We start from the raw sequence: 102,422 nt of genomic DNA on the forward strand, positions 1-102,422 counted from the left end.
CATTGGTTGTTTTGTGTTTCCCTGTACGGGCAAGGACCCTCGGGCCCCGTGATTGCCTCAGTTCCTTGGAAGAGCTCTGGCCATGTGGCTGGAAAATAAACATCTCTCTGAAACATCTATCAAGAATCGGTCCATATATATTTCTTTCCACAGGCCTCGTTGTCTGATATGCGTGTTGCAGTATCCGCACTGTAACACTCCAGCATTCCTGATAATGGTTAAATGCTTATAGCAGAACACACTCCTCAGCAGACAGCAAGGTTTGTTACTAGGATAGCTGTGCAAATCAATACATTTTTTAGCTGTGGCTCATCTTTAACTACACAGGCAACTGGAACAAGAAGAGGGGAAAAAAGCATTGCCTGTTTTATATTAAATCATTATGTCTCAGTAGGTATGAAAATATATTCAGGTGACAAAAGGATCTTCAATATCTCTGATGGAATTCAGCTCTTCAAAGTTCAGACCAAGCCCTAAAAACTCACAGCAGGAAAGCATCCAAGAAAGCATCAAGAAGACCTTTGTCAGTGACAGGTTAGAAAAATGCGTATTGGGAATAGCAATCTCCAATGGCCAATTCTCCAAAACCTATCCAGATAACTTGTTAGTGTTTAGTATGTTTACTGACACAAATTTCTTCCCCCTGCCCCCAGTATTAGACTCATTTTTTTTCTCTGCAGTTTAAGCCTGTGTTGGGGTTTCAGGAGTTCTCCTGTTTGTTTTTTTTTTTTTCTGTTAAAGGAATTTTCCCCATATGTGTTGCTAGGGGGACAATTTGCTGGGTATTTAAGAAAAACAAAAGACCTCCCCACTGAAGGTGGGGTGCATCTGGCTACTATTTTGTTGCACCTGGGTGTGGGGACAGTCGGTCCCCGGAGTTTGGACAAGAGAGAGAGGCTGCTTTCTTCAGCTGCTTTTCCTTCTGCCGGACAAGCCCCGGGATCCCAAGCCCACGTTTCCCTGCCCTGCTGGGAGCTGGGCTGTGGCCTCCCAATGTAGCTTCAAGCCTTCACTACATGGTAGCCGTGCTCGCCCTGCCTGCCCAGGCCTCCAGAGGGTTCCCCATTTGGATACATCGCGTCTGCCACCCAGGATTTGTGCTCGTCCCTGCCATTCCAGCCTGCCGTTCCAGCCTGCCGTTCCCGAGGGTCCGGCCGGACACCGGGATCGGCTGCCCAGGGGTTTGTGAAGCCTTTGTCCCATCCCTCCCCGGGATCCCAGGCTGCCAGTGCTGCGTGCTCCCCAAGCTCGCTCTGGAGCGCCCCCTGCAGCCGCAGGGGAACCTTCGCACCTTCCCGGCTCACCGGGAGCCGCCAGCGCCCCTGCCGGCTGCGAGCGGAACTGCACCCGAGGGGAAAGGGCCCGACAGCCGAGAGGGCTGGGACTGGGTTTGTGATTGTTTGCTGTTACTGCCATAGTTATTGTTGTTTGTTTGCCTTGTTATACACATATAGATACATAATAGTAAATAACTTTTATTCCTATTTCCCACATCTTTGCCTAAAAGCCCCTTGATTTCAAAATTATATTAACTTGGAGGGAAGGGGGGTCGCATCTGCCAGTCCAAGGGTCGCATCTGCCTTCCTTAGCAGACACCTGTCTTTCAAACCAAGACAGATCTTGGTGCCCAACATGGGGCCTGAGGGCATTAAGGAAAGGGGTGGAAAAGGAATAACAGTTCCTGGGTAACTTAATTTTGTGTGTTGGATATAGGAACCTTGTTAGGCAGCACTGTGTGGTCTAGTTTACCCTGGTTCGGGTGGCAGGTGGCCGTGGCTATATTCTTCCCCTTTGCAGCTCCTTACCTAAACATGGGTCCTCTGACTAAGGCTACCATTGCTGTTATCCAGTTTGCACTATGGGTCAAGAAGGTGTGGAATTCATGGGCTTTTAACTTCTTCCGGAATGTGGGTACATGGATAAAGGGCTATCACACACTAAGTGCATGTTTTTGGGGTTATGTTAAAAATGGTACCTTCTGTGAGGAAATGACGCCAGGGGAAGTTTTCTCCCAACCCCTCAACCAGTTCTTTGGGCCCACCCCACCAATTTTCAAAGGGTTTAGATTCCCTCTGAGTACTAACCAACTGGTGCTGGTAGGCCTACTCTATTTAGCACTCAGGGATAAGTTGAGAATGGCTTGGATAACTACCCAGACACCAGCCCCAGACACTAGAGATCCTACCCCAGAGCCTGATCCTGCCCCAGAGCCTGACACAGCCTCTGACACTAGAGACCCTGCCCCACAGCCTGATACCGCCCAACAGCCCGCCTCAGAAATGGACTACCCACACTGGGTGGGGGTACTGATGAAGGGGATCCAGGATATGTGCCAGGAGATATGCCAAGTGCTAAGGGAATACACCTCCTCAGCTAGTGAAAAACCCTGTCCCTGCCCCAAAAATGGTGAGTCTGATGCTGCAGCAGTGGAAGCCACAGATGTTACAACCGTCCAGGTTTCAGCTGAACCACAAGGACAATCACAGCCAGCAGCAGTCACCCCTGTGCAAAGGAGGAAGTATAAGACCAGTATGACCAGTTAATGATGATGGGGAACCAGGGCCCTCACAACCAGCAGGAGAGCCAAAGCCAGAAATCATCACTGAGTCCCTGTTGTACAACTGTCTCCGTAGTATGCGAAAAGACATTGTGTGGCGGGGGCGTGAGCCTTATACAACCTGGCTGCTTCGGGTTTGGGACCTTATGGGCACAGGTGTGCAACTGGATAGTGGTGAGGCAAGGTATTTGGGTTCCTTGACGCAGGACCCAGGTGTGGACCAGATATTTGTGAGGGAGCCAGGGCCTCTTTCTCTCTGGGAGCGGCTCTTAATGAGTGTGAGAGAAAAGTTCATTCACAAAGAAAGAATGCAGGAGTACCGTCATAGAATGCAGTGGAAGACACTCGAGGAAGGGATCCAGCAGCTAAGAGAGGTGGCAATATTAGAGGTACTCTTTGGGAGGGATGGACAGCATGATAATGACCCCGATAAGGTCAGGTGCACAGGACAGATGATGTGGAACCTGGCAAAGCTAGGGACACAGCAATACACCACCTTCATTGCGATGATTGATACTGACAATAACCAAGAAACAGTGGGCTCTGTCGCCAACAAGCTCAGGAATTATGACAGTATGGTCAATGGTGCTTCTGCATCCTCTTGGAGCAGATCCCACTCAGCCCGGTCAGCTCAGGACGCAGTCAGCTGCGGGGGCCAGCCTCCGGACTCCGGGAGACCAGAGGTCTGGCTCGTGGGTCCTTCCACAGGACCGCGGTGATGGAGGCAGGTGGTGGAAGGAGAAGGCAGGCTCAGATCTGGGTGAAATCTGGGAAGTTTATTGTGCCCTCGAGCACGAGGTCCCACCTCCCACAGGTGCCCAGCTCAGAGCGAGCTTCGAATGCTCTTACAGGAGGTTTTATGGGAGGGCGGTAACAAGGGAGGGATCATAGGAACAACCAATCGGAAGAGGGGAGGGTGTGGTGAACAGGATAAAGGGCGCATAAGGGAACCAGTCATGGGAGAAGAAAGGAGGGACCCTTTTCCCCTGGCCAATCACCCGACGCTCCGGCCAGAACTTTCAAGAAGCCTGGGAGGGGTGCCGGAATGATTGGCAGGGGCCAGGGAGGAGACAAAGGGGGAAGGTAAGACAATTAACATAGAAACTGGGAGGGTACAAAACTGGACAGTCACAACAGCTCAAAACCCAAAGGGGAGACCTGGACCGAACCAAACAAACACACTCCCACACATCCCCGTTTTTTGTTTTTTAAGATAACCTGAACTCAGGTTGGGGATAATATTCAGAGTCCGGGTATAAGTCCCCAAACCATGGCAGCTCTGGGGCCATAAGTTCATGCTCCGGTTCGAGGAAAGCCTCAGCTTGGCCGATGTCCGTGGGGGAGGGGAAGCTTGTAATTAACTTAAGCACCATCCTTTTAAGGAGTCCAAACGCGATTAAGATAACCAAGAGAACGAAAAATAAAAGCAGTCCGGTCCGGAGAATAGATCCTGCCCATCCTGATAGTCCCCATCCGTTGAGGATGTTGCCGAGCCAGTCGCCAGTTTCTCTCCGAATCTGCGTCACCATGGCCTGTATCTTATCGATGGTCTTGTGGACGTTCTCCGCTCTTGATGTTAGGTTTAGGCAGCACAGCCCCTCAAACTCCTCACACCAGTGGTCATGGAGGAGGAGCAAGAAGTCAATTGCAGCCCTATTCTGCAGTGTGGCTTGTCTGGTTAATTCCTCGTCCTTTAGGAGGTCACTTAGGGTGCTTGAAGTAAGGTTTGCTTGTTTGACGACCCAACATTCTAAATGACCTAATTCCCCTAATGCTTTGGCTGCAGCCACCCACGGTAAAAGCACGGTGATTGCAACCCCTTTTGGTCTTGCCCAATGAACGACTTCCAAGTCACAATTTTGGTCCAAACCTGAAAGTTCGCGTTTCTGAACTGCCAATTCGGAAGTCCTATTTCTTTTTCTTTCCCAATCGTCAACTAAAGTTTGGTTGGGCATCAACAGCGTCAAGCGGCCTATGGTGCAAGGGCCTCCTAACAGGCGAGAGGGGATGCCTGCCCACACCCTGTTGCCGCAGATGAGAAATATTCCCCTGGGTAACCCTCTCGGATGTGACCTATGGGGGTTCTCAGTGGTCACTTTGCTGATGGCCAGGCACCATTTGACTGCCTTATACTCTCAGTGACTTGGAGCGATGTTTCTAAAAGCCTCCCGATCCAGGGACAACCCGAATTGAAATTGGACACGGTAGTGAGCTGGATAGGATCCCAAGAGATCCAGCTCTTGGGGCTCACTACTGGTCTTCAGGAGCTGGGGCAGCCACTTCTCAAGGGGGTTATCGGTGTCTCTTATCCCCAGCTGAATGGGGGCCATCTCCGATAGGGTACCCGGGGACGGTGCAGGTTGACAGGCGGTTTGACAACAGAGGCCTTACCCGTTTCTGGTGATTTTGTGGTTCGGGCAGGTGTCGTCAAAGTCTGCGTGGGCTTGAGCTTTTCAAAGAGAGAAGTAAACTCCTCTTGCTCAAGAGGGATCCCCACCAGACATGTGGCCATAGGATTTCAGGCTGCGGCTGTGGACAAACATATGTGGTCCTGGCCCATTGTTTGCGCCAGGACCGACCATACGTTTGCTGCCGGCTGGGGAACTATCCACGGCAACACAGGCCATGGGAGCAGCTGCAGGATGATGAGGAGCTGCAGATTTCTGGCAACGGCTCGGACGGGCGAAGCAGGACCCATCTCCGTAGTCTCAACTAAAACGAAACTCATAAACAACAACATTAACATTGGGAAAACACCTGGGGGAGGGACTTGGGGTCCAAGGGACATAAGGTTAACCCACCCCGGTTTTAGGGGGTGCTTGACTCCTTCTTCCGGCGGGCTGGGAAATACACGGTTTCACCCATTTTGATGGGATCCACCTAGGGCCCTCGGGGGTGGATATGCACGCATATCCCTTCCCCCAGGTAACCAGCTCGTGAGGGCCTTGTATTTCCCGAGTCTCCGGGTCTTTGATTAACACCGGGGGCCTTTCTTTCATCTGCAACCGCTGAGACCGCCCGAAGTGCCGCACAATCGGTGGGTTCAGGTTCTCAAAGGCACAATTGAGAAAGTTAAGCATGAATAATGCCTTTGAGAGTCTGACAACCGGGGATTCTAATTTTTCCGGGGACCTCTGGCGTTGCAACGTTCTTTTGATGTTCTGGTGAGCCCTCTCTACAATGGCTTGGCCTGTGGGGGAATAGGGGATGCCCGTCTTATGTTCTATTCCCCATTGCTGCAGGAAGCCCCTGAACTCCTTGGATGAATACACAGGGCCATTATCTGTTTTGATAACTTTGGGGATGCCCAGGGTAGTGAATGCCTGCACTAGGTGCCTTTTAACATCCCCAGCCCTTTCTCCTGTGTGGGCAGAGGCAAAGACGGCTCCAGAGAAGGTGTCCACTGACACATGTACATACTTCATTCTGCCGAATGAAGCGACATGTGTCACGTCCATCTGCCACACCTCGCAACTACTGAGTCCACGGGGGTTTGCGCCGGTGCCAATGGTGGGAAGAGCCAATTGATGACATTCAGGACATGTGGCCACGATTGCTCTGGCCTGGTCATGTTTCAGATTGAACTGCCGGACCAGGGCAGGCGCGTTTTGATGGAACAGCCGATGGCTAATTTTGGCCTGCTCAAATACATACAGGATCAGGGCCATCACGGCTGGCGCAGCGAGGGCATCTGCCCTCCTGTTGCCCTCCGCGATGAACCCGGGCAGATCCGTGTGTGACCTGACGTGCATCACATAAAATGGTTGCTCTCGGTGGGAGACTAGGTTAACCAATTTCGAGAGCAACTCATATAAGGCCGTGTTGGAGACCTCTTGCAATATGGCATGTTCAGCTCTGGAGACTACCCCTGCAACATACACAGAGTCGGTTACTAAATTTGGGGTTCGGGAAACCTTTCAAAAGCCCTGACGACTGCGTCTAGCTCAGCAACTTGAGGTGATCCTTCTACCTCCTTAATGTCCGCCTCCCACTGCTGAGTTTGGGGGTCTTTCCAAGTCATAACTGACTTACAGGGCGCCCCAGACGCGTCAGTAAAAACGGTCAAGGCCTTTAAAGGTTCCTTGCTCCGAACACTTTTTGTATTTAATTCAAATTGAACTTCCGAATTGAAAATTTTGTGGGCCGGCCTATGTAAAGAAATTTGGCCTGTGTAACCCTCCAGAGCGAAGTGCAGAGCTTCACAATCTTGAAGCAAGCTCTCCAACATCGCCTTAGTAATTTGGCCCGTTTGCATCCTAACTGGCACGTGAATGCAGTCAAAGTCACGTCCCGATAGTTCCCTGATCCGGACTCTAGCTTTCCGGATCAGTTCAGCCATCAGCTCCTGTGGCCGCGTCATTCTTTTGGACCTGTTATGACTGAGAAAGACCCACTCTATTATCAAGAGAGGGTCCCTCCAGTCCTGGTCCTCTTTGCTCTTCTTTTTGTCTTCCCATTGGAAGACAACCCCGTGTAGGTGTGGCAGATTACCCAGGATGATGAACCTGAATGGCAAGTCAGGCCTGTACCTGCTTGCCTGCCTGATGGACATCAGGTGTTGCACCTTCTCCAAGGCTGTCCGTGCCTCCGGGGTAAGCGTCCGGGGAGAGCTAAGCTCCTCTCCCCCTTTCAATAAATCAAAAAGGGGGGCTAGGTCTTCGTTGGATAAACCCAGCCACGGCCTTACCCAATTTAGCGACCCACACAGTTGGTGGACATCTGCCAATGTCTTGATGTTCATTTGGATCGCCAATTTTTGCAGCACAACAGTCCGCTTGGTAATCTCTAGGCCAAGGTATTTCCAAGGTGGCATCCTTTGAATTTTTTCGTCCCGGAGCTCAAACCCTGCTGCAACCAATGCATTGATTGTCAGGTCAAGCACAGTTGCAAGCATGTCATCGTCGGGGGCACACACGAGGACATCATCCATATAGTGAAGGATGATGGCCTCTTTTGCGGCTGCGCGTAATGGGGCAAGCAAGGAAGAGACATACCACTGGCAGATGGTCGGGCTGTTCTTCATGCCTTGTGGAAACACCTTCCAATGATATCTCTTCCTCAGGGCTTCTCGGTTGATGACTGGAACCGAGAAGGCGAAATGTGGGGCATCGTCAGGATGCAGGGGAATTTGGAAGAAACAATCTTTGATATCAATCACGGCCAAATTCCAATTTTGGGGAAGCATCGTTGGGGACGGCATCCCTGGTTGGAGAGAGCCCATGTCTTCTATAACATCGTTAATTCAGCGAAGGTCTTGGAGGAGCCGCCATTTGTCTTTGTTGGGTTTTTTAATAACAAAGACAGGGGAATTCCAGGGGCTGTTGGTCTCCACGATATTCCCCTTTCTGAGCTACTCCTCCACGAGCGCCTCTAATTTTTCACCGTAGAGCGGCCACTGTTCTACCCACACCGGTGAGTCCGTTTTCCAATTCAGTTTCTGGGTAGGGCGCTCCTCAGTGACCACCGTGCAAAAATTCTGCGGGGGGTCAGGAATGTCAATGGTGACTCCCCACTGCTGCATGAGGTCTCTCCCCCAGAGGGGTTCCTTGTAATCTAATATGAACGGACGTATATTGGCCAATTGTCCTGTCGGTCCCTTAATTTGCACGATGCTTTTTGACTGTTTTGCCAATTGGATACCCCCAACACCCTGCACGTGCCCTGCCACGTTTTGCAGTTCCCAACGTGCTGGCCATTCCTGTGTGGGAATGATCATCACATCTGCCCCTGTGTCCAGAAGTCCCTTGAGGTGAACGACTTCTTCCCCTCTGTTGATTTTACAGTCCACCCTCGGCTTCCTGGTTCCTATCACGTGTGTGGCACACACTGTCGGGTGTGGCCCTTCTACCGGGATAGCCTGGGCGACTTCCTGCCCTCTGGGCAGAAACAGAGGTGGTCGGACACAGCGCAGCCAGAGAGCGGGTCCCTCGGGAGTAGGTGTCGTAAGTCCCGGAGCGACTTCGATCTCAGGCGGTGTGCAGTTAACATCTCTGACAATGACATACCTGCTGGGGCTCTGGTCCCACGTCCCCAGCTCACCACCGACACTCACCGGTGCGGCGTGCCACTTGTTGGTCCTCAGGAAGAGCGGTGTCAACAGCTGCAACCTGAAAGAACCGTCGGAAGAAGGATGAGTCAAGTCAGGTTGTAAAGTCCTGTCCGGTAGTTCTGTAAAGTTTAAGTTGGCCCCTTTCATTTTTCCCTCCCCCTCGTGTCCCGACCCCTTTTTGTCATCACACGGGGCAGGCGCACGCTCCCCATTCAGTTTTTTTGTGACTCGCTTACAAGTCCCCCTGGCCCCTGCTCTTTCTTAAATTGATGGAATTGCCGCTTGAGCGGGCAGTCTTTTGTCCAGTGTCCAGGTTGATTACAGAGGAAGCAGGTACTCTGGGCCTGCTGTTGGGGCTGCCTCCGGGCGTTCTTCGGTGGAAGTCGGACGCCTTGGCCCGCGGTTCTCTTCTGGTTCGCAGCAGGGCGTGGTGTAGCTGTTCCCACAGAGACCGTTCCCCGGAATCTTTGCTTGTCCAAGCTGGTCGGTTGCAGGTGCGGCGCTTTCGCAGTGCAGACTTCCAGCATAGCTTGTATCGTTGGCGGGGGGTCCAGAGGGAGGCTCAGAATGGCTGCCTTACACTGAGGGTTGGCATTTGCCATTGCCATCTCCACTATGACCTCCTCTCTAGCCGCCGGCTGCCTGACCTGCAACTCTACAGCTCGGGTTAGTCTCTCAACAAACTTGAGGAACGATTCCATGGGCTGCTGTCGGACCCACGAGTAGCTTTCCACGGGCGCGTCCGGCCTCAGGCCAAGGAATGCCTTACAAGCCAGTTCCTTGACGTGCTGCAGCACCTCTAGGGGCAGACCCTGGGCCTGCTTCGGGGCCGGAGCCCATTCCCCCTCGCCGTTCAGATGGTCCATTGTTAATGCCTGATTATCGGCATCAACGGCTGTATCGGATCCCTGCAAAAGCACTGGAAGGAGTCGGTGGAGCTCCCTTTCCCATGCCGATTTCCAGAGCAGAAACTCTGCTGAGGAAAGCAAGCATGAGAAAAGTTGACGCAGATCAAAAGGCGTCATTACTGCTCCGGAGAGGTTTGCCTTTAAAAGGCCGCGAAAATATTCGCTCTCCCTCCCAAACTCCTTCTGCGCCTTGCAGAGTTCCTTAATTGTTTGATGGGAGAGGGGTTCCCAGTTGGTGTGGGTCATTCCCCCTCTCCGGGACCTCTGATAAAAAACGGGAGCGGCTGAAGGAATGGGGTCCAGTTACGGGTTCCGGTCCTCAGGTCCCCCCCCTTCCGGCCACTCACCGTGGGAACCGGAAGGCCAGCCGTGGGAACCGGAGGTAGAGGCGTGAGAACCAGAAGCGGGAAGTGGGTGGCAACCGGACACGGACCTACGACTACTTCCAGGGGCGGAGCATGGGGGCGTACACTGATGTGAGGTGGGAGGGGTAACAGGGGCGGACCCAACTTGGGAGTAGGAGGAGTCAGGGTACAGGGAAGGGTTGGGACGGAAGGGGTTAGAACTTGGGAGGAAAGGGTTTCGGGATGGAGAAGGAGAGGGAGGGCAAGAGGGGGTCTCTGCCATACGGCGCCCGCCATCTTGTCCTCCTTGGATGGGGAAGCCATTTTCTAAACTTTCCGAAGAACTGAAACGAACTCGGGGTTTAACAACTGGGGAATTTGGGGAACGGGAGGAGCCCCGGGCAGTCTGGCCAGGACTGTCCGGGCGGGGGTGCCGAGAATCCTGAGGAGAGCCAGGGAGTCAGTGGCAACCCTGCGCAGCGTCGCGGTTTGCTCTCTTCAGGATGCTCGGTTTAGGGGACACGGGTTTAGGAGAAGGCTTAGGGGTAACTGGGGAGCCCGGGGTTGGCTGTCCTTCCCTCTCCCTTTTTTGATTTAATGCAGACCGAATTTGTAAATATAACAAAGAAAATTTATCTAAATCCTTTTCCTTAGCCAATTGAGATTGCGCCAATTTTGCTCCCACGGCGTTCCAAAAGGGAACGCTGAAAACCAAATTTTGGGAGCACTGAGGGAAGTGCAGAAACAGCCAACGAACAAACCTTTTCAAACAACCCTTAGAAAAACGTTTCCCCCCACCCTCAAGGAGTCCCACAACTTGGAGATATACCCCCTTTTGTGCTGTGGACAATTTTGCGCCCATTTCTACACCCACAGCACCCCATCTGGAGCTTCAAAGTAAACCCTTGGACACCGATCCCCCAAAGCGAACCGGAGGCAAGTGACCCACACCCGCCCCGGGGCTGCGCAGCCTATCCTCAGCTCCTCAAGAGCCAGGGACTGTACAGGTCCCGAAAAGCCTTTACCGGCTTTTTTAAGGTAAGGTAAGTTCCCCTCCCACAGGGAAGATACTTACCCAGCAGCATCCAGGCGAGCTCCAGGCGACCAGCCTCCCACCGAGGACGACCCTGCTGGCGCAGGCGGGGCTACTGTCCTCACCCCCAGGAGCGCAGCTCACTAGAACAGAGCGTGCTACTACTGGGGTAGCTTGACGTCCCAAGAACACGCTTGGAAATCCAATCAGTCCCTTCCGTGGAGTCCAGTGGAAGTGGGGGGCCCCACATTGGGCGCCAAGCTGCCTCTGCGTCCTCTTGGAGCAGATCCCACTCAGCCCGGTCAGCTCAGGACGCAGTCGGCTGCGGGGGCCAGCCTCCAGACTCCAGGAGACCAGAGGTCTGGCTCGTGGGTCCTTCCACAGGACCGCGGCGATGGAGGCAGGTGGTGGAAGGAGGAGGCAGGCTCAGATCTGGGTGAAAGCTGGGAAGTTTATTGTACCCTCGAGCACAAGGCCCCACCTCCCAGGCTCACAGCGAGCTTGGCAAGCTCTTACAGGAGGTTTTATGGGAGGGCGGTAACAAGGGAGGGATCATAGGAACAACCAATCGGAAGAGGGGAGGGTGTGGTGGACAGGATAAAGGGCACATAAGGGAACCAATCATGGGAGAAGAAGGGAGGGACCCTTTTCCCCTGGCCAATCACCCGACGCTCCAGCCAGAACTTTCTAGAAGCCTGGGAGGGGTGCCGGAGTGATTGGCAGGGGCCAGGGAGGAGACAAAGAGGGAAGGTAAGACAATTAACATAGAACTGGGAGGGTACAAAACTGGACAGTCACAACAACTCAAAACCCAAAGGGGAGACCTGGACCGAACCAAACAAACACACTCCCACACAATGGTCCACTGAAAGCTCATGTCTCTGCTGTGGTTAAGGACCTCAAAGAGGAGATGGAGGAGATGAGGGAGGAGATGAGGAAGTGTGGCACCAGTGTGAGTCACAGGCCCCCAAGTCAGAGCCCGTCATCCCCCTGCTAGAGAGAGAGGGTACACCCCACGAGCTGAGCTGTGGTTTTTCCTGTGTGAGCATGGGGAAGACATGAGAAGGTGGGATGGGAAACCCACCTCTGCCCTGGCAGCGCGGGTGCGTGAACTCAAGGAGGGAGGCACTAACCGAGGGGCTTCCGCTAAGGTGAAGGTAGCCTCAGCCTCCCGTGACCGAGCTGCCAAGTATTACAGAAGGGAGGACGATATGTCAGATCCCCTAGAAGGTACCTCGAGCATGTACGCCCAGGGAAAGAATGATAACCAGGGCTAGAGGGGCCCTGCCTCTAGCCAGGAAGAGGCACGGGAGAACCGGGTTTTCTGGACGGTGTGGATTCGATGGCCTGGCACATCAGAGCCACAAAAATATGATGCATTGGTTGATACTGGGGCACAGTGTACTTTAATGCCATCGAGACATGTGGGGGCAGAACCTGTATCCATCGCTGGGGTGACCGGGGGATCACAGCAGTTGACCCTGTTGGAAGTTGACGTGAGCCTGACTGGAAAGGAGTGGCAAAAGCATCCGATTGTGACTGGCCCAGAGGCCCCAAGTATTCTGGGCATAGACTTCCTCCAGAATGGCTATTACAAAGACCCAAAAGGACTCAGGTGGGCATTTGGGATTGCTGCTGTGGAGGCAGAGGGCATTAGGCAATTGAACACCCTGCCTGGACTATCAGAAAATCCTTCTGCAGTTGGACTCCTCAAAGTGGAAGAGCAACAAGTGCCAATTGCCACCTTGACAGTGCACCGCCGGCAGTATCGGACAAATCGAGATGCTGTGATCCCCATCCACAAGATGATCCGCGAGCTGGAGAGTCAAGGGGTGGTCAGCAAGACCCACTCACCCTTCAACAGCCCCATCTGGCCTGTGCGCAAGTCTGACGGGGAATGGAGATTGACTGTGGACTATCGTGCCCTGAATGAAGTGACTCCACCATTGAGTGCTGCCGTGCCGGACATGTTGGAGCTCCAGTATGAGCTGGAGTCCAAAGCAGTGAAGTGGTACGCTACTATTGACATTGCCAATGCATTTTTCTCCATTCCTCTGGCAGCAGAGTGCAGGCCTCAGTTTGCCTTCACCTGGAGGGGGCGTGCAGTACACCTGGAACCGACTGCCCCAGGGGTGGAAGTGCAGTCCCACCATCTGCCATGGACTGATCCAGGCTGCACTGGAAGAGGGTGAGGCCCCAGAACATCTGCAGTACATTGATGACATCATTGTGTGGGGGAACACGACATTAGAGGTATCTGAGAAAGGAGAGAAAATCATCCAGATTCTCCTGCAAGCTGGTTTCGCCATCAAGAAGAGCAAAGTCAAGGGACCTGCCCGAGAGATCCAGTTCCTGGGAGTAAAGGGGCAAAATGGATGATGTCAGATTCCCACCGAGGTCATCAATAAGATCACAGCAATGTCTCCACCGACCAACAAGAAGGAAACACAAGCTTTCCTAGGCGCCATAGATTTCTGGAGAATGCACATTCCCGAGTACAGCCAGATCGTGAGCCCTCTCTACCTGGTTACCCGCAAGAAGAACGATTTCCACTGGGGCCCTGAACAGCAGCAAGCCTTCGCCCAGATCAAACAGGAAATTGCTCACGCTGTAGCCCTTGGCCCAGTCAGGACAGGACCAGAGGTGAAGAACGTGCTCTACTCTGCAGCCGGGAACCATGGTCTGTCCTGGAGCTTCTGGCAGAAGGTGCCTGGTGAGACTCAGGGCCGACCACTGGGATTCTGGAGCCGAAGCTACAGAGGATCTGAAGCCAACTACACTCCCACAGAGAAAGAAATCTTGGCAGCTTATGAAGGAGTCCAAGCTGCCTCAGAAGTAATCGGCACAGAGGCACAACTCCTTCTGGCACCCCAACTACCGGTGCTGGGGTGGATGTTCAAAGGAAAGGTTCCTTCCATGCATCACACCACTGACGCTACTTGGAGCAAATGGATCGCCCTCATCACGCAGCGCGCCCGTATTGGAAACCCAAATCGCCCTGGGATCTTGGAAATAATTACGAACTGGCCGGAAGGTGAGACTTTTGGTTATCTTCTGAAGAAAAAGAGGAGCAGGTGACACGTGCCGAAGAATCCCTACCATATAATGAGCTACCAGAGAGTGAAAGACAATACTCCCTCTTCACTGATGGTTCCTGCCGAATTGTAGGTGCTAGCGGGAGATGGAAAGCTGCTGTATGGAGCCCCACATGACAAGCTGCACAGGCTACTGAAGGAGAAGGTGGATCGAGCCAATTTGCTGAACTCAAAGCCGTTCAATTAGCTCTGGATGTATCTGAAAGAGAGAAGTGGCCAAAGCTCTACCTCTGCACTGATTCATGGATGGTAGCCAATGCTCTGTAGGGTTGGCTGGAAAGGTGGAAGAAGGCAAACTGGCAGCGCAGAGGAAAACCAATCTGGGCTGCTGAGGAGTGGAAAGGCATTGCCACTTGGGTAGAGAAGCTATCCGTGAAGGTCCGTCATGTAGATGCTCACATCCCCAAGAGCCGGGCTAATGAAGAACATCGTAACAACAAACAGGTAGATCAGGCTGCGAAAATAGAGGTGTCCCAGATAGACTTGGATTGGCAACATAAAGGAGAACTGTTCCTAGCTCGATGGGCCCATGATGCCTCAGGTCATCAGGGCAGAGATGCCACCTATAGGTGGGCACGAGACCGAGGGGTGGATCTAACCATGGACAGTATCTCCCAGGTTATCCATGATTGTGAGACACGTGCTGCGATCAAGCAGGCCAAGCGGGTGAAGCCCCTGTGGTATGGTGGGCGATGGTCCAAATACAAGTATGGGGAGGCCTGGCAGATTGATTACATCACACTGCCTCAAACCCGCCAAGGCAAGCGCTATGTGCTCACAATGGTAGAAGCCACCACAGGATGGCTGGAGACCTATCCTGTGCCTCACGCTACTGCCCGGAACACCATCCTGGGCCTTGAAAAGCAAGTCCTTTGGAGGCATGGTACCCCTGAGAGAATTGAGTCTGATAATGGGACTCATTTCGAGAACGGCCTTATCAACACCTGGGCTAGAGAACATGGCATTGAGTGGGTGTACCACATCCCTTACCAGGCACCAGCAGCTGGGAAGGTTGAGTGGAGTAATGGATTGCTTAAAACCACCTTGAAGGCACTGGGTGGGGGGACTTTCAAAAACTGGGAGATGCATTTAGCAAGAGCCACCTGGTTAGTTAACACCCGAGGCTCCACCAGCCGAGCAGGCCCTGCCCAATCCGAACCCCTACAAACAACAGACGGAGATAAGGTTCCAGTGGTGCACATGAGAGGTATGCTTGGAAAAACTGTCTGGGTTAAGTCTGCCTTGAGCAAAGACAAACCCATCCGTGGGGTTGTTTTTGCTCAGGGACCAGGTTGCACCTGGTGGGTGATGCAAAAGGATGGAGAGACCAAATGCATACCTCAAGGGGACCTTGTTTTAGGGTGAACTACCCATTGCTCTGTATTTGTATCAGTATCAGCATGTATATATGTATGTAATTCGGGTGATGCATGTATTTATATGGTTCAAAGGGTTAAGTTTCATGTAACATGTTAGTATGGGAAAAATTCCTGGTGGATAATGCTGGGGTTTCAGGAGTTCTCCTGTTTGGTTTTTTTTTTTTCTGTTAAAGGAATTTTCCCCGTATGTGTTGCTAGGGGGACAATTTGCTGGGTATTTAAGAAAAACAAAAGACCTCCCCACTGAAGGTGGGGTGCATCTGGCTACTATTTTGTTGCACCTGGGTGTGGGGACAGTCGGTCCCCGGAGTTTGGACAAGAGAGAGAGGCTGCTTTCTTCAGCTGCTTTTCCTTCTGCCGGACAAGCCCCGGGATCCCAAGCCTGCCTTTCCCTGCCCTGCTGGGAGCTGGGCCATGGCCACCCTGCCCCCACCGTTGCTTCAAGCCTTCGCTACGTTGTAGCTGTGCTTGCCCTGCCTGCCCAGACCTCCAGGGGGTTCCCCGTTTGGATACATGGCTGGGATTTGTGCTCATCCCTGCCATTCCAGCCTGCCGTTCCCGAGGGTCTGGCTGGACACGGGGATCGGCTGCCCAGGGGTTTGTGAAGCCTTTGTTCCATCCCTCCCCGGGATCCCAGGCCGCCATTGCCACGTGCTCCCCGAGCTCGCTCCGGAGCGCCCCCTGCAGCCGCGGGGGAACCATCGCACCTGCCCTGCTCACCGGGAGCCGCCAGCGCCCCTGCCGGCTGCGAGCGGAACTGCACCCGAGGGGAAAGGGCCGGATAGCTGAGAAGGCTGGGACGGGGTTTGTGATTGTTTGCTGTTACTGCCATAGTTACTGCTATTTGTTTGCCTTGTGGTACACATATAGATATATAATAGTAAAGAACTGTTATTCCTATTTTCCACATCTTTGTCTAAAAGCCCCTTGATTTCAAAATTATATTAACTCGGAGGGAAGGGGATTGCATCTGCGATTCCAAGGGAGGCTCCTGCCTTCCTTAGCAGACACCTGTCTTTCAAACCAAGACAGCCTGCTATTTCTTGTCCTATTCCCCACAAAGCAGAGTAAAGGGATTGAACTCTTCTTCCTCAGAGTAGCTATCTATGCATGTTTCAAAACCTCCAGGTCTGACCTTTTCAGTTAACTTTAAATCACATTTATTTACCATTATGTTTTAGAGCAAAACTTAGTGAGCAGGTAGTTTCCTCACTTGATTCTGCCACCGTGCACACAAACACCCCTGCATTAGTTACTGACGACTGCAGTGTCTCAGAGGCTCAGACAACAGGGCAGCATGAAATTCAGCAAAGGTTACTCCTGAAAACCCTTTGGTCAGCTTTTCTGGAAGAACACTACAAACACAGACCTAATGCTGTTATCTAACCACATACTTTCGTAGTTAATGCATCTAAATAACAAAGACCGCATTTTAAAATCTGACCTCTAAAAGAAAACTCCTTTTGTTCCTTGTGATCTAAGAAAAAGATGACAGCATGTGCATTTTTTTCCTTTGAAATAAGACAAAATGAAAAAAAAAAAAACCACCCAACTTTTGCCTCCTAACTTTAATGCAGTTGTTTTAAACAGTAACTCTCAGATGCTTCTTGGATAAATATTTTAACTCTTATTTTAAAAAGAATAGTAAATATTTAAACAAGCAAACAGCACTTTTAGGAGTTTTAGTGTTAAAAGTTATCAGAGAAACAGTCAAAAAAAGAAAAGGCAAGAACAAAAAATTAGTTTAATGCAAGGGGATAATCTTTGTCAATTATTGAAACTTTTCTGAGGACTAATCTGGACATTCCACGTGATCAGTTTCCAGGAGATATAACATTTAAAAATTTTAGCTCAATTATGTAAGACTCCTGAGATTAAGCCAACTTTCTCATTCTCACCAGAGCCTTATGAAAGCATCATGAAATGATGAATGCCTCAGGATTCCCAGGAAAGCATGATGGAAACCCGCTGTATTTCTAGTGGAGTGACAATCACTAAAGGCAAGTGCAAAAGGCAATATAAAATATATAGACCTACAGAGCTATAAAGCAAACCCATTTGGTAGTAAGGCAAATTTTAACCAAATAGTAGAAGAAACATTCTAACTACAAAAGTGACTAATAAGTGGAACAGGGTTCATAGGGAAACTGCAAAATACCTTCTAAATTTTACTTTAATCGCTACACAAAGCTCTTCTGACCATCCCATACACCACTGAAAGGGTGTATGATGCAGCCAGCCCATCACCTGACTGGCATTTACTGCACTTCTGCATATGCATAACATGTACAAGGCTCAAATATGCTTCCAATGCAGCATTCTTAAAAGAATTTCTCTCAAATCTTTATGCACCCAAAATGTTGTTTTAGTTTTTCAAAGTTATTTCCCTCCATTCATAGCCCTCCAGCTTTTAGACTGATCTTTTCAGAGGCTGAAATTCATAATTCATCTGAAGAACACAGCATCTGTTCCATTGTGAGATCTCCCCCAGTGGCTGGGTCAGCTTTAGCCAGAGGGAAACCACATGGAACAAGTCCCTCCAGATTTTTCCCTTTCCTCCCATAAAACCACAGAAGAATAATTCATTTGGGGGAGGTGGCAAGGAAGAAAGCGAAGCAGATCTCTGTACTCCCCCTCCCCAGGTATGAGGAATTAAATTTCTCACTTGTCTTCATCTACCTTTCCAGGAAAAACAAAACACAAAAACCCAACTGAAAGTATCCCTTAAAAGTAGGGATATTATCTGATAGAATTTGACTTCTCTAAAGAACTGGAATTTAGAATTATTTCCAATCCTACTGTAGAGATAGTAATTGTTACTATCCTTAGTAATCAAACCAGCAATACCAGGTTAACGATGTTAGACTTACAGTCTGGAAGCTACACTTCCAGCAACCCACAAAAAATAAACAGGATACTTCAAAAATGCCCAACAACAAAAACCAGAAATTAAAAATATCCCCCACACAACTGTTTGTTTTTCCAGGTATCGTCTAATGGTATCACATTAACTCATACTCTGCTTTTTTCAGTAACCAGCCCTTTTACTGTGCTCTCCAAACTTCTGTAAGCACTGAGGAAGAAGAAAGGTTGTGGAAAGGTTGTGGAAAGAGGGAGCAGTCTACAAGTACTGAGAGGTAGGAACTTCACAAGGAGCCTTCTGGTTCTGCATTTGAAAAACGAAAACCAGACAGAGGATATAATCCATAGCCCATACATTTGAAAATATGGATATTAAGAGTGCCTAATTATTACATATGCCTAAAGAGGATATCATCAGTTTATTGTTACATTCCATGGGGCTCTTTTTGAGGAAATGAGGCCAGCTTTTACAGACGTACTAGCCAGCACTTAGAAGTACACTGCATTCTACCTCTGACAACTACATACTCAATTTGCTACCTCTCTGGTTTTTACTGCTTGTTGTCATCAGAAACTTCAGATGACCAGAGAAACCTCAACCCTGCTTGCAGTGGTGCAGGTCCAGCCCTGTTCCTGTGCAAACACCAAAACCTTCACATGTGCAGGCTTTCACCCACAACTGCTGTACGTAGAACATTTGTGTCTCGGATGGAATTTAAAGAAAAAGAGTTCAGTGTGTAAGGCAACATCTGGTATCTGCCACTCATCCTGCATGTGGAAGCCAGTCACAAGCACGTTTTCCAAACTTGTGTGGCACTGAAAGGTTCCCATATGGAGATGACTAACAGTGTTATTTGGGTTAGGCTGTCAGCTACGCTTACAAGGGCTGTTTCCTGTTTATGTGACAGGCCATGTCACATTTTTCAGGCATTCCAGATACAATTGTAGAGAGAATGCATTTTGACTGGGCTTCTTGTATACCCCACCTGTGTAAGGCCATGGTAATTCCCAGCACAAGGAGACACAGTAATGTTTCACAAAACACAGAGGGTGACCAGAACATGGAGAAAAACAGAGGAAAGGCCACATATTCTGCATATCCTTTCATCTAGCTATCAAAGGAACAACAGTGCAAGAGCACCCACACAACTCTGAAACAACAGTGAAAATAAACACCAAATACAAGATCACTCATAGCGTGGCCAGGTGATCCTTTCCCTCCATTTTATCCAACACAATGCTCACACGCAACACAGCCTCCATGCACATTCAGCTGTGAAGTTCCAGGTCTGAGCATGCGTGGGATTGTTCCATGTAATGGCACAGCCATTATACCCTGCCGCCCCACCCTGCCGGCACAAAAAGGGGCATTCCCTGTACTTTCTCAGGTGATGGTAAGAAAACCTGGCTGTGAACCTTCCCTTGCCACTGAACACACATGGATCTTTTTGCTTTGCTTCTGTTGATTACTCACAATATGGATTAATCTGGGGCTTGCATGGTGCCAACAGATCCCATGAGGGAGTGGATGCCCCCTTACTCAAAGTAAGTGCTGCTGAATCAAGGTCCTAAAACTCAAGGTTCCCACCTCAAGGTGACAGCTCAAACTGCTGTATGTGCCCTTGCCAACATTAAGACATCCCAGTGCTTTTCAAGGAATCTTTTTGAAGATGGTCAGTTTCTAGAGAGTTTAGTGGTTTAATATTTTGATTGTAAACTGCTTTCTATCAATGTAAGCTCATCAAATTCAACTGAGGATCTACTGCTTTATCTGTTGAAACTTGCTCCTGTGACTTGGGGAAATAACAGGGACACTTGAGGCAATGACATGATTCTTGAAAGACCAAAAGCAACACACTGGGTCAGAAAACTGACTGGCCACAGTGCCCTGAATGTATTCTGAATTAGAGCCATATCAATCATTAGCAGTATGGCTACAGAAAAAGCCCACACTCCAATTAAAAGCTACCCCATGAAAGAGTATTTACAGAACTGCTCTCTTGGCACAAGATAAAAACCCAACTCCTGGACTCTAACTTAGTCTCCAGAGCATGCAGATCAAGGTAGCTTCTTTCTGTGCTGCTTGAGAAAACAGCATGGCCCAAATCCAGCAGACAGAGGGATCAAGCTCTGTTTGAGAGGTTTGAAAAGTGTTTGTAGTCAAACCATTGGCCGAATCACGTTTAAAATGAAGCCATGCTTGGATCCAGTTTCTAAATAGTGCTGTTGCCAGCACTATGGCACATGGTGATTTTGACTTGAGGAGACTGGTCCACAAACTTGGAGAAATATCTGATGGGACACCAGCCATCTTTCAGTCTCAACATGTATATCTGACAACACTCAGGATTACCAATCCCTAAAGTATCAACAGAAGGCAGACGTGAAGGGCTCAGAGATGAGACAGACCCTGCTCTCCTGCCAAGAACCAAGCACTCCAGAAAAATAGTAGAGTGTTACTGCAGCACTACACACATCAAGCCTCATTCTCCTGCTTGTTCTAAGCTTGGCTCAGTAATCTAAAGGAACAGCAGATCAAGAAGTTCAAAGTTATGACAGGAGAAAGGGGAAGGGAAAGTTAGGCATACCATTTTTCTTTATGGAAAAGAATGTTTTTACACATTACAGGGACACTGGGGAAAGCTGCAACAGGAAAATCAGAATGTGCTTTACAAAGGCAAACTGTGCTCTTCCCAGCATGTCTAAGCAAGCGACTGCTCCACATAAACCAAACTCTTTGAGCAAAGAATGCCTGTAATATATAGAGCTCATTTTCTATTTACTATGGTACACAACTCTAAGTGGCAGGTTTTTATCACTGCTATGAGATATCTTAGCTCCTGTCTACAGTCTGGAGCAAGTGACAGTGCTTACTTCTTCAAAATTAGACTACAGCAGCCTCCTCTGAGCTTCACAGATTTAGATCTCAGTAAGCTGGCAGGATCATGAAGAGAAGATACAGATTTTTCAATTCATGCCTTAGCAGCAGGATGAAAAGGGGAAATCACAAACCAATTCCTAAGAAAAAATGATCAATCTGCACCCAATAGAATTTAAAAAATCTTAACATTCCTTAAAGATGATTAAATCAAATTCCAGACTTCTGGACTGATTGTAAAATTTGTGAGTTTGTTTGACATTACTTTTGATTACTTCGGCTGCACAAGATCAATTAACAACATACACTGAGGATCATTTTTAACTGCAAGGCATTTATCAGACCTGCATGAAAACTATACCTGTCTTGTCCACTCACTCCTATAGACCTGCTCACCTCTAACCACATCAAGCCCAGAGGACACTTACATTGTAAATCTTACTCGAGTCACTTTTGCGTTTGCAGCAGGCTTTGATCAGGAGGCTGCCTCTCCATCACACCTGCCTCATGAAAAACAGTTCACCATACACCCCCCATGGGACACAGCCCTCCCAGCTGAAGGGACCAGCAGCTCCTACAGGTGGGGTGAATGAAACAGGAGCCACCTGTCAGCCACCTCAGTTAAACTGAACAAAAGTGGGGAACCAGAGCCCTCTGCCTCAGCAGCTCCCAGCACATGAAGGCACACAGACATGTGACCCACAGCGGCACAGGGACAGCACCCCTGAGGATGACAAAAAGTGATTTGCAGAGTTCAAAAAAGACAAGGGAAGTCATCAAGAATATAGAAGTCAGTGAGGGGAGCTTCAGGAACAGAGAACATATCCTAATGGACAACAGGGCAAGGGCGTCTCTCTTCACTAAGGTAAGTCAAGAACAGAAAGGGCCAGAGGAAAATAAGAGCCATTTTCCCTTCCCTCCTGCACAGAATCACAAACATATTTAAGAAAATGAACTGTGAGATGATGCATGTAAAAAAACTGCTCCACCATGGCTGGTGATGGTAGAGTTATGTTGTATATTTAGGCAGGCATCCAGAAAAAGGTGACTGCCAGTTCATGGCTATGAATCTGAAGAGCACAGTAAGAGGCTACAGTGTGCTTCACAGAACAAACCAGCAACAATAACTACAGAGAGCACCAGAACACAGCTAACTTCCAAGGTGCTGATCAAAGGTTTAGACTAGGACAAGAGAAAGGAAAAACCAAGGAGATACAGATCCTTCTTGATGTGCCTATCAATTTCAGACATCTCTACACTGATTTGTTGTCTTCAAACAATACTCACACATCTGTATTGTTTAGAGGCTAGAAAAGACAACTATATGAGGAGGTTGACAGCTGGTCTGAAAGCCTCACAGAGTCAGACCTAAAGACAGTCAGAATTTACCTGTGAGGTTTTGGAGCCACAGTGAAAGCCAAGAAGACAATCAATGAAAGAAGATGTTCTGGACACAAGGAGAAGATGTTCTTGTTATTATGGAACATTAAGTGTGTACAAGAAGGAACTTGCATATAATATGTAACCAACTATACTTTTGCTTGTATACTAATTGTATTACTGCTTGAATGGTCATGGTTTGTTAGACAGCCTTGTCGTTGTTTGCAAGCAGCCAATCCTAAGCCACAGTAATTGTGAGCAGCAGCAGAGAATAATAAAATAACTTCTACTTCTTATGGCTTTAGATTACAACAAGTGTGCGTGTCGTTTATGTCCGTCTCAACAAAGCAACAACTATAGCTGTCTTAAGACAATAAAAGACAATAGCTAGAGTGGCAAGAGGAGCGATTTAGCAAGCGAATGGCTTTAACAAAGTAGATAGCAATACCAGGTTAAAAAGCATTAGAAGATCAAGCCCATGGTTCTGATACAGGGTGTGATGAAACATGCATTATTTTTATCCATTCCTTCCTAAACCCATATAGGTAAGCAGGACTACCTCTCTTAGCTTTCAACAAATCTTTTAATCATTCACCAGAGACTTTTAAATGGTTAAAGTCATCTCCACTCAGGGAAAGTTACTTGATTTCCAGCATTTAAAAGCCAAAGCAGACATTTCAAAATACATTCAGCTGCATGGAATTATGTCTCCACATGCATTGTTCACTGCTTTTTCTCAATACAGGTATCCATGTCTCTTCAGTTTCTCCTAACAAGGACTTACTTGCCTTGGCTGTTAACTAGTGTCTTCTGTTTTTAACTCTTTTGTTCAGCAGACTAAATGGAGGAAACTATGGGGAAATAAAACCAAATAAGCAGCAGGAACTTACCTGGTTCCAGAGCTGACACTGTAGGCTCTGTCCATGTTTCTAGTTCTCATCATTCTCTGTTTTGTGAGAGGTCAGCAAGAAACACTTTTCCTCTCTTTCTTGTCCTTTGCCTTGTCCAGCTTTCTGACTCCAACTATCCAAAATGGCAAATCAGTAAGAAAACTTCTTCAAAATGCTCCAAAAATTTTCACAACAACCTCAAGCCAGCAGTTGCTTCCTCCCAGGTAACTTCTGTCCTACCTCCTGTGATTCTGGCTGTTAGTCTGTTGTGGTTTAACCCCAGCTGGTAACTAAGCACCACTCAGAGGCTGCTCACCCCAGGTGGGATGGAGGAGAGAATTGGAAGGGTAGAAGTAAGAACACTTGTGGGTTGAGATAAAGACAATTTAATAAGTAAAGCAAAAGTTGCACAGACAAGCAAAGCAAAACTCGTTCACCACTTCCCATGGGCAGACAGGTGTTCAGCCATCTCCACGAAATCCAGGCTCTATCACACCTAACTGTAACTTGGGAAGACAAACTCCATCACTCCAAACACCCCTCCCTTCTTCCCCAGTCTCACATGCTGAGCATGACTCCGTCTGTTATAGGATATGTGTTGGGTCAGCTGGGGTTGGCTGTCCCAGCTGTGTCCCCTCCCAACTCCTTGTGCACCTCTAGTCTCTTCACTGGTGGGGTGGGGTTGATGCCTTAGGTTTTAACTTTTATATTTTTCAAATCCTGTACTGCTTAGTGTGTAACTCTGAAGTTCCTTGTAGCCTGTTAACTTCTGCTCTCTCATGCTAGGCAGACATAACAAAGCCTCTCCAGACCTGCTCTCCAAGGACACTCAGACTGTCCTAGGCCCAAAAAGTAAACCAAAGCCTCTAAAAGGAAGGGCAAGCTTGGGGAAACGACATCATTAACTGAAGCTTTAATTGGAGAATTAAATATGCAAATGAACCAAACTTATAAAAGTGTGAAGAACTTGTGACCTGTTGTCCATCTTAGGGTCCATCTGGCTCCCCAGGGTGTACCTCTGAAGGCCCTTCAAATAAATACCTACCTTTGTTCCCTTATTCTTGTCTAGTCTCTGTTTTTAGGTGGCCTCTTCAGGCATCAGAGTGAGAGGCAGAAAAGGCCTTGGCTCTGTGTAAGCTCTGCTCAGCAGTAACAAAAATATCCCTGTGTTATCAACACTGTTTCCAGCACAAATCCAAAACAGCCCCGTACCAGTAACTGTAAAAGAAAATTAACCCAGACAAAAACCACTGGAGAGTCACAGGTGCTACTCCAATTCACTCATCTTGTTTAATGAAGTACAGCTGAGATACTCTGTGCCATCATATGATGCTCCACTTTTTCCTTGCACCTGACCATTTTCCTTTCCACACCACAAGCAAACAGGTATCTGGATAACAGATAAAGAAAATACTATGTACCCAGCACTTCAACAGTATTCCAGAATAACAGAAGGAATTTAGAAAAACTGGGATCCTGCAGGTCCCACTTAATTCAGATTACCACTGAAAGTTTCTGAGGCACTGCAGAGCTACTATTTTATAATTTTAATCCCTGTTTAGGAAAAACAGAGAGGCTTTACAGCCCAAAACATACAAGACAGCAACATTCAAAGCAGTTACAACATAAAACTGTCTTTTCTTACTCCAACGCTTTTTCAAAGTTTATCAAAACTTGCACAGGATCATCCAAATATTAAAACATCCAAGCAGAAACACTCCTTAAGACTTGCATGATGGATGGTTACAGCACTAATTAAAAAAGAAGTCACTACCTCACAGCTGCATTCCATAAAAGGAATGAAACTGTTGGGAACAGCTGGGAGTTTATGTAGCAGGGGCTGAAGATATCAAAACCAAAGACAGTGCCTGAGCAGCAAGCATTGTTTTTCTTTTTGGTCATCTTTAAATTTTATTTATTTTAAAGACTTACATTTGTGCTATGACTGCTTCTTTATGAAAAAGATATGTCAAACTGAATCTGAACAAAACCAAAAAACCCGTTCTTGGAATTTAGAAGTACCAGGTTCTTCTCTCTTCTCTATAGGGAACTTGAACATTATGGGGTTTTTTTTCCCTGTGCAGGGGGAGAATTGTTAATTTTAAAAATATATACTGAGCCAAGCAGTGGAATTAACTTTAACAAAGAAAAAAAAAAAAGAGAAAAAGGTGGGATTGATTTCAAACCAAGACACTCATACTCCAAAAAGGGCTATTACTCTTTACAGTGACAGACAGATGCATTCTGTGTCTGGCTGAACATACACGGAGCTCTGCTGCTCAGCGTCCCCTCACTCCTGAGTTTAATTCAGCTACTAACCTGTACTAATCATTATGTCTAAGCTCAGCACATCTTCATTTCTAGTTGTTCCTCCTCCAAGACCACACCTTTATCTGGTTTGTTAAGAGTCTGCTAAGAAGTGGACAAGACAAGGTTTTAATCAAATGTATGCAGTAACAACAGGTTTTATTCAAAATTTCCAGTAAAGAGGACTCACTCGTTTTGGAATAAAAGTACTTAAAAGTACTACAGCTTACATGAATATAAAAGAGCAAAGAGAAGAAAATAAACAAAGCAGTAAAAAAAAAAAAATTAAAAATATATATATTTTTTTGAAGTTTGAAATAGACCCCCACAGGGATACTGAAGTCCTTCAAACAATTAACAGTTACTAGGTTTGGCAAAACAAAATTCTCTCACAAAATTAAAAGCCTACTTTTGTTACATAAACTGTATAAAACTGCTCAATAGTTAAAGAGCACTCTGTACAAATTTGTCTTGAAATACATAGAGCTGCAGCCTTCAAACTGCAGTAATTAATCATTTTGTCCTCTTCATGGGTAAAAGAAGCTGCACAACTGCTTTGGGGGAAAAGGAAGAGGCAAAAATAGTCCGAACTAACAAGATGAAGCCACTATGAAAACAAAATGCACAACAAAATTCAGACCTCAGTTTAAACTAACACACTATGTTTACAATATATTCTACATTTCAGTTGTCATTTTCCCCTCCCACTCCCACCTCCCCCCATTCAAATATTCCTAATTCCTTTATGGTCTAAATCTAATTTATTTCTAAACTTTCAAATACACCATACATACATTTAGCAAAAGAACATACCTAACATTCTTACAGTAGTATGGTCAGGACACAATTTCAGAGATAGCACACAGTTACTGAGATTAAACCTTATGATTTCTTTTACTTTCAAAGAGAACAGCAACCATCAATGTCATGTTTTTAAGAAGTACTGAAGAGAGGCTGCAAAAAGCAGACTTGGCCAACTTCCACTCTTAGCTCCAGAGGACAAGGGGGAAACCAGCGAGTGCTGAATGAGGAAGGAGAACCTTAAGAGTGCTGGCTACAGAAAAATCCTTTGGGAACTGGGTCCAGCACACTGAGTTTGGCTTTGGCTCTGTCGTCCCTCTTGTACTAAGCCCCACAAATCAACTCCACAATAGTACATTACAATGTAAACTAGAATTCTTTATACCGACAGTATGTCAAAGGGGTTTATTTATCTTTGTTTTCTGAATCCAACAGTTGGTCACAGAAGTCAAGTGTTTTCATGGCTCTTTTTCAGCTGTTGCCAGTTGAGGGGGAAAAAAAAATAAAAATGTGTGTCTGACTCATACATCTTTCAAGTACATGCAAGGCTCAACTGTTTCCAAAATGCAGGAGCTTGGGACTTTTTAAGACACTGAAGAAATGGGATTATGAGGAGAGCCCATCTGAGTAAGTACTTTATCCAGCCACTGAAGGGGACCATGGAGATGTATCTCTATCCAGCAAGGAGTGCTCGTTACATCCTGGCGATGATACTCAGCTCCCCAGCCCTGGAAACAGAATCATAAGTGGGGAAAGAAAAAACAAATCACTTTATATTATAGTATTAAATACATGAAAAGTATACTTCTTACCAAAATAGCTTTCAACAGTCATTATCAGCAGGGTGGCATAGTACCCATAGCACCCACCAACTATTATCACATTTCAACAAACAAATCAAAAGCTAAAAAATCATAAATGTGGAAAAAGTATTGTGTCCAAACTCTTGGAATGGAAGTCTTTAAAGGCATAACCTGTGGCAGTGCAAAATTTCCCCATACATCACTGCCAGCTGCCTGAGGTCCCTATAAAGCCTCTGAAGAGGGGGATATTCAAATCTTCTCTGCCAAGACTGAAAACAGAACAAATTGGGGGGAGATGCTGCCAAACAGATAAAAAAATTAAAAGATGAGGTGATAGACTGATGTGGAAATGGGGGTGAGGCATCTGTCTGACAAGAACCAAAGTATTGTTCTCAGGATGGAGATGATAAACTGAGCAGTAAGTCAGAAGCATTCATCCTTGGAGAAAGAGGGAATGGCCATTCCCCATCAGGCTACTTCTCAAGTTAAGGCAGGTTTTGTTTCAGCTCACACCTGATTCTGTTACAGTAATTACCAAAGATACAAAGAGATATTTAAAAGCATTCAAAATTGTTTTGTAAGTGAACCATTTCTGGGGCAGGTCTGAAGAGAAGACCATGACATCTGGAGGTACAGTTTGCTCTGCTCTGTATTAACCCCTAATGAAGGGATTTCCCAGCTCCCAGCACAGGTGGCAGCAGCTCTGAACACTGTGCAGTGCAACTTCCTGTTGCAAGGCATGGATCATTGATAGAATTATGGGATCAATAAAAGAACTGTACAAGCAAGAGCCTGCAAGCAAAAGGCCTGTGTGAGAAAAACTCTCCATGAGAAAATCCCTGTGTGAAAAAACAGGCCTGGGAACAAGAAGGGAGTTTGAGAAGGTACAGCTGTACAGATAAGACCCCGAGAAGGGGAGGTGAACTCTGAATTCTTTTAATCATAACATAACTGTAGAAGCTTGCCAATGTAAGTCCAATTATGTAGAAGTAGAAATGCCCTTTGGTAAGTTTTAAGCCACTTAAGAGTTAACAAGCTGGTATACTATATAAGTGCCTCTGGATTCCTAATAAACGGAGCTTGCTTTTATCAACCATATTGGTTTGGACTGCAATTTCTCCCCCCGCCGGAGTCCACAGACCCCTCAATTCTAACAACTTCCAATACACAGGAGGTCCTGTTTGTTTAGGCAACACTGCCATACAACTCTGTAGGCTGCAGAGATACAGCCTATTCAATTTTAGGAACCCCTGTCTTAACACATCTGAAAGTTCCCCTCTTCCCATCATGAAGAGCACTGCAGCATATCACCATCTTCATTTGATTACTTTCATGTAAGGACCAGCCCTTTTATATCAGTACCTATGTTGACACTCACACAACAGCCACATCACAAATCCTGACCTTGCATGCCCTCCTAGAATAGAAAAGTATGCATATTATTCTAAATAATGACTGCAGTTCCTAATTTGTGAGTTGCTGGTCAAGATTTAGAGGACTTACGTGAAGAAACATCTTCTGCAAGTCACCTCAAGCTTTCTAAGTATGTGGGTCAGATGGGCTTCTGTCCCCAAATACTTCATTTCACTGAGATCTGTTTTAGACCCAATGAGCATTCCATCCTTAAAATTCAGCAGCCATTAATAAGCTGATGAAGAGAGTTACTGGACCATTCAAAATCATGACATTAAGAAAAAAGATTTTACTTTGCTTATAAAATAATCATGTACCTTTACAAAACTCATCCGGAGAGTGCACATCTTCGTGAGCTCATACACTGTCTCAAAGCCATGGTTCACGGACTGAGCCAGAAGCTGAGCAAACTCTTGATTATTGAAAATCTTCAGACTGCAGCCACTGGGGATTTTGCAGACCGTGGTGGGATGGAAGCCGTGGTGGTAGTTGCAGTTCCGACTTTGCACAAAGATGCTGCTGTCGCTCAGACATTCAGCGTACACCTCCCCACCAACGTAGTAGAGATGGACCCCTGTGAGGAGAAGGTTGGCATAAGGAGGGTTGACAAATTCACATCTGTGTCTGTTTTCATGCTCTTTCTCCACAGAGATAGGCTTCTGCTTAAAGAGATAAACCTTAACTGCATATCAGAACATCATCTGTCTTCAGCCTTCATTTTTACTTTTCTCTTTCATCAGCAGGCGATCTGAAAGAAGGCTATGCATGTATGTATGCATGTATGTATGTATGTATGTATGTAAGGGGAATCAGCATGTTACATATTCAGCAACACTAAACCCGCAAGCACAGTAGTTTTGATGCCTTCCCATTGGACAACCTGACCACTTGAACTTTTTCTTGTTATATTTAAGTGAAGCAGTTATTGGGAATCCAAGCAGAGAGAGCAGAAACCTGCTGCATCATTTGTAGATACTAAACCAGCCCCAAGCTTGATGCTCTGGAGAAGTCTTGAATTCTAGTTTGGGTAGCATGAGTTTTGTCAGCTAGCTTTGATTTCAGAAAGCTAGGTGGGGAAAAAAAAAGGCCTTCAAATTCTTCAGCCATATCTGCCAAATGAGAGTACACACAAATTTTACAGTGCTTTCCCCTGCTCCCTCACCTGTCTTCCACAGCAGCAAAGCCCCAGAAGAGTAGCATATAGAGAACCTTTGTGTCAGTAGGAGTCAATTCCAAAGGTTTTGAGAAAGCCCGAAAATTTACGTTCTGTGTTTAAAAATGGTTTATTTGCTACTTAAACCTTTCACCTCCCACAATGTCACAAATCCCAGAGGTGAACACACAGAATTAAAAAACTCGACTGCAGTCCAGTAAGAAAGCCTTGACTGTGCTCTGTCATGTAAGATTTTGCCACTGACTGTGTGGGTACATACATACTCCCACCTGATCTGCAAAAACATTTATGGCTATGTCTTCAGGTTTGGGATTTACTCCTCCTTTCTCAAAGACTAACAGTTCTACATCACCATCACTTGTACGCATTTACTATTCAACTGCATCCTTGTCTCTCCCACGCTCTGCTTTGGTATACACACAGTTAAGTGCTTCAGCAGAATTCTGCCTGCAGCTGGGTTACTCTTAACAGGAAAAATGAATGAGGTGTTAAATAAATATCCTGATACTTGGGAAGATGGATGGGGAGGAAAAGAAGGAAGAAGTATTAGCACTTGAGTGGCACAACACAGGTGTGGTGCACTGCTGAGAGCTGCACAAGTTCTTATGAAGAGAAAAGCTCTCCAGACTGGGGACTCAAACTCGAGGACCTGACAGTTCTCTTCAGCTTCAATTCTTTCCTCCTCTCATGAACTGGCACGTAAAACATCCACCCCACTGCTTGGGCATGCTGAACCCTCAACTGTCTCAGAAAATTTACAGTTTACAAATAATGTAAATACCTAAAATATTTGCCTTGCAGGAATGGCCCCATAGCAGGGGGCAATGTCAGTTTTGCCTGCCATTTGCATTACAGGTGAGTTCAGAAAAGAGGACTGTATTAGTCAGGCATAAAGATGAAGATTTTCTCTTTTGCAAGACTGTCACAGACATGGAAGGGAAGCAAAAAATTCCCACGGAAAGAATCACCAGCCTGTGAAACATGCATTTGGAATAAACTGATTTAGCAGGTTATCTCCCAAAATACATCTTAGAATAGCTAATTTATGTTAGAACTAAGGCTACCTAAAAAATTTGGTGCCAAGAACCACAGTGAGGATTTCCATATACAGCAATAATCAAGATAAATCAAAACCATTTCATTACACAAACTGCCTTAACCTCTCATTCTAGTTTACATTTCGATAGCCTTCAGGCAATTAAAAATTGATTAAGGGTAAAAGCTTCCTGTAATTACACACCAGGTAGGAACAATACTTTGTTTATAAGACTAGGCCAGAAAATTATATGTTTACCAACACAGGCACTTCTCCCACATCCTAGGGAAGAGCAGCTTACTCTTGAGGGAAGTGGCCCAGGTTGTATGTCTCAGGAAATGCCACCCACCTCCAAAATGGATGGCCAGATCCCAAACCCACCTTTGCCGATGTGCCGCCTCGTGTTCTCAATGGTGGAGTTGCGGTTGACGTTGGAGAGCAGCCCCAGGCAGAACCTGTTCTTGTTGTTTGAGGGGTCAGTGAAGCCATCCACCAGAATGCTGGTGGAGGACGCGTGGAACGCCTCCCCAACACGGTTGTTCAGCTCATAGTAGACGATGGAGCACCAGTGCTTTGGCTCTTCGTAAGCAACTGCCTGGACATCTGGAAAGTAACAACGGAAACCTTACAGCCTAACAGTGCTGGAACACAGGCTCGACGTGTAAAGAGTCATAACCCTGCAGATTTAGGCTACATGGAGTAGAATAATTTCTACCCAAGACTCAGAAGAGACAAAGGCTGGCACTAGGTATGAGCAGAAAAGTGCAGGAAGCTCCTGGGCACATCCCAAGCAGTGCCCCAATATCCTTGCCCTGTTTTCTTACATGCCACAGTGCAGGCCCAGACAGCAGAGAAATGGTGCAACTGCACAACTCAGCTTTCTTTCCTATTCAGTAGATGGGATTTCTACTTCATTTTACTAACAAACTACAAGTCACCTGTTTGCTTACTGCAAAGCTGTATAGCAACAGGAAGAAACAGCATCACACAACTGCATCAAAAACCATTCCTCACTCTACAAAGAAGTACAGCAAGGAAGCTTAAATATACAGTCAGCCGATCAATCTTTCAGCATCCAGAGCATGACCAAATCCTTCTCCTGGGTTTTTTGGGAGAATGGTAGGAGACTTCAAAAAACCTAAGAGAGACTGATATTTGTCTGCAGAACATGCATGAAGCACATCCACAATATGAAGAGATACTGCTTGGGATTGGAGGATGAATAGGGCATTCACACACAGGATCCCAACAGTTACACTGGGCTGGAGAGCAGAGGAACTGGAGGAAGAGAGTATTTAATGAGGACCTTTTATTCATCAACTGCTACCAAATGCAAGATCTCCAACTCTTCACCACCAAAAGAACAACTTGCTCAGCAATAGCAAGGATTTCTCAGAACGTAGTTATCCAGATGCTCATAACAAGAAGTTCCTCCTTGGCAGCTCCTAACTGAAGCTGGGAATTGTACAGAAAGCTGACAGGCAATTCCTGGTTCACTTCTAATCATTCAAGCACTAGAAACACGTGGAAGTCTTGAAGTCACACTTGTGACTGTGCATGGGAAACAATTTCTCCAGATGATACCAAAGGCCTTAGCCAAGAAGTTTCCCAGTGGGTATCCAACAACTCCAGGCTTCTTCGTATACCTATCTCCACCCAGAGCACATTCTTTAAGGTGCCAAATACAGCTAAAAATTGCTAAACTGCCTCCAAATAAAAGGAGGCTACCAGGGGTTGTGGTTGCTTTATGTGGTTTCTTTCAAATGAAGGACACTATTTCACTACTAAGACTAGGAAAGTGGGACTTGCTGCTAAAACACCAAATTCACAGATACCAAAGCCAAGTGCTACAATGAAAATCAGACTGGTATTATGGGAAAACTTGTTTTTCTGGCCATAAGTTTCCTTCTCCCAGCTCCAAGTTTTTACTGGTATCAGCCAACTAAGATTTGTGCTCATATTTTCCTCTGTTCACAGATTACACTGCTATGAGTTTTTGTTACAAAAAGCAAAAATCCCCCTCGAGCCAGCAGTACACAGTAGATGCAAAAGGTGGCAAATAATCAAGAGCAGGATAACACATCCTACATCACTATGCAAAACTTCTGAGCATAGTGCTTATTGCTAATTACTTGCTTAAAAACACTGGTAAAAAGCTCATCTTTCCTGATACTCTGGCAATTTCTATCCCTTCACATCACTGTTTAAAAAAAAAAAAAAAGAAAAAGACGAAGACGAAGAAAAACCAGTCTTTAATTATTAGTAAGAGGTTACTACATTTTTAATTCCCATAAAGATGCCAGCAATTATCAAAGCTGCAGCTTTGCCCCAGTTCTCAAAGTCAGGAAGAAATCTTGCCAGCTGGCCATTCTTACAGAATTAATCATATCTCTCTCACACAGATTTCATACTGACTTCCTTGCATTTGCTTTAAGTCATGCAGAGCAGGTGCGTTTAGTCTCTCTATTCCCAGCATGGGCCAACAATGGAAATTACCCAACTTCATTGACAGGATGCAGCTTGTTAAATCAAATCTCTTAAGGCTAACAAATCACCATGAAGAACATGCTTCTAAAAAGTTTGCAACAAAAATGGTGCAGTAAGTTCACAGTAAGAACTCTTCTTCTACAACCTGTGGCAGATTTTTTTTTAAAGTACTGCAATCACAGCATACATATGTGAATAATAAACATGTGAAGGCACCCAAAAGTCTTTCTTTTTAATGAAGGGACAGAGATGAAAATCCATTGTACTAAACTACTAGAATGGAAAAATATCAATAGACACAATTTTTATTTTGAAATGGCTGAATGATAAAGAGAGCAAGAAGAAAAATGTAAAGCCTTTTCTCTTTATCAACTCTCATGTGTTAGAGGAATTCTACAGTATTCACGTGTTTTGGGAGAGGGACACACATGCAGAGGTCTGCAGTTAGGCATAAAGTTTGATAAATGTATTTTGGGGCAGTAAATTTCTGGCCCAAAATTCCTGCAAACTATTCACACACGCAAAGTGTAGTCTGCGTGATTAGCAAAAAATGGGGAGTGCTACAGATGGGGTTTATCACATTCAAAACTCATTCCAAGCAGAGTAAAACAGGCTAACACAAAAGCCATCCAAATTGTTCTAAAAGGGCAGATATACTTCCTGAAACCAGACATTGAGCTTAGCAGCAAAGCAAGTACCAAAAAAACCCCCAAAAACCCAAAAAAACCCACCAACACCAAAAAATCCAAAACACAACAGTTAAATTGTTCATGTGCTTGTGATCTTGATAATTGTTCTGGCACAGCATCCAGCTTGCTGCTCTTTCTTGGCATGGGCCACAACTGTGTAAGCTGAAGTGTTCTCTGAAGGGGCCATTTCTCACAATGTGATGACGAATGCACCGAATCCTTTGCTCAGCAGTGGCGGCTGCTGCTGTGGCTTTAGCAAGCAATGTGTAAAAACATGTCTGTGTCACAGTACATAAAGCAACAGGTCTTTATTTAAATACAGATTTTTAAAGTCTGTAGCAATGCCACGCCTCAGGAAGGTAACTCTGTATTCTGAACCAAGTGTTATCACTGCCTGATTCAAAGATGAAACAAAAATGGGACAAGAGGGTGGAACTACACAAAATACAAGAAACCATAAATGCCCTTATAACCAGAAGGGGAACTTTATTAAAAGCAGAACATACTCTTTAAAGACTAAAGTTTAAAACTCAGGACAAAAACATAACAAAAAAGCACAATTTTATAAGATGTACTGTCTCAGAGGAAAAAAAGCAGATATTCCAGCTGCCCATGTAAAATGTCTCTGGGCATTTACATAACTGACAGTTTAGCATTCCTCCTCTGGTCAAGTCTTTGCTTGGAAAGCTATATTTGACCACATCTACTGTAACCCACAATTCAGCAGGTATTCTATAGCATTAACTGCATTGCTCCAATAAATCAATGTAATCATAAGAGAGAAAGAGATTCCTTTGCTTGCACACATGTAATTTCAGTATCACATGCAGAAATGTGCAGCCTCATAGAAGTTCTTTCTGTTCAGAGATTAGTGGAAGTTCCCAATAGAAAACATAAAATTACTTTGGTCTTTGAGTTCGTTGGGAGTAAGAAAGTAATAAACCCCATATATTTTACGTTTTTAAAGAGTCATGGGATAGATTCCTGTCTTAAATAAATATTTACATTTATAAATAATCTCCAGCTTTACTATTTCATCCCTCACAACAACAGAAGAAAAATTAAATGGCCGTTTTTTTCCCTTTTCTGCAGACAACAATTTTCATGAATAATATCCATCCAAAATTAAAACTCAGTTATTACTAGTAATAGTAATAGAACTGGAGGTTCTTTACTCTTAAGAAGTGAAGCAGAAAACATGAAGGAAGTGTTCTTACCTCCCCTGTGTACGTCAGGGGGAATTGCAGGTGCCATCATGTTGGTATCCATGGGCTGGGAGGTATCGTGTGTCATCGGATCTTCCGGAGGCAGGTAAGCAGGTGGGGGAGTATCAGCTAAATATAGAAAAGGCAGAGATACACAACTCCTTTCCTCTCTTTAAAGCACATCTACATATCCACATAAACAGTTTGAGCCTGGAAATGCTTCCAGCCTGACTCAGCTATAAACTTCCACCCACCAGAAATCTGAAAAAGCAATCATGGACCTCAAATAAGGAAAGCAAAGAATTACTGTGCATATTAAGCACAACTGCAATAAAAACAAGTCACTTCACCCCCACATAAAGCCACAAAAGAGAGCTCAGCTGTGTTTCCAGCCCACAGTTCTGCAGGCTGAAAGTGCCATACAAACATCAGGGCACAAAAGAGATCTCACGGCCCAGCCAGGAGTAGATATTGAGTATGTTAAGAGTGAACAGAAATTGGAGCAGAAAACTTTCAGTTCGAGCTTTTCCGTTTCCAACACAATCCTACCAGCAAAGTATTTAAACATCCCAGTTATATCCAGGGCCTTATCACTGTCAGTATGAAGTATTAGCTCTGTTTCTGTAGACTGGGAACAGTAGAGTATTCAGGAACCCTAATTCTACAGAAGTGGCCATCTGGGTTTGGAATTTCTCTGTCAGTGTCTCTGTCCTGTCCCATTCAGGGCTGCATCACCAGCACAGAACAAACCCGTGCACAGTGACCACACTCATTAACATACAGCTTTCAGCCCTGTTTGACGTGTCCCAGCCAGCACTGCCCTTCAGCTGCCTATTCCACTTCTGGGAAAGCTTCCCAAAAGATTTCTTAGAAGCTGCTGGAAGTTGCCAATGTCACCATTTCCCAATACACCAGAGGACACTCTCCTCCAGATCAATTGCACAGAGGTACATCCAAGAGCGAGAGAAACCCTTGCCTGATCCCTGCAAGCTTTCGCTGCAAAAACTGGGATTAGATTACCACTGTGCTGTCTCTGCTGCTGCTCATCCCACATTTATTTCCATTACTGAGAGTATGGATTGCAAACTGCCACAGCAAATAATCACAGGGGATTCCAAAACTCTGAAAACCAAATTAGCATCAACAAAAGGCAGGAGAATGCTTTGTAAGTTTTGGGGGTTTTTGTGGAGTGGTGGTTTTGTTTAGATTTTAATGTATTTTTAAAGAAAACGTGTTCATGACATTTATTAACTACTGATTGTTTAGCTGGTATTTTGTTGAGAGCTTTACATCTAATGCTGGCACGTGCCTGTCTAATTCCCTTACTTGAACACCCTCAGTTGGATGAGAAAGCAGCAGAGAAAGACAGAGATGGCAACAGGGTTGCATTAAAAGCTTAACAAACTGCACTGGATTTTGAGTCTCCTGTTTTACTATGCCCTAAGTGTTTGTGCAAACACGATGTTGGTCATGCACAAGATTCCAAGGCCACAGGCAACAAATTAACCAGTATCCAGAAAGTTTTCAAGGATAACTGCTTTGCCCCTTTATTTTTGTATTTTTCAAAAGTCAGCCTTTCCCCATTAGTGCAAGATGGACAACAGTCCAGGGCTAAGCATCAAGGACATCAGTATCCTGACCTGCCCTCTAATTCAATTTCTTCACTGCAGCTGCTGACATTAAGGGCGTGTGGACAGAACAGACCTTCAAAGATCAAGTGAACTTCCGCAAGCCAGCATTCAGGAAGACCTTCCTGGGTCTTTATCTCTGTTGGAAGAGCCCCCAACCACAGCAATCACGTTAAAAAAAAGGAAAAAAAAAACCCAGCTGGTTTCACAGGAACTCCTCACATTTTTTAGAGAAGCCAATACAAACTCTCCTTCCTTCCAGCAAATTCAGTAGTCTTCACTCACAAGAGAAAAATTTGAAACAATTATCAAGAGCAAAAATCTATGGATATTAATTTCATGTGATAGGAAACAGATTTTTCACAAATCTGCTGCTTTGTTTACACACACTCTCCCTCAGCCCCTGAAGAAAACAGGCAAAAAACATCAGTAAGCATTTGTACTGTGTCCTTCTCCCAGCATATAGATCAAGAAATCCACTACAGACTGCTTCTGCAGTATTTTTTATCCAGCCACATGTAAATAAGGCAGCTTCACAGAATTTTCTACAGACACCAGTCAACAAAGGAAGGCTCTTACTTCTCTGACTTTAGGTAGTAAAACTGCCTGAAGAGTTGTTTTTAGGACCCGTGTTTCAGTTGAAGTATATTTGCTGCTTGAAATTACACCACTATGCGAAGAAATTGTTTATCAAGTAGCAGTACCATGGTCACCTTGAGAAATATCCTTTTTCTGCAGAGCTAAAGCCTTGTGATGAACCTATGATGATCTCTTTCTTAAGCAAGGATGATCTCTAGCACCACACTTTTACTGCATTGAACACTATGCTTTGTGGGCTAAACTGCTGAACTGGTCCCCAGAGTATTTTGGATCCCTCCCCACACCCCACAGGAGTTCTACTGTAATGTTTTAACTGTGTTTGAAACAGGCACAATATTAAAGCCTTCAATATTACCAGACAAAGAGATTCTATACTCTGTATTACCTTACATCTCTCAACTTGCTATTGAACACAAGTGTTGGCCGATCATTTGGCGTTAATAAGCAAAAAACCCATGACAGCAGTGATGTCCAACCACCTTCTCCCTTCTGAAGGGAAGCTGACTGTACCTGGCATCTGGAAAGGACTTCCTGGGTCCGAGCTGGCTGGAGAATGCGGATAGGTGCTACTGCTGCTTCCAGGTGAGTTTGGATAGCTGCTGCTGGGCGAGTGGGGGAACGGGTGACTGTTGGGCTGCTGGAAAGAGTCCGGGAAAGTCGCGTTGTGTGGCATGTGGGGCTCGTTTTGTCCCAGGTTGCGGAACTGCGCCAAAAGGCTGTGCTGGGGGTTGTACTCGCTGTGCCTTGGAACCAGCACTGGAGGAAGGACTGGAAAGGGAGAAAGAGAGAAAAGCCACAGCGTTAGAGACTCAGTTCTGAAGGTATACAGGGGAAAAAACCCCACATTCTTCCTCCCCCCTGGCATATCCGCATCTGCCTCAAAAACAAGGTAGTCAAGCCTAGGAGCACATGTCCAAGCAAGAACTCTTTCCCTTACATCCGGTTACTGCACAGCTTGAATCCGCAGCTCCCCGGTTTGCCAGATGGGAGCTTGTTTCCACAGAGGGCCAGTGAAGAAGAGCCAAGAACAAACCACAGTTCTGCTTTTCAGTCTTACTCGCACAAAGAGATGCTGGGAAGAGCTTGACAATGCTGACATGCAGTTCCTCCTGCTGCACTTGTCATCCTACTAATCACCTAATGGCCTGTAACCCAAACCCTTGTTAGTAAGAACAGATTTTTTTTTTTTCCTGAAGACAATACTAATAAGCCTTGAACTCAGTCTGGCCCCAACAGCTGTAATTTTATTTTTAACCTGGACTATGTTCTTACAAGTTACTATTAAAACACTTACTAACTCTTCAAGTCAGTTTACAAAATGTGCAATTTAAACAAAATTATGTAGTTCAAAAAAACCAACTGAGCAGCAATTGAGCTGCAACTATGTGCTACTGTGGGATCAGAGAAACATCAGAAACTATGAGTCTCACCACACTTCTGAAGCCTTCTCAGCAGAGAAACAAAGGTCTCTTCCAAACTGGGAATATGAACATGATACCAGATACACTAAGATAAAAGAATCAAGTCTTTTTCCAGTTCCTCAGCTTCTATCTTTGCCTCACAGCAAAGTCCAAGCTCACTGAAGGATTAAAAGCTCTTCTATTCACAGAAATTTTTGGGTGATGGATAGAGGAGGAGAGGCAAGGTCTGGGAGAGGAAGGTCCATGCACAAAGTAGTGGAAGAGAAATAAAAAGGCTAGTCCTCTTCATGTCTTCCCCCTTTGGAACCTCCATTTCTCAACTCCATGGCTGAGCAGGACTGGAAGAAACCCCCCCACACAGTCTGCCTTCAAGATAGGATGCCAAAAACCCAGCAAAAACCAGGAAAAACAAGCCAAGGCTACCACCCCCTCCCCTTGAGACTCCTGCTCTGGCCTCAACACCTGGGCACACAAAAGAGGAACAGGAGCATGTGTGCACAACAAGCCTATACAGACGTAACTATCATTCAGATTAAGAAAGGTGTTTTGGAGACAGCTGCTTTATTAAAAGGCTGAATTACAAACTAATTGCAAAAAAAAAAAGAACAACAAAACAAAAGAAAATAAAACCCAGCATTTTCTTGACATGACAAACAGGTTCTTCCAGGACACTGGGGCATCTTTACTCTTTCAGCACTTTGCTATTACAGAAGCAGCACTCAGGTACTTACTCTGGTGCCCTGAAGTCCAAGAGTACCAGGATACCACTCAACACATAGACCAGGTCTGAGGTCTAGGTTCATGTTTAAAGGGGATATAAATGAATGCCACACTAAAAACTCACTCTCTATTCCTAAAGTCACAGATTAACTAAAAAGAAGTAGGTTTCCCTTTTTTTTTTTTTTTTTTTTTTTGCATATGCCTAAAAGAGAAATTAAGCCCCCATTTTTGCCTGCTAGTGGCATTAATGCATGAGCAGTCTGATCCCAGAAATCTTCATTGAACATACACTGAAAAAACCCTAAACCCTCACTCCTGAAACTAAGGCTGCCCAGGTCAGAAGCAGGTTTTAAGGATTTAATCTGATCTCTCAATTTCTTAGAGCAACTTCACTGAGATTCCAACAGATCTCAAATATTTGAGGTAGATGTCACCCCTGAGTAAAAAGTTGCTCAGCATTCAGGTGGACATCACAAATCCCCTCATCCTCAACATGTCAGAGCCAAGTTCTCTGAATATCAGGGTCTCTCAGAATTAAGCTTGTTCTGTTAAACCAAGAAGTCCTTTTGCAGCTAGGTCAAGTACTATTTAATTGTCATAGTCAACATTTGCTGGGCTAATAAATTAGCAGTGAAAAAATTAACAATGAGATCATGTGTGAAAATGTATTTTCCCCTTCCTGTCTTTATGATTCTTTCTTACTTTTCCAAGCATTAAAAACACAGCTCTCGTATCTCTTCCTTTCCTACAGATGAAGGTCAAACCATTAACTTTCCTGGAGTTAATTTGTGCAAAAAGTACATCACCTACCTTTCCCATCCCCTACCTCACATTAAACAATGACACACATGACATCAGAGGAAGCCACATGATTTACAGCATTTTAAAATAGCAGGAGAACAGGATATTTTCTGTATGTTTTCTGTAATTAAATTAATGCAGTGCCAGATTTTCCCAAGGTATATATACATGTTTTCTCCTGTTGGGCACAACCACTGGCAAAGTTTAGAAGCACTTGAGATAAAAACAAGTCTCCTTTTCCCATGTGTCCTTCATGCAAACCCACGCTTTTTGTCCAACTCCATCAACCTCAAGTGATTAAATGCCAACTTCTTTTCAAAATATACACGGAAAAGGGGGAAAAACAATACAGCTGGTATTGATACAACACAAATAGTCTCAAAAGTATCATTGCAGAATTTACTTTGAGTGCTGCCCCTAATTCACATCCTCTCTGCACACACACAACCTTCAATGAGGAGGAAAAGCCCTGAAAGGCCACATCAGGTGGGACAGAGGCTGCAGTGCTCCAGTTAGTCTAACTCCAAGTCACTCACTGCCATAACCTGATCTCTCTGCAGCTCCCAGCTTTTTTGCAGGGAAGCTGCTCCTAGTGGAGCCACAGAGGAGTTCATTTGAGTGCTGTTCACTCAGGAATAAAGACGTGAGCAGGGACCGGGCCCTTTGGAGCATGGAAGGCTGCCAGGAGTTCAAACCATAAAGGGGGATGCACACCCTCCTTGCTCCCCTCACCCCTGCGTAAGGCGCTGAGCTTCTGGTCAGGTTGCAGACCTCAGCCACATGGAATAACAAATTACTGAGGCTCAGTCCAGCAGGGGAGGAGGCTGATCTCTGCTGCAGCTGCCAGCTCCAGGAAGAGGTATAATTGAAGGGGAGAGCATGAGGGAGTTATTCGGTGCAAAGCCAGCACACCTGTTGCTATGAAATAATGAAGCAGTGCACATCTTTGCTGGGCAGATCTCTGCAGGATGTGGCTCTAACCATTTGCAAACACAATTCCTCCCTTCCTCTTCAGCGGAAGGGAACACAGATACAATAAAAAATCATTTTTTAAAAAAAAATTATCATCAGTATCATCAGCATATATTTAAAGGAAACATACTATTGAATACACTGTCATCTTAAAAACCTACTGCAACAGATTTGCAAACTCAGCCTCATTAAAGTTAATGGAGTAGAACCACAAGTCATCCAACAGCTTGATTTCTGTAATTCTTCAAACACCGGATTAAAATGTTTTTATGTGCTATACTTGTGGCTAAATTTTACTCCCAAGTTTTTCTGTCAATGTGAACCTGGAGTTGAGAGTTAATACCTGACTACTACCAGTAAGGTTACTAGTAAGAAAGAGGGAGATAAACCCCCAGGAAGCAGGCTGGGTATGTTTGTGGAACTGTAGCTGAGGCCCCGTGTCTGTCAAGACAGCCTGGGAATTGGGGAGCTTGTTTTTACAATGCAAATAAGACCAAGTATGCCTGCACCAAACAAGAGGAGCTGTATTAAAGAAATTAGAGCTACAGGGCAATTTCACCCACAGGGCTATTTCATCTAGGAGCCAAGAATGCCAAAAATACAGAAGATAGACCAAAGGCAACCTGGCTGTTCAGATAAATGTTCTGACTAACCACACCAAGGAAGAAATGCTTTTATGAAAATGTAATAGTGCCCTTTGAAGAAACTTACTGATCTCTACTCTTTTTATCTCCAGCATGTCACCCTGTTCTTCAGAAAACTAACAGCTGTGCTATCCTAAATAAAGATCTTCTTGCATTTCTTTTTTGTTCTATTTTCACATTCCAGAGATAATGATTTCAGCAAACACAGAAACTCTCCAATTTATGAACATAACTACGTTTTTTTTAAGTTTCTCCATGAAAAACCCCAAACTAATCCAATCCAAAGGACCTGCTGTACTTTCAAAGAAGCATATTTTCTATCCAGATGGGTTTTGATTATCTTACACAAGCCCAGATGACAGCTAGCTTCCCTCAAGGGCTCATTTTTTCCACACTCTTTGCATGTTATGTCAAAATTTGGGTAGGTATCTCTCTTTCCACGTATGGAAATTGAAAGACCATGTAATGAAATACAAGGGGCCACATATAAAAAGACAGACTTTGATCCACTTTCCTTGCCAAAGTAGATTCTACTTCTTCTGTAAAAAATTTATTTATAGAATAAATGGAAAAAGAAAAATATAAGCAATTGGTGCTGCACTTTTTGCTCTTCAAAACCATGACTTGGCTAACATATGTATTGTAAAAGGGTTTGTACCACAACAGGGCCCTCAGTGCTAATGAAGATCTGACAACACTACCATCAGACAAAGCACTTTCATTTCCAAGCATTATATAGCTGCATTTTCATATGAATTGATGCAAAGCCATGTATGTTTTGCCAGAAAAACAGAACTGCAGGTTGGGAAGAAGGGAAATCCTAAAACAAAAGTTCACGCTATCTGGAAATAGGAAAATCCTGCAAGACTAAGCTATAACAAAAAGGAAGAGTTAGGAGAAGGGGGGAAAAAACTCCAAAACCAACAAAAGACAGCAGCTGTGTTAAACTAACAAATTTGAACCCTTCTGAAGACTCCCAGCTTCATTTCCTGCCTTTGAGGTCACAGCAGCTGAAGCTGGCTGTGGCATCCTGATGAGCACTCCAGTCCCACGGTGGGAACAGAGCAGGTACCAACACATGCTCAGCTGAACGTGCTGTTTGGTCTGCTCTCTGCAGCACTAGAGTCACTGAAGCATTCAGACTGCAAGGCCTTGCCAAGATCTTGCTTGTAAACACTAAAACACTGTGTAGAGAGAAAACTGTTTATGTCATTAGGTTTTCTCATGTTGCCTGAGATATTCTTGGTTAAAAATATAAAATTAATAAGCATTGTGTCAAAAGCAATCTCTGAGGATTGAACTACTTAAAGCTCTTCCAGTAACCCTTGGCTGTGGTATCACAGCTTTGCTTTGCTGGTTTCTCAAAAGGAGAAATTCCAGTCTTTGAGACTTCCACTCCAAACCTCTATTCTAGTAATTGTAGCTATTCAGCAACCTGTTTTGGGTGACAGAAAGACAAGCTTTCTATTCCAGGACAAAGCTGAGAGCTGTCTTGTTTTCTCAACTCTTAATTTTATTTGCAGTTTTGGGAGACCCCACAGCTTGGCTTGTCATTTTGCATAGTCACAAATGAAGATGTATTAAAAAAACCCAAAACAAACGGCAGAACAGTTGTTACTTTACTGACTTTGCTTTTACATCAGACATCTGGTCTAAATGCATTTGACAAGTAATATTAGGACATTTCCTGCATTACAATATTCAGCTAACATTAGATTTTATTTGTGGATGCTCTGATAAGCTGACATTCTGATTAAACTGACATTTGTCAAGGTCAATTTCAGAATTTAGTACTAATTGTATGCACATTAGAGAGGGAGTCCTTGTAAGCAGATTTGGTGGAGGAGCAGTCCTGATGCAGGAGGAAGTCACAGTGATAGTGTGTATTAACTCAGACATTTACACAGACCAGAGTTCAAATTAACTGTACAAAAGCCACAGTCACCATCCTACTGAGTAGGCTAAAACTTGGAAGTCTGGTCTTTCAAATCAGAAGAAACATCTGTATCTGGTTAATTTTAAAGAAAGTAAACACACACCAAATAGGACAGAAACATATCTTTCTTAGCAACTTTTATCCCTTTATTGCACTTTCTTTTTCTGACATGTAGTAAGGCTAGACAAGGAAAGCCCTGCTATAAGACCATTCCCTCCTTCCACCTCCTTGTTTCAATTCCTCTCACCCAGGTCAGCTCTGGTGGGGAATTTCAGAACTGAATTCTGCAAAGCCAAAATGAGGGAAGTTTTATTCTGCTTGCCAAGCAAACTGATGGTTGCTTTTGCTATTTTGGGGAACTATCCTATAGTTGTGCCCACCTGTTGTAGCAACGCTATTTTTAAAGTCACACCCAAGCGCACACATGGCTGTACAGCAAAACCTCTCAGGGACGACACTCTGCTCCCTCACCCCCAGCCTGCAGAGGTGAAGAAATCCTGCTATGGAAATCATGCAGGAACAAGGATTTTTCTAACTTGGTTCTACATATTAACTCTGAAGGGATGCAGCAATTTTGCCCTCCCTTACACCCCAGGAGCAGCTTCCCTTTTGCCTTTTCCTCTCTCCCTCTTCTCCTCTCCCCTTCCTCCAGATGCCTAGCACTGCTGGCATTATCCTCCACCAGGCCTGGTTCTGTGGGAGCCTGCAGTAGGTGTGTTGCCTTACAGAGCCTCACTGAGAGCAAAAAGCAGAGGAGATCAAAGACAAATACGAAAATAATCAGGTTAAAGTCATAGGCAGAGAGTCCACACCAAGAGCAAAACCAGCATGACACACCTACTGCTCTCCTCAGAGCCTGGGGACCTGGCCTGCTCTTGTGGCAAAAAGCAGCTGTAAAGCAGGTAAAATGTTTCTGGCCAGCAACAAGCTTGCTGAAGCAGACACACACTTTGAATTCATGGTTATAATTGAAAGGAACATCACCATTTTTAGGCAGAATTGAAAATTCAACTGTTAGGACAGGATACTTGTCTGCATCACCAAAAAGTGACCACTGCTTGCCCCCAGTTTGGCTGGAACATTGGCACCGTCAGCTTCATAAAGCCCCTCAATGTAGAGCAGCCAGCTCCCTGAAGAAGAGAACCTTAACAGAAGACAACCATTCAGCCTTTTTTATCTACTCTTTATTGCTACTTGCAAAAAAACGAGGGATAGCCATTTACAGAAACACTGTACCTTCAACCACCTCCACAAGTTAAACATGAAAAAGAAGGTTAATTTCTCTTTTGCCTCCTTTGTAACATAGTATAAAGTCAGAACCTAGCAGGATGATGGGCAAAGACACTTAGTAGAGGCAAACACAATTCTGCATCAGAATGGAGGAGAGCTAGTGTTCACCAGCACTTTAAGAAAATTAAATATTCAGTTTCTTCATCTTCCTTCCTTCCCCTTTAGCTAAGGCGAAAGAACTGAACCTCCTCCCCTAAAGCCACATTAGAGGTGTGACTTATTATTATTATTTTTAATAGCTGTGTCAATTTAAGCACCTCTTCATCCTCCCTGTTCCATATTCCATTTCTTTTGTTTTGTTGTTAGAGCAAACAGGATACAGGCCTTTTTTTTCCCCTAAATTCTGGATGATATCTTTCATCTGGTCTCATTGACATAACTGAGGACAAGCAAGCAGCAGAGGCTGTATCTCCACAGAAACCTAAGGAATAAAAGATGGGAAGGAAGTGTCTCAGGAGGGACTTTACATATTCTCCAGCAAAACTTGAGAGGTCATTTGTGGCATTTTTAGAGGGCTGAGAAACATTGTGTTGGGTTTTTCCTCATAGCCTCTGTGTATGCTGTACAACTAATTATTTCTCAAGTCTTGATCATACTTAAGGATAATCTCGACAGATATCTCTAAACCAAAAAATAAAACTGAGGAGAAAAAGCAGATTCAGCCAAGCAAGCACACCAGTTCAGCTAAGCATGCCAATTTTTAAGAGCCATCAAATTCAGACCTTGCCCTCCTTAATTAAAAGCTTTGCTTTGCCTTGCCAAGGGAGAAATCCGACAGCCATTAACTGCCCTGCTCCAGAAATAATTCTGCACACAACAGACGTAGGGAACAGCAGCAGTGAGCTACTGTAACCCATCTCGAGGAGATATTTCCTCCTGGCACTCAAGTGCAAGGTTGCATTCCGACTCCCAGCAACAAGTCTCTACTTTCTCCCCTCACGTCCCTCCACCTCCACACTCCTTCCCAGACGTCCTCCGCAGGGCTGTGTTGGTACAGATGTTCCCGCAGCCAGGATGAAAGCCCCTGTGCTGCCCTGATCAGCCTGAAAGATAACACAGCAGAGGAGAGGAAAAGTAACCGGTTCAGCACAAGGCCATGGGAACAGCTGTGCTGGCACAACACAGCGAGCAGGAGCAGCCCATGCACCCCACCATGGAGCGGGGCTCCATCGCTCCATCAGCTCGCTGGTTCCAGGCTGGACAAGTGTCACTGTGACAGGAAGGCCACCCTTCCTCACCTCCACCCTGTGCCCCCACACTGCTGTGCTTCCATCTGGTTCCACGTGAATGAGCTGAGGGCACTGAGCTTGCCAAGTTAACTGTGCCAAAAAGTAGTTTTCTGTGAGTTTAGTTTTCTTGATTGACATGCCACAGGATCAGACAGGCCCCCGTGCCTGTGCAGAGCCTCCCAGTCAGGTTAGGCACGAGCATGGTCCTATCATGTCACACCCGCGTGCCTGCCAGATGCCACATTCCCTTCCATGTGCAGGGACACTGGGAGATTCCCTGTTTGAGACTGCTGATAGTTTTCTGCCTCCTCTCACTGTTTACAACCTGCTCCTATCTAGCCTGACTAACACAAAAATCTTACTTGGATTCAGGTGTAGCTTTGTAGCTGGCAGACACACCACAGAGCGCCAGTTCTCATGCCTTCCAAGCTTATCTTCACAAGCTAAACAGTGAAGATGGACTAAGGTATCAAGGTAGAAAATCCATTCATGCCTCTGGCACTGTGGAAACTGAGATGCATCCACAGCATTGATTTCCCAACAAAGAGCATTACCTGACTTTACATATTTGAGGATTTACCACTAATCCGTTCCTCAAACCTTACACAACACTGAAACAAATCACACAACAATCAGCAGAAGAATGAAAGGACAGATGCCATCCCATGCACGGATCATAGCCTTCAGCTCTCCAGTAACTGGTTCTGCACAAAACAGTTAAACAGAGACCACACTGTCAAGCAGAGCCAGAAATTCATGATGTACCTTGCATACAAACACGTCTCATACACAATCTGAGTTTCCAATTTTGCTTTGTCAAGAGAAAGCACATTTCTAAGCCTTCTGGGAAGCACAAACCTTGATATCTGCTCGAGTCCATAGACTGTTGGAAATGGTGACTCATGCATGAATTCCCACTACCCATTAATCTCAAAGTGTAAGCACTTATGCAGCAATAATGGTGTTTTAATGTCCTGGCAAAAATGGGAAAAAATGGTTAGCAGAATTTGGGAGTGACTGTCAAGGAAATGAAGATAAAGGCCATGCTTGGAGGACAGCAAGAACAAGGAAGGGACAGGAAAAAAGAAGTCAGAAGTTACAGAGTACAGCTCTCCAAACCAAATGGGAGTTCAGCTACCACCTGTTTCCAAAAGTTGTTTTCCCACTCAGCTCTGTGCAATATCCCTCAAAACAATCTGTGGCTGACTAAACACAAACCCCTCCTACATTACAAACCCAGCCTAAAATGTACATTTTAGTTAGGCATCTTTTGAAATTTATTCTATCTTGCATAACTCACAGAAGTGAACACAGAATATGGACAGAGTCCCAGGCAGTGCCAGGGGAGGTTTAGGTTGGACATTAGGAAGAATTCCTTCACAGAAAGGGTGATTAGGCATTGGAATGGGCTGCTAAGGGAGGTGGTGGAGTCACCATCCCTGAAGGTGTTTAAGGAAAGACTGGATGTGGCATTCAGTGCCACGGTCTGGTTGACATGGAAGTGTCTGGTCAAAGGTCGGACTCAACAATCTCAGAGGTCTTTTCCAACCTCAGTGATTCTGCGATTCTGTGAAGTGACAGGATATTTACAAATACCTGGCTTTATATATGGCATAAATGGTCCATATGAGAATGTTCTCAGACTCAGTAACTGTTTTCAATACTAAAGCAAAATTAGTTAGAATATGTAATCTGGCATTACAGTAAGAGCCCAACTGTTGCTCAGTCTGACAGAAATAGAGGTGTTTCAGGAATCTTAATTTTCAGAATTTTGGAATACTAAATGCAAGCAACCAACCCAGACATATGCAGACATCCAGCAGTACAAGTACATGACTATTTTATTATCCCTCTTGTACTTAACATGAAATTGTTGAGAATTTTTTTTAAATTTTTTTCAGAACTGTTTTTCAGTGCTGAGTTCCTTTGTTCAAGCTGCTGCTGCATAAATACATACATTATGGGAATTGCATCTGCCATTCACATGATTTCCAAGTTAATACTAACACAGTATATCTTTAACATCAAGATATGCACTGTGCATTGCAGATCCAAGACAAATGCAATTTCCATCCACTGTGAAACAATCCTGCAACCACCTCATTTCCATCATGGATCTGTGTATCCTTGCCACTCTACAGACAGCTGCCGTTTATGCAGTTTATGGCTAACACTGCTGGACTTCCCACATTGAAACCAGGGAAGTCCACCCATGCCTGCGATGCATTTCTGCAGCTGTCCCTGTACACCCTCACAAACAGCTGGAGACTGGTGATGATACATCCAAGCACAGTTCAATTTAGTCCCTGGAAGTATTCCCTGATAATAAGCTTGCAGGAATGAAATTAAGCATGGAGTTATCAAAAAGAGGTTTGGCCTTTGAAAAGGAGGCTGAAGAGAGGATGGTTGGCACCTTAAAAAAAGAAGTGAGGCAGTGGGTAACAGGTAAGCAAACTGTGTTCGCAGAACAGCAGACAGTAAAATTTCATGTACAATCAAACAGTGCTATCAAAGTTCCAACTGAGGGGATTATAATCTGCTGTCTAAACTCAAAGTCTTTTTAAAAGGCAACAATTGTGAAACATCCTAAAAACAGTACTATTTTCTGTAGGATGAAGAAAATAAAGTGATAAAGTGAAATAATAATTTGGAAATACTACTACTAGTATTACTACTGCTGTGTGTCAGAATGGTTTTCACACACAGATAATGCACATAATCCTTTACGTTAGCCTGCAGTGTTTCGTACAAAATCACAGATCTGCACAGTTGAGTAAACAACAAATTAACTGAGGGATAGTGGGTACCAACATTCCCAGATGACACCAGGCCCAGCAGCCTGAGGCACATGCTAAGACTACCTCTGTGTAGTGACAAAACATTTACACAAGTGAAGCATTCGCCACGTGAAAGGGAGAACTGCTAATCAATGCCTACATCCAGATAAACTGCACAGGAAGAATCTGACGTGTGCAAACAGCCACTTTTGCTTATTTAAGCCGATGAGTCACGTGATTAATTGCCACACTTTGCATTGTTCAGATAAGGTGTAAAGGTACAAACAAGAAAGAACCTACCAGGACTTTCCACCCGCTTGTAGTGGTAGGGATTGATGCAAACCTCCTTCTGTTTTGAACCAAAGGGGAACTCGCAGCATTCCAGAGGTTTCAGTTCGTGATGGCTCTGCAGGTCCGGCCAGCGCCACACTCTGCAGTAAATGACGTGTGGGAGCCCTTTCCGGTGAGACACCTGGAGCCGGCCGTCCAAAGAACGAGGAATTGTGACGCAGTTGCTGGGCTGACCAGGACAGCTTAGTGCTTTTTCCAGCTCCTCCATAGCACCCTTTTTCTTCTTCAGTTTTTTCACTAATGCGTCAACAGCTTTCTCTGCCCATTTCTCTTCTTCATCCCCTTGCTTCCACCCCAACAGCCTCTTCACTGCTGGGCTGGTGAAGGAGAATAAACTTGTTACATTCATGGTGACCCTGCTGTTGTGATACCACAGAACCAAGCAGGAACGACTGCCCTGTTCTTCCACCACCACCAGGGTACAGCAGATTGTGTCAGCAGTCAAAAGCAGCCTGGATCAAACAGTTCTGGTCCCTTCTCCTTTTCAATCCTCCTGTCCCAGGAAGGCAGCGCTGACATTCCCCCTTGATGGTCACAACCTTTTCATTATTCTAAATCCTTCTGGTTGACAACCTAAAGCAGAGTATCAGAGAAAGAGAAACAGAAAGAGAAAGAGAGAAAAAAAAAAAGGATTTTACCTTTCAAGTTAACATACAGCAGTTAAAATATCCCCCACCTCAACCCAGAAGAGCGGTGCGATCAAAAAACAACCAACAACAAAACAAGAACAAAGTGCTGACAGGACTCAAGGCACATCTGATGAAAACTTTAGCAGAAGGACCTGCTACTGAACCCAGTATATCCCTATATTAGAAATGTAGTTCACATTAATCTAGCCTAAAACAGTCCCCCAATTTAAATTTTTCACTATTAAGTGTGAGGGGTGCTACACTCTGCCTGTCAGCTGTTGCAACCTTAACCAGCAAAACATCCCAAGGAAGCAGTGCAGGATCACTAATGCTTTTTTTTATTATTTAGTTTAGAGAGCAGCTAGAAGCAATATTCCTCAACAGCAATGTGCTGCCCAACTCTCTCCAAATTGCCACGCATGAAGTTCAAAAATCACTGCACTAGACCTGAATGTAACTCAAACTGAAAAAAAGAACCAGTTCAGTTTCACCTCTGACTTACTTTGAGGAACAAAGCAAAAAAAAAAAAAAGAAGAAAGTGAAACTAGAAAGATCTTAGCTCTCACTCACTCACAAGAGAAAGAAAACCACGTGTGCCCACCCCACCCAAGAGCCCTCAGAGCTCCTAAGCAGACTGTGAGGGAAGACTATCATGAACTTCACCGATTACACACACTGACCCTTCCTGCTGCCATGTCTGCCTGATATACTCAAGGACACATGAAGGAGTGGGAAGGATGAGGAAGTCCAGATAAGAGGATTTTAAACAGCACAGTGGTCCCCAAGCTGGGAGACAAGGAATGGGACTGAAGCGATGGGTCAAGAGGGGAAGGAACACCACACTTGAAGGAGTCCCAGCTGTGAGTAGCAGGTTTTGTCCTTGTCCAGGCTGGAAGCAAGCAAAAGGCTCTGGCAAGGGAAACAGAAGAGACCCGGGACTGGCAGGGAGGGGAAAATGAGACAAAGAGTACCACACCACTGATTTTCAAATAGACAGACAAGACAGGAAACATATCCTGGACTGGATACCAACAGGTTGCAGAGGAAGGGGGAAGGGGAAAAGGATATTAATGTTTTTGTTGCCATCAGAACAACACAAAAAACACCCAACCAACCAGCAATCTATACACACAGAGAATAGAAGGTGTCAGCACATCCACATCAGACAGGATTTCACAGCTATACTAAGAGAGGATTGCAGACCTTAAAATTGCAAATGCTATGGCACACTTACCCTCTTGACTGTCATGCACTGCAATGGTTTTATAGTATACCATTATACTTGAAGAAATTTAAGCTGAAAACCATCCACTTTATTCAAATTAGCCTGTCATTAAAACAGTTATCTAATTGCAGAGGTTCAGTTTTATTAGGCTGAATGCATAAACTACATTTATGTGAACAATGGTTACGGACTAAGACACAGGCCATGTCTACCTACACTTCAAACTGGTACATCCCATTTCTTTTATGCTGTATTTGAAATAATAATGTTAATGCAAGGGAAGACTTGCATGAGCCTGCGGCAAATTTAAGAATCTGTTTTGTTACGTGGGCATGTGCTATACTGTTAAATGAACTGAAACTCCATTACTGTCACTGACTGTAGTCCAGGTATACTTTATCCTTACATGCACTATAAAGTGCTCTATTAAAATGCTGTGCTAATTTAATAACTGAATTACCAGAACCAGCACACAGGAATGTGCTTTAAATATGTTTGTAACGGAGTTATTCTCAATTCATATATAGTCTGTATCTTAATCAATATTCTAAATATCTTTTTTCTGCACTTTTCAAGCAAAAGATACAAGTTCCACATACAAAAGTTACAAGTTCCAGTAGTTAAAGCTTTCTCCTTCACATCCATCTGAGTTAAACAAAAAAGATTTAAAGGGCTTGAGTTGAAGCTCTAATAAAGGAGAAAGCACAAAGCCTACGTTTTGACCCAAGCTTCATTCAACATCAATAATGTTTGCAAATGTGGTTCTACCTAGGCCTGACCCATTTTTCACCAAGCTACTTGCTGTGAAAAAGGAGAAGTCCTCTCTATTAAGACTGTATGTTTATATCAGTGCCTGAAAATACAACCCTACCATGGGCCAGTACATGAGTTCTGCACAGACTAAGATGACAGATGCAGCCCCAAGCAGTCAGACCAAAGGAACAGATTCTCTGAAGTTTTTGGATCAAATCCTGCAGCACACACGCATCCCACTCCCACAGTCATGCACTCCAAAACAAGTTTCACCCTCACCATCAAAGCTACGGTGGCATCTCTGTGACAACAGCTGCTGGGAGCAGGAGGAACAGCATTAGGCACAGCGCTTGGAGGTGAGCTTGAGAGTAATGCAGCTCAGCAGGACCCAGCTGGCCACCAGCCTCCAGCCAGGGATTCCTGCTGAAGTCCTGCCTCCAAAACAAAGCCTAAGCACACCCCAAGCCCTGAACAAGCAGCAAGATAAGGGAAGAGGGACAAAACTCACAGGCTGCTGTACACTAGTTTCTCTAAGCTCCAAAACCAATATTAAGCTAAAAAAACCCAAAAAACAAACAGACAAAGAAAAAAACAACAACAAAACCAAACAAATAAAACCCAAACCACAATGTATGTGGAGGTTTTCGTTTCCAAGAAGCAGAGAGCTCGTCCGCAGGGCTGAGCCCTTGCCAGTACATTCCATTTCCCTTTCTGCCACTCTTGGTTTCTGCACTGCATCATTTCCTGTATTGCTTCTGCACAAAGTGGTCTTATCAGCTGGAAGTGCAAAATAAAGATTAAACCACGAGTCAGCAGATGACACAGTCTGCGTCTTTCTTCCCCAAATCCACGTGCCCTTCTGGGAAAGTGGGAATTAGTATTTCCAACAGCTGAGTGACCACCAGCCCTTGAAGGGTCTCTTTATTCATGAGGTAGGGACAGAATAGAAACCTAGGCAAAACAACAGGGCACTCTCCAAAAAGCAGTCTGGCAACAGTTTAAAGGAAGTTGAGTATTACCCACTTATCAGACACTCTCTACACATCCAAACCCATGCACTTTTTATTATGCATTCTGTCTGCTGATGGATGAGTTGGAATCAACAAACTTCTTTCAAATCCCAATGTTGTTTTATTTGTCTTCCTTCACTGCTGTTGTCTTTTTTTGTTATCTTTGGATTAACACACAAACCTGTACGCAGCCTATGAAAAAATAAGTGAGCATTATATTTTTATATATCTGTTTGGCCAGCCTTGTGTTTAAACAAACATATTCAGGCAAAATACCTAAGACTGAAGTTCTATTTTTCTAGCCCTCAAAGAAGAGATAGCTACTCCGTCAGCAACATGAAGCAGACAGTAAAATATTCAACGAGACTGCTTTCAAATTCCCACAGGAGATCCCATAGGAAACTGTCCCACTTTGCATAAATGACTGTTTTTGATGGGTGGAGAAAGGGTTTAGACAATTAGATGATCCTCTCCCAGAGGGGTGGATGGGGGAGCAAAACAACTTCTAGCCCAAGTTTCAGGCAAACAAGAAGTGACTCTAACTCTCCTACTAATTTCGTTATTTGTATTACAGGCTCAGTGATGCAGGCAAAAAGGATCCTATTAAATATTTTTAATATATGCTTAGCACAGTTAGACATAAAAATGGGCAGGAACCACAGTGAACCACAGAGAAAACTGTCTAGTCTATGACTACATTTTAAAAATTCAATTTATCTTAGTCAACATACCTCTTCCCAGCATCCATTACTTAGTAACACTATAAAGAAATAACAAGCAGAGAGATTTTAATTTACTTCTTTAAAAATATTTAGTCGTTTACCTGCTCTGAGAGACATATATTTTTAGCAATTCATGTATTCAGTACAATATTTAGACTTTTTTTCTTAAAAAAAAAACCAATCAAAAAACAGATTTTGGCATAGAAGCCAGGGAGCTGTCTCTTTATTCTGGCAGGAACTATCTCCATGTACAGTTTTTATGTATTACTAAAAGGCACAAAGTCTAAGCAGCTGCAATGGTAGAATGTGTAACAACATATTGTGCACTAACTTCATCTAGCTCCCTATCCTTGGAGCAAGCAGCAGAAAGTTTTGATTTCTTTCTTCAAGTAATGTGCTTTGTGAAACAGAAAGTCCAGAGTCTTCTGCTGAATTACCCTCCTTTTAGTCAACAAATTCTTTCTTTGCACCTTCTTATGGCAGAAGATCAGATCTTGCTCAGCTTGGAAAAATGCACTAAACCTGGCAGAAACCTCACTGAATTACAATACACATGTAAAAAGAAAGCACATTTCACATCACAGTGCTGTAGAACTCATTAGAGAGCCTGTACAGAACCTGACTTGGCTTTCCTTGTAGGTTTGGAAAATGACAAAGAGAAAAAAGAAAAAAATTAACTATTTTATGTTCTCTTGGAAAGGTAGAAAGAACTCAAAAAACCATTGAAATAAGCAATCCTGTGTTCTGATATACAACATATCATTCAAGGAAAGAGGAACACACTGGTGTTGAAAATACCTCATCATACCTAACAGAGTAGGCAGGGTTTTTCCTGACACTGCATTAGACTCCTTTCCTTACTTAGATCCAGCAAGGGCCAGGAGGATGGGTATCTCCAGCCTGTCCTGTGAAGTAACCTCTGTAACAGCCCAAAACACCCAGTCTGCATCAAAACTCCTCTTGGGCCATCCATCCCTCGTGCTATTTGGCTGAGGGATTGCCCTTCCAAGAAAACCTCCCATGTACCACTGTACAGCCCACAGGGAAAATCCTGTCAGATACCTACAAGCACCCTTTAGTTCAGCAGGCGGGGGGAGAGCAAAATGAAACCGCAGGGCAATGCAGGATTTACCAGTGGAGGGAAGGAGGGCAACAGTGACCCAAAACCCACAAACCCCACTGCTCTGTTAGTCCAGAGCATGAAGGGATAACCTTACACTTTCAGTATCTGCCAGCTCCTTCCCAGTGCTCCCCACAGTTCAAACCAAGAACACGGTGTTCGGCCAGTTTCTACAGCGAACCACAGCTTTCCTCCTGCCCGCCTCCCCACTCAGCTTCTGGCACACAAGGCATTGCTCCTTGCCCTTGAAGTCTCAACTATCACGACTGCAAGAGTAAAACAATAGCAAATTCTTACAGGTTTTCTGGATTTGAAGGTACCAGATTTGAAAGATTTATGGTAACTTCACTGTTGCTTCTCCAGAAAAAATACCTGCTTTCCATATGCATTAGAAACCGAATCCTGTGTTACAATACAACTAAAATGGCACAAAAGTCTTTCTAAGCTAGTATATCATTGTGAGAAGAACATGGCAAAGGTTCTTTCCCAGTTTTAACAGACATGCATAACAATTAGATTTGTCCTTGTCCTGGTTAAGAACATTTCTTCCCAATACCTTTGCTGTTTTTGACCTACTGAAAACCATACTCCTGAAAACAAATTTAAACACCACATCCTTCATGAGTTTTATCTCCACCTTCATTAAAGCACAGCTCCACCATGGTTACAACACTAACACTCTACAGCCTCTTAAGTGATCACCAGATCCTCAAATCCTGCCTTTGTCACCAGAGATGAAAAACACACTGCTGAATTTTACTCTCTCCTGCCTTCAGATGCATGTGAGATTCCACAAAGTCACAACACACCAGCTCTTCCTCTACCACCTGCAGGTCTCCTTGCCGTGCTTATTTTATATAAATTTTATATTGCCAAGACTACAGGAAAAAACTAAAACCAAGTTTGCCAAGATACTTGGTCAGGAAGCTGGGTAAGCCTGGTGCACAGCAGAGCTAGTACAAGTAGGATGATCAAAACGTCCACCCAGGTGTGGACAAATCCCTTCTGGTGCTGGCGAGCAGTCGGACTGAATCGGATGTGCTTTCAAAGACTATCTCTAAAACCACAGCCTAGTGCTTTAACCAAGGTCAGGAAGGAACTGTAACTTGATGATTCAGTCAAAACTCTGCCACAGATGGAACTGCAAAATATGAACTTCACTAAAATAACCTATAAGATGAATACAAGGAATCACAAAACTTGCCAGAATAGTGTTCATAAGGTGTTTTTTTCCCTAAATGCTATGAAGGAAGACACTCTTCATTCTTCCCTCTCTCCAAGCTAAAGGCCTCTCAGAGAAATCCTCAAACTATGACAAGACATTCAAAAGAAAAACATATCCAAAGAAACAATTGTCAAGGAACAGAATTAATTACCAGCCATCACAGTGGGTATTGTGCATCTTTGGGGCAGGTTTATCCATTTCACTTGTGCTGTGGAGTACTTAAACTCCATGCATTGTCCTACTAGGAACTAAGAGCACTCAGGAGTACAGAAGCAGCCAAGGATCTCTCAGTCAGCATTGTTAGATGACACAGACCAAGTCCTGAAAAATGCAGAAGAACCTCTAAGACCAGTCTGGAGCACTGGCTATGGCTTTGTGAACATCCACAAAGATGCCAGGACTAGCCTAGCTATTAAAGTAAGTCAGAAGTCCTCTTCTAAAAGGTGAAAAAGCTGGGGAAAACAGATTTTTTTTTTCCCCTTTCATCATAAAACTCCCGTATAACTCCCTTTTTCCACAGAGACCATTCCCTTTCCTGACTTTTTGAACTGTCTTTAGAAAACAGGTGTTGTTTACAACAATAACAAACACACATCTGTGTGGGTGTGTTAATACACACAAAGGCAGGATAACTGAAACCTCTTCCTATATTTAGATCTGTCTGGTCAGCTCTAATTGCATAATTTAATCAAAACCCTCTCCAACGGAAACACATCCATATTCATCACAGGCATCAAAGGAAACATCTTTACAAACTATATCCTTTTACAAACCAACACATGGTCCCACATCACTTGTCCAATTGTTGAATTCCTCCTTTGGGAAGGGCATGGAATTTTATTTCTTTTTATCAGCCGAAAAAAGCATTTCCCTCCAATTCATCAGCAGAGGGTGGGAGGAACTTCCTTCACAGGTGAGATGGGGAAAATTTACTGACATGTCACTTTCAGGGATTTTTTTAGGCAGTTAAAACATACATCTGCAGCATAAAGGAAAATCTTTAAAACAGAAAAGGAAGAAAAAATGTCCATCACCACTCAGGCATCAAAATTTTTGAGTGAAGCTCATAAAATGCAAGATGTGTTTTGTCTTCAGAGAACAGCACAGTCTAGCACAGACTGCATGAATTTAAAAAGGGGTTTGTCAGCCCCAGCCAGAGCAGCGCTCCAATGGGGTATTTTTTAAGGAGGGGAACCCCACCAAACACACTCCAGTTATGCTCAGCTGAGGCAAGTCACTGCTCCTCCAAATGATTCATTTCACCAAGAGCATGCACCAATACAGTTACATCAGCTGCATTAAACCACTTCTAAAGACTGTGACCCAGACTTCATTTATCAGAGATTAAGTAAAGATGTTAAATTACAGCTCAAGAGCCTCAGCTTTAAACAGAATCCTTCACCAAAGCAAGAGATGACAAAAACTGAGAAGAAAAATTACTTACTAATAAAAGAGTTATTGGGTCAAGCCTCAGCAAAGCAGAACAAACTGATGAAAATTAAACCAAAAAAGTAATGCTGTTAAATGAAATGAATCTTTCCACAAATTAGTCCCCCACCCACCATTTATACACCTGAAATAAGAATAATCAGTTTGCCAGCACTGAAGACATTTCAGTGCATTTCATGAGATGCACGCTTTACTCTTTTTAAAGGATTCCTCCAGCTTTCCTGGTTTCTGCCTTATCTGTAAAAACTAAAGAGCTATTTTTTCGCCTTCGAACAAATTTTAAAACACTGTACCTTCTCCACGGCTTTAAAATGTCTATGTTGAATTTCGTCAAGTGTCCTGCAATTCACAACTACCATTCGGGACAGAGAAAGTGTTTGAAGATGACACAGCTTTCCAAGCCAAGTTTATACAACTCAGACACAAACACCAATATTTGCCAGACTTCTACAGTCCAATGAAACATTATTTAATTACAGTGTGCCATGAGTGGCCTTCTGAAAACCGGGACTGGACTTCAGATGACATGAAGCCCAATGTGCTCCAGGTCCTCAGGACAGGGAGCAGCAGCTGCACGACCCCATCACAGCATATACTCCCTGGCAGTTCCTTGGTATTTATCAAACCACCCTAAGTCACAGACCCTTTATAAATGGAAGACCACAGTGTTTACAGATGGCCCTTCAGCTTCCATACAGGACAATTAAACTCTTCAAAGATTACAACCTACAGGCAAGTACAAATTTTTAGGGATCCTCCTGAGACCAAATCAAGGGCACTCTGGGTTACCATTTAAAATACACCTGCAAACACATATGTAAGGTTGATCGTGGCCTTTACCAGCAGGTGAGGTGCAATTCTGAGTGTGCCTACACTAAAAACAGACCCAGAAGTCACAGACACACCTTTCCCCTTCCAAAAGGGCAAAACAAGGGTGCAGCCATACACGAGGAGTCAGAGAGATACAAAAAACTGTGGGATGAGGCAAAAGCAGCTGTCACAGCCCTGTGCCAGAACATCTGCAGAATCTCACATCAAACTGTTTTCTCATATTCCTGAGATCAAGGCTTTGGAGCATTCTGTACAAAGGCTTCAACCCACAGATAGGAACTGATAGTTAATACAGCAGTTGGGAACAGCATAGCTTGAAAGGAAGTGGGAGATATCCTCCTACACCGCTTACTGGGAATACAGAGGTTTTACAACAGGAGAAAAGGGCTGTAATCTGTCTGTCTGATCCCCTCGTTATCTGTAAGCTTTTCATGATTTTTGGAAGAGGAACCAAGTCACAAAAAGAATTACTCAGTACCCTTTCCTTATCTGCAAGCTTTTCTTATTAACAGAGCCTGTATGACTGCATATGGCAATAAGGCAGCCTATTAATCACTCCACCATAATTTTTCGAGACCAGTTTGAAGTTTCAAAATTCAAATTTGGCAAAGTTGCAAGTCTCTTACAGCCAAGACACCAAAACACGGCATTTTCCAAACAGCCCATACTCTGCAAGGTCAGCAGCAGGCTAGCTTAAAACAGCCAGAAGGCTTCCAAATTTTCCACTGCTGCTGCTGCCTGCTACTGAACAAACAGTCATAGCTGGCCTGGTACTGAGGATAAACAGAAGAACTCCAAGCTCCAAAGTCACAAAGTGAGGCTGCAAGGGTGAACTTCCAGCACTTGTAGCTTTCCAAGACTACTTACTTCTAGGCCACAAGCTAGTGCACAGAAAGAACACACAAAGATTTCGGATTCTTTGTCTTTAGCTGTTAACACAAGATGCTTTTAATTCTGGGGTTGACACCAGCACTCCCCAGCTCCAAAGATAAGAAGCCTTTAGCCTCAAACAACCCTGGCCTGCTGGCTGGCTGGAAGATTGAGAGCCCTCATGTACCAAGTCAGTGAAAGCAAGAAGGTAGGCAAAGGTGTGATGGAAAAAATCAGGAATATGAGACTTGAGCCAAAGCAGCCTGCCATCAGCACTCCTAGTTCACAAACCACAGCAGATGTGTCGGGTCTGACCATGAGCAAGAATCATTCCTGATAAACTGGTGGGGAGAAGGGCAAAGGGAACAGTTATCCAGTCAACTGCAGTAAATAGCCCTGGAGCATTTATGCCAGTTACGGTGACGATTTCTGCAAAGAAGCCTCTAGCCAAGCCAGAGATAAAAATTAAAAAGATGTTACAGTCAGATTCCCATGATCTGGAGAGTTCCTCAGCACAGCAGAAGGCTACAAGGGAATTCAGTGAGTACCTTGCTCCAGCACTAGGAAAAGCAGTAGCTCCCACTACTAGGGAAATACCTACAGTTTGCATTTTAGATCTGTAGATAGTCTAATTCCTAAAACTTAAGAAACATACTACAGCGATGCAAGTAACAAGAAAGAGTAAGGGCTTTCAAACACATTTACTATATAACACCAAAACAAATGCTTTCTACATTTCCTTTGAGGAAAGTGGATTGAAACCCAAAATGTGAAAGTGATTTATGCAGTGGTGCAGTACCCAGGAAAGCTACAAACAGTGCATTGGCTCACACCACAGATCAGCTTCAGGTGTCCTAACTATCTTCACTGGCAGCAATTTCTGGTAACACCAATCTACTTTTACAGAAGGGGTTTTAGGGGATTAAGTATTTACCTTTTCTCTGATTTCTTGATAATGCTGCTAACTGTACCCAGTCTGCCAATTGTTTCAAGTTCTTTCATCCTCTGAAGAGGAAAATAAAGTTTCTACTACCAAGAAGTTAAACTCGGACACTCTTTTCCTCCTGAGGAAAACCACTTGTCCTGTCTCACACAGGACGAGCACTAGATGTGTTCCGCTCATCTGCTTGCACTAAACTAGAAAACATCTCTAAGACAGCTTGCAGTTTATACCAGCAAAACAACACTTGACCAGAAAAGCTTGTTTAAGTGTTGCTCTCCATCCGTCCTCCCTCACCCCCAATAAAAGACACTGCACCATTAATCACTGTCGTTTTGCTGCCAATAGAGCTACACTGGGGCTTTGTGGCTGACGTAACTTTTGGCAGTCGAGTCCCTGCTAATCACCAACATAAGTATCTGGGAAAAAAACCCTGTAAATTAGACCTTTCCTTGGCAAGCGTATTAAGGAAGTCTTCATCTGGGAGTGCTACAGCACTGTCCTGTGACTGGCTACCTCCAGCAGCTGCCTTGGGCCAGCAAGGTCACAGGTCCACAAGCCAGTGAGCAGCCCCAAGGGCTCACTCCCACCCAGAGAGAAAAGGTTTCTCTTTACTCCCTTATCCCAGCCTCGGTACTGCAACATAACTTTCCTCTACCTGTCAGTCAGTTCACCTTCCTAACCTGGCAAAACCAACATAAACCAAAAAACACGTTCTGCGGGGTCAGCTCAGAGCACCAAAGTCACCCAGCCAGCCTATGCGAAGAAATCCCTGGCTGGGGCTGAGAGAAGCCCAACTCTTAAGAGTTCTTTGCATCTTGGGGAGCTGCCACCCCCAAATTTTAAGTGATATCCAGGTCAAAGATTAGCTCACACTCAGACATGAGTACTTCAGCTTATTTGCAAAACCTGCTCTCATCCCTAGGGCAAGGCGCCCTGCCTTGGCTGGTTCTGAATAACCAAACACTCCAGCAAGAAATTCAACCCCCCTCTAATGCCACTGCCTTCTGCTCTAGTAACTAGACTGAAAACTTGGGGGAAAAAAGAGTGATTTCATATCCATCTATCCAAAAATACCACACAATGCAGAGTTTAAAGCCGAGAGCATCTATAAAGTATTTTCCACATGAAATATAATACGACACATTACAGAAACTGTAATTACTTTATCCTAAGTTTTTAAACTAATAAAGACAAAGACTTTTCCTTTGGCTACTATATCCAAGAGAAAGCACTTAACACTGACACTAGCCAGCATGGATAATAAAGGGCCTGTTATTAAATATGCCAGACTGTAAAGCCAGCAGCAGGCAAAAATGCAAAACAAGAAACTGCAATAGTCAGGATGGCAACCTATATGTAAGCCAAGTTTTCCAAGACATTCAGCAAGGTCAAAATCCACATTTTTCAAATCAGTATAGTTCATCACTGCATTCACCAGGTAATTAGCAGAACTAAGATGATGACATAACTAAGGTCTGCTCTTTCTATCCATCTACCTATCTATCTATCTATCTCTCTCTCTCTCTCTCTCTCTCTCCTTAGCGATGAAAAGACATATCTGACAAGAGCAAAGACCAAGAGAGAGTTGCAATTCTGGTCCTGAATGTTAGACTCATGGTAAGACCTCAGTAAAGCCACTCGAGTTGGGTCTCTGTCCCTCTCATCTCCCTCTTCCCTCCCTGTACAGGGAAGCACACGCTTTACATGCGTTTGGGATTCCTGAACTACACACTTGAAATTAAACCAGCATCATGGCATTATGTGTGTAACAATCTCAGAAGCCATCATGTACATGTTGACAGGTCCTTCAGATTCAAATAAATTTCAAATCTACTTTATTCACTGTTGGGAAAAACAAGAGCAGTTGTCACACAACTGGAAAAACAGAAGTCATCTGAACATGGTCCTGGGCAACCTGTGTGGCCGTGACTGAGGAGGAGGCTGGACCAGATGACCTCCAGGGGTCCCTTCCAATATCAACCGTACTGTGATTCTGTGAAGTTCTCAAAACAACCACCTGCCAATTAATTTGATCACATCAGAAAAGCAACTGGTTCAAGAAAACTGGGTAGAACTCCGCTTGCCTCGGCACAAGAACAAAATCATATCAAGTGCTACTACACTGAGGCAGGGACTGAGCTCTGTTTGCTGAGCATAGGCAGAGGCACAAGAAAGCTGCTTTCTCCCTGATTTTGACCACTTCAGAGAATCCAGAAGCCTTCTGAGTTGCCTCACTCTTCCTCCCTTCATGCTTCTACCCCTGAAGTGTGGCTTCATGTATGGCTCTGTTCCATTAAAACACAAGTCCTCATCACTGTCACCTTGCTTTGCATACAACCCTGGTTAAGAAACCACTTTTCCACCCCATTTTTCACTGCTTGTGAGCTACTGGAAGATTCTGATCTACAGAGGTTCCCATCCCATGCTCATCACTATAGCTCCAGATACCTTAAGCAATCATGACTAAGCCCTGTCATGTTCACATCCCATTTGTCTCCCAGCCTATCTGCAAAAGCACGATGGACTATTTTATTACACAGGGAATTAAGTCAACAGAAAAAAAAATCATCTTGTAGTTTGCAGTTTTACTAACCTGAATAAAGCCCCTCCTAGGTTAAAATAAATCCAAACTCGCCTTCCCCAAAGTATATTTCAGCCTGGAAACCGTAACAGTGATAAAAAAATGTCAAATTTCACACCAGAGCATTTAGATATCAAGAGAAAGACCCTTCATCAAACAGGACTGTGTTTTATTGACAAGCCAGTTTCACTAACTTTTCAGGACCTGGGAGCAGAATCTATACTCCTAAGCAGGTGCTAGTGTGTGGCCTAACTTGAAAGTAAATTTCTTGCTTCATGTAAGACAGCTTGGAAACCCTTGAAAAAAAGACAACTGGCCAACAGTGAGCAACGGTGTTCTGCCAACTATTCTGTCCTACCAAAACACTAGCAGAGTTTGTTTTACAACATTTTGGGAGGGCTAGAAAGGAAAGGACGAGGAGTTAAAAAACAACGGAGAACAAAAAAACCCAACCCATATATTTTTTGCTATTCTTCAGCTGTCTAAATTACAGGGACACTCCAGAGAATTAAACCATCAACTGAAAGAGCAGGAGATGTCAGTTTCACACCACGTTCCACCCTCTCTCTTACACACACTACCATGTTTATCTTGACAGAATTTTGGGACCCTTCTTTCCCCCGTCACAGAAAATATGTCCAGTTACAAGCTACATATATTTTCCCTCAACAGATCAGTTCAATCAAAGTCCTTACTAGTAAGATGCAGGTAAGACAACCAGGGCGTTTGATTAATTCCTCCCACGTCAATATTCAAATGAAACCCAGCAGATACAAAGGTGAAATACACTGGCAGAATGAAGTCAAATATGCAGCTCATTAACAGCATCTGACCAAACAGCAGATGTTTCCTCCTTCTATCACTCTTAGAAACACATTTAAGTGGAAACCACAATTTGTTGCAACATGATTCTCCAGTTATTTACTTCATCTTTAACCAAAACTGATTTTAAGCTTTTAAGCATTTAAACAGCATTTAAGCATTTATATATAAATAGTTATTACATACACAGACCTTGATAAATGTACAGACTCTTCTCAACTATATATAGGTGCAGCCTACCTTCCTCTGATTCAAATAATTTAACTTTCAACAGCAGTGACTATTATTTTAGGTATTAATATGTCCACACACACATATAGCATACCTATCCACTCTGAAGGGTCCTATATACACACCACTGTAAGAATAAAATATCTTTAAGAGTCTCATGTCCTGGTTTCAACATGCTACACCAGACAGAATGCTGATTATATTTCCAATTCCTGAAAGTGCTTGAAATCAGAAGTCTGAAATTATTTACAAGAAAAATATCTCAGTAATTCAATCTTTCATGTAAACACAGAAGTATGAGATACCAGTTGGCAGCTGAGCAAAGTGAGAAATAAAAGCAAGTAATCAACTACGGTCACTGCATGCACCAATCAATATGAACATACGAGGTTCTCTGAACTCACAGAAAACTTTTCAACCTGCTACAGGAGTGTCAAGTGTGTGCACATATGCTTTTTTTGCTTTCATCTACTCAGACACATCCTTAAACATGTACATCAGTCTTGCCACCTCTGCAGAAGAACCTCTGTAATGCTGTAAACCCTGAAATCCAAGTTCTATTCACGGATGAAATCTGTAATGAGAGGACATATTTTCAGCTGCCCCTCAAACAATAGTTCCAAGTACTGAAAGAAGGTCCATCAGTCAAAACTGGAGGGCAGATGTGATTCTTACACCCATGCTGGGGAAAGACACAAGGACACAGACAAAACTCTCATGATTCTGTCTATAACCACTTCAGCACTGTAAAAACTTTTAATGGGTATCTTATTTTCAAGTTACCCAATATTGGATTGATAGTCCATAGATCACTTTGATGTGGATTGGCATTTTAGTAGTTTTAATGACAAAAACATGCAAGTGATATACTTCTGAATACCATTAAGTGCTATAATTCAGACTGTCTACACTGACTTAGACAGTCTCATCTGCTGCCATGTTGGGAAGAGTGTTCCCTTTACGAGTACAGAAATATGAAATAATGCTTCAGAAATCACTGGTGAACCACATTAATGATTTGCTTACATGCCAAGTCAACATAATAGTTGGGTTTGGATGATACTGCTTTGAACAGTGCCTAAATATAATGACTTATATAAAGGCATGTTTAAAAATAATTTGTTTTCCTCCTTGTACTCTAGACTTCGCCTGTGCATGCTGGAGAAAGGGTGGGGGAAGAACCAAACGGGAGAGACTGGTGACATCTGTTCTAATATCCTTCTCCTGAGTGGATAACACATATTGGAATAAAAGTGACATAGTCCAGAACAATCACAGATCTATATTAGAACGACCAAATTGTGCAAGTGTCCAGAATAGCTCTACTGGTCAGACACTGGCAAGTCTAGAAAGGGGAAGAAAAAAGCTTCAGCTCCTGATGTAAACTCAGCTTCTACACAGTCTCCCAAGACAGCAGTCCACCAGAAGAGTACAACTGAGCAAAGCAATCCGTAGAAACCCTTGTAGAAAACCCTTTGGAATCTAATGACTCCACTCAGCTGCTGTGTGGCACTATGGTCACAGCCCTACAACCCTTCCACCAGAGCAATCCCACGACCGCAGCTCCTGACACATCCTTCCTCCTTTCCCAAAATAAAAAAGTAATAAAAATGGACCCATCTCCACAGCTCGGCAGAGTTCAGCGTTCTGTGCATGGAATACTTGACCTCACACACACTAATTAGGAGTAGTGTGCTCGCCCTTTGTTCCTATTAAACTAGGACGAACTTCCAGTGCCAACACATGCAGGCGTCAAATGGATGCAGGGAGAGATCCCGTATGATCTGGGATCATTCTAGAAAATGTTTTCATTCCTTGAAATCAGCCCATTTTACTAAATGCTTGCCTTCTCTATCCCGTTAAAAAACAAAGGCGTCCCCCCCCTCAAATACACAGCAACCCGAAAAGCTTCTGTAATGCAAATTACCATTTGTCTGAGGATGAGGATAGAGATCTTTGTGGCAGCCATTAGCCAGCCAAGGGTGTTCTCACTCCTGAATCCACTTTCTGTAAAGCCCTCTACAAAAGGCCCAATCAAACATTCTCTCTGGTTATTTCAAATCTTGAAGAATAGCAACATTCTAATGGAAACACTTATACCTCAGACTGCAGGGAGACAACACTAAAACTTTTAAAATATCAATTCAAAATTACTTCCTTCCCATCCCAAGCAAAACCCTCCATTCGATAAAAAAAATCTCTATGCTGTTCTACAGCTTGAGCAGAAGAGCTTGAGAATTGCAAGATGCCTGTGTAGATGAGCCTGTAAGTCACCAGCATTTCAAACCTCGCTTGCCAACTTGGGGTCTGTATTTTAAACTCGAATTTTCCACTCAGTACATTTCAAAGGAAAGCTTCTAGGAACTGCATATCATCTTTTAACTATTAAGACTGGTATGCATGCAGTTTTTTGCTATACACATAAGAAAGGCCAGTGGAAAAACATTAGTCTGCTGTTACTACAGGGAAAAACAGTGAAGTTTTTATGGGCAGAATAGACTTTTCCCTACTCTGAAAGCAAAACTGGGTGAGTTTGTCATGAAAACCTAAACCAGAAATTAAAAAAATAACCAGAAACAAAACCAACAAACCTCCCACACATCGGTAGGATCGCTTCGTTAACCATAAAGCAATTTGTGCAATCTGACTTTCATTTTCACAGATTTTAAGGTTCTCTCTCCAATACAGTGGTTTCTTCATCTGCACTGACACAGCAAAAGACAGATCCACATCCACATTTTAAAAGCCACTGCACTCCAAAGTGAGTTTTAATTCTTTTATCTGCCTCTCAAAAAGCACCTTAGCTAAAGCACATGCTGTTGGGGTGCAAATTAACCTGGAGACTAATAAATCTCTTACCAGTAGTGACCATTTATTTTCTCTGCTTCACTTGCATGCCTCAAAATTTTTTTTTACTTACATTTATGACTAAAAATAATGTATGTTTCTTTCTTGGCTGGGAGAACCTCAGGAGATTAAAAATTCACACCAATTCAGGTATGAGGAGTTGGTTTAAACACTAACAAATGCAAAACCCTCAAATCCCCAAGCAGCACACTGCCTAGCAGAAAGAAGAAAAAAAAGTCATTTTTGCAGGATTTTTCCCAAAACACATCATAGTAATTTTACCAGCAGAAACAGCAAGACCTAAGATGCTGAGTATTTAGCAAACATTTTACTACCTGTGGCACGCTATTTTCTAGGGCTGTTAGAGGAAAACACGAATCTGAAGCCACAGTTGTCTTCACTAAGAAAAGCACAGTGACCTATGCCAACTCATATTCACAATTAGAGTCTCTGTTCTAGAATAAGTTTGGCCATATAGTTCAAGCAATGACTAAAATGCTCTGTCCTATACAAGAACTCAGATCTGCAGGAACATTTCAACAGGCAGTTACAAACTTCAGTAGGCTAGAAATACTAGGGGGAAAAAAGCCAAACAATTGGATTGTTTTCCTGTTTGTTCCTTTGATATCTGATAGCACAGTCTGCAGGTAAAGTCTAGTTGATCCTTGAGAAAGGATGTATAAATTTCAGAGATTCACTCACAGCCACTTCCCCACACACACATCCCAAAGCTGCACATTCCTTCATCTATTTCAGCTCCTAATGACTGCAAGGAAGAGATTGAGAGTCAGCCTAAATTGGTTCAGCTTTTACTCTTCACAGGGCCACAAGTGTTAATTTCAACTTATCTTTGCGTAACTTAAATAATAAACACGGTGCTCTCTTTATTTGATTCTTAAACCAGCCGTATCTGAAGCACAATGGGACATGTCACAGACACTTGCTTTGCTGCCCTCATAATATGGTTTAATTATGATGACTGAACTAACAGGCTCACATCATAGACTTTTACAGGTTGACCCTGTGTCATCCTGATGTATCATTTTGCACCAGTTCAGTGCTGTAAATCAATTTAAGATCTCCAGCAGGTTGAAAAGGCTGGTAATGATGCTTTCTCTGCAGTCTCTGGGGACTCCACATTATACACAACTTACATTATTTATAAAGCTGAGATGATGCCTCCATTAGGCCTGTAAGACTACTCAAATGAGCTTTTATTTTACACACATGGCTTGGGCTCCACAGAGCAGAACACTGGCAATATGTAATATCCAGTGCATTCATGCTCTAATTTTAAAAAAACCCCAAACAGTCATAACCCATTCGTTTTTAAAATTTAAATCTTTATAGCAAGCAAAGAAACTCATAGTTCAATCTGAATAATTTCCCAGTACTCAGAAACACAAGTAGCACTTTTATTAACCTTTGTATTACTTTTCTTTACATTCAGCTCTTTACTTTTGTGTTCAAACTACAGAGGAAAAGCAAACACCAGACTCATCAGCTTTCAAATATTTGATTTGATAGTTAATATTTATACCAAAACAGAAAGATCTCCATCTGTTTACTCAGTCACTTCTCTCAAATGTATTGGATCATCACATCTTTAAGGGTACACAAAAAAGCAAGTTGAACAGAACAGAGTAGGAAAAAAATGTATTTGATTACATACCCAATGCTAATGGGGTCAAAACAGATGCAAGGACAAATCCCTACCCTTAGGGTAACTTGATCATGCGTTGAACTGATCCTTTCTGGTAGCTGTGGAAGGCTTCTGGATCGCCCAAATCAAGCGCCTATGTACAGTCTGAAGTAAATTGCAAGACTTCATCCCTAAGACCACAGCAAGAACTTCAGAAAGGGCCAGATCTCTCTCATTTTCTTACTGATGTTCTTCCAGTTACAGTAGAGAAGTGAGCACTCAAAACCTGCACTAAAATCCAATGAGAATCTTGAAAAAGCTTCATAGCACGGCTCTCTGGTTCAAGGTGGAAATTAAGTATTAATCAGCTGCGACTAAAAAACTCATGTCCCATAATTCAACCAAGTCATTACTCACAAGTAAAAGAAAAAAATAAGCCAAACTTAGGTTCCCTCACATGATTTGCTCCTATTGTTTGACAGGACAAGGTGCATGCAGTCAACCACATGAAGAATTACAGACACACACCTGCAAAGAAACGTGTTCTCTGTGGGCTGGGCAAGCTACAGTTTTTATTCTTACTCCTGAGTGCTGCTTAAAAACACATATAACTATTGGAAGAAAAAGTATTAAACAAGTTTTCTTTTTTTGACTTCCTCTCTGCGTGCAAAAGAAATACAAACTATCAGCTATGACAGCTCTTTCCTAAGACACGTTATTTTTAAGGTGTAGTATCTTTGAACACTGACATCCATTAAACACTGACATGTTTCAGGCAATGATCTTTTCCATTTGCCTGTATCTGAAATACACATCTACTTTTATTCCTCCCCATCTGGCTCTAACAGTACTGTTTTTATTAACTTCTGTTTATAATACTTCCCCAAATAAAACTGTTACCTTTTAGACAGGCAGTAAGCATCATTTTATCCTAAAATACATCAAAATAACGATTAATTCTCAGAATAAGCTGTTCTTATCCAGATCTTGTAAAAGCAAACTGTAAGGTCGGACCACGTACCTTCTTCAGATTGATCTACTAACAAAAGAGCAATCACAGCAGCCCTGCCTCGGTCAGAACTCCCTCTGACTTCAGTTTATATTTAAAAAAAAAAAAAAAAGTCAGTATTTGGCCCAGATCCTTTTGAACGCATGACTGAATATCTCCACGCCAGTAAATTTTAATAAGCTTTAAAGATCTATATTCAGGATAAGATTATTTGGCTGTACGAGTATATGAAGCAATTATACTGAGGAGGGGGAAAATCTCAAGCATCCAAACCCTCTAACAGGGAAAAGGAAAAAAAAAGTGAACTTTCCTTGACCTCTAAGCACAGATTTGTCATTAAAGAAGAAAGGGGAGGGGGGCAGGGGGGGGAACCAGGAAGGGAAGGGGCTGTTGAAAGAAAGAAAAGAAAGGAAAGGGGGGAAAAGAAGAAAGAAGATAAATTAGACAGAGAGGGACGCGGCTGGGCCGAGGCGGGAGGCGAAAGGCTGTTCCCGCACACACAAAGGCAGCCCCTGCCCCGGCCGGCCGGGGCTCCGCCGCGTCCCCGCGGGCCACGATGGGGCTGGGGCTGGGGAGGAGGCGCAGGACGGCGGCTTCCCGGCAGGGAAGGGCTTTGCCACCCGCCGGGCCCGGCGCGGCACCTACCCACCAACTTGGAGCCGGGAGCGGTCCCCGCCGGGCCGCCGCAGGGACGCCATCATGCCGGGAAGGAGAGCGGGAGCGCAGCGCTGCCCAGAGCCGCTCCCGCCGCGCCGCCCGGCCCCGCGGCCGGGAACCACCGCGGCAGCTCCGGGCAAGGAGCGAGCAGGAGGAGGAGGAGGATGCGCGGGTACAGCCGCCCGGCCCCGGGGGCAGCGAGCGGGGAGAGGCGCGGGGAGACGCGAAGTTGTTACCGGCTGGCGGGCAGTGACGGGCGGCCGGCGGGCAGCTTCTCCGCGCCGGGATCGGGATCGGGATGGATGTGGCTCGGCTGGCGTCAGGCGGCCGGAGCCGCCCCGCGCCGCTCACCGGCACACACACACACTCACACACACACACACACACGCACCGGCCCGGCCAGGGATCCTCCCCAAATTCCCGCCCCCGCCGCCGCGCCGCCGGGTCCCGCTGGGAGCGCTGCGCCCGCCGCCGGAGAGCGGCCCCGGCCCGGCCCGGCCCGGCACGGCCGCTGTGTGCCCTGGCCGACAGCCCGACCCCCGCCCCGGCTGTGAGCCCCCTCCGACACCCTCACTGGGGCTTAAAAGGCGTTACTGCACCGCCGGAACGGCCGGGGAGCTCCGGCAGCGAGGCTGCGGGGACAGCGGCAGATGCTGTCGGAGTTAATTCCTGATCGAACAGGATTATGTCCTGCCGCTTGGCACGGGTGATTCAGCCTTGACTTGGTCTAGTCTTAATACTGAAGTAATTGCTGTAATACCTGCCAATGATAGAGCACTCTCTATCCGCAGGTGTTTTACACGTGGACGTCCTCCTGCCCGTAGGTATTGCTGCACTTACTCCTCATTCATGCGAGTAAACCCATTACAGTGCGTGAGGCTTCTTGTGCAAGTCAGACGCACAGTAATGAACCCTCACGCCGCTGTCCGTCTGAAGCGAACTTGAACTCCATTTGGAGCTGCAAGTGTCAGCTCCGAAGTAGAACTGGCTGGAAGTTTGGAGTCCACATGTGGAACGGTGGAACAGTGAGCTTCTCCTGCCTGCTGTGTTTACGGGGATCTTTACAGTAGTCAGTTAAGTGTTGCACAAACAAGATTGAACTGAAACTGATTCTTTAACTAATACTTTGGCTTTTATCCAGTCATCATTCCTGGAAGGAGCTATGAAGCAACAAGTGCAAGATGTTTCTACGTGGCAAAATACTCTGATACGCCTATACTGGCACAATTACATCCCTATACTTAGGCCAGTAAAGTTTCACATGTATAGGCAGTTCTGGGTATGGCTTTAACCTAATTTTAAAATCCAGCAACACTGAGGCCCAGAGGACTTAAGGCCCTGAGAGTTTTACTGGGTGAACAGTGGTCCTGCCCACCTGCGTGCATTGTGAGTCTGAAGACACAGAACTGGAATGGCTTGCCCAAGGTCGCAGAAGGAGCATGATGGCAGCAGTAAAAAATACCCAGGTTTATGCCTGTAAGGGTATCAGCATTTCTTTTTAACTTCATAATCCAAAATTCATCCATTTCTTTGCCACATAAATACCACATAAATGGCAAACAGGTGAACTGTACTATGTTGTTAGGTATTATGCTACAATAATAGTAGAGGAACTCCCACACAGGATGAGGCCATAATATTGAAGGGGGAAGCCTGGAATAAAATTGCTATTTTACTGCTTAAGTTTTGAACCTTAAATGATTTAAGATGAGTGAACTTCAATAATCATCTTTAATGTGTATTTTGTGCTTGTACTGTACACAACTACAGTTAGCAAGTAAATTTTTTGTGTGCAATCACGGATGCAGTGCAGCACTGGGCTGCAGATACAACCAGTAAAGTTTATCTCAAGAAAAACTGAAAGGTCTTTAAATTTTGTCAATGTAATGAAGACATTTGCAAGCAAGGTACAGGAGAAACATGAAACTGATAGTGGTTTTTGTACTGAGGTAGTGCTTAATCCGGAGCCAAGTGTCCTGGATCAAGAGTGGTGGATGCAGCAGAAGTATCTGCCCCAAAAACTTGGCAGTCTCGGTGATCCAGTCTCACACAGAGAAATACACAGAAAAGGCCTTATGTGTGCCTGAGCTCTGCTCTGCTCTGCATGCTGACTTGGCGGGCACAAGCTCCATCCACTGGATCCTGGTTGCTCGAGTATCAATTCATGATTCACGCTAAACAGATATGACAAGGAGATAATTAGGGAAGCACTGCAGTTTGTCAGGTGTCTTGTTAAAACCACAGTTTTACTGCTTTTGTTGTTGTTAGAGTTGACTGGTTGGTTGGCTTTGGCATGAGAGAATTAAATTACTTTCTACTTACATTGAGGCTTGGGGAGGATCACATTAATATGCTCCTTTTCCTAAAAAGGGCTATAAAACAGCCTAGGAGAGTCTTCTGCTGATGTTTAATAACCAGAGTGGTTATCCTGGAGAGGGCCGGTTAGACCTGGCTTCAGACAGACCAGTGGTGTGAGAAGGCATGGGGACAAGCAGAAACAGTGTGCCCTGGTCAGATCTGCCTCGAGGCTTTCCTGGCTGTGCTGTTCTGGCACACAGCTGAGTCAAACTTCAAGTCTGCTCCCTGCTTTAGGATGTCCAGTCGGAGTTGACTGTCCAAACCCATTACTCTGTGGGTGAGCAGTATCAGCAGTGTCCTATTGCACACTCACCACTTCTAACTCCATTGGCTACTTTAATACCCTGAATCATTAACTTCTTCCTGGCTTTTCTGAATAACATTACAAAACTGAAAAAAGGCAATCAGAGGGGTATGTACATCTGGGTATCAATCTTGATGTTCCTCTGCACTGGGCTGAATAACTGTGCTATCTCAAGAGGCAGCAGAGAATGGGTTTTTTCTCTTTTTGCTCTACAACTATATGATCATTGAAACTGACGTAAGGAAAACAGGCCATGAGGCTGGGGCAATGAAGAAGGAGAAGAATCATTCCTTCTGTAAACAGCCTCGCTTTTCATCAGAGTAGGTGCACAATCTGATGACACCATCAGTCATAAGGCATGTGAACCTGAATTTTAATGGAGTTGGGGCACTTATGCAGATCAACTTCTAATATGATTCTCAAAGGAAACTTTAATCTCAGAGACACTTTCTAACATCTCACCAAGCACCTTTAAAATCTGTGTCTCGGAAACAGATTATCAGAAGGCTGAGTGCTAAAAGACATTCATTATGCTGCATATTTTATACTATTATGTAATGAGTATTTAAGAAATACTACTATTACCAATACTGTGGCTACAACAACTATTAGCTTTCGATCTTCCTCTAAAATCCAAGTGTGTATGTAGATTATGATTTGGTATTTCTTGTTAACTTCAGCCAGGCTTCATCTGGCTTAATCAAGAGGTTCCAGCGATGCAGTGTCTTCTGGAGACAGTTTAGCTCCAAAGTCAGTAACTTTGCTTCACCTTCATGTACACCAGGTTTCTGCCAGAAATTAAGAGTTTCATGGATAATTAAATAATTAAATTATATCAAACACCCAGGTTATTATTTACATTAAAATCACTGGAATAATTTTCTTTTCAGCCATTACACTGTTGCCCTAGCATGGGAAAATACCAACAATATTTTCAGAGAGAAGAGGCAGTTCTCTCAACAAGAATAATAGCTTTTTAAGGATACTGGATTTCATTATTTCCTTCTTTCTTGGTCTGGCTGGTAAAATTTATCACCCTCTGTCCTTCATGGCTTGTCTGCTTCATCTTTGAGTAGGTGAGGTATTAAACAAGCCTCCCACCTCAGCATTATTAACATAGGATATCCAGACTGCTTAGCAACTACACAAATCTGTTTGGGAAAGGTGCCTCAGGCAGAAGACAGCATAGGGAAGAAGGTAGGGAGCGTTTATAGGAGGTCATCATAACTGTGCAGTGCTACATATGGTTTTCAAAGCCCATCTGGATACAAGGTCCTGTCTAGCCACAGTACAAGCACAGGAAAAAAGGAACTAAATTGGGAAAGGCCTTGAAGACTACAATTGTGACATGAGGGCTCTCTATAGTCCTGCTTTGAGGTGTCTGGCCATTTTCTGGAATGAAGTGTACTCCTGCATGAGTTTGTAGAGTCAGATATCTACTTGGGACCTGCCTCAGTGTTCTGACTCACTGTCATAGGCAAAAGAACAAAGAATCCATTTCACTCTTAGAAGTTCTTCCTAAACTGGCCCACCATGATTAAGTGGGATTCATATAGAATAAATGTAGAACTTGATAATTTTACAAGGTTATTACATGTGTTTCCCTCTGTTATATTAAATAAGGCTTCTGCCATAAATCTCTCTGCAGATACCAGAAAGGTCTTTGATCAGATTGAGTAGTCATTCGTCTTTTCCACTGCTGAGATTATGGGAATCAGACCAAAATTCATTACTTTCTTAAAATTAATGTACCCAGCTAAAGCTGCCAAGATCTTTATTAAAAGTTACTATTCCAAAAGGTTTGGGCTGAAAGAAAGTATTAAGCAGGGCACTCCCTTATCTCCTTTACTGGTTGTTTTCTCAATAGACTCTGATGTAAGGACTTTGCTCCAGCAGTGTTACATTTCTGGTAAAGAAGGGAGATTGCCCTCTGTTCTGACAGCTCATCACATGCTTCCAGGAAGCACAGTATTCCTGCCCACTGTACTGCACCAGTATTGTACTTTCTAGAGAATTAAATTCTCCCTTTGGATCTTGTCTGCATCCATGTAGAAGCTTTTGAAGGTAGTTTCACTTTCTCCTGCCTGTCACCTCAGCAAGAGATAATGGACTCGGTGTAATCAAACATTATCGGTTCTTTGAAAATTAAATTTCTCTTCAGTCATTCAGCTTAAAAAGATTTACATAACTGGAATAACCTAGCTCTATTGCTGGTTTCTTGGAAGACACCGCTAAGATTAATCTTATCTCCCACTTTAATGACTGTTTTCAAGTTCTTACAGTCCTTGTCCCAGTTACATCTTGTTGCGAAAACCACCGGAGAATGATATATTAAAATTTATTCAGACAGGTGGCAGAGGCAAAATTAAAGCTAATAACTCTATGAGAAAAGAAATCAAAGGTGGTTTGGCAATACTGAGGTGTTACTTCTTGGTCCCTTGGTTGCCGTGGCTGCACAAGCAGTGCCCAAATGCCTAGGCTGTGCGAGTGGCTGTGTGCCACAGCTTGCTGGCAGGACTAGGGACTGCCATGGTCACACAGCTGCACTAGCACCCATGGGATAAGGAGCCTTGGAGCAGGACTGCTTGTGGCAATGTGCAAAGGCTGGAAACACCATGGTAATTGTCTCAACAGAGGGGTCTATCTCATTTATACCCAAAGAGGAGATGACTATATTACACCATTGGAAGACTAACAAAATGACATATACTGCATCTAAATGCATCCCTTTACTACTACATTTGGTTGATATTTTGTATACTCGGCCCATTTTATATAATGATAAAAAACATAAAAGGAAAAGGTTCTGAATTCTAAGTCAGGTTGCCTGAGCTCAGTGTCACTCTTGGCTGAATAAGTCGGTGTGAAACAGTCCCACCCTCCCTCCTACGCAAGGGCTGCTCAGCCCTAACCCCGTGTCACCCAGCCGCTCTGTGCTGGCACAGTTGTTGTGCAGCTGCGAGCTGAACAGGCCTAGAGAACTCAGATGGCTGGGGAGAGCAAATGTTTCAGGGGCCAAGCTCGTTTTTAATTTGGATCAGTTTCCTGATCTGGCTCACTGTGTGGTTGTCCAAATCCTTGTGCTGCTCTTGCTCAGGGGCAGGACTGAGGTAGGAGGAAGGGTGAAACTTATCTTTTTTATTGTGTTGTTGACTTTAGCCAGTTTAAGGTGGTTATGAAATGGTGATAGACTAAGCAAGCTTTGTTTTAACCAAGGAAAAATGCTTTAATTTTGAGCATAACCGCAAAGGTGGTTTTAGAACTGCACTAACCATACAAACAGGACTCACTGGTGAGTAACAGAACACATGGAGAATGTGTGACTGGACTGAGAAATTCAGTGAGCTGATGTGATCACTGCATATTAGAAAAGGCAGCTGTTGGACATTGCACTGCATGGTAAAAAGAAAAAAGCCTGTTGCTCTTCTGCTGTTCATGAACCAACCAGAGACCAAAGAATTGCAAGGATCCCACCAAAAATTCTTAATTGACTCTTCAAAAGACAGAGTGATTCTCATCTGACTTAAAAGAAGCTGATAGCTCAGCACTGGGTATGCCTGCATTCCCACAGGTTTTTTTCTTTCCCGTATTCTCCAGAGTTTTCCTTTGCTCTTTGCTTAAGGCGTGGAAGAAACTGAACTTTGGAGAGTAAGTAAATCAGTGTTTAATTAGTCATCACAAGGCAATGGGCTCTTAGTGAGTCCTCAATAGCAGACAGCCCGGACAATGAATGTATGTGTGTTACATTAGTTTCCGTTTGCACGTTGAGGAGGAAATTACCTTGTAGGTTTCAGGGAACCGGGCAGTCCCACAAAGTGCTGGAAAAGGTTGCCCACATGACAAAAGCTTTTAGACCAATTTTAAATGCCACTCTTTTCTTGCTTGACCCAGAATAGTCAAATTTTTAACAAAGAGGCTCGAGCAGCATTTAAATAAAAACCCTCCACATTTCATACAATGTTGCACAAATCACATCGGTAAATCCTCTCTATAAGTAAAAATTTTTTTTTAATTAAACATTTGAAAGTTGCAACCAATCAAAATTAGTGTTGCTAGTATAATCTTAGTTAAGCACTCAGTTTGAGTGCATCCTTCTACCTGTCTTTAATTGAGTGCTCATACATGTTCCTTCCTAAAGACCCTGCCTTATTCAGTGAACAGAACAAATAGTGCTCAAATAATGGGGAGTTATTTTGTTTTCTCCCTAGGTTCATGCTGGAGCTAGCCATTATGAACACTGGTTTTGCAATATTTAGTTGTAAAACTAAGACTGGCTTGCAACTCACAGCTCATTTCTCCACACAAAATTCATCTTTCCTTTCCCTGCCAAATTGAAACTCTCTTCTTGAGTGAACAGGACCACTAGAGCATCTCAAAAAAAATCTCTAGTATTTTCAGCCCTGACAAATAAATGCATTAATTTTTATCCTGTTTTCAGATATACTTAAGCTGTTTCACTGACATTTTCTACATATACTCTGCCCAAAGCACACACAAAGGACAATTAACATCTGATGGTGTTCTAAACACATAAAATCAATATAGTCTCAGTGGGGAAAGTACTGGGCAACCTGAATTACAAGTGATGATCTCAGTCCACTAATAATATAGTTTAAAGGACCCAAGCACCCTATGCACAGACAGAGATCCTGTTATTGTCGGAGGTGTCAGAGAGAAGGGAAAGGACTACATGGCTTTAAATACCACAGTCAGTGGCTCTTTAGAAAGGGAGTGAAAATGAAAAAAAAGATAAATACAAACACATTTGCCTCTTCAGTCAACAAGTAGCTTTCAGTGTAAAGCATTTTATCTGGATGTCTAAAGGTATCATATTTACAGACAAGGATCAAACGTTCAGTATGGACATCTCTACAGAAGGCCCCAGAAGAAAACTGCACGTAGCAATGCTGCCTTATTCTCTCTGAAAACCTGCAGTCGAAGAGGCCTCACAGTCAGTGCACAGCTGGTCCAGCTGCTACAGTGTCTAGTTGCGCAGAACATGAACCCTACATCTTGGGGGACCCTATAGCTACTCCACCCTGCTCCTGTGCCCAAGCTGGCAGCACCTGGGAGACAGCGCTGATGGACCACATTCACTTGTCAAAGAGCAACCAGATGGAGGATTGCAATTTATGGCCTGCAGTTAGGCAGGCTTGCACTGTGATCTAATCAAATCTTGCACAAAATAGGTCAAGGTTGGTCAGTGTTCAGATGAGATACACTCTAGGGAAAACACGGATACTGCAAGAAACAGTTTAGGATTTGGACTGAGGATTCATCTGACAGAGCTCCTAAGGCATGGTCCCGATTTTAGGCTAGATTCCCAGACGTCTGAGGTACCCAAACAGGTCCCTGGTCTGTTATGCAGAAGGGGCACTGTACTGCTGGAACCACATTTCTCATTTTTCAGACAGGAAATAAAATTACAGTCATGCCTTATGATTAATTAAATAAATCATTCTTGTCTTTGCTTGTGGACATGACATTTTCAGAGGCAACATAAATGGAGAAAAGGAGCTTGTTTGGTTTCTATGAGCCTAGTACAACCTGCTAGCCTTTTCTCTGCAAGATCCCATTTTAAAGCTTTTCAATACTAGGGCACCAAACCCAAGAAATTTAAATTCCTCTAAGACTGCAAACACCATGAGAACTTTTGAGCAAGACACATGCAAAATAAAGCAAATTATGTAATCTGTCCCTTTAGAGATACATTCCTTTTCCTTTACATTCACATTTCCCATCCATTCACACTCCCACCTAAAAATCTTTACCTCAACTCATTTGCCCAGACGCTGGTCTAATGTGGTTTCATTTTTATGATGATTTTAAGCTCCTTGGTTACAATTCTGTATATTTTTCTTTGTCTGAAAAATACAGTATAATAGTAGAACTTTATGGGTAACTATTATACTCAAAAAACCATGCACATTTTTATCTCCAAATAATGAAAGATGATGACAAGTATGTTGCTTGAGAAATTAAGTAGTCAGAATGTAATTAATCAAACTGAAATTTAGCCAGGACATTGAAATTAAATGATGGCCTAAACAGAAATATGATCCTCATGGATTTTGGTAATTTCAAGTGGTCAGGACTCGCTCTGCTGTCCAGTTGCCCTCTCAGCAGAACACCTCCTGCATGCTGTGTGGTGCAGGATGCTGCAGAGTGAATGCTAAGGCCAAAATGAATTTATAAAGCTTGCATTCTCTCTATGATTGCATTGCTCAGATGTATCAGTTTATCAGTCTACAAAGGAATTAATTTCTAGATTTCTTTAGGCTGAGAAGCATCCATATATTATGTGCATTGTTTTGATTTTTGTTTTTCTTTGCCTTATGGTCATTCATCTTTGCTGAAAGTGAATCAGAGGAGCAATGCCTGCCTTATTGTTGGTTTGTGGTGTATAATCATGTTAAGGACAGATCACTGGTCTCTTCCTTACTCCAGTGCCATTTATAACAGACAATTACCCCTGCATGGTGCAGTTGTCAGGATCTCGGGATTGTAAATGCTCATTATCAGTACGGAGACAGCTGAATGCAGTGTGTTTCTCTTTAAAGCTGCTTGGATTTTCCAGAGCTGTCTGTCATCCTGGAAGCTTTTCCTAGCACAGCTCAGTTTTCCGACAGCCAAGTAAGGTCCTTTAGATGTGAACCATGTGGGGCAGAATCTGGGTACTGCTCCCACCTACTCCAGGGAATGACTATGGTCCGGAGGACAGAACATCCCTGTCTCTACACTGGGAGATCTCCAGCCAGTGTTCTGTGTTTAGAGAAGCCCTGTGAATGGCAGTGACCATGTGCAAATGCCAAAATAAAGGGTGACAGGGGGTTGAATGCAGTGGCATTACCTACAAAAAGGAAACATACCAAAGCACTCTAGTTGGTGTTAAAATTAGGTGGAGAAGATGCAAGGAGTTCTAAGTCTTAATGACCTCAGTTCTGCAATTTGCCACTAATTAGATCTACAATGAGTAACTGGGAACAAAACAAGGAGTGACAGACTAGGTCAGCCAGTGGTTTGCCAACCCCTTGTCTTGTGTTTCCTACTGAGGCTTTTATGTGATAATTCTTGATTGTGTATACACTGTCTTTTACTAGTAATCAGGAGTGAAATTGCATGTGTTATACACTGTACAAACATGCACTGAAACAGTGCACTTGCTCTTTGGTTCTGGGCAGCATGGCTGATATTTGTGCAGCTCTTTCTAGTGGGCATGCACATGGCTTAATTTTTACCCTGCCAACCATCTCCCTGGCTCCTGTTGTCCTAACCCAGTAAGCCAAATATTTGTTTCTTCTGTGTCTCTTTCTGCAGCTTACATTGTGTTTATGCTCTGGAGCTATTTTTCTCTGTGTATTTACCTCCCTGATCTTATCCCTAAAATTTTGTTCTTTCTCTCCCTCCTTCCCACACAATGAAGACCTCATTAATTCCGTCAAAAAAGTATCTTATTTACTCCATTTACATTTGTTCTGCAAGTTAGCTTTTCTTCTCAGAGCAATCCATGTATACACAGTGTGCTGAAGAAGGATTTCTGGAAGCCTTGAATATTCTATCACTCCCAAATGCCTCATCTCTCCTTAAAATCCATCAGGCTTCCTCAGACCACATAGGATCTGTGCTTTGAGCATTCCTGGACATGTTATGCATTTCTGTATCCAGAGCAATTGCACATACCCCAGTTCAGCTTAACATATGTCATAAGCAGTCAGTCAACACTGAGAAACTGCAACACTATTGGTTTGCTGAGAAAACTGTGGTGCACAGCTCCCACATCATCTGGAATTGTTTTGTGTTCTGCTTGCTAGGATTTGCCATTTAAGTTTATCTTGGAGGGAGGTGCCTTTGTGTGCCTTTTTTTTCCTTTTAAAACTCCTCAGCTCGGTGGCTACCAATAACATAAATGCTCTAAAAAGGATATTAGGAGCACTGTATGTTATTACATCACTGGGGATCTGGGAGATGCTACCTCAGCGTCCTTCCATTAATAGACTGGATAGAGAAACATCCCAAACCTAGACCACTCCACCACCACATATTATTATTAAGGTGTACAACCTATCAAGAAGACAGTACCCTGCAGGTATGCAGGTGTTGCTTATGCAGGGGTGGGGCACAGCTCAGCAACAGCGTTTAGAAAAGGAGGCCAAGGCTTTTAAAGGGACCATGCTCCTCTCACCAGTGAAACAGCAAAACCCATTAGTTAGTTAGTCTTTTTTTTTTGTCCATTAAAGGGATTTCCGTAGGTAGGAATGCTGTAGTTCTCTTCACACCATTAGTCTTTATTTTATTTGTGATAAGTGCTTTGATCAGCAGGCACCTGTTTACCAAGCAGTGGGTAGCTGGGAGGACTTCAGCCCCTTCATCTGGCTGGGCCAGCAGTGGGCATTCCATAGCTCTCCTTCCATCCCTGTGGGGATTAGTCCCATGCTCCCCCCCACCACACACACATTTTAGTAAGGTTAGAAAAAAGGCCAGCTTAATTCTCACCTACTGGCCATGCCTACAGAGGCACACATGCAGTACACACCCTGCTGACAGAACTTTTTTCCCCTTTTGTGAGGAAAGCAGCGGTAACCTTCTAGCATCAACCTGTAGGAAAGTAGACTCGGTTACACACTCTAACCAGCAGATCTTGTGAACCCAGAGCCTTGCTTTCAGCAAGACAGGCATGATAAAATCTTCCCTCTTTCTTCAATAACATGACTAATAAATGTAGAAATTCCTTTCTCCTCTCTCCCTTTGCCAATATCTGTCTTATCTCCGGTTCTTCCTTAGACATAATTTCAAACATGAAAGACATGTCTATACTACGGACAGGCAACCTTGATTCTGGCATGAGATCCATGGCACACTGCAGCTTAGTGCTGGAGAGCTGCAGCTTAGGATCTGGCATCTGCAAAACCTGGTAACTGGAATTTCTGCTGCCTGGTGCAATCCTGCGCCTGGGGTTAGCCTGCTCTGCCTTGTGAAAGCAGCACCAGGCTCCACTGAAAATTTCTTTCCAAAGCAGGTGCACAGCTGAACAAACATGGCAAGCATGTATGAAATGAGCTCGCCATTAAACACTCTATCCAGCAAGTAAAGGGAACCATCATGAAGCCTTCCTGGAATTTTGGCAGCATTTCCAAGAGATCATCTGCAAATTGCTCGAGATGTGTGCTGTAGGCAATAAATAAGAGTGATTTTAAGGGGCAGTGTATATTGACAAAGTAACACCTCTCAGAATAGAACACACTGCTGGCATAAGCAGCAAAGACACACTAACAAAACCAGGATCTAGGGAGTGTCTTAAATGTGTATCTGATAGCACAAATACCAGATAAACAGCAAAGTCCAAAGAATGCAGAAGGTTACAACCACACTAAACCCACTCAGTTAACATGGTAGTTTATTGTTACTAAAGATCACAGTAAATATACCTTAACTTAAGCATCCAGAATGCTCCCAAACTCCTGGATGTGCAACCCAGCTACATTACAGCCTTATCTCGGAGTGAGACAGATGCATTCATCAGGTTCCCACTTTGCCTTTCACCACAGGGGGATAAACACAGGCACACTAGCTGAGGGGGAACCATGCTTTGGCCAGATCCCTGGTCATTGAATTACAAACAATAGCAGTCTACTCATATTTTGCCCCCAGATCTGAATTTTGCAAAAACAAGACTGTTTTGTTTTGTTTTGTTTTTCTCTACACATTTGTTCCTCTGACTTTGTCTTTTTGCTTCCAGTGCAAGTGGCTACAAGGAAGAAAAATAATCCTCTGGCACTGCCTTAAATGCAAACACTGAACCTTTGTTGCACGTGGAGGAAAACCTGCAGGCAAAATTCGTAAGTAGCAGAAACAAAATAGCTGTTTCCAAAACCAGGCATGAACACCACAATAGTGTGTGTTGTGACACAAGTCATAGAGTCACAGAATGGATTGGGTTGGAAGGAGTCTTTAAAGGCCGCCTACTCCAACCCCCCAGCAGTGAGCAGGGACATCTTCAACCAGGCTGTAGAGAGCCTCATCCAACCTGACCTTGAATGTTTCCAGGGATGGGGCCTCCACCAGCTCTCTGGGCAATCCTTTCCAGTGTTGTACTACCCTCACAAATATGTCTTCCTTGTATCTAGTCTGAACCTACCCTTTTTTAGTTTAAGACCTTTACCCCTTGTCCTGTTGCTAGAGGTCCTATTAAAAGTCTCTCCCCAAGTCGTGATCATGGGCCAATACTGAGATTCTCTGTGAGGAGCCTGGTGTTTATGTGCCATGTGAGGAAAGATTTAGGGCAAATGTTACAAGACAGGTATTTGTCTCAAGGCATGATAATGGCAAGGAGAACTGTACTTCCGGTGCCATTTTCAGCCTGCTTCAGCAGGTTATGACATTTCTTTTGTTACTCTTTTTCAAACCTGAATCAATTCCTTTCCAGATTAATTCCTCTTGCTCTGCTCCCACAGCCAGTAGATCATTTGCTGGGATACTGGCCTAATCTGATAGATCCATTCAGCATTGGACAATGTGTATGTAGGGTGATCTTTTGTAGGTGCAGCTAAACAACCTGTTTTGTGCAGATGAAAATTGCTCCTACTCCATGCTCCAAGCTGAGCTGAAGCCCTTCAGCTTCATGACCATGATCCTGAGCTGGAACTAGTAAGAACTGCTAAAAGTGCCAAGTTAGGGCAGCTCTGTAAGTTTGCTGGCTGGTGGACAGCAAAAAGGCAAATGCCTGCAACATTCTGTGTTGTGTTTGAAGCCTTCCCACTGAGAGTGGGATGCTTGTGCTTTTTCAACATCCAGTGATATTTGACAAAGGTGGGAAGACGCCTACTAAACTCAGAAGGATGCCAGAAGGGACTTTTGAATGACCTTCACTAACATAGAATCTTTTAAAATATACTTTAAAAATTTAAAACTAGCTTTTTCTTTTATGGGAAAGGCAGTTGTCCAAGCTAAATGAGATAAGTTTATAGCTAAAAATAGCTTTTAAAAGTGCATGGTTACCCAGCCCACCCCAAATTTTAAAGCATTATGCAACCACATTACCCTACTGTGAATGACCACTAGCTAATGCCAATTGACTGCAAAGCAGATCTTTTATTTTGTACTATCTGTTTATATTAAACAGAGTTCAACATGTAGTTCTGCCAAACCTGGGGTCATAGCAGAATGGGAATTTGGTAAGAATTTTAAAATGGATCAAAGGGAAAGGAAAGAGAGATGTGAGCATTCAGAATTTGGCCAGTGACAAAAGAAAACTAAAACTTATTTTCTGTTGATTGTTTTGCCCTTCCAAGCAGAAATAACAAGATGAAGGTGGAGAGGAAACTGGTTTTGCAAACTCTCACAGATATAAAAAGTCATAAAGTCTTGAAATTCTGCTGTCTCAAGACTTTTTTAACCCAGTCTTGCTTTTGTCTGTGAATTAAGATTACTCTCCTTGCCCAGGAAAAGCAATTTTATGCTAGAAGAGGCCACAGATGGGGAAACAGTTTGATCAATGTGGGAGGGATCAGTCCAAAATAACAGTAAGATATATTATGCCATCATAAAATGGTGTGTCTGGATGGAAAGTTTTGAGCACAAATTAATATTGACCTTAGCCAGAACAACTTGCTCTCTTCAACATCTGCAGCTGTGTGGTTACTAGGGAGTTATCTGGCATCATACGCTTTTTCACATCTGTCTACTAAATCAGAGATAGAAACACAAAAATCTAGCACAAAGGGACATTATATGGATTTGTGACACTCCCAGAGGGACTTAGAGTCTTTAAACTAAGAAAGATATTACAATGGGACGCAGGTAGAATATTGGACTAATGTTGTGTCTGCTCCATTGTGAAATGGAAAAACTGTGTCTATTTTCCTCTGATGAGCTCTCTGAAACTTCCAAACATGGATAAACATGAACTACAGTATATATGAGACAATAACTTTGGCGTACATACATGAAACTTCATACTTCTGGGATGAGCAAAACGAATAATCTCAATTTATATTAATTGCCTTACAACACCATGTGTGAGGGAAAAAGACAGTGGGAACAGACTGAGACAGGACAGAGAGATTCACAGTTTAGTTCATATGGTATTTTCATCATTCTTCATCATTTTCAACCCCACTAGCAACTTCCAAGGACTAAGCTGTGAAGCCTTAGTGGAAATGGATATGACAGGGTTATTCACAAGGAGTAACAACATTTTTCAGCATGTTGCATGTGAGTTAGTGAAATGAGTGGTATGTTGTATTTTCCCTGCCTGCATCATCTCAGGTTATGTTATGGTCCAGTCTAAATGACAAGGTGGTGAAATTGCATAGGTGTAACATGCCTTTATTTCAGCAGCATGCATGACACAAAGTACTAAAATCCCTGAAGTATAACAGTCTTGAATAATATGGTTCTAAATTTTCAGGTGTCAGTGGGGTATTTGTATGTTATTGCCCCATGCTTGTAAAATACGGGAGTTGTTCTTAAATTATGTTCTGAGTGAGTATAAAAAAGCTCAACCAAATAAAAGTGCATTAACACTTGCCCTCATTTTGAATAGTGGAACTTTTAATTAATAAAAGAATCTGTATTCTTTTTTATCTTTATTATAGTATAAAACTACTTTCAGGTTTAAAAAAAAAAAGGTGAAATTTCAAATGGGCAGTGCAAATTGATGCAATTTGAATTTACTAAGAAATTTAAGGACATAAAGCCATAAATAGGTAACCAATATCAAACAAATATATGCGTGAACAAACATAAGCAAAAAAAGTCAATTTTAATTTATAGTCATTAGGCAAGATGAAGAAATGCTGTGTGATTTCCTCTGGAGAGCCATCAATATAACTTGAACCTTACAGAAATGAAATAATAGAACCATAGAAATCACAGAATCATTGAGAGGCTTGGGTTGGAAGAGACTTTAAAGATCATCTCATTCCAAACCCCCTGCCATGGGCAAGGACACCTCCCACTGGATGAAGCTGCTCAGGGCCCCATCCAACCTGTCCTTGAGCACTTCCAGGGATGGGGCATCCACAGCTCTCAGAAACCTGTGCCAGTGCCTCACCATCCTCACAGTAAAGAATTTCTTCCTAACATCTAATTTAAATCTCTCTTCGTTTAGTTTAAAACTGTTCTCCCTTGTCCAAATAACATTTTCATATAGCAAGAAGAATAGAGAAGGGGATTGTAGACACAAGGTAAGCAAGTGTAGTGGTGGCAGATGTTAGTAGTAATAGAGATACTCCTTATGTGGCAGAAAACTATTGAATTTACTTTCTGCTGGACTAGCATAATGGGGCAGCTCAGACAGATGTCAGCACTAGTGCAGAAGAAGGGTTGCAGCAGCAAAATTGGTTTAGATGACTAAAAAAAGAGCTGCTGCTTCAAAGGAGATGCTTTTTAAATAGCTCTAATACCATGAAGTATGATGTTCATCACTATCATGAGTAATGTGGCAATATGGTCCTGTCTTTTGATATTTCTTTCTGGAGTGAAAAAGTTATTTTCTTCTTGCTTCTTACCAGATAATGGACTTTGCCCAAAGATGGCCTGTTCCTAAAAGCATTTTATAGAATGCTAAAAATCTGCATACATGGCCAGCCTGGCTCAAGCTGACACTAAATGGAATGCTCATGGAATGAAAACTTTGGATTTGGGCTTACTTGCCCCAAGTTTTGACTGATTTATAATAATTTCTTGCATTTGGTGATATGTATAGCTCCGACTCTCATAAAATACATCTTTAAAATACTCTGATCTCATCTAGTGTGTCATTCCAAGGATTAATTTGAAAACACACACATTCAATTAATGGAGCAGATTACTTAGAGCAAGGGAACTCAGAAGCATAGTTTCAGCTCAAAAAAAAAAAATTACAAGTCTAAAGTGAATTCAGATTTTAAAATTAGTTTTATTCATCATTTTTCTTGACGCTTCTTTTTTCCCCATGAACACTGAAGCTGCTTGTGCATACATGTATACAAGAAAGCAAATTTCAGTGTCATGCAGGAATGGCAGCAGAAGCTCAATTCACTTTCATAGGTAGATAGAAAGAAAATAGATAAAAGAAATTTCCTGCACATTAAAATAGCATACCTAGCTAATAACAGCCAGCTAAACACTGCCATAAAACAAATAATAAAGAGCTTTTTAAATGTGCAAGCAATGCAGTAAAGATTCTGTACTGTGGAAAAGTGAGGGGGTTTTTCCCATTCAAATAGAAAAGTAGTTGCCCTAAACACATGTAAACAAGGCCACAGCTGGAGTGAGGTTTCCCTGAAGGAGGTATTTGGTGGCAGCCTCAGTGTAGCCTCTCACCCTCCACATCACCATTATTCTCTCTCGCTGCAGCCCACCAGGACATCCCTGCAGGTTATAGCCATACAGATGTTTCTTTCAGGGGCCCAGCTGCTGCACCATTCCTCCTCCCACCTCAGTCACATTATGAGCATTCTGTGGGGCAGCTTATCAGGGCTATTCTTGAGGAAAAGTGTGATTGTGGATTCAGCCCTGCAGTCGGTGTGCGGGCTACACTCACAGCATCAGTCCAGCTTTTCCATTTTTGGCTCTACGCTCCTTTGACTTGTGTAATCTAAAATTCAAGCTTTTAAGCTTCAGCCATTACAGCCAATGCTAAAACACATCCAACAACTTCTTAATATCTATTAAGTTCTTTCAAGTAAATCCAACATTTTTTGAGAAGTTAAATCTGGTTGTTTTTTGATGATTTGGAACTGAAAACAGACAGCCTGGATAACTGGAACTTAAAAATGCAAAATCAACAGTGAATCCAGTTTAGGTTTTGGCATTGTATTGTGTTTGTCTCAGCAGTAACAACACTTATTAATGTTTTAAAACAAATATCTAGCAAACAAACAGGTCAGATGTTGTTCAAAAAGTGAAAGGCTGTGTATTTTTTTCCACTTGTTTGACAAGGTGATTCATTTACATACTCCTTACTAAATCACAGGGTGATTTTAATAGGAGGAGGAATTTGGGGTTGCCTGAGATGGATAACTGGGTCAAGTTACCCTCTGGAAGAAGTCAGCGAACAAAATGTGAAACAGAGGAATCCACTGCCTTTGCCCTCAGAGCTTCATGCAAATCTGCTCTGGAAACTCGGTTATGTCTCATTTTCTAGGACTTAACCACAGTAGCAGGCCTGCAGGGATGTACTTTCACCAATTCCTTAAGCAGCCTCTGCTGCTGAAATAAAACTCCAGAATCTTTTCCCTTCCAGTCCCATGCCCCACTCTTCTTGCCCCCTTGCCACTCATCTGTGAAGCTGATCTTGTTTAGAGCTGAGCAATGGTTTGGCTGGTTTGGCTTTGGAGCCTGGCACAGTTCATCAGCTGGCTGTGCAAGTGCTGGTGCTGGCACAAGGAGGGAGGTAGGGGGGAATAAAAACCGAGAGCTGTGTGGGACTGCAGCAGGGTTAGCTCTGCTTGCAGCTACATCAGGCAGCCAAGCTGATTTACTAGCTTGCTGCTGCCAAAAATATCAGCCCTACACCCTCCTTCCTGCTCTCGTCTACACCTGTCTGCAGCTGTGGAGCCAGGTCCTTCTTGCTTGTGCATCCCTAAAGTCCAAGTGACCTTGCACTGACCAACTCAGCTCATTAAACCATGGGGCAACTGTTGTTGTGTTTTAACTGCATTGGAGCTGGAATGGCTCACTGAAGGATCAGAGGAATACAGAGCCGGGGCAGGAGAAGTGGAAGGAGTGCATGGCCAGCAGCAGGGAGACAGGCTGAGGAGAAGGACAGAAGAACCTCCTCCTATCAGCAGCAATGACCTGTTAGTTTGGCTCAACTGGATCTTCTAACTTCACTATTGCACTGTTTTGGGCAGCAGTGCTGGCTTATGTCTGCTAAAAGTGTTGTGAAACAACATCCTATGTCTCATTTCAGCTATGCAGGTAAACAAGACTTCACATACCTACAGTTAAGAATATGCTGATACACATTTTGCATCAAAGCCCTATCTCAGAAGCCACATATACTTTCACAGGAAGCCCAACAAATGGCCTTCAGAGATGCTGATCTGCATTTCAAAACTGTGGACCATTATGCCAGTAGTAGTTCTCTCCTGAATGATAGCTGTAAGCACTTGTTATTGATTTAAATTTTGAACTAGTTTGTTTTGATTCAAAACATCATTACACCTACAACTTCATTTGTGCTGAGTTACTGTCCAAGCCTTCACATAAATTACTCCATCAGCTTGCCAGAAGTCCTAAGGCTGTGGTACCCTGTGCAGACACTGTGGCTGCAGGAACTCCAAGCTTTCCCCTTCTGTTTGTCCCAACCTCAAGCTGCTGCATCCTGTTCCTTCAGCTTTGCCACTTTGTGGGGCTATGCTGCAAAGTGGATATCCAAACTCAGGCACAATAAAAATGTTCCAGCTGCCCCCTTTTCGTTTTGGGGGGAGGTAGTGCCTCAGGCTGTAGTTTCAGCAGTAATACTGGCTTATTGTGTAGCTGAACACCGTAATTTCCCCCTCACACACATACGCACAGTTTATACCTGTCCACATTTCACTTACAGCACCCTTTCCCTTGTGCCAGTGTGCACAGCTGTGCCTGGGAATGGGAATAAGGGACCTAATCAAGCTGTAAGAAAGAAAACCAACTAAAGGCACTTTATTCTCTTCTCTGGTTCACAGCAAAGGTACACAGATAGTGTGGTATGCTCATCTGACCGAGGCCACAGTTAAACAGATATTTGCAGACATTTTCCTTACAGAAATCCCCACTGTTCTTTTCACTTCCCTCCAGCATATTCCCATCCTTGAGCATCTTCTTGCATTGTGCCAGAACACAGGCAATTTGATTTCTGTGTTTAAGTCTATAATAGCAGATAGCTCTAAGAAACAGAAATTCTCCATCCACTTCATTATTTATGCAAGCATTTTGTATTTTTAAACAAGCCAAGGTTTAAAACAGTTCCAGAACTCACCCAAACAGTCACAAAACAATCAATGGCATCCAAATCTGTAGCAACCTTCTTAAGAAGATCATCCAGCACCGAATAGAAAAGCTACTGAGCAAGAGCAAAGCACCCTCTGCACTACCAACAGGCACAACAGGCTGTCCTGGGTGCCCCAGGCATTATTGGCTTTGGCAGAGCAGACCATGCCAGATCCAAACCAGTCAAACTGGCTCCAGAAGCACCAAAGGAGCCCAAAGGCAGGTAGTTGTTCACCTGACTGGGATGGATACAGAAGTAAAATAGTGTCAGAGGTTCTTTCCCATTGCTGTTGTCAGTTTTGATTATTGGGGTCGCTGGGCTGACAAATACGACTGGAAAGTGTGTGAGCCATGGAGATGGCAATTCTGCCATGTCCAAATATCCCAGCCCTGATGCAATCCGCGCTGTGCTAGGGGCAGGTTCTGCCTAGCACTGCTCTGTCCACTGTGAGAGCTGAGTACCCTGACGATGATGTGGCCAGCAGTGTTTTGGCAGTGCATGTGAAGTGAAGGGATTGCAGTTATCCAAGGAACGCTGCTGGCTATGTTGTGTCTGTGATAGTTTTGCTGCTGATGAAATAGGGTTCCTGGTCTGATAAGGAAGAGGTGGGGCACGTAATTAAGCAACCAAGTAGCTGGGAGCAAGTCTTGGGGTATCTGTGTAATGGTTCCTTGGGTGGACTGTACCTGTTTGGGAGAAACAATTTCTGCTCTTTATTAAAACAACAGTAAAGATAATTTACGTGTCAACACCGTTAACTATTTCAGCAGTAGGGAGGAGATAAAGTCACAGACCTGCCCAATTAACTGTGAGCAATGTCTCATTTTGGTGCCACAGTTCAATAATATTTGGAGTTACCTTGATTTCTGTGCCTCTGAAGGAAGAAGTTCAATGGAACTCAAAACATATTCAAGCCAAATCAAGATGCCCAAGCAAGCAAAGCAGCAACTCAGCTTACTGCCTTTTCATGACCCATGTGAATAGGGTTCAGTTTAGAAGCAGGTCTTAAAATAGAGTGATCAACTCATCTGTGGACTCCATTGCTGCCAGAACAACTTTGCTTTATTAAACCTTCCAAAAATGTTCAATGGAAATGAAGTCCACAGCTCACCACTGCTGGTCACCTGGTCTCCCCACTCTTCTCGCAGCAGCATGATCAGCCTCTTTACCTGCTGTGCTCCTCCGAGCTTGTCAGACCCGTTTCCCAGGCCAGTTCAAATCAAGGAGAAAACCAATCAAGGAGAAAAGGGATCCAAGTAAAAAAAGGAGGTGCCTAGACTTTTTCTGGGCAAGTAGTCTGAACAAAGAGTGTAACAGCGTGCAACATACATCAGAAGTGATTCAAAAGTGGGGGCACAACACACATTTGAGGGCCATGGAAGGCAGAGTTAGTTTCCAATAATTATCTTTCTACTGTGCAGAGCCCATTAAGATTCCCCCTTCTCTTTTTATCACCTGCCCCGAACTAGTAAAGTTTTGTCTTCAGTGAAATGATAGAGTGGTTATTTTGTTGCCAATTGATGAGTGAACTCTAACACAGCCTAAATTTCAGATACTGACAAGGCAAATTTCATTAGCATGGTCATGGGATTAGATAATTAGGCTGAAGCTAGCTAACATGTTCTCAAAAATTAATATTTTATCCAAGCCTAGACAAGCACATCTAAAGAGTGAGGGATTCTTTGCATCCTCACACAGGCACAGTCGAGAAAGATGGTATTAGAAAGTGATTACTGAAGGTGAGAAAAGCAATTTGCAAATTCAAAAGAAACTGATGCCAGTAAAAGGGAAGAATTTTGAGGAACTTGCAAATATTCTAACATAGCCACTGCAGAATAGTAATTTAGGACCCTAAATGATACAGATTCACAGAACTATGTGGATTTTGCAGAAACACGGGCATTAAGTTTTCCTCTGCTCCTGCCACTGACTGTTGCTCCCACACCACAGTAGGCCACTGAGGCAGGTGGGAGGGATATTTGATCTGTTTTAAGTAACACAAATGCAGGTCTTGTCAGGTATTCCAAAAAGCTGCATTTGTTCACTGAGCTGCCTCACAAGAAGGAGGGTGTATTTCCTAACCACTTCATATCACAAAAGACAACCTTGCAATCAAGACAAAGCCATTGCTAATATTGGGCAGCAGGACACATTGCTTACATGAAAGGTTTTATGTCAAAGTACTCAAAATGACCAGACATAATTTCTGGAGAAGCAAAGACACAGGAAATTCTTCCATCCCTAGCTAGCCAGAGATATATTCCACTTTTCAGTTAAGGTAACTGTGGACCGCTGGTTTCTTTACCTCCGGCCTTGCTTCCCAAAACAATCTTCACAAGCTGCTAAAGCAAGAGAAAAAAAGTTCAAGGGTTGATACAACCTTTAAGTAACAACCAGTTCAGCTTTGGGAAGTTTTCCAACTCCTATTTGTTTTTTAAAAGTATTGTTCACATTTACAGCCCTTTTGTCATCCTTCTTTGTTCCATTCCTGTTTATTCCTATCTCCCCTTCCTTGCCTGTACCCCAGTTCTTCAAGTGGAACAGTGCCCACCTTCTGTTCTCCCTGCCTCAAGTCTTTGCATGAAAAAATACATAGCAGTGTATGTGCAGGCTTCATCCAGGCAATCCTGCTGCCTATGTTACAGCAGGAGCCCCCAGCACCTCTAGCTGGTTCTCTGCACTCCTCAGAGCCTCATCAAAGCACTGCCTCCGGGCCCTTCCCTTCATTTCCCTAATACCTGCATCTTCTGCTTGCTAAGGCACCTCCTGAGACAACCACCTCTTGCCCTACAGCCTTGCCCTTCAGAGCTGCCTTCCACAGCTGCCGTGCCCAAACTGGTGAGCCTGGGCTCTGGCAGGAAAGGAAGAACCACCAGGCTGCCATGGCAGCAGCGTGGCTCACCCTGGGCCAGGAGAGGGAAGGGCACAGAGGAGGAGAAGGAGGCAGTGTTTTGGATGCTCTTGAAAGCAAAGGCTTTTTCTGTGAGCCATGTTATTCCCCAGTTTCAACTTCCTATGCTATCTACTGCCATACGCTCTCCAGTCAGCTGCTTTTCTCTCTTCTCTCTTCCCACTTCTCTCCCAGGATATGCGTATTATTTTCTCTCCCTCTTTAAAGCTTCTTCAAATACTAGGCAGACCTCCCTGGAGAGGTGATACCCTGGCCCAAAAGAAGTGCAATACTGAAATACACATAAAATCAATGTCCTGCTGGGAATATGCATTGTTACCCTTAGCCAGACAGTGGCCTGGCACTTATATCTATGAGATTTGTATCACTTTGTTACAATCATTTCCCTTTTCTTAGCAGAAGAATATCCTTTTAAAAAGGCTCCAGTCAGAATCTGAAAAACAAAATGGTAATACTACTTTCAGTTACTACAGAGTTTTCACTAAGCCAGCAAAATAGTAATTCTGTGCTGGGTGAGTGACATGGAAATCACCCACCTGGAAAATGCAATTGCTTCTGAAAACTCAAGAGAAACACTGCTTTTAGCAAAAAATGCTATCTACAGAACACATCTTTGTTACAAACTCACTAAATATACTGGAGTCAGACCCCTATATTTCTTCATGGGTTGGAGGAGAGATGCTACCACAAGATTTGAGACCATAAAGGTGAATGCCAGGAAATGTATCAGTAATTAATCTTCCTTCCTTTCTCCCACATTACAATCTCCCCTAGTTCTTCTGTGTCAGCTATCTTTGTGATGCTCACAACAAACTTCTCCCTTGGTTATATTTATATGGTCCTGTAGAACATTAACAAAATGTCACACTTTTCCTGAGAACACTGTTAACAGTTAATTACTCAAGGTAATTACTAACCGGCTGAAGTGTTTGCTTTACTAGACCCTACAAAGATACATTTTAAATGCCTCAGGATGAGCTAGTTGCAAAGAGAATTTTGTTGTTTGTTTGGGGGCGCTTTTTTATCAATTCCACAGTTTGGATGCTGTGGTATGCAATTAGGCAGATAGGTTTAGTCTGGTGAACATGGAAAACTTGACTATTCCCATTTCCCCTACAAATCTATTTTTAAAGCAAAGAACTATGGAATGTTATCTCTTGTTAGAAATAATGGATATTAACTTTAAAAAAAAATCTTTGTAAGTAAAAATGAATAGTATATGCTCCCATTTTTCCAGCCCTATGACAGTATTTTTCACCCATAACTGCCACCAGTGTTGCTAGAAATCACAGAATTCTTTTGCATCCTGCAGAAAGTTGCTCTCATAGGGCAACACTTCACAACTCTTACTCTGCAAGTCACCAGTCCCATCCTACATCAGTCACACTGATATCAAAAGTGTGAGTAAGACGAGCTTGGCTCTCCTACTAAAGACAAAAAATCCCACAGGAAACTTGTCAACTCCTTACCGTTCTAGCTCAGAATGTATTCCCAAGTCTCAGTCCACTGACATCCAAAAATGTTCTCATATATAATGATATTGCCTGTAATATCTATGGATAAATTTTAACCATTTTTTAACATAAGGAATATTCTTACATGAATCAAAACTCACACACAACCTCATCATATGTTATTCCTGGGGTGAGATGCTATAAATACAGCAACTGAAACAGAAAGACCAAATTATTCAATTAAATTATTTTATTCATTAAATCAGTTGCAGAGCTGGTATTGGAAAATAAGACCTTCCTGGGTCCCAAAAATGTGTCTTAATTGCAAGTCATGATGACCTGCCCATGTTTGTCATGTATGAATGATGTAACCATTCAGGTGTAGGAAGTGACTTTAATATGACTGCAAAAGAAATGGAAGCCAAACTTTCTCCAGGGAGTTTCAAATCACGGAAGTTTCCTGGTAAACCTAGTAATGTCTTTTATATATATATATGTATATATAAAAGCAAAAGAAAAAGCAAATAAAACACAGTGTATTGCTGTACTATATCAAGGTAAAATTAACACAAACTGCATTTTCAATGCAACAGAAATACAGTTAACACAAACCTCAGTCTGGTCACCAGGCTATAAACTGGTGCAATGAAACTAGATCAGATTTATTTTCTTTCTGCTTTTTAAAAATTATTATTATTATTTTATTTTTCTATATGTCTGCCAAGTATTTGGCTCCCTCTCTAAAAACGTTCTGGTCTTTTTGGTGTATCATTTGAAAATCTCTCCATAATAACCTCTTGAATTTCATCTATTTCTGCTATGCTTTGCAATATAAAAAACCAAGGTTTGCAGGAAGAGGTAATGTCTCTTATTAGAGCAAGTGTTAGGGATGGGAAAATCATCCAAGTTTCACATATAAGACGGGATGTCTTTTTGATGTAGACAGTATTAAAATTGAGCAAAGGCTCCCGGCTGAGTATCAATGAGTTAAAGAAGGAATTAGAATATGTTTGTTTATTGAGAAGCCTTGAATTATGTTTTATTTTAGAAAGTTTGTGTTTAAGCAAGTCTTCACCAAAGAATTAAGTAGTGTGAACTTTACCAACACTTTTTGTTAAACGCTTAATCCACACCCACATCACAACAAAGACAGATGGCTGAGCTCTTTACATATGAGAAGGTGACTTTTCACACATAGCCTGAACAGTAAACCTTTTGCCTTTTTTTCACGGAAATACTAAGCTCCAAGATAATAAAGTTGCCTTAATTTGCATTTCTCCCAAGAAGTGGAAATTACAAAACTACAGACAACAAACGTTGGCTAATCAGTCTAGGGAAAAAGGTCCAAAGGGAAAACTCAGAAATGGGTTTGTTTAAAAGCTACAACAGGCAGCAAGGACCTTGAGCTATGAATGCTTTTGTTTTGCTAATCTACCTAATGTTCTATTGAAAAAAAGAGAAATCCTTGAATGAATGATTCTGACTTTGTTCTAGTGTGAATTGAGTAGCAGCTTCTTTAAAAAATTCCAATAGTTTGTATTTAAACAATTCTTCCTGAAGACCTTTTCTCAAACAGGTCTTTATATGGGAAAAACAACTGTTGATTTTGTAGTCATCATGTGAGTAACTTTAATAAAAGTCAGCAGGGCCTTGCCTACTGTGAGATTTTTTTTGAACCTGTAACCCTTAATCAGGATTGCTGTCAGCTCTAGAGCCTGAGGAAGGTGTCATACAGACAATATTCAAATGGAGCTGTGTTTTTCCCACAGCGCTGTTGGAAGGAAACCCTTTTTTGTAAGCAAAGCCTGAGAGACATTGGGATCCTGAACTGGAAGCTGAGTGAAGAAGGGTCTCCCAGACCGATAAACACTTTCCAAGTGCAGTGTGTCCCCAGAGCTGGAGCTGCACACCACCAACGACTGTTAAATATCTTTCCCAAATATAGGTTAGAAGTGTTAAGAATTTGTGGGAAAGTTTTCCTTCGGAGTAGACCACGGCTTAATGTTTATTCATACGCTGTAGTAAGCAAATGAGAAACTAAGCACTTTGTAAATGCTGCATCATTTTGACTGCTTGATCCACTCCACTGACAGAACAGTTTGGCGTAATTGCTGGCATACATAATATTTTCAAATGACAATTCTCCAAACAAGTCAGGGCCTGAGCTAACACCAGTGAAAGGTGAGGAGATGCTGCCTACATATTGAGCTGAATTCTAGACTATTAAATGTCACAGACAATTAAGATTTATAGTTGATGTTGTCCACAACATAAATGTATTCCCCTGCCTTCAGTACTTTCAGTTCCACAGCAGTTACTGGTATCTGTCTTCAGCTGTAGTTTTAGATGTGAAAGCTAATTTCTCTGCTCAACCCTTTCCCTGCCATTTGACCACAACTGTTTTGAAACAAGCCCCAAACACCAACAGTGCTGCCTCTACCTGCAGTTTTGATTTAACATTAGTAGTACCACTCATGCTGTTGCTTCTGAGTTATGCCAGGAGTGGAGCAGCTTCAGCTCCATGCTGCTGAGTATCTTCTCATGTAAATCAGGCAGGATTACACATAGGGTTGCCTTGCTAATGAGAAAAACACTTCATCAAGAATGAGTGGCAGGAAGCAATGGACAGCACTTTGAAGAAGTTCAAGAGACAACAAAGTATGGCCAATAATAAAGGTCTAGGGCTTTCAGCAACCTTTCAGTACTAAACTGATGCTAGGACACTGTTATAGGATTAGGATGGAGACCTTACATTTTCAAACATAGCCTATTTTGTTTTGGCATCTCAGTGTTTGTCTATCAAATTCCCAACAGTTAGCTGCCACCACAATTAAAGGACATCTTTTTTAGAAGCAGTCAGAGAAGCAAAGATACAGTGACAGCAACAACGCTGATGGCAAGAGGGATCCACAGAGCAGAATGAATGGTCAATACAGCTGTAGTGCCTGCAGATAGTCTGGCTCAGAAAAAAAAACCCGACAGCTGAGTATCAGCTATGAGCAGCTTGTAGTTGCATGAGCAGCAATGTGGAGCTGTTCAGAGTCCCTGCAGGGATGAGTTGCACAGACACAGGGGAAAGATATCTGTCTGTAATAATGAGCCTGCGCAGCAAAAATGATGAGCTGTTCTTAATGTGTCTGCTTATACCTGGTTTCAGAATAAAAGCTTGGTACTGAAAGTATTTTCCCTATTGCCAGAAAGAAGCACTTTTCATTTTCATCCTACATCTTCCAAAGGTGTACTGCCTACAAAAGTTGCCAATACATAACACAGGTTCTGAAACCTTAATTTTTTTCCATAGTAGGAGAAGATCCAGCTGTCCTGTAATGCTGTTTGGAATAAGAAAACCTTGTAACCGGTGATACCATAACACCATAATGCAACACAGAATGTGATTTCAGGTCCTTTGAATGTTTGACCTATATTACATAGGCCAGCCAGGTAGTTACTGTCAGTGCTTTCTGCTCCACCTGGTCAAACTGCACCGTGTGTTATACGGAGATTATCCTTCCTGATACCTATTAGGGAGTTTGCCACATCCTCCTGCTCTAGTTGATAGCATCACAGATTGCCTTCCCAGCAAACCCTGTGGCATACAGCTATGTTTTTCTCTCCAGATCTAAGTTTCTGACAGAGAACCACAAATAACCTACTAACTCTCAGAAAAAATCTGTGACCTGTCTTCCACCTGAGTGATTTTTTTAAGTCATGCTGTATTTTCAAGGCACTCTTCATAAGGAGAAAGACCAGAAGTATTTTAAAATCTCTTTTATCTTCCAGGCCTCACAAACTGGAGAATATAGGCAGTCACAGGCTTTGGGAATCTACAAAATGCTAGCCTTTACTTCCAGCTGATAATTTGTCTTCCTACTTTGACTACTAGCAAAGGTAATAGCAGTGATGCTAGTTGTAATGATTTTGCTGTCAGATGAAAAAAGCTTCCACAGCAGCACATCCAGTTTGAAGACCAATATGATCTAATCAATAACACATGAAAAAGATACCTGTATGGCTAAAAAAAGACTAGGACTGACAGCTTTCTAGAGATGTCTTCCAGACTGTATTTTTTCTTTCCCAAATTACAATTTAAGATCATGCTGCACAGCCATTTCTCTTAAATAAACAGCCACTGATGGTGACACCTTGAAAGGCACTACCAGCACCCCTATATAGAACTCACAGCATGCACACACCCTCTTTGTTAACTGCACACCCACTGTGACTCTTAGGATTTAAGTCTAACAGAAGAATCAATCGGATGCACATGGAGCGAGCGTACTCCAGATGAGCAGCTGCTTGCTGGAATCCTGATACCTCCCACCTCAGCAATAAGACATCTCTCCCCTCCCTGTGGTTACTAAGCTAAAAGGCACAGTCTGAGAATGGGAGCTTTTTGTTTTACCCCAGTGATGGAATTCTGGTTTCAGGCTGAACCACCCTCCTCATGTAAGCTGCAATTATTTTGCGACAAGGCCCATTTTGGAGAAGGTAAAGGACAGGCCTGTTGCACTAATACATAAGAGATTTTCCCTTTATCAGTAAGAGTTTTGGAAAGCTGAAGGGTTACTGAATTCCTTAAGAATATCTAATAAAATTTCTCTTTATTTTTTGTCCTAATGGAAACAAAATCATTATAATCCCATTGTCTCTCTGCATATCTTTCTCTCAACCTGAATACCTTTCACATCCATGCAGCTGGATTTGATAAAGCATAGAGGTCTCAAGGCAATTAGATTCCTACAAAGTTTTATGCAGAAAGGGAATGCACTAAGGACAAAGACTCTGAGAGTATTTATATATGCCTATCAGGTATGTGTCAGGGAAAGGCAGAAGCATAAAATTATTAAACGTCTTGGAATACACAGGATCCTCCTTTGTGGACATTGCCCTGAGACTATGAGAAAAACAAAACTCAGGCAGACCTTCACATTCTTGGACACTCTGTCAAACAACAAGATGCAAACTGACCGGAAAACTGAATACAACCCTAGACCAGCCCATCTCATTCTAGCACTTGGCCTAAATAACAGAGTCCTTGTTTTCCTGGGTTTCAACCTTGAACAGTCAGGTTTATCTTACCAGGTTCCATTTGGCCTTGGCACACCAGCTGTCTGAAAGAATTTCCAAATCCAGTATACGATGACTCTGTTTGTCCTGGCACATCATACCCTGACCTAACATCTGAATGGGCAACCTGGGTGAACTGTTTAGAATGCTCTAGTACACTGCTGCAAGGGTCACCTGAATTTCCAGCTCATTTTGAACGTGGTGGCACAAAAGCTCAGAGAATTAACAGGCAGGTAGTACTGTGTGTTGGCTTATTTTCTTTATCATAAGCATTTCTGACTGGCCACTGCTGTTCCAAAATGGAAGTTAGGCTACACGGATTTGCCTGTCTAAATTACTTCCTAGCTCTTCATCAACCTCTAGTTTTAACAACACTGTCCAGAGTCTGTGTCATAAGTTGTGTCCAACTCTGGGTCCCCCAACATCAGAAGGACATGGACCTCTTGGAGTGAGTCCAGAAGACAGTGATGAAGATGATCAAAGGGCTGGAGAACCTCTCCTGTGAAGACAGGCGGAGAGAGCTGCGGTTGTTCAGCCTGAAGAAGGCTCCAGGGTGACCTCATTGCAGCCTTCCAGTATCTAAAAGGGGGCTTATAAAACAGATAGAGAGCAACTTTTACATGAGCAGATAGTGATAGGACAAGGGGGAATGGTTTTAAACTAAAAGAGCTGAGACTGGATGTAGGAGGAAATTCTTTACTCAGAGGGTGCTGTGTCACTGGAACAGGTTGCCCAGAGAATTGTGGATGCACCATCCTTGGAAGTGTTCAGGTGTTGGATGGGGGTCCTGAGAAACCTAATCTAGTGGGTGGCATCCCTGGCCATGGCAGGGGTGGGTGGAACTAGAAAATCTTTAAGGTCTCTTCTCCCCAAACCATTCAATACATAATTGATACATGCTTGATAAAAAACAGTGTCACTGTATGTGATGGTGGAGGTTAGGAGAGAAGCACCCTTCCAGAATGTTACTGTTTTTAAATGACCTAGGCTTTGAGCTAATATTTGTTGCTAGCATAAAGAGATTGGGAGTTTCCATTAATATCTCTCTTCCTTTTAAAATCTACTTTAAATAAACAAGTAGAAGCTTTTAATCAGGCAAGGCAATAAAATGTGGGCAAAACATGGACAACACTGCAAGACTGCATGGGTAAAGTGAATAGTGCAGCTATTCTGGAATGGTGGTGTCAGCCTGGAATGACTCCCTGCTGAGACATTTTTATTCCACAAAATCATTGATTTATTTTGGATGACAGTACACATATGCACCATTATTCTGAAGAGCTATTCTGGCCAACAACACTAGGCAAGCAAGCATGAAGCATGATTTTCAGAGCCATAGGCAATTTTATTGCTGTCTGGGTCCCTTCAAAATATGTGGGAAAATCATGGTTTCAGCCTGTCAAATCCCAGCACAAGCTAGAGCAGCATGAAGTATTTTCATTTATGTTTGTAGAATTTTATTTCAGCTTCTTTAAAAACATAAAAGCCCTTCTTAAAACCTATTGGTTTTTAATGCAGATTAAAACTGAGAAACTATAAGATGGAAAACATTCATAGATTTTCCTCTTCATATTTTAACCAGCTAAAGAATTAATAGAACTTTGATAAACTTCCGTTAACGTTTTATACTGAAAATAAAAGTGATTGTGTCTGTGCATGTGTGAAAGAGTACAGACTTTCAAGATAATCTTTCTGGCAGTTTTTTAAGCAGATCTCTGAATAGGCCTAGAACCTTGAACAATTTTCAGCTGCTGAGCCACAAAAATGCAGGAACTTGTGGAATTCAAGATGTCTCTGGGTGGCTTCCAGAGGGTCACAGAGAGATAAGGAATGAAATGAAAGTTTGCTGGTCAGATAGCTGCACAGCCATAAGGAATGTTTTGTGAATCTGCAAGTAGGGAGGCTGATCTAGACTGTTATCAACAATTAAAGAGGAACCATCTGTGCCTGTACAAGGTCCATGTACAGAAATAGCTGGAGAAGTTTGTGAAGTCATTGTTGTGTGTTGGCCTTGAATCCTATCAGTATCAATTAAAATACCAATATTGTTAAAGACCTTATCACTTTATCAGTTTTAGCTGGGACATAACAAAAATTTTTCCTGCTTATTCAGGAAAGTGAACATGAGTGTAGGTTAAGTGACTTTAACCTACAGGGTTTCTTCTTTCTGAGTTCTAACACCATATAGACGATGAGTTTTAAAAGCAACATGATTTAGTTAAGGCTTGAAGAGATAAACTAAACAGGAAAATGCCTGTCATAAAGAACCTATATGCTCATGTTCTCTCTATATATATAATCTTCTCAGAGGCCACAGCTGTATTTATACCAGAATTTCTGTGACTAACAAACAAGTTTCACCTCTTTCACAAATATTTGTCTTCATTGGTTTTGAAAAAATGAAATCAAGAGAAAAAGTAGTAGCAGATGCCAATGCTACAGCTAGGTGTAAACTCCTACTGTACTTGGGAACATAGCTTTAAAACACTAGAATGGTTATATTGTTTCCATTACCTGTGGCACATAACCAAACCTCAGCAGTAAGGTTAAACCTGCGATAGCCAACCAGATATTCCAATATTTTTAGATGCACAAATGAATTAAAAATAACCTTTAAAAGCTCTTACAAACAAGCAAAAAAAGAAAAAAAGCACTATCAGGAGTGTGAAAGTGGATTTTGCACAGGATTAACTGCTTAGAAAGGCTCAGAGTGAAAAGCATATTAATTGTAATGTAGCTGAGAACTCTGTCTCCTATTGAGCAAATAATTTAAAAAACCTCTCTGAGATTTACTGCAGCTAATGACATTAGATTTAAAATGCTTAACTTTATAGTCAGATTCATATTGTTTTCTGAATTGGCATCATTGATAGCGAGGGAATTTGTTCAAAAAGGAGAGAAACAAACCCTATAATCTTCATGGATGTAAATCTTGTCTGCAGCTTACCTTTCACTTGAACTGAATAAATTGCAGAATAATCCAAACCTTATTTGTGCAACTATTGAAAGTGAGCAGCAGTATCAGAAACACATATCTAGAGACAGAAATAGCTGTCATTTAGCTGTGCCATGCAGAACTCATATACATATTATTTATATTTATATACGCACACATAAATATCTTTTTCATACTGATAAACATTCTTTGA

The 102,422-nt window shown here is 43.4% G+C and overlaps 2 protein-coding genes across 4 annotated transcripts; both read right to left on the bottom strand.

Annotated features, from left to right (window-relative positions):
* Positions 1–7,889: 7,889 nt before the first annotated feature.
* LOC120409898 lies at positions 7,890–12,920 on the bottom strand. Its single transcript, XM_039550943.1, has 3 exons — positions 12,836–12,920; positions 10,934–11,030; positions 7,890–8,664 (listed from the first exon to the last, which is right to left on the bottom strand). Exons 1-3 carry the CDS (start codon positions 12,918–12,920, stop codon positions 7,908–7,910), a joined length of 939 nt encoding a protein of 312 aa, XP_039406877.1. The 3' UTR covers positions 7,890–7,907.
* A 12,889-nt stretch (positions 12,921–25,809) lies between these two features.
* On the bottom strand, positions 25,810–89,854 carry SMAD1 (SMAD family member 1). 3 transcript variants are annotated; one of them, XM_010411990.3, is made up of 7 exons: positions 89,830–89,854; positions 49,609–50,232; positions 38,029–38,286; positions 35,303–35,419; positions 31,291–31,512; positions 29,017–29,273; positions 25,810–27,211 (listed from the first exon to the last, which is right to left on the bottom strand). In XM_010411990.3, exons 2-7 carry the CDS (start codon positions 50,006–50,008, stop codon positions 27,068–27,070), a joined length of 1,398 nt encoding a protein of 465 aa, XP_010410292.1. In that variant the 5' UTR covers positions 50,009–50,232; positions 89,830–89,854; the 3' UTR covers positions 25,810–27,067. The 3 variants fall into 3 exon arrangements, with proteins under 3 accessions (XP_010410292.1, XP_039407038.1, XP_039407039.1); XM_039551104.1 differs by lacking the exon at positions 89,830–89,854 and adding an exon at positions 70,462–70,630; XM_039551105.1 differs by lacking the exon at positions 89,830–89,854 and adding an exon at positions 70,214–70,451.
* Positions 89,855–102,422: the final 12,568 nt, after the last annotated feature.

The sequence above is a fragment of the Corvus cornix genome, chromosome 4 (assembly GCF_000738735.6).
Source record: "Corvus cornix cornix isolate S_Up_H32 chromosome 4, ASM73873v5, whole genome shotgun sequence".
Lineage (NCBI taxonomy): Eukaryota > Metazoa > Chordata > Aves > Passeriformes > Corvidae > Corvus > Corvus cornix.

Coding starts and splice junctions, on each gene's coding strand:
- SMAD1 (XM_010411990.3), bottom strand. CDS start 50,008: ATGAATGTAACAAGTTTATTCTCCTTCACCAGCCCAGCAGTGAAGAGG. Junction 35,420..38,028: donor AAGTCCTTTCCAGATGCCAG/GTACAGTCAGCT, acceptor TTCTATATTTAG/CTGATACTCCCCCACCTGCT. Junction 29,274..31,290: donor GAGGCGGCACATCGGCAAAG/GTGGGTTTGGGA, acceptor TTCTCCTCACAG/GGGTCCATCTCTACTACGTT.
- LOC120409898 (XM_039550943.1), bottom strand. CDS start 12,920: ATGTCAATAGTAGCGTACCACTTCACTGCTTTGGACTCCAGCTCATAC. Junction 11,031..12,835: donor CGGCACGGCAGCACTCAATG/GTGGAGTCACTT, acceptor TGTTCTAGTGAG/CTGCGCTCCTGGGGGTGAGG. Junction 8,665..10,933: donor GCTCGCCTGGATGCTGCTGG/GTAAGTATCTTC, acceptor CGGTTCTTTCAG/GTTGCAGCTGTTGACACCGC.